At 42.9% G+C, this 114892-nt stretch overlaps 1 protein-coding gene across 1 annotated transcript; it reads right to left on the bottom strand.

Moving 5' to 3' along the window:
* Positions 1–22897: 22897 nt before the first annotated feature.
* LOC139318287 (cytochrome P450 2J4-like) lies at positions 22898–101023 on the bottom strand. Its single transcript, XM_070945681.1, has 17 exons — positions 100871–101023; positions 87573–87749; positions 76071–76212; positions 70977–71161; positions 68092–68233; positions 64373–64552; positions 63863–63920; positions 63033–63120; positions 41374–41559; positions 37780–37939; positions 37002–37151; positions 33791–33951; positions 32938–33114; positions 29499–29640; positions 27126–27313; positions 24007–24148; positions 22898–23088 (listed from the first exon to the last, which is right to left on the bottom strand). Exons 1-17 carry the CDS (start codon positions 101021–101023, stop codon positions 22898–22900), a joined length of 2622 nt encoding a protein of 873 aa, XP_070801782.1.
* Between the last annotated feature and the right edge of the window lie 13869 nt (positions 101024–114892).

Below are 114892 nucleotides of genomic sequence, written 5' to 3' on the forward strand. Positions count from 1 at the left end.
AAAATTTAAAATAGAATAAAAACGAATTAAATAATTTGGCTGAACAAATTTAAAATACCCCATAATTTAAAAACAAATTAAAATTTGCATTTAAAAAGGGGAGAAGATTTAGGCCAGGCTAGCTTGATGAAATAAAAAAGTCTTAAGCGCGCGACGGAAGGTGCGCAGATCCAGGATCCTCCGTATCTCTGGAGGGAGCTCATTCCAGATCGTATTTATGATCTAAAACAGGTGTCAAACTGGATTTCTTTGGGGGACAGGTCAGCATTGTAGTTCTCCAATGCGGGCTGGCAGGGGCGGGTGAGACAGACACCTCCTGTAGCACCCTGCTGGCTGAAAATGGGCTGTGGGGGGGGGGCTTGTGTGGCCCCCACCCATGGCCCATTTTCAGCCTCCCCAGCCTCCTGCAGCACTCTGCTGGCCGAAAATGTTAAAAGGGGTGCACACAAAAGCATCTCAAAGACTGAATTGCATCTGCAATAGATATTCTAATTAGGATGTTACTGGGAAAGAAAACTCAGTTTCAAGTTCTCTTGTGGCCAGATTAAACAGATTTGCATATCCAAGACCTTCCAGGCACACACCTCATGCTCTGTTCCCTTGAAAAATAAAACCGGACAGCGAAGCATTCCTTCCTTCCTTCCTGCCTTCCTGCCTGCCTGCCTGCCTGCCTGCCTGCCTGCCTGCCAGCCAGCCTGCTATCAGCCAGCCAGCCAGCCAGCCAGGCCAGGCCAGGCGGATAGACAGACAGACAGACAGACAGACAGACATCCTTCAAAGAATGGTGCTTGCACAATTCTGAGACCCCCTTAGAACAGATGTCCCCAACCCCCGGTCCATGGACTGGCACCGGTCTGCAGCATGCCAGAAAGTGGGCCGTGCAAACAAGCAAAGTCCCATCCATGGGATGCAGGCAGCAGGCAAAACCATCACTCTCTCCATGGAACCAGTCCCCGATGCCCAAAAAGGTTGGGGGCCACTGCCTTAGAAGTAGGCCTAATTATGAGAGGAGCAGGTAGATGTTTGTCTCAATTCTGTTTGGGAATGGAGGAGCAGGTTGCCTCCCTGTTGGACAATATAATCCTGATGTACCAAGATAAGCAATTTGGAATGTATATAGTCCCTCTCACAAACTGGAGAACAGGGGAGTAGAAGACACAAAAGTCCAGGTTATTGCGTTCGCCTCTTCCGATCGTCTCTGGATGAAGTGCTGCGGGCAAATGCCAGTCAGATTGCCAAAGGAGATTCCTTCTCCACCCCACTGGCACTTGTTCAATGTGGTTTTTCACCTCTCCATGCCACCCTTTGGCCTTACCTTGAGGTCCAGTGTGACCGGAAGTATTTTGCTGAACAATATCTTGACTAGTCATTCTGACTCAACAGCAGAGAGGGTCATTTGGGCCTTAGTGATCATTCATATGGATCGCCAATAAGTTTATCTTGATGATGCAATGGAAAAGAGTGGGTGGTAATTGCCCTGCTGACTCCTCAAAGTATTATCTTGTGTGTAGTGATGATCACCTGAACACCTAGATTAGGCTTGATAGCGAGGAAATCATTTATAGTTAAACACAAGTAGCATAACCTGCACCTCCTTTCCTGTAAAGATAATTATACCTTTGGACAATCTTAAGTTGTCCCTTGGGAGGTCATAGTTAAGCTCCATGTTGAGATACAGTTAGACCTCAACTTACAACAGTTCATTTAGTGTCCATTCAAAGTTACAACGGCACTGAAAAATGACTTATGGCTTTTTTTCACACTTACAATCTTTGCAACATACCCCCCCCCATGGTCACATGATCAGAATTCAGATGCTTGGCAACTGGTTCATACTTATGACCGTTGCTGTGTCCCAAGGTCATGTCTGATCTCCTTTGGCCATCTTCTCGCAAGCCAACAGGGAATCCAGGTTACTAATTTATCCAATGCAGTGATTCACTTAACAACTGTGGTAAGAAAAGTCGTAAAATGGGGAAAAACTCGCTGAACAAATGTCTCACTTAACAACAGAGATTTGGGGCTCTATTGTGGTCATAAGTCAAGGACTACCTATAGGTCTAAATCAAGTCCCAAGAACATGTCATTGTTTGGAATTCCCCCCCCAAAAGGTCTGAGCATTTATCCGAAGCTCTAGCTTGCTCTTCATCCCATTTCACATCAGGAAGGGCAAGTCACTGTTCAGAGGGGATAATCAGCTGGTTCGGACCGGTTCAGGTGAACCGGTAGCAGAAATAGTGGGTGGCCACCCACCCGCCCACCCGGCCCAGCTCTATGCAGTTCTATTTAGGCACATTTTTGAGGCTGGCCGCATGTGTGGAAGGCCCATGCGTGAGCAAAAAGGCCAGGCATGAACAAAGTGCATGCATAGAAGTCTGGGCACATGCACGAAAGGCAGGCGCATGAGCAAAGTGAGAGTGCGTGCGCACGGCAAACCGGTAGTAACAAAATGTGAAACCCACCACTGCCATCGTTCTCTCCAACCACAAAACTATGCCAAATCATCTGCACCTCCACATTCTGAAGTGTTCTCTTACAGAACACATAAAGTACCATTTTTATTCTGACCCAGCCTTCGCAAGTAGTGAGGAGCATCTGGAGGCTCCAACTGGCGCAGAGTGCGGCTGCGCGGGTGGTAATGGGTGCGACATGGCGCTCCCATGTAACACCCCTCCTGCGCGAGCTGCACTGGCTCCCAGTGGTCTACTGGGTGCATTTCAAGGTTTTGGTTACCACCTTTAAAGCGCTCCATGGCTCAGGACCTGGGTACTTGCGGGACCGCCTATTACCACCAATAGCCTCCCACCGGCCAGTACGGCCTCATAGAGAGGGGCTCCTCCAGGTGCCATAGGCCAAACAATGTTGACTGGCAGCCCCCAGGGGGAGAGCCTTCTCTTTAGGGGCACCTACTATCTGGAACGAGCTCCCCCCGGAGATATGGAGGATCCCGGATCTGCACACCTTCCGCCGCGCTCTAAAGACCTTTTTATTTCACCAGGCGGGCCTGGCCTAACTTTCTCCCTCTTTTTAAACAATTTTAATATTTTAATATTTTTAATATCTTTTAATCCTCAAAGTTTAAATCTGTTTTAAATTGATTGGGGTTTTAATCTGTCTGGGCCAAACTATTTAATTCGATTTTATTTCTGTTTTTAAATTTTGTATGTATGTATTTTATTGTTGGCTGTTCACCGCCCTGAGTCCTTCGGGAGTAGGGCGGTATACAAATCAAATAAAAGATAAAGATAAAGATAAAAGATAAAGATAATTTACTCGCAAGTAAAACAACCCCTTTTTATAACAGGGCAGTAACAGTCTTTTATTCACAGGGATAAACCAAAAAATCAAATGTAATTAGTCCCAACAAACTTGGGTTTATCCAAGAAATCTTGTTGTATACTAGAAACCAGGGGTGAAATGCTCCCGGTTCGGACCGGATCAAGCAATCCGGTAGCGATTGTGGCAGGTGGTTCAGAGAACCAGTAGCAATGGTGGTATGAGGCTCCGCCCACTCACCCAGGTGTCATTACTTCCTGCTTTTAAAAGATAAAAAAGATTTATCTGACGATCACAGCTGTGCTGCGCGATCGTCAGAGCCTTTTTTAACCTTTTAAAAGCATTTTTACAACCTATTCACCCGAATAGGTTGTAAAAAAAATGCTTTAAAAGTATTTTTTTTAAATTGGCCACACCCACCCAGTCACATTACCCATCACCACCAAGCCACGCCCACAGAACCGTTAGTAACAAATTTCACCACTGCTAGAAACGAATGGTTGTCTGTGACAACTGGCCACTCCCTAAACCCCTCCTATTATTATTATTTCCTATATATTATTTCCCAGCCAGGGAGGGGCTGGCTATTGTCTGCATCTGCCTCTCCCTGAGAGCCGGCTTATTGCTTTCCTTTGCTCTCCTCTCTTTTTCCTCTCTACGCATACATGCATCTAGGATGGGCCTCATCTGTTCCTCCCTGAAGTCCTGAAGACAGCTGCCTCTCCACCTGAGAGAAAACGGAAGGCCCCAGCTCAGCCTCGGTCTCTGATGCTGTTTCCTTATCAGAACCTTCCAAAGGCTCCGAAACTGGCCTAGGATCTCCCTCCACCTCCTCCTCATCTGACTTCAGCTATCTCTGCTGGCTGCCAAAGGGCCACCGCAATTTTATGTATTCAAGATTCTTTCAACTGCAGCAGGCAATTCTGAAGCAATATCTAAGAAGCTTGGTTCCAAATTACAGGGAGTCCTCGACTTATGACCACAATTGAGCCCAACATTTGTATTCTTAAGTAAGACAGTTGTTAACTGAGTTTTGTTTCATCTTACAACCTGGCTTGCCATAGTTGTTAGGTGAATTGCCGCAGGTGTTCAGTTAGTAATACGGTGGTTAAGTGTGTGGCCCGTCAGCAGCCTGCGCAGCTAGTAGCTGATTCTGACAGTGAGGAGGCTGGTGTGGTGCTGCACCAGCAGCCTGTGCAGCTGGCACTCAAATCAGGCAATGAGGAGGCTGGAGAAGATGTGGTGCCAGAGGCGGGGATTCAGCCAGGGCCTTCAGAACCTCCAGAAGCTCCAATAAGTGGAGAGGAAGAAGAGGAGGAGCCTCTTCTCGATGCACGGGCATGCAGAGCTGCCAAAAGGCAGGAGTGACTCCTCAGGAGGAGGTCTTCCCGAGACTAAGGCTTGGGGCTAATTGGCCACTCCCCTAGCCTATTTAAGGAAGGACGACAACTGAGGCAATTTGCAGGGAACAACTTCGTTCACTCTCCTTCGTGTCCTGATCTTATATCAGTTTCCTGCAAATTGCTTCTGGGCTTTCTGCCAACCATAGTAAGATTACGATTATTTATTCTTTGGATTCTTGTAGGCTGTTAAGAAAGTTAATTAACAGCCTTTATTTGAAAAAGACTGATTTAATTTAGTAAACTAAGGTTTGTACAGACTTTGTGTGTGCTGCGTTCTTTGGGGTCCGTAGCTGGGGCAGAACATTAAGTGAATCTGGCTTCCCATTGATATTGCTTGTGGGAAGGTCACAAAAGGTGATCACGTGACCTGGAGAAACTGCAACCGTCATAAATACATGCCAGTTGCCGAGTGCCTGAATTTTGATCACATGACCATGGGGATGCTGCAACAGTTGTGTGAAAAATGGTTATAGGTCACTTTTTTCAATGTCGTTGTAACTTTGAATGGCCATTAAATGAATGGTTGTAAGTCAAGAACTACCTGTATCACCTAATCAAATAATGGACTCCAAAGATGGACCTGATATTCTTAATAAGTGATTGGATCATGCAGAAAAAGACATTATTTTAGGAATCACAAGTTAAAATAGGTCCACGTAATGTTACAACAATGCTGGAAATGCCTTTGCAGAACTAGGAATTAAAACTGTTATTGTCAGACATAACTTCAAGTACCCTCTTGACATGGAAGGAATTCAAATTAATTAATTTGGGAAATATCTTCTAGAAGTTAACTTGCCAGGGCAATAAAGATGGAATAAACCAAAAGACACATGGAATAAACCACAAAATACATAAAATCAACCAAAAACAGTGGTGAAATGTAAAATGTGTTAGTGCCAGTTCTGGCTTGGACGTGGCTTGGTGGGGTGTAATGTGACTGGGTGAGCGTGGCTGACTTTTTTTTTTTTTAACTTTTAAAACCATTTTTTCTGCAACCTCTTCATCCAAAGAGGTTGTTTAAAAAAATGCTTTTAAAAGCCTCTGACGATCCCAGCTGAATTGCCTGATCGGCAGAGGATTTTTTTTTCTTTTAAAAGCCTCTGATGATCCCAGCTGAGTTGCCTGATCAGCAGAGGCTGTTTTTTCTTTTAAAAACATTTTTTCTACAACCTCTTCGGCCGACGAGGTTGTAAAAAATAATCTTTTAAAAGCCTCTGACGATCAGGCAACTCAACTGGGATCGTCAGAGGCTTTTAAAAGTATTTTTTCTACAACCTCTTTGGCCGAAGAGGTTGCAGAAAAAAATGGTTTTAAAAGCCTCTGACGATCCCAGCTGAACCGCACGATCATCAGAGGCTTTTTGTTTTACTTTTAAAAGCATTTTTTTGGCCGAAGAGGTTGTAGAAAAAAATGCTTTTAAAAATAAAAAACAGCCTCTGATGATTGCACGGCTCAGCTGGGCATGGGGAGGAGCAGGGATTTTTCCTACCGGTTCTCCAAACCATCCGCTGCCATCGCTACCAGATCAGGCAATCCGGTCCGAACTGGAAGCATTTCACCCCTGACCAAAAATCCCAATAGCCCAAGTGAGGAAAAACAGGAGTCATCTTCAACATAAAGTGTAAGTATTATAACAACCACTATGTGGGGAAGAAGACTAGCAGAGTACCTCTATGAACACCAACTAGAGGCAGAAGATAGGTTGAAACATCCTTAATCTCACAACAATTGGACAGGCTCAACCACAGTTTCAACTGGGAAACTATGAGGATCATAGACCAAGCTAAAACCAAAAATGCTAGGGAATTCCTGAATCCTTGGCACTCAGACAAATTAGCCATCGACAGGCACATATACATAAACTACATTTATATACTATTCAAAAGAAACAATTAAAAAGCTAATAAGGAAACAAAAAGACAGCAACCAATACCCAGATAAGTAGGTATTACCACCAGACAAACAATCACAGAAGAAAACAATTCCCTAATCAAAGAACTACCAAATTTACAGGGCAAGCCTAATTATATAAACAGGGAGCATTGACACTGTTGATGTTGCCTAGTTGGGTAATGACAACATCTGCAAGAAAACAACCAAATTCAGAGACCATCAAGGACATCAAGAGGCTGCATGTATTGCCACAGCCTAAGTCTTAAAATAGCTTGGGGCAAGTCATCCATTTCACAACGATTCTCCTCTATTTGCCTTCTAATTGCCTCCCTTGTCATTTAAGCTGCTATTGTCCTATATTTCATGGAGCTAATTTTGGCTGGAGGAGATACTAAGGAAGGATTATATTTACTTCTCTCTACATGGGGCTCCCCTTGAGGAGCACCTGGAGGCTCCAACTGGTCCAGAATGCGGCCGCGCGGGTGGTTATGGGGGCGACTCGGTGCTCCCATGGAACACCTCTCCTGCGCGAACTGCACTGGCTCCCGGTGGTCTTCCGGGTGCGCTTCAAGGTATTGGTTACCACCTTTAGAGCGTTCCATGGCTTAGGACCCGGGTACTTACAAGACCGTCTTCTGCCACCGGTAGCCTCCCACCGACCAGTACGCTCCCACAGAGAGGGCCTCCTCAGGGTGCCGTCGGCCAGACAATGCCAGCTGGCGGCCCCCAGGGGGAGAGCATTCTCTGTGGGGGCACCTACCCTCTGGAACGAGGTTCCCCCAGAGATACAGCGGATCCCTGACCTTCGTGCTTTCCGAACTGCCCTAAAGACGTTTTTGTTTCATCAAGCCGGGCTGGCCTGACCTACTCTTTTTAAAAAGAATTGTTTTTAAAAATTAGGGGTTTTAATATAGGGTTTTTAACTATGGGCCAAACTGATTTAATTGGATTTTAATATTGTTTTAAATTTTGTATCTCTGTATTTTATTTGCTGTCTGTTCACCGCCCCGAGTCCCTCGGGAGAGGGGGCGGTATATAAATATAATAAACTAAACTAAACTAAACTAAACTAAACTAAACTAAACTAAACTAAACTAAACTAAACTAAACTAAACTAAACTAAACTAAACTAAACTAAACTAAACTACTTCACTGGAGAGTTCAATAGGGCACTGACAGAATAGCTCTAGAAGAACCTTTGCAAAGCTTCTTGAAATCCTGCCCAATCTCTAGCCACGGAAAAGCTTATTAATGAAGATGTGATGATGCTATCCATTCAGTCGTATCCAACTCTTGGAGATTATTTGAGCCAGGTCTCTCCATATCACTTCTTCTCCTAGACCAGGCCAAGCCAAAAAAATGCCAGGGAATTTCTAGAAGCCTGGCCCTCTGACAAATCAGCCATCAATAAACACATAGTCATTGACAACCTCTATAGACGATGCAAAAGAGACTATCAAGCAGCCCAAAAGAGAAAAATGAAAATGAAATTTTCAAAATGAAAAAAGTCGTCTGCAGTCACGACATAAGTCTAAGACTGGAAATCAGGCTTGTCGGATGTTACATCTTTTCTATCTTCCTCTACGGAGTGGAGAGTTGGTCTCTGACAGAAAACCACTTGAAGAAACTAGAAGCAGTTGAAATGTGGATTTACAGACGGCTGTTACGTATAAGCTGGGTTAACAAAATCAGAAATGAGGAGGTGATAAGCCGCCTGGGAAAGCAAAGGGAAATCATCAAAGCCATTAAAAAGTGAAAGTTAGAATATTTTGGATATGTGATGCGACATCCAGAAAAATACGGCATCCTTCCCTTAATCCTCCAGGGAAAGATTGAAGGCAAAGGAGGTCCAGGCAGAAGAAGAACATCATGGCTTCAAAACCTAAGGGACTGGTTTGAACAAAACTCAGCAGCTCTTTTTCATGTGATGAAAATAGGATTGCCAACATGATCACCAACATCCAATGATGGATATGGCAGAAGAAGGAGGAGGAGGAGGAGGAGGAGGAGGAGGAGGAGGAGGAGGAGGAGGAGGAGGAGGAGGAGGAGGAGGAGGAGGAGGAGGAGGAGGAGGAGGAGAAGGAGAAGAAGAAGAAGAAGAAGAAGAAGAAGAAGAAGAAGAAGAAGAAGAAGAAGAAGAAGAAGAAGAAGAAGAAGAAGAAGAAAAGACTCCAGCACCTCTCCACCAGCAATCAGCACTCACATCAACATAGATTAACTCCAAGGTCAACTTCAGACCAACAATCAAATAAACAATACCCCAATCAAGAAACTGCTCCTATGTGACATTCTATGACATTCAAGTGCTAGCATTTTTTTTATTTTTTTTATTTTATTAAATTTGTATACCGCTCTTCTCCTACTGAACTCAGGGTAGTGCACAGCCAAAATAAAAACATCCCAATACAAAATTTAAAATTTGTTAAAAGAATTACACAACTTTGGCCTAACTTTAAAATCCCGACTAAAACCCGTAGACAATTAAAAATCTAACATCTCAAAAAGTGGGGGGGGGGGTTACGCCAGCCCTGCTTGGTGAAAAAGAAAGGTTTTTAGGCCACGGCGAAAAGCCCGGAGATCTGGTGTCATACGGATCTCTGGGGGCAGGTCGTTCCAGAGGGCAGGAGCTGCCACAGAGAAGTCCCTCCCCCTGGGGGTCGCCAGCCGACATTGCCTGGCTGACGGCACCCTGAGGAGTCCCTCTCTGTGGGAGCGTACTGGCCAGTGGGAGGCTATCGGTGGCAGAAGGTGGTCCCGCAAATACCCAGGTCCCATGCCATGGAGCGCTTTAAAGGTGGTAACCAATACCTTGAAGTGCACCCGGAAGACCACTGGAAGCCAATGCAGCTCACGCAGGAGAGGCATCACATGGGAGCGCCCCCTCGCTCCCATAATCCCCCGCGCGGCTGCATTCTGCACCAGTTGGAGCCTCCGGGTGCTCCTCAAGGGGAGCATGTTACATCCACGTCTTAAAAATCCCTAACATGGACCTGTTGAGCAGCTGCTCAGTGAGTCAACCTCTCCACTGAGCTGATGACCCAAGACCTTCTGCTTAATTATAAACAACTCAGATCCTATCCTATTGCCAAAATTTCCATGGTTAAAGCAGAGGACATTAGATCTACGGATCAGTTCATCTAACTTTACTAAACAGTTAGCTATATTTTTGGAAGATCTGTGTGAAACCTTTGGAGGGGTGCTCCTCAAAGGCTTTCCTTCCATAACATTTGAATCGGGAGAAGCTGTGATATGTCAGGTCTTCAACGTAGGCAAGGCCAGGAAACAAAATCAACAGGTGTTTCAGGAATGCTCGTTATTGTGGTTGGGTATAATAGCTGAACCTTGAAATCTTCTCCACTACAGCTCGTACCAAACGGAATCAAGGTGGGATTATTTTAAGTGTCCTTATTTCTCCAAATTGAGTTACATTATAGGAAGAAATATCCTTCTGGGTTCAGCTCCAAGTGGGGAAAAAGACACTGGAAACATGGAGACTGCTTGGAAAGATGGTTTAATGGTGGACAGGATCACATGGTTTGAGTTCCTGAACAGAAAAGGGGTCGAGATACAGCGAGTCCCCGGGTTTTATGCCCTCTCTGGCTTTGAACTTCCTGGGGCCCAGGAAGAGTATCCTGATTGGTTGTCAGACTCCCAGGGGGTGGGAGTCTTAGCTGGCCTTGCTGGCTGATGTAATCTTCCCAGGTGCCATGTGGTGAGTTTCTGTTGCTAGATGGGTCCTATTGTGTTAGTTTCTGTTGCTAGATGGGTCCTATTGTGTTGCAGATGATGGTCCATTGACAAAGATTGAGTTTCTGCCTCTGGCCCATTGATAAAGGGTGGTGGGGGCAAGAAGGTGGCTGCTGCTTTAAAACATGCTTCTCCATTTCTCATCCAGGGAAACATAATATTCTGCCTTTTTAATATTTCCTAAAATATTTCATTCTTCTAGGAAAGGGGTGGGTGCTAACTTCCTACAACATTTTCTGAACCTTTTCTCCCATTTAACTGTTCACGCATCCCTCACCCATTCCATCACATTATGGTCTGAATTTATGTTTGGAGACTGTCAGACTGTCCACAGCCTACTCCCTAGGAAGGAACGATTCTTGACTCCATTGGTGTTAGAGAAAAGGTACTTTTACTAAAGGTGCTGAGTGCAGCATAAGCAAGGCAAACTCTGAAGAAAAACCGCACGAAAAGCATATATGGAAAGCAATCCCCAATGTCCAAAACCCTCCCATCCTGTGACAGTAGTCCAATCAGGTTCTGAACATACAAAGAACAGTTGCAGGAACTGGGCCTGGCTAGTCTAGTGAAGAGAAGGACCAGGGGAGACATGATAGCAGTCTTCCAATATTTGAGGGGCTGCCACAGAGAGGAAGGGGTCAAGCTATTTTCCCAGGCACCTGAAGGCCAGACAAGAGTAATGGATGAAAACTGACCAAGGAGAGATTCAATCAAGCAATAAAGAGAAATTTTGTGACAGTGAGAACAATCAACCAATGGAACAGAAATTGCCTTCGGAAGTTGTGGGAGCTTCATTACTGGAAGCTTTCCAGAAGAGACTGGACTGCCATCTGTCAGAAATGGTCTAAGGTCTCCTGCTTGGGTGAGAGGTTGGACTAGATGACCTACAAGCTCCCTTCTAACTCTGCTAATCTGTTAAATCTGTTAACCCAGTATCTCAGGTGCCACTGTAAATTCCTTTCCAGAGCTAGTAGCCAGGAAGATGGCTCGGTTTGGCATCTCTGGTTCCTGTTCGTATCCATACATCCCAATTTCCCACAACATTCTTTCACACCTCCAATACTCTTCCCCTCCCAAATACCCCCTCCCCCCTGGTTATGGCTAGTGAGCTTCAAGGAAAGCGAAGATAGGCAGCTGGCAGATAAAGAAATAGATGGTTCTATAGTCTGCTGAGCTCTGGTGGCTCAGCAGACTAATTAACATCCACTTACATCTGCTTCCTGAAATTACTGCAAGTTCAAATCTCGCCAGGCTCAAGGTTGACTCAGCCTTCCATCCTTTCTAAGGTAGGTAAAATGAGGACCCAGATTATGGGGGCAATAAGCTGACTTTGTATAAATATACAAAAGTATGAAGGCTATTGCTTAACGCATTGTAAGCCGCTCTGAGTCTCCGGAGAAGGGCAGCATATAAATCAATTTTTTTAAAAAAAAAATGGTTTAGTCCATAAACTTTGATTGTCTATGGCAACCTTTTTGCCGTCACGTGCCAAAAGCAGGGGAGGGAGCGCGGGGGAGGAGTCGCATGCACGTGTGCCCACATCCATAATTCAATGCACCCCGTGCATGTGCACGTGACCCCCCCCTGCACTCCCCCCACTTTTGGCACACGACAGCATGGTGAGCGTGGTAGGCCCGTTTTTTGCCTCCCCAGGCTCCAGAGGCTTACTTGGAGCCTGGGAAGGGCAAAAACAGTGTCCGTCTCCCCCCCAGAGGCCGGAAACGGTCTGTTTGCTGACTTCTGGTGGGCCCAGAAGGCCCGAAAATCAGCTGGCCAGTGCACACATGTGTGCTGCAGCTGAGTTAGGGCAACGCTCACGTGCCCACCGATACGGCTCCGTGTGCCATAGGTCCGCCATCACGGGTCTGTGGAGATTCTCAACCATCCATGTCATGATAGTCCCAAAGATGCTTTTTCAAAAGAGAACTGGACTTTCTTCCTTGAAAAGCCGTTTTGCTTCTCATCCAAGAAGCTTCTTCAGTTCTGATTCATCCAAGGAGTTTCTTCAGTCAAAACTGAAGAAGCTTTTTGGATGAGAAGCGAAACATCTTCAAGGAAAAACAAAGAAAAGCCCAGCTGCCTTTTGAAAAAGCACCTTTGGGATAAAGTTTGATTGCGTGTTTGATTCCTGACAAGATGAAGAATTGAAAGACTGAACTCTGACAAGATGAAGATCTTGAGGAATTGGAGAATTTAGCCATTTTAAAACAGATTAAAATCCTCCAAGAAGAATTGGGAATGCTCCTAAGATCATCATTGTCCAAATGACTCCTATGACTAGACATGCCTATTCATGCTTTAGAATATGCTTCACCTCTAGAATTTGGAAAGTATTATCACCTTCTAGTGGACAAACCCCATTCTCGGCAGGGACCAGTCAGCCACCAGATGAAATGGGAAAAAACAGAATTTTCTGCTATCTCTTCACTGCCATCTACTGGACTTGCAGCTAGATTTGACTGACCTGAAGGAGGAGTAAAGCTTGTGGATCATGAGTGTGGATAAGCAACCAGTTTTACCTCTTGAGATACAACTTGTATATTTAAATCACTTAAACATGAGCCAGAAGGATGCAGCAACAACATGCAGCAACAGCCAAAAAAAGCTAATACAAAAAAGCTGATACAATCCTTGGTTGTATAAACAGAGGCATAGAATCAAAATCACATAAGTATTAGTACCGCTTTATAAATCCTTAGTAAGACCACATCTGGAATACTGCATCCAGGTTTGGTCACCACATTACAAAACAGATGTTGAGACTTTGGAAAAAGTGCAGAGAAGAGCAACTAAGATGATTAAAGGCCTGGAGACTAAAATATATGAAGAATGGTTGGCGGATTTGGGTTTGGCTAGTCTAGAGAAAGGGACGCGGTGGCTCAGTGGCTAAGAGGCTGAGCTTGTCGATCGAAAGGTCGGCAGTTCAACAGTTCGAATCCCTAGTGCCGCGTAACAGGGTGAGCTCCCGTTACTCGTCCCAGCTTCTGCCAACCGAACAGTTCGAAAGTACGTAAAAAATGCAAGTAGAAAAATAAGGACCACCTTTGGTGGGAAGGTAACAGCGTTCCGTGCACCTTTGGCATTGAGTCATGCCGGCCACATGACCACGGAGACGTTTTCAAACAGCGCTGGCTCTTCGGCTTTGAAACGGAGATGAGCACCGCCCCCTAGAGTCGGGAACAACTAGCACATATGTGCAAGGGGAACCTTTACCTTTACTTTAGTCTAGAGAAAAGAAGGTCTAGGGGGGACATGATAGCAGTATTCCAGTATTTGAGAGGCTGTCACAAAGAAGAAGGGGTCAACTTATTTTCCAAAGCACAGGAAGGCAGGACAAGAAACAATGGATGGAAAGTAATCAAGGAGAGAAGCAACTTGGAATTAAGAAGTAGGGACAATTAACCAGTGGAACAGCTTGCATTCAGACATTGTGGGTGTTTCATCAATGGAGGTCTTTAAGAAGAGACTGGACAGCCATCTGTCTGAAACGGTATAGGGCCGTGATGGCGAACCTATGGCATGCGTGCCACAGGTGGCACGTGGAGCCGTATCTGTGGGCACGCAAGCATTGCCCTAGCTCAGCTCCAGCACACATGCACGCACCGGCCAGCTGATTTTTGGGCCTTCTGGACCTACCGGAAGTCGGGAAACGGGCCATTTCCGGCTTCCAGAGGGCCTCCGGGGGAGGTGGGGAAGGCCATTTTCACCCTTCCCAGGCTCCTAGAATGCCTCTGGAGCCTGGGGAGGGCAAAAAAACGGGCCTACCTGGCCCACCGTGCCATCACATGCCAAAAGCGGGGGGAGGGCAGGGGGTTGCACGCACATGCACAGGGGGGGCGCATTGAATTATGGGTGTGGGCACGCGCAAGAGAGACACCCCACACACTCCCCCCCCGCTTTTGGCACACGACGACAAAAAGGTTAGCTATCCCTGGTATAGGGGGTTGGACTGGAAGACCTCCAAGGTCCCTTCCAGCTCTAATGCGATTGATTGATTTTAAGGTTCATTCTCATTCCACCTAAAGGATTTTCCCCATTTGTACCTTACAATGACACAAATGCGTCTTGCTAACTTTTTTTTTTTTTTTTTTGCTGGTCCTCAGGACATTGTCCTTGTCACTTCTGTAGCCCATGAGTAGACAATCTTTGCTCGTAACACTGTGAAAAGTGTTATTTGGTTAACCCAATCAGGGCCCACTTTATTATTTCTTATTTATTTATTTATTTATTTATTAGTCGCATTTTTATGCCGCCCAACTCCCGAGGGACTCTGGGCGGCTAACAACAAAGAATAAAACAATGCGAACAACATCCCATACAAAAGTTTTTAAAAAACATTAAAACCTATACATTCCAATTCGTGGCCGGGTCTCGCAAGATCACCGTAGCGAGATCAACGGCCCCAGGCCTGCTGGAAGAGCCAAGTCTTCACCGCTTTCCAGAAAGCCAGTAGGGTGGGGGCAGTCCGGACTTCAGGGGGTAATTGGTTCCAGAGAGCTGGGGCAGCCACAGAGAAGGCCATCCCTCGCGGGCCCGCTAGCCGACATTGTTTAGCTGACGGGACCCGGAGGAGACCGACTCTGTGGGATCTCACCGGTCGTTGGGAGCTGTGCAGTAGAAGGCGGTCTCGAAGATAGCCTGGCCCTTCTTCTTAGATATAAGGACACAGAGAGAAAAAAATAGCATTTTTTGTTGGTGTCAGCTTCTCCTTTTTTCCTTTGCACTGGGACTAGTTCAGCTGTTGCTCGGGATTATTATCTGTCATAATATAATGTTACAATAAATGGATTGTCTGGAAAACATAGCTGCTTCTTTAAATAAATGTGTGGAGTAACACTGCCCTCTAGCAGCACATACCATTTATGCAGGGATCCAAGAAGAGAAAGTAACAATAACAGTAACAGAGTTGGAAGGGACCTTGGAGGTCATCTAGTCCAACCCCCTGCTCACGCAGGAGACCTATACTAGGAATTCGACCTTTCTGATCGACAAGCTCAGAGTCTTAGCCACTGAGCCACCTCAAGTGGAATGTACAATGGCATCTACAGGGAAAGTAATCATCTTTTTAAAATATTCACCAGCAACACCCTCAACAAATATTTTTTGGTATATAGAAGGGATTTGTTCTGAACCTGAAGCCGGGTGCTAGCTTTGGCTTAAGTTTCCCATCATCGAGAGAAGGATTTCCAAGACACAATCAGTGAAAAGAAAAACTGGCTCCCCATGTTTTACAATTGCTCCATTGGATTAATACCGTTTTCCTCAAGTTTGGCAACTTTTTTTTCCCAAAAAAAGTTTTTATTTTTATTTCTCATAAACATATTTGAGTGTACAATCTTTTTATCCATCATTTTCCATTCATCTTATCTTTTAAGTTTCATTTTTAGTTGTTCGGGGCTGCTCTTTTACCATTTACCTTCCTTTATTTTACCACAACTTTTCCTCTTCTCCTCCCCTTCTCTTCCTTCCTCCATCTCTTTCTACTTTCTTCGTTCTTCCTCTTCTTCTCTTTCCTACTTCCCTTTCTCTTCCCCCACTCCTCTCTTCTTCCTCCCTTTCTAACCCTTTCTCCTACCCCTCTTTCCCCTCCCTTTTCTTCCTCTCCTTTTCCCTCTCTTCTATCTCTCCCTCTCAGTGGTGGGTTTTAAATTTTTTTACTACCGGTTCTGTGGGTGTGGCTTGGTGGGTGTGGCATGGCTTGGTGGGTGTGGCAGGGGAAGGATATTGCAAAATCCCCATTTCCTCCTGATCAGCTGGGACTCGGGAGGCAGAGAATAGAGAGAGCGGGGCCAGTCAGAGGTGGTACTTACCAGGGGTGAAATCTAAAATTTGTTACTACTGTTTCTGTGGGCATGGCTTGGTGAGGGCGGGGGAGTTGGTAATATGGCTGGGTGAGCGTGGCCAACTTTTTTTTTTTTAACTTTTAAAAGCATTTTTTTCTACAATCTTAAGAGGTTGCAGAAAAAAATGCTTTTCAAAGCCTCTGACGATCCCAGCTGAGCCACGCAATCATCAGAGGCTTTTTTTTTTACTTTTAAAAGCATTTTTCCAGCCGAAGAAGTTGTAGAAAAAATGCTTTTAAAAGTTAAAAAAAAAAGCCTCTGATGATCGCGCAGCTCAGCTGGGCATGGGAGGGGGCAGGGATTTTTGCTACCGGTTCTCCAAACCACCCACCGCCATTGCTATCGGATCTGGCGATCCGGTCCGAACCGGGAGCATTTCACCCCTGTTTAAGATGCGTAGACTTCAATTCCCAGAGGTTGGGTAATTCTGGAAGTTGAAGTCCACACATTTTAAAGTTTCCAAGGTTAAGAAAAACGGTATTTAACTCCTGGAATGCAGTTATCCATGAAGTAGATATGCTCCTTACCAGAGTTAAGCCTCAAAATGTTTTGGGCAGGGATGGTATTCACTTACTTTCCCTACCTGTTCGCAAATGTGAGCGCGCACATCCACGCATACACCCGGCCTTCCGTGCATGTGCCCAGCCTCAAACACGTGCCTAAATAGGATGGCATAGAGCCAGGGCAGGTGGGCGGAGCCACCCGCGCTTTCCACTACCGGTTCGGGTGAACTGGTCCGAACCGGCTGAATATCACCTCTAATCTTGGGATCAAAAATAGCAAAAAGGTTTCATCCACAGAGACATCACTCTAGTTTTCCTTAAAAAAAACAAAAAACGGTCAGCTGCAATAGGTTTTAAACTTTCCACTTTTACACATGATCTCATCCAAATGATGATGGATCTAGTCAGGGGTGAAATCCAGCAGGTTCTGACAGGTTCTGGAGAACCGGTAGCGGAAATTTTGAGTAGTTTGGAGAACTGGCAAATGCCATCTCTGGCTGGCCCCAGAGTGGGGAGGGAATGGGGATTTTGCAGTATCCTTCCTCTGGAGTGGGGTGGGAATGGAGATTTTGCAGTATCCTTCCCCTGCCATGCCCACCAAGCCACGCCCACAGAACTGGTAGTAAAAAAATTGGATTTCACCACTGCCACACCCTAACATATAAGTACATATTTAATATTATTAAATAAAGGGGGATATTGGTAGTTCAGGATTGAAATGAAGGCGCCTTGGTGCTCTCTGAACTTGGCTGAAAAAGCACCTTTGGGACAGAGGTGGGTTTCAGCAGATTCTGACCAGTTCTGGAAAACCAGTAGTAAAAATTCTGATTGGCTCTGCCCCCATCTATTCTCTGCCTCCCAAGTCCCAGCTGATCAGGAGGAAATGGGGATTTTGCAGTATCCTTCCCCTAGAATGGGGTGGGAATGGACATTTTGCAGTATCCTTCCCCTGCCATGCCCACCAAGCCACGCTCACAGAACCGGTAGTAAAAAAAAAATTGAATTTTACCACTGGATCTAGTTCTGCTTACCTTTTAAGCCCAGATGTGTGATCCAAGCTGTATGCTACTCACAGCTAAGATTGATTTTATGTTCAGACATTCCAAGATCTGAGGACTTTCACTTCAGGGTGTTCTTCTGTCAATTCATAGGACAGATAATGAGGATGACGCTTCTATTAACAGAATGTCAAAGTTGGGAGGGACCTTGGAGGTCTTCTAGTCCAACCCCCTGCTTAGACAGGAGACCCTGTATTTTATTTCAGACAAATGGTTGTCCAGGCTCTTCTTAAAAATCTCCAGTGTTGGAGTATCCACAGCATCTGAAGGAAAGCAGTTCCACTGATAAATTATTCTAACTGTTAGGAAATTTCTCCTTAGTTCTAAGTTGCTTTTCTCCTTGATTAGTTTCCATCCATTATTTCTTGTTCTGCCTTCAGGAGCTTTAGAGCAGTGGTCCCCAACCTTTTTATCGCCGCGGCCCGCTGAGCGCGCACAGGGGTGGGGCCGCGGCCCGCTGAGCGCGCGCAGGGGTGGGGCCGCGGCCCGCTGAGCACGCGCAGGGGTGGGGCCGCGGCCCGCTGAGCGCGCGCAGGGGTGGGGCCACGGCCCAGGAGCCTTTGCGCAGGCCCATTGCGCACGGCCCAGGAGCCTTTGCGCAGGCCCATTGCGCACGGCCCAGGAGCCTGAGCCTTTGCGCAGGCCCATTGCGCACGGCCCAGGAGCCTTTGTGCTGAAGCGTTCCTGTCCCCCGGCCGCTGCGCGGCCCGGTGCCAGGTACTTCACGGCCCGGCACCGGTCCGCGGACCGGGGGTTGGGGACCACCGCTTTAGAGGATAGGTTAACCCTTTCTTATAGCTTCTATAGATACTTGCTATTAATAAATCAGTTTGATATACAGATGCTATGAAATGAGTGGGAAAAAAGAATTAGAGGCACCTAGAAAATCTGGGACTGTTTTTATTTTTGTACCCAGCAGTGCCAATGGACCATAAAGTATGGGTTATACCACAAAAAATAATATTTAGAATTTATTGGACTCCATTATGCCTGTACAGAACAGGATTGCTTAAACAGCATTTTGTTGGAGATAAAATAAGGATAATACTACTTTAAAACACATGTCTTAACAATGCCCTTTACTTACTTTAGGAGAAAGTTAGTAACTATTAAATGTGACTTTGCATTCAAAAATTAACATTTTCAGACCATAACATCCTTTTGAAATATATACTTAGCATTTGGAATTTGACAACTCAGCAACGTAGCATTGAAAAAGAAATGAAAAAAATTCCCCAAAAGTACAAATCCATAAATTTTTCAAAGAAAAGAAAAAAACCTGAAAAGTACATCTCTTTTTTTAAGTGAAGTCAAAAACAACAAAGGGGGAAAAGTACAATATATTTTAACAGTAAATAGTTACAGTTCTATGTAATTTATTTATTTATTTATTTATTTACATATATTTATATGCTGCCCTTCCCCCGAAGGACTCAGGGCGGCGAACAGAAGATTGAAAAACAAACAACAACAGAATAAAATCCTAATTAAAACCAATTAGAAATCTAAAATAATTAAATAGTAAAAACCCCGGAATCAGAATCAGCCCATTGTCTAATGCAATTATCATTCAAATACATATATATTTGATACATTTATATGAGACATGGTAAACATAGAAAAAGTCTAAGTGTTGTGTTGCAAAACATAAACAGTTTAGAAATGTTAATTGTTGTATGTTGAATTGTAAAGATGTTAAGCACCATGAAAGTTTCAGAATTAAAACCTGAAGGCTAACCAAAGAAATTAGGAGCTATGGTGGCTCAGCAGACTAAATAACATCCACTTACATCTGCTGCCTGCAATTACTGTAAGTTCGAATCTCGCCAGGCTCAAGGTTGACTCAGCCTTCCATCCTTTCTAAGGTAGGTAAATTGAGGACCCAGTTTGTGGGGGCAATAAGCTGACTTTGTATAAATATACAAAAGGATGAAGGCTATTGCTTAGCGCATTGTAAGCCTCCCTGAGTCTCCGGAGAAGGGCGGCATATAAATCATTTTTTAAAAAAAATTAGATTATGAATATAAATGCTGGAGTTGTTTTAAAAGTATTGCAGTCTTCAAAACGGGTAGTCCTCAATTTACAACCAGTTGTTGAGTGACTGTTCAAAGTTACAACGGCACTGGGGAGGGGGGGAAATCCCCATGGTCATGTGATCAAAATTCATCTTTTGCGATCTTCTGAAAAACAAAGTCAAGAGGAAGCCAGGCTCTCTTAACAACCATGTTACTAACTGAACAATTGCAGTGATTTACTTAACAACTGTGGGAAGAAAAGTTGTAAAATGGGGCAAAACTCACTTAACATCTCCCCTTCTCTCCTGGGCAGGACCAGAACTAATAACATAAGGAAGAAGATGTAAGCTGGACATCAGGAAGAACTTTTCTGTTGTAGCACCTGCCTTCTGGAAAATTCTCCCTGTGCTGTTACAGATAGTGAGTTGTGGTGAGTTACTTTACTTTACTTTACTTTTATTTGATTTATATACCGCCCTACTCCCGAAGGACTCAGGGCGGTGAACAGCCAACAATAAAATACATATATACAAAATTTAAAAAGAGATTGCATTGTGGGAGATGTAGAGAGAGAGATTGCATTATGGGAAATGTAGTCCATGACATATGACCATATCTGTGTGTCTGATTGGCCACTGAGGCATTCTGTGGGTTTAGAACAAAGACCTGGCCATTTTTTGAATTACCTCAGAAGAGAGAAACATGCTTTCTGAACAGGGGGACAGAACTACTATCCTTTTACACTAGGAAATGGGATAGATTATGAAATATTTGGATGAACCTCACCTTGACTCACCATGATTGTAAATCTATGTGTTTAAGGATTCCCGAAATAAATATAATCTGCGTGAAAACCTGTTTGCTAGAGTTTATCTGCCTGTTCCCAGTGGAGCCAGATGCCTGGGGAACAGAACACTCCCACCATAGATTAGGTTGACCCAGACTTTGTTCCTTTTCCCAAGGCCCCAAAGACTCATTTCTGTGGCCAGATCTGGGGTCCCAAGTGTGCGCTGGGCGCCCATCTCCTGGTTGTATTGCTTAATGATAGACCTACTGACCATACAAAGCCTCCATAAGCAGAAAAACACACAAACTGACATCCCCTAAACTCCGCTGAAGATATTACCTAGCTTGGAAACCAACCCACAAGTTTGGAGAACAAACGTCCAACTTAATTAATGGCAGTTGTATTTCTCAGCTTTTTCCTCAAGCTTTCATTTTAGTTATTGTTTTATTTATTAATATTGTGTTCACTGCCCAGAGTCACTTGTTGAGCTGGGCAGCCATATACGTAGATTAAATAAATACACCGATGATAAATTTATGGATGGTTTGAAATGCCAGCCAGTGGGAGAGGCTGCCGCATGAAGTGCCAAATTCTCCTTCAGTAGGTGTTCTTCAAAGAGAGGCTGAATATCATCTACCAGAGATGTTTTAGTCAAACCTGCCTTGAGAAGAGGCTTGTACCAAATGTCCTCTAAGTTTTCCTCCAACTTTATGAGAGAGAGAGAGAGGAATGTTGCTGAATGAGCTTTTCTGCTTAATGCCTCACCCATGTTTGGTAGATCACAGCTCCCTGATTTTAATCTTCCACTTTTATCAGAATACGAGACTTCATTACTGTATCAGGCACCAATTGTGTGTTAAATATCTACCTCTCCAGTTCCACCAACTCGTGTACTAAGAACAACCAAGGAAGCCATGTTCATGGTCCATCAGTAGGTGTCCTTTGCAGCAGAGGGTCAAGAGAAGGTCTTAATTAATCACCAAGCCACGGTTATGGATTTCTCTTCTGGATGAAGGCAAGTGTTCTCCAGGAATACAGCTAATCTTCGACTTACAACATTTAATGACCATTAGAAGTTGCAACGGCGCTGAAAAAAAGTGACGGATGTCCGTTTTTCACGCTTACAACCATTGCAGCATCCTCATGGTCACATGATCAAAATTTGGACGCTTGACAAATAATTTATGACGGTTGCAGTGTCTCCGGCAGGGGTGATATTCACTTACCTTCACTGCCGGTTCACAAATGTGCATGCGCAGAGCATTAAAAATGTGGATAAATGGGACGTGATTACATCCGGATAGCTGGGCGGAGCCACCCGCAGCCGCCGCTACCAGTTCGCCAAAACAGGATAGAACCGGCTGAATACTACCACTGGTCTCCGGGTCATGTGATCCCCTTTTGCAACCTTCTGACAAGCAAAGTCAACGGGGAAGCCAGATTCGCTTCACAACCATCTTACTGACTTAACAACTGCAGAAATTCACTTAACAACCGTGGCAAGAACGGTCGAAAAAATGAGGCAAAACTCACAAATGTCTACTGGTATCTTGTTTTAAACATTATTAAAAACATTGTTTTCACCTGTGCACGAGCAGAGCAACAATGGCCCAGTAGTAGGACCAATGGCCCTTTTACTAAATCACAGAAATTCCATTGTTCTATTCCTTGTTTTGTTTGTCCTGTACAGTTTTGCACTAATATAGTTACAGTTTAACTGTAATGGTTTTTACAGCAGATTGTACTACCGTGGTTTGTATGCCACTCTCGTTGCTTTCAAGAGAAAGAACAGCATGGAAATAAAAAGAAATGGTAAGAAATAGCAATATTTCTTAACGTTCTAAGAAACCTCTAGGACAGTGATGGCTAACCTTTTTGCCGTCGCATGCCAAAAGTGGGGGGAGTTGGGGGGGATTGCGTGCGCGTGTGCCCACACCCATAATTCAATGTGCTCCGTCCCCCCATGCATGCGTGCGTGACCCCCCCTGCTTTTGCACTCGATGGCATGGTGGGCCCAGTAGGCCCATTTTTTGCCCTCCCCAGGCTCCAGAGGCTTTCTAGGAGCCTGGGGAGGGGGAAAACGGCCTTCCCCACTCCCCCAGAGGCTCTCTGGAGGCCCAGAAACAGCCCGTTTCCCGACTTCCAGTGGGCCCAGAAGGCCCGAAAATCAGCTGGCCAGCGTGCTGGACTGAGGTAGGGCAATGCTCGCGTGCCCACAGATATGGCTCCGTGTGCCACCTGTGGCACCCGTGCCATAGGTTCGCCATCATGGCTCTAGGACGAGCAAAAATCCAAGCAATGTGCTCAGGGTAGAATTTCAGTCTAAAGGTAAAAACCAACAAGCAAGTTTTGCAGCAGTCATCTCGATTTTACGGAGTCCGACAGTGAGGAACAGCACAAAGTTTGTAAGGATGAGGGTGTAGCGATAATCCCACAATGGGCTCCAGACTGAGTTCTTTGACTCCTTCCGGCAGCTGAAACTTAAAGGACCTCAGCAGGATGGTCACGAAAAGGAAGAGCTCCATCCTGGCCATTTGCTCACCCAGGCACACTCGAGGCCCTGTAGTGCAAAGATAAGGAAAGGAGAAGGGGTTAGAAGTGATTGACAGCTATTCGCCCTCCTCTTTGTGGCAGCCCATCAAGTATTAGAATGCTGCTATCATGTCATCCCTAGTCCTTCTTTTCATTAAACCAGATGTTTAAACTAGACAAGTAAAGCATATCACTCCTGTGGTTTACCTTGATATCTATCATCATCTGACAAGCACAGGAGACAAGAAGTATCAGTGATGGGCAACAGAGGTGGGTTTCAGCAGGTTCTGACCAGTTCTAGAGAACCGGTAGCGGAAATTTTGAGTAGTTTGGAGAATCGGTAAATACTACCTGAGTCCCAGCTGATCGGGAGGAAATGGGGATTTTGCAGTAACCTTCCCCTGGATTGGGGAGGGAATGGAGATTTTACAGTATCCTTCCCCTGCCATGCCCACCAAGCCACACCCACCAAGCCATGCCATGCCCACCAAGCCACACCCACAGAACTGGTAGTAAAAAAAATCGAAACCCACCACTGATGGGCAACCTCAGAATGTCCACCAATAGAGTTTCAACGTCGTGTTTCCAATTACAGAATCAGATCATAAAATGGGGCATAACTTGCCTAACAATTGTCTTGCTTTGCAATGGAAAACTGGAGCTCTTATGTGTCCACAAGTCTAGGACTACCTGTACAATATTTAAAATTATGGGCAAAACTGGAGAAATCAAACAGGTTGGTCTGAAGACCAGGAGGAAAGCATTTCCATAGGGACTTGGGTGAAGGAGTGTCACCAGCCATGGTTAAGGTCTTATGCAGCCTCTCCTGATCACTGTTAACTCAGCATAACACTTGGTGGATGAATCACAAGAAAATGGCCATTCACCATAAATTCCCAGAGGGATGTATTTTAAATAATTCAGGAAAGGTGTGTTTCAGATTTACCTGCTCCAAATGCCAAAAAATCTTCCCTTGATATAAAATGCCCATCCTTGTCCAAAAAATGGTGTGGGTTGAATTTTTCAGGAGTCTCCCATCTCTTGGGATCATAAAGGACTGAATTCAGATCTGTAACAACCAAAGTACCCTGAAGGAGGAAGAAATGCATTTCAATATTCTGTTGATGAAGTTTCTAGAGGCTGTTTGTTTGTTTGTTTGTTTGTTTGTTTGTTTGTTTGTTTGTTTGTTTGTTTTCATCCCATCTTTATTTATATATATATATATATATAAATAACTCAAGGGTGTGAACATATATAATACTCCTTCTTTCTCCTATTTTTCCTGTGAGGTGGGTTGAGTTGAGAAACTGTCTCAAAGTTACCTAGCTGACCTTGATGCCTAAGGTGAGACTAGAACTCCCAGTCACCTGGTGATTGGCCCAAAGTCATCATCCAGCTTTCATGCCTAAAGTGGGACTAGAATTCGCAGTCTCCTGGTGATTGGCCTAAAGCCATCAAGGCAGCTTTCATGCCTAAGGTTGGACTAGAATTCTCAGTCTCCTGGTGATTGGCCCAAAGTCGTCTAGGCAGCTTTTGTGCCTAAGGTGGGACTAGAATTCACAGTCTCCTGGTGATTTGTCCGAAGAAACCCAGGCAGCATTCAAACCTAAGGTTGGGACTAAAGTTCACAGTCTCCTGCTGATTGGCCCAAAGCCACTCAAGCAGCTTCTATGCTTAAGGTGGGACTAGAATTCTCAGTCTCCTGTGATTTGCCCAAAGCCACTCAGGCAGCTTCTATGCTTAAAGTGGGACTAGAATTCTCAGTCTCCTTGTGATTTGCCCAAAGCCACTCAGGCAGCTTCTATGCTTAAAGTGGGACTAGAATTCTCAGTCTCCTTGTGATTTGCCCAAAGCCACTCAGGCAGCTTCTATGCTTAAGGTGGGACTAGAATTCTCAGTCTCCTGCTGATTTGCCCAAAGCCACTCAGGCAGCTTCTATGCTTAAAGTGGGACTAGAATTCTCAGTCTCCTTGTGATTTGCCCAAAGCCACTCAGGCAGCTTCTATGCTTAAAGTGGGACTAGAATTCTCAGTCTCCTGTGATTTGCCCAAAGCCACTCAGGCAGCTTCTATGCTTAAAGTGGGACTAGAATTCTCAGTCTCCTTGTGATTTGCCCAAAGCCACTCAGGCAGCTTCTATGCTTAAGGTGGGACTAGAATTCTCAGTCTCCTGCTGATTTGCCCAAAGCCACTCAGGCAGCTTCTATGCTTAAAGTGGGACTAGAATTCTCAGTCTCCTTGTGATTTGCCCAAAGCCACTCAGGCAGCTTCTATGCTTAAAGTGGGACTAGAATTCTCAGTCTCCTGCTGATTGGCCCAAAGCCACTCAGGCAGCTTCTATGCTTAAAGTGGGACTAGAATTCTCAGTCTCCTGCTGATTTGCCCAAAGCCACTCAGGCAGCTTCTATGCTTAAAGTGGGACTAGAATTCTCAGTCTCCTGCTGATTGGCCCAAAGCCACTCAGGCAGCTTCTATGCTTAAAGTGGGACTAGAATTCTCAGTCTCCTTGTGATTTGCCCAAAGTCACCGAGCTGGGTGACTTTGGGCTGGCTTTCATGCCCAAGGTGGCAGTAGCGTTCCTACTTTCCAAATTTCTAATTTAGAGCCTTCACCACTAAATCAAACTGGGTCTCTTCCTACCAAATTTCCCCTAATTGCATAAAAAGATAATAACTACCTCCTATTGCCAACTTGTCTAGAATGTAAGAGAAACCAGTTCCTGTACTCCCATTCCTGTTTGAAGGTGTTTGTTCCTTGAAAGCCAGCTAAAAATCCATTATCCACCATTTTTACAGGGGGGAAAGGAATGTATTTGTGAAAAAGAGGGGTAGCAACCTGCAGAGAACTGGAATTCTCCTAGGAAGAGGATCATTATTGACCATTAACATCTCATGAACTCTGTTCATACAAGACATTTAACCCGATCACCTACAACAGGGGTGTCAAAATTCAATTTCATTGAGGGCAGCATCAGGGTTGTGTTTGACCACTGGAGTGGGCGTGGCCAGGGTGGGCGTGGCCAGCTCCACATCACTTGTGTCAGGGTGCCTGTGGTGGCCTAGGTGCTCTGCCAGTGAAAACGGGCTCCCAAGCTCTATTTTTGGCTGTGATGGCCTCCTGTAACCCTCTGCCAATGAAAATGGAGTTCGGGTGGCCGTCTGCAGCCTCCCTGAGCTTTGTTTTCACTGGCAGAGGCACTGTGGGCTGGTCCTTTGCTGTTTCCAGGACGACCCTGCGTGCCAGATCTAAACACTCCAAGGGCCGGATACGGCCCTCGGGCCTTGTGTTTGACACCCCTGACCTACAGGCTTAGTGGCTGCATTCACACAACATGTAATACCTAGTCTATCTTAACCTTGGTTAGATTTGAGGATTCTTAGAGCGGTGTGGAAACCTAGCCTATTTTGTCACTTGTGGTGAAAGGAATTGTACAAACACAGAAAGTGGTTTAAGTCCACTGTACTACCAAGAGCCTTGGTAGTACAGTGGTCTAAAGCACCCTGTTATTAAGACCAGCTGCCTGCAATTACTGCAGGTTCGAATCTCGCCAGGCTCAAGGTTGACTCAGCCTTTCATCCTTTCTAAGGTAGGTAAATTGAGGACCCAGTTTGTGGGAGCAATAAGCTGACTTTGTATAAATATACAAAAGGATGAAGGCTATTGCTTAGCACATTGTAAGCCGCCCTGAGTCTCCGGAGAAGGGCAGCATATAAATCAAATTTAAAAAAAAAAGTCAATAACCAAGTGAAATGAATCTAATGCCGCTTTCACCAAATATAGAAGCAGGTTTTGGTTAATCTTGATCGCTAAAATGTCGGAGTATATCATTGAAAAATTGTGCTGCTTAAACTGCAATAAACTTTTTTTTCAAGTTACTGAAAAAAAGAGGCCCAATTTTTGTCTTACGTTTCCCAGAAATTGAATCATTACTTGCATTGAATGCATGAATTTCTTGACTTTCAGTTTAAAAAAAAAGAATGAGGGTTTCAACATGTCCATTGCATAAATTCCTTACTAAAGGAAGTGTCCTCTGGTATGTTAATTGTTCTTGTATCAACGTCTTTACCTTTGGAATGTGATATCCATAGAGATTCACGTCTTTGGCACTTTGCCTGGGGACGCCAGCAATTAACACATATTTCAAACGCATAACCTCATGAATCACAGCATAGGTATATGGGAGTTTCACCCGATCTTGATAGCAGATTGAATGGGTGGGATCCAACGTATCTTCTATTTCCTTGCGGACTTTCTCTGAAGACCATAATAGAAAAAGAAAATTATAACAGAGTTATAAGGGACCTTATTGAAAGGGGCCTTGGAGGTCTTCTAATCCAACCCACTACTCAAGCAGGAGGCTCTATACCATTTCAGACAAATTAGTTGTCCAATCTCTTCTTAAATTATCTCAGATACTCCATTACAATTGATGCAGCCAGTGAAGAATGTGGGACATAATTCACAAAGAACCTGAGTAAGAACTGAGTTGTGATGACAAAGCATAAGGTGATGGATCTCCCCCTGGGGAATGTCTATGGAGATTCTCAATCATCCAGGTCATATTTTTTTTTTGTTTGTTTGTTTGTTTTTTAATTTGACTTATATGCCGCCCTTCTCCGGAGACTCAGGGCGGCTTACAATGTGCTCAGCAATAGCCTTCATCCTTTTGTATATTTATACAAAGTCAGCTTATTGCCCCCACAAACTGGGTCCTCAATTTACCTACCTTAGAAAGGATGGAAGGCTGAGTCAACCTTGAGCCTTGGCGAGATTCGAACCTGCAGTAATTGCAGGCAGCTGGTCTTAATAACCAGCTTAATAACAGGGTGCCTTAGACCACTGTACTACCAAGGCTCTTGATCCAAAGGTGTTTTTTTTCAAAAGGCAATTGAACTGTCTTAGTTTTTCCTTGAAGATGTTTCATTTCTCATCCAAGAGGCTTCTTCTTGGATGAAGAAGCTTCTTGGATGAGAAGCGAAACATCTTCAAAAAAGAACAAAGAAAGTCTAGATGCCTTTTGAAAAAGCATCTTTTGAGACTATCCCTGGGGAGTTTGTAGACAGATGGACTTCAATTCCCAAATCCCTTTCCCCCAAATGGATGTTTTTTTGCAAAAAGCATTGGAAACCAGCAAAAAAAAAATAATCACAAAGCATAGTCACATGATTGCATGACACATGAGCTGGATGAACCTGAAGTTCTAGGATCATGTTCTGTCTGTTTAGTCTTATGAAGGGCTGCCATCAGGGGTGAAATCCAGCAGGTTCTGGAGAACTGGTAGTGGAAATTTTGAGTAGTTCAGAGAACCGGCAAATGCCACCTCTGGCTGGCCCCAGAGTGGGGTGGGAATGGAGAGTTTGCAATATCCTTCCCCCAGGAGTGGGGAGAGAATGGGGATTTTGCAGTATCCTTCCCCTGGAAAGGGGTTGGAATGGAGATTTTGCAGTATCCTTCCCCTGCCATGCCCACCAAGCCACACCCACAGAACCAGTAGTAAAAAAATTTGGATTTCACCACTGGCTACCAGTGGTGGGTTGCCCCTGGTTCGCACTGGTTCCATAGAAGCGGTAGTAAAACTGGCAGGAGGCTCCACCCACTGACCCTGACATCATCAAAACGCTTCTGCGCTTGTGCAGAAGAGCATGCACATGAGTGAAGTGAGCACGCATGCGCGGCCCCGTTGCGAACCGGTAGTAAAGGTTAAATTAAATTTTTGTCTTAAAAAATAAAAAAAAACTTTATTTGAAAAAAAAGGATTTGGAGTTGGACAACTCAGATGGGGTGGCCCAATTGTTATGAGAACAAGAGAAAAATCTGACTGAGGAAGGTCACAAAACCAGGAGGAAATTCATATATTCACGTCAAACGTATATCAAAGCCATTGAATTAAGTTTACTATTTTGAGACACTTTGCCTTCAGTTCCATTAAATAGCATTGTTTGTGGGGGGTTGAATTTCCTATTGCTTCTTAGAGATGAGCCATTATTCCTCATGCGTTCAAGCAGGAAATCTTGGGATCCATCGCTAAAATGAGCCTGAGTGGCGCAGCAGACTAATGCTACTGTTAAAGGTAGTATTTAGCTTCCGGCTGCCTGCAATTACTGCGAGTTCAATTCTCACCAGGCTCAAGGTTGACTCAGCCTTTCCATCCTTTCTAAGGTAGGTAAAATAAGGACCCGGTTTGTGGGGGCAATAAGCTGACTTTGTATAAAATATACAAAAGTATGAAGGCTACTGCTTAACGCATTGTAAGCTGCCCTGAGTCTCCGGAGAAGGGCGGCATGTAAATCAAAAATAAAATAAAATAAAATAAATCAAAAATAAAATAAAATAAAATAAAATAAAATAAAATAAAATAAAATAAAATAAAATAAAATAAAATAAAATAAAAGCAGGATCAAGAGAGGCGTTTCGTGCCCGTGTAATATAGGAGTCTCACCTTGGATCTCCGGGTAAGCCACCATGAGTAGCAGTGCCCATTGTAAGGTGGTGGCCGTGGTTTCTGTGCCTGCGATAAAAAAATCAACAATGCACTGAGCTAGGTTCTCTTCATCATAAGCAGACTCAGGGTCTCCTTTGGTCTGTTGTAGATAATAGAAAATATGAAATCAACTTAACAATCCCAATTCGTCATTTACCGCTGTGTTGGAGGAAGGTCCTCCTTGTGTATAAGACCTCTTTTCACAGCCAGTCCTCAACTTACAACCATAATTGAGACCAAAATGGTTTTGGGGTGAAGTGCCATCTGTACGCTGATGATACTCAGCTGTACATCTCCACCCCAGACCACCCCAACGATGCCCTTGATGTGATGTCTCGCTGCCTGGAGGCCGTGCGGGTCTGGATGGGGAGGAACAGGCTCAGACTCAACCCCTCCAAGACCGAGTGGCTGTGGCTTCCAGCGCCCCGATATATTTATTTATTTATTTATTTATTTATTTATTTATTTATTTATTTATTTATTTATTTATTTATTTATTATATTTCTATACCGCCTTTCTCCCGTAGGACTCAAGGCGGTGTACAGTCAAGAAAAATATAGACACACAAACATCATATAATTGCTAATTAAAATTGTTACTTAGTTTGGTCAATTAAATAAAATATAATAGTCAGCAGGTGCCATTAAATAAAATGATATAGTCAGCAGGTGCCATTGCTGACTATTGGGGGTGAATCTTTGCCCCCCACAGAGAGGGCTCGCAATCTGGGTGTCCTCCTGGACGCACGGCTGTCTTTAGAAGAGCATATGACGGCCGTGGCCAGGGGGGCCTTTTATCAGGTTCGCCTGATCAGCCAGTTGCAGCCCTTTCTGGACCGGGACGCCCTGCGCATGGTCACTCACACCCTTGTCACCTCCCAGCTGGACTATTGTAATGCTCTCTACATGGGGTTCCCCTTGAAGAGCACTCGGAGGCTCCAACTGGTCCAGAATGCGGCCGCACGGGTGGTTATGGGTGCAACTCATTGTGCCCATGTGACACCCCTCCTGTGCGAGCTGCACTGGCTCCCGGTGGTCTTCCGGGTGCGATTCAAGGTGTTGGTTACCACCTTTAAAGCGCTCCATGGCATAGGACCCGGGTACCTCCGAGACCGTCTTCTGCCACCAATAACCTCCCACCGACCAGTTCGCTCCCACAGAGAGGGTCTCCTCAGGGTGCCATCGGCCAAGTTATGTCAGCTGGCGACACCCAGGGGGAGGGCCTTCTCTGTGGGAACCCCAACCCTGTGGAACGAACTGCCCCCGGAAATACGTAAGATCTCCGACCTCCGGGTGTTTCGCTGCGCACTGAAGACCCTGTTGTTCCGCCAGGCCGGGCTATCAACATAATAGTTTTAAATTGGGGTATTTAAATTTTCTGGGGTTTTAAATCTGAGCCAAATTTATTTAATTATTTTAAATTTTAATTGCTGTTTTGTCTTGTGTTTTTAAATAGGCTGTACACTGCCCTGAGTCCTTCGGGAGAGGGGCGGTATAGAAATAAAATTATTATTATTATTATTATTATTATTATTATTATTATTATTATTATTATTATTATTATTATTATTATTATTATTATAAAATTCCCATCATATTTTTCAGGCATCAAGTTAGGAAAAACTACCCTAGACCTTTTCATTCTATTACCTAGTAGGACAGTGATGGTGAACCTTTTTGGCACTGAGTGCCGAAAAGGGAGCGCGTACACACACGTCTGGGCCACAACCCAGAAGAGGATCTGCCCAGGGCGCATGCGCACGCCCGAAAATGAACTTCTGGTTTCAGCTACTGAACTTCCGGTTTCAGCCAGCTACTCTTCCGGGTTTCTGGCGCACATGCGCATGGGACAATCAGCTGGCTGGCGCACATGCTCACACAGGAAAATGGAAGATCAGTTCTTCTAGTTTCCGGCACTGCCGCATGCAAAAAGGTCAGCTGATCGTCGCGCACGCATGCACGCTAGAAACCCGGAAGAGGAACGGGTGACGCCGCGCTTGCCAAGCGTGTGCCACTTCAGCACGCGTGCCATAGGTTCACCATCACGGACATAGGGGAAAGTGATTAGGAGCTATCTAAAGGCAAATATTATCGGATGTGTATAAAAATTTGCTTCAAAAAGAGCCCAAAGACCAACTGGTCTGGGGCCCCAATAAGGTATGTCACTCTGAAAGTGGCTAATGGACTTTAAAAAGACCCATACACCCCTCTCCCCACTCCCTCTCTGTGTATCTTGCACCCTTCCTTCCCAGTTTTGTCAATTTTAAACCAAATTTACCTTTACTACAGTATTTTTCGGAGTATAAGATGCACCTTCGTTTTTGGGGAGGAAAATAAGAAAAAAGCTGATTGGCAGGTGGATCGGCCTCCTGGAATACCCCCAGTCAGCTGTTCCCAGAGGTAAATTTTAGCAACAGGTTCCTTGGTTGTGAGCTCTGTGCCTTGCTTTTTTTTTTTTTTTTCTGTCTCTGAAAGCCTCCGAAACAGAGCTTCAGAAAAAAAAAGGCTTTTTTTCTGAAGTTCTGTTTCGGAGGCTTTTTTTTCTGAAGCTCTGTTTGGAGGCTTTTTTTCTGAAGCTTCATTTCTGAGCCTTTTTCCAGTTTCTGAACCCTCCGCTTGAGCGGCTGGGTGGGGCTACATTCGGAGTATAAGACGCACCCAGATTTTAACCCTCTTTTTTGGGGGGGGAAAGGTGCATCTTATATTCCAAAAAATACGGTATTTTATTGTTTTAATGTTTCATAGTAGCACTTCATGGATTGTAAGCCACCAAGAGCCACCTCTAGGCAAGACGGCTGGCATATTTCTCAGATAATTGATATTTGCAGACAAAATGTATACTTAATTAATCAACACAGGCCTGCAGGTTTCTGGCAATCTGCTTCAAGCAATAAGGGGTGTAGGAAGGAATGTACAGGTAGTCCTCGACTTACGACCATAGTTGAGCCCCAAATTTATGTTGCTAAGTGAGAAAGTGGTTAAGTGAGTTTTGCCCTGTTGTATGACCTTTCTTGCCACAGCTGTTAAGTGAATCACTAGCAGTTGTTAAGTTAGTGACATGAACGATGGTTTCCCCATTTACTTTGCTTATCAGAAGGTTGCATGGCCCAAGATACTTCAACCGTCATAAATACGAGTCAGTTGCCAAGCATCTGAATTTTAATCACATGACCGTGGGAATGTTGCAACAGTTGAAGGGTGAAAAATGATCATAAGTCACTTTTTTTCCAGTGTTACTATAACTTCGAATGGTCACTAAGCAAACTGTTGTAAGCCAGGGAGTACCTGCACATGCGAACAATACAGCAAGATGGCTCAGTATGTTGGCCTTAGCAAAATAGGGTGCCATTTTGAGTTCTGGAGACCCACAAAAATTTCTTTCCAGGAAGACACTTACTTTCTCCATCTGAAGAAGGTAGTAATCAATGAAGTCTTGTGGGTCGTGCAGTGATTGGAGTTCCCTGTGCTTCTCTACCTCTTCCTTGGCAAACAAGGTGACCTCATTTAAAGCACGGAACACTCTCTGATGATATCCTGGAAGGTATTTCATCACTCGTGGAAACAACTCATACAGCTAACGGAAAAGTTGCACACACACAAAAAAAATCCTATCACAATGATGTCATCAGCCAATTATTTGAGTTTAGCACTTTGATAATATTGTCTGAATGATTTATAATTCTCCAGGCTATGTATATATTTGGTAAACTGCTTCTGGATGCCAGCAGGCAGAATCGAATGATGCACTTCTGTGCTCCAAGATCTAAAGGGCTGCCACAAAGAAAAAGAGTCAAGCTATTCTCTAAAGCACCAGAAGGCAGGACAAGAAGCAACGGATGGAAACGAATCAATGAGAGAACCAACCTAGAACTAAAGAGAAATTTCCTGACAGTGATGTCAGTGTATAAGGGTTCATGAACTGGAATAGACATGGTAACAGGTCAGCCAATGGAGACAGAATAGAATAGAATAGAATAGAATAGAATAGAATAGAATAGAATAGAATAGAATAGAATAGAATAGAATAGAATAGAATAGAATAGAATAGAATAACAGAGTTGTTATGAGTTATTCTATAACTCATAATAACATGATTATGAGTTTCCCTCCACTGCTAAAACTCTTTTTTAAATTCTTGTCTCGTTTGCTTACATTGATAAATGAATCTCTATTATCAAAATGATCACCAAGATGATGGAGGGTCTCTAGAAGACTTGTCTGACTCAGTAAACTGAAAGAAGACAACTCACCAGGTAAACAAAGCTGCCTCCAAATTTCATATAGTAATTCAAGTTTATTAACATTTTCTGGAATTTTTCATCTTTGGCAGAAAATCTGTATCCAAAAACCATAATGCATATCAAATTGGAGATTGCAGTAGTGACAGGCAACGAAGGATCCAGTGGCTGTTCTGGAAATAATAATAATAATAAAAAATCACCATCAGACTGATGCTATTGTACTTTTAACTATTTATATCGTTAGTGGAATTTCAGGACAAAAGGCAGGAGGTACAGATAGTACATGCACACAACTCTACACAGTGGTGATCAGAATTCTCATTGCTAAGCAAGGCAGTTGTTAAGTGACTCACGCCCGGTTTTGCCACAGTTGCTAAGGCAATCACTGCAGTTGTGAAGTTGAACCATGCATTCATTAAGTGAATCCAGCCTTCACCATTGACTTTGCTTGTCAGAAGCCAGGCTGGGAAGGTCGCAAAGGAAGATCACATGACCCTGGGACACTGCAACCACCATAAATGTGTGCCGGTTGCCAAACACCCAAATTTTGATCACGTGACCACGGAGAGGTTGTGACAGTTTTAAGTGTGAAAATGTCAACTCGCAAAGCATCCCTGGCCTGCTCTCAAGTTGTCATAGGCCAGGGGGGATAGGAAACCAGCGAAATGGCACAGCAGCCAAAGTCAGATGCACATTTCACACTTATCTCTCTCAAGGCTGTATCCCAGGGTTACCTACAGCAGCCCGGAGGGGAGTGACCTCTACAACCTGCAAAATTGCTCCGTTGGCGAATGTGATTGGTGACACACCCTGGGGGAAGGGGGGAAACAGAGTCATAATTGGAACGTAAATTACGTAGGGTCAGAGCTGGCTTCACTTGGGGACGTGCTGACATGAAGCTCCTAATAAATAATGGATTTCTTCTGAAGGTTGATTCAAGACTCATGATTTAATTAGGGCATCTGTATGTCACTTTTTCAGTGCTATTATAACTGAACATTTGCTAAACCAATGGTAAGTCAAGGACTACCTGTAGTTGAGAATCCATCAACCAACATTTATTTTTATACATTTGGCTAATAGTAGTGGGCCCTGCAGAAGCCTCTCTCACCAAAAGGGTAGAAGAAATGAGCCATGGGACAGAAACTCTTGGGCAGTTAGGCTATCAAAATAGGGACTGTTACAGTGAATTTGTTGACTCTGTCTTGCTCTGATAGAATATAAGAGATTCCCTGTTATAGGCCTTGCATTCAGCTGGGACACAGTTCATGTGGTCAGTGGGAACATGAAAAGGATTAACCCTGAGATAAAAGCCTTGATATAAAATCTCCATATAAAAAAAAAGATGTTGAGACTCTGGAAAGAATGCAAAGAAGAGCAACAAAGATGATTAAGGGACTGGAGGTTAAAATATATGAAGAATAGTTGCGGGGATTGGTTATGTCCAGCCTAATGTAAAGAAGGACAAGGGGTGACATGATAGCAGTGTTTCAATATCTAAGGGGATGCCACAAAGAAGAGGGCCTAACATTAACAAATTAACAAATCCACCAGGAGAAGGGCGGTATACAAATTGAATTAAATAAATAAATAAATAAATAAATAAATAAATAAACAAGAGTTGGAAGGGACCTTTGTAGATCATCTAGTCCAACCCCCCACTCAAGCAGGAGACCCTACACCATTTCTGACAGATGGCAGTCCAATTTCTTCTCGAAGGTTCCAGTGATGAAGCTCCCACAACTTCTGAAGGCAACTTCTGTTCCATGGGTTGATTGTTCTCACTGTCAGAAAAATTTCTCCTTATTTCTAGCTGGAATCTCTCCTTGATCCGTTTCCATCCATTATTCCTTGTCTGGCCTTCAGGTGCCTCAGAAAAATAGCTTGACCCCCTCCTCTCTGTGGAAGCCCCTCAAATATTGAAAGGTTGCTATCATGTCTCCCCTGGTCCTTCTCTTCACTAGACTAGCCAGGCCCAGTTCCTGTAACCATTCTTCATATGTTTTAGCCTCCAGTCCCTTAATCATCCTGGTTGCTCTTCTCTGCATTCTTTCCAGAGCAACCATTCATTGTAGGGGATCAACCTACTCTCCAAGGCACCTGAAGACAGGACAAGAATAGCAATAGCAATAGTACTTAGACTTACATACGGCTTTACATTGCTTTACAGACCTCTCTAAGCGGTTTTACAGAGTCAACTTATTGCCCCAACAATCTGGGTCCTCATTTTACCCACCTTGGGAGGATGGAAGGCTGAGTCAACCTTGAGCCTGGGGAGATTTGAACTGCCAAATTGCAGGCAGCCGGCAGTCAGCAGAGGTAGCCTGCAGTACGGCACTCTAACCACTGCGCCACCGTGGCAATGGATGGAAACTAACCTATAACTAAGGAGAAATTTCCTGACAGTGAGAACAATTAATCTGTGGAACAGCTTCCCTTCAAAAGTTGTGGGTGCTCCAAAACTTTTTTAAGGTGTTCTGTCCCCGTCTCACACACGCACCCCCACAGACAGGCAACAGCTAAAGAACTCAGCCGACAACAGTTTTATCTGGTATCAGAATTGGCAGCAACCCAGTGGCTGGCTGCCAGGTATTCTTTACTCACGAGGGGGGAGTTTCTCCCTTCGTCCGGGAACAAAGCCAATACATAATAATCAACAAAGTCCAGTAAATACAAAGAAGGTCGTCCGATATCCGTTTTTTGCTTGTCACAGAGCTGAACTGGCCACCACACCCTCTTTTATACCCTGTGGGGTGTGGTCCAATGACAGCCTAATCCCTGGCACGCCTCTTCTTCTGTTGCGCGCACTTATCTCTGTGACGCTGCCGAGGATCCAGCCAAGACTCATCTTCCTCATTACTGTCCACCTGTGGCTGCGTGGACATGCTTGGCCCCGGGCCTATCTCTTGACCTTCGGCGGACACCGAAGGCATTGCCAGAGAGGAGGGTCCTGGAGAGGGAGGCCTTGCCAACTCCTCTCCTTCACTCTCGGAGTCCTCTCCTGCCGATAACACAGGCTCAGGTAACAGAGCCACAACATAAGGCTTTTAAGAAGAGACTGGACAGCCACTTGTCTGGAGTGGCATAGGTTCTCCTGCTTGAGCAGGGGGTTGGACTAGAACACCTCTAAGGTCCCTTCCAACTCTGTTATTCTATATTCTGTATTAATGAAACACTAGACATATCATTCCGAGACATATAGAGATTGTAGACAACATACCTTTTGCACGCGCAAAGATTTTAACCAAGCGATGAGCCTCCTCTTCTATTCGATTCTCCATGCCTTTCTTCCCGAGTCCAAGTTTTCGCATCGTAATTAATCCAAACCGTCTTTGTTGCTTCCAGTTTGGACCATTTGAAAATATAATACCTGAAGCCATCAGAAATCAGTGAGGAATTATGCTCATAAAAATTATCACCAAAATATCGTTCGGCAGCTTAGATCTGGGGTCTGCAATCTTGGCAACTTCAAGACTTGTGAAGTTCAACTCCCAGAATTCCCTTGGCTTTAGATGAAGTGTGTTCTCATGCAAATTCTACTTGGCCATCTTGGAGATCCCCTTCTTTTCCAGCACAAAAAAAAAAAAAAGGACCAATGATGCCGAATCAGCTTGTGTCTGTTCCAATGGTACAAGACTGGATCTGTTCTGAAATCTCATGCATTCTATTTGAATCTCATGCGTTATATTGAACAGAGGCAGAGAAAACAGAGGAGAGAGTAGAATTCTGAATTTTTCCAGAAAAAAATTACCCCTTAACCTTCATGAGGTTAGACCCTGCTGTTCCGTCAGGCAGGGCTATCTATGGAAATGATTTTAAATTGGGTGTTTTTAATTTTGGGTTTTAAATTTGGGCTGAAATTGTTTAATACTTTTAACTATTTTAAACTGTTGTTTGTATCTTGTGTTTTTAATTGGCTGTACACCGCCCCGAGTCCTTCAGTAGAAGGGCGGTATATAAATTAAATTATAAATAAATAAAAATAAATGAAAACCTACCCTTGTTTTTAAAGGCCTCTTTAAAAAAAGGAGTCATCTGTCGCTCAGCAAAGTCTTCCGTTTGAATGAGGGCTTCTTTGACTGCCTGAAATCCAGAGAAGACCACTATCGCCATGTGTCCCGACCATATTGTGTAGATGTTTCCATATCGCTTAGCCAGCTGCCGTTTGAATCCAAACAGAAAATGAACATATTACATTCAGTCTTGGTTGCCGATTACAAATTACAGTACACATGAAGTCTTTTCCAGAGCTGCAGAATCTGATCAGAGGTGTGCAAAATGCCTTCATAGCAGGGGGCCAGGTTACCCACGGAACCGTGTTTTCTCTATTACATCGGCCTGTCCTAGCTGATCAGGGATGGTAGGTTATGGACCCTGTCAGTTAAAGAATTCCGACTGGCGAGTCCAGGAAGTTGGTCTAGGACCAGCAGTGAAATGCTACCGGTTCGGGTGAACCGGTAGTAAAAAAAAAATGCTACTGGTTCAGCTGAACCGGTATTTCTGAGGATCAGCTGTGCTGTGTGGTTTATATTTGCTAGAAAGCAGGAAATTCTGCTTTCTAGCGAATCTAAATCGTGCAGCACAGCTGTTCCCCCCCCCCGCTGTTCTACTTACCTTTGAAGTCTCAGAAAAGGCTTCTTAATCCTCCTTTTTAAGTGCTGTGCAGTAGCACCTGTGGTGTGCATGCATGCAGAGCGCGAACCAGTAGCAAAGCGAACCGGTAGCAGACTTCACAGCATTTCACCCCTGTCTAGGATGCTTAGGCACGGATCCTTCGCTCCCAGGCATCCACCTCAGCCTATTTACAGCCAGCTTTCCTCCTCTGCTGGCCCTCCCCCGGCCATTCTCCACAGCCAATGGACCCCTGAAGGCCTCTCACCCTTCATCTCTGGCAGGGGTGAAATGCTCCCGGTTCAGACCAGATCGCCTGATCCGGTAGCGATGGCGGCGGGTGGTTCGGAGAACCGATGGCAAAAATCCCTGTGTGCCTCCCCCCATGCCCAGCTGAGCAGTGCGATTATCAGAGGCTTTTTTTTTTTTACTTTTAAAAGCATTTTTTTCCTACAACCTCTTCAGCTGAGGAGTTTGTAGAAAAAATTCTTTTAAAAGCCTCTGATGATCTCAGCTGAGTTGCCTGATCGTCAGAGGCTTTTAAAAGCATTTTTTTCCTACAACCTCTTCAGCTGAGGAGTTTGTAGAAAAAATTCTTTTAAAAGCCTCTGACGATCTCAGCTGAGTTGCCTGATCGTCAGAGGCTTTTAAAAGCATTTTTTTCCTACAACCTCTTCAGCTGAGGAGTTTGTAGAAAAAATTCTTTTAAAAGCCTCTGACGATCTCAGCTGAGTTGCCTGATCGTCAGAGGCTTTTAAAAGCATTTTTTTCCTACAACCTCTTCAGCTGAGGAGTTTGTAGAAAAAATTCTTTTAAAAGCCTCTGACGATCTCAGCTGAGTTGCCTGATCATCAGAGGCTTTTAAAAGCATTTTTTTCCTACAACCTCTTCAGCTGAGGAGTTTGTAGAAAAAATTCTTTTAAAAGCCTCTGACGATCTCAGCTGAGTTGCCTGATCGTCAGAGGCTTTTAAAAGCATTTTTTTTTTCTACAACCTCTTCGGCCGGGAAGATTGTAGAAAAAATGCTTTAAAAGAAAGAAAAGTTGGCCATGCCCACCCAGTCACATTACCCCCACCACCACCAAGCCACACCCACAAAACCGGTAGTAACAAATTTTACATTTCACCACTGACTTGCCCATTCGCCCAAACACTGTTTGACTGGGCCTTTGTCTGCATGGGACAAATAGCCGTCAGCCAATCAGCTATTGAACAGCCACTAAATGAATGTAATCGAGACTATCTATAACGGCACCCTATTGTTTCCTTATGCCTGAATGTTTACTTGCAGTAAATAGCACCAGATAAACCATCAGGGAAGAAACAATGCCCTGATAAACAACCAGCAAATTACACCTTCCCTGCTCTGTTGATGTTCCTAGCCTGATGATGTCATCCGATTGCAATCTGAAATGTTTTTTTATTAAATTTTGCCAATAGGTTGACTTATCACTGCATATGTGAAAGTAAGCAAGAATTTTACATTCCTTTTATTGGAAAAGACCTAGGATTCCCTTTTTAGAAAAATAGCTAACCAAATTGAAGGTGTATGCCCCAATGTCAACATAACTTGATGGAAACTAACGAAGGAGAGAAGCAACCTACACAATTAATGAGAACTATCCTGACAGAGCAATTAATCAGTGGAACGACTTGCCTCCAGAAGTTGTAAATGCTCCAACAATGGAAGTTTTTAAGGTGAGATTGGACAACTATTTGTCTGAAATGGTATAGGCTTTCGTACCTGAGCAGAGGGTTGGACTAGAAGACCTCCAAGGTCCCTTCCAACTCTGTTATTCTATTAATTCTAACTTTGAATTTAAAAAGTAAATCCTACTCAGAATTTAAGTTTGGATGAAAACCTTCATAATATTAAGCATGGAATTGTGTCATACCCCAAATTTGCTTTTAAAGCTTATATTTTAACACTGTATAATGAATAGAATTGGTAGAATTGTTTACTATTTCTGGTTTTAAACATTTGAATAATGTTAACCAAATATATTCTTGTTTAAAATCCAACAGGGATACTGCCTTTTCACTAGCAAAAGGGTGTAAAAATGCTATACACTTCTGATAAGGAATCTGGATATATTAGTATCATGAAATTTCAGACTTGCTATTTATCGACTTGTATTTTGTATTCTCTATTTGATTTTTATCTACTTATTTCTTGTACATAATAAAGAACTAAAGAAAACTAAAAAATCAGTTCCTTCAGAAAGAATCTTTGCTTTGGTCCACAACTTAAGGCAGTGGTGAAATATTCCGTAGATTGCCACCAGTTTGCTGCCCGCACATCCAGTTCTAATTATGTTCTAATTATGGTTATAGGATTAGTAAACCGTGTAAAAAGCACAACCTTATATAGTGCAATCTTTCCTTTAATACTTTAATAGTATTTCATTCATTCATTCATTCATTCATTCATTCATTCATTCATTCATTCATTCATTGAGAGATGATAGATTATTAATCTTACTATTATTCTTCCGAACTTATATGGACACCAATCTCAATCAAATAACTCTGCCTATCTAACCAACAGAAAAACAGAAAACCAACATGTGAAATTATTCAACTATAAAATCAAAATGGCAGGATAAAATTGAACAAGATAAGTTTACACATGTTTACACACAATTTACTTCCATTTGAATATACATGTTAATCATCGCAAAATATACTGCCAGTCGTTTTGTTGTTCTATTAAAAAAAAATTAGTGATTATTACTAGACAGGTAGAGGAGCAGAAGAGTCATTATATACCAGTGGGAAGATAATCATGATTAAATCATTTTGAAAAGATACAGAGCAATTTTGATCATATTGGCTCAGTATCTAAAGAATGAAATAGGAGACATTTCTGCTAAGCCAATTTCCATCACTACCTTCCAGAAAATGTTAGTGACCTGGCAGGAAAATAATATTCTCTTTGCTCAATAACATCATGATTTAAATCACAGGTTTGGAGATAGTACCTTGATTAAGAGTGTCGGAGTTACTCGGATTCCCGTCTGCCATGCGACTCCAATGAAAGGAAGTGGAAAGGGCCCAGGAGGATAATTTCTGCGGGACCACAGTTGTTTCAGGAAATACAACATTACTGCAGTCAGGAACAAAGCAAGCAACCATTTTCCAACTTCCTCCATTTTTTTTTTTTTTGCCTTTTTTTTTTAATCACTCTTGGTCTACCTCAAGCTGGCTAAGCTGGATCTCTTTTCCCCAGTAGATTTTGTCTTCCTGAGAGAGGAGGACTCTGTTTTTCAGCCTTTTATACTCTCTACCTTAAAAATGTAAACAACCCTTCTTACACCATATTCAATTATGATAGGAATGGCTTGCCTCCAAACCTATTATAATAGAATATGATTATCGACGAGCATGATTGATGTCCTTTATTTGCATAATTGAAGGGAAGAGACTTTGGCAACATGATTCTACATGCCAGATACAGTTTGTATCTACATGCTACATTTATCCAACCCAGAACAGTCACGCCATCTGATCAGCAAATGGACCAAAATGGCAGCTAGGTGGGCAATCCCTCTTGGTTAAAGACCACTGTGTGAGCAGTGGATTTGTGGTCTTCAAGTATGAAAGAATGGGATGAGTTGAGAACCATCAACCTCACTAGGGAGATGTCATGCATCAGGGAAATCAGGAGATTCAGGCAATTCAAATGAGTTTGCAAGCTAAAGTTTTCTATAAGAATCTGACCTACTAATGGTCAAAGGAAGCAGGAATTAAGAAAGGAATTCATGGTGGGCTAATCTTAGATCTCTTGTGGGCACACAGGGACTCATGACTGATGATGCTCAAGGCTCAGCCTAGTCATCTCCTACATCACACCAGACCAGGAAATCAACTCCAGAAGATGGCTGAAACTACTTTTATTGAGACTGGCTATTATAACCGAGTGGGGCATAGTGGCTTAGCAGCTTAGATGATGGGTTTGTCAACACAAAGATTGACAGTTTGAGACCCAAGCACCACATCACCAGGTGAGCTCCCATTCTTGTCCCAGCTCCTGGCAACCTAGCAGTTCGAAAGCATGCAAGTAGATAAATAGGTACCACTTTAATGGGAAAGTTGAGCATTCTGTGCACCTCAGGTGTATAGTCATGCTGGCCACATGTCGATTGAAGTATCTTCAGACAACCATGACTCCCTCGGCTAGGAAACCAAGATGAGTGTCAGGAGCCTGAGTGGCGTAGGAGGCTAATGCCTCCTAAGGCAGCATTTAACATCCAGCTGCCTGCAATTACTGCGAGTTCAATTCTCACCAGGCTCAAGGTCGACTCAGCCTTCCATCCTTTCTAAGGTGGGTAAATTGAGGACCTAGTTTGTGGGGGCAATAAGCTGACTTTGTATAAAATATACAAAAGTATGAAGGCTATTGCTTAACGCTTTGTAAGCCGCCCTGAGTCTCTGGAGAAGGGCGGCATATAAATCAAATTTTAAAAAAAAGATACAACTGGACAAGGGAAATCTTGACCTTTTTTATCATTAGAGAATCTTGCAAGTCTAATGATGCTGTACCTCCTCCTCTTTCTCATAGTTTGGAGAATTAGAGATGGGTCTACCAAGGCCACTTTTGAATGTTATCTCCTTCTGAGTTTGAAAAGTGTTTTAGCTTTTTGCCTGGGTAAAGATTCCCGCATGTCTCCTTCAAGGTCATCTTCATTACTTCCTACAATTCCTTTGGTATCAAGCAACTTCATATCGCATCACATAATGATACGCAAAACAGCTTCAGCATTATAAGTTCCCATGCCACAGGAAGCATGTGATTATAAGATCAAAGGAAATTTGATTCAATAAAAGAAAACGATATTTAAGTGAAATATACTTGATCTGGTTTCTTTGGCCCATGGGAACTGGCAAGTGCCACTAGTAGGACAATTTCTTCTTTTCTTTTCTTTTTTTTTTTTATTTATTTATTTATTTGTTTGTTTCCATTTCTATACCGCCCTTCTCCAAATAGGACTCAGGGCGGTGAACAGCCAAAGTAAAAAACAGAACATACAAAATTTAAAAACAGTTTAAAATAATTAAATATTTTGGCCGTAAATTAAAACAACCCAATTTAAAATCAATTTAAAATTTAACTCAAGCCAGCCCAGCTAGTTGAAATAAATAGGTTTTCAGGGCCCGACGAAAAATCCGGAGGTCTGTTATTGTACGTATCTCTGGGGGGAGGTTGTTCCAGAGGGTGGGCGCCACCACAGAGAAGGCTCTCCCCCTGGGGGTCACCAGCCGACATTGTCTGGCGAACGGCACCCTGAGGAGGCCCGCTCTGTGCGAGCGTACTGGCCGGTGGGAGGCTATTGGTGGCAGAAGGCGGTCTCGTAAGTACCCCGGCCCTAAGCCATGGAGCGCTTTAAAGGTGGTCACCAACACCTTGAAGCGCACCCGGAAGACCACCGGGAGCCAGTGCAGCTCGCGCAGGAGAGGTGTCACATGGGAGTAGGGTTCTTAGTGCTCCCTGCGCGTGATGGTTTTCTCGCAGATGTTTCATTATCCAAGTAGGTAACATCATCAATGCTAGAAGGGAGAAGGGGTTTGTATTCTATTTATTTAAATGGGTTGCCCTCTCAGTGTTGGTGGGAATGTTTTTTTCTTCTTGGTACTTCCTTGTTGTTTATTATTTAGTTGCCTGAGTTTGTAGTTCCTTGATTGGGGTATTATTTACTGCTTAATTGTCAACCTGATATTAATCCTAGTGTTGATTCCTGCTAACCCTGCTGTTTTTTTTTTCTTTATTTGTTTCTTCTTCATTTCTTCTTCTTCTTTTTTTTTACTTCTGTTTATTGTCTCTGCTTGATTTCTCCTTTTTACTTGTTTTCTTTCTGTGGGCATATTCAGGATATTCTGCATGTTTTGTTTGTTTTGTTTTTTGTTTTTATTGGATTTCTATACCGCCCTACTCCCGAAGGACTCAGGACTGTGAACAGCCACAGAATAAAACACATAAATACAAAAATTTAAAATAGAATAAAAACGAATTAAATAATTTGGCTGAGACAAATTTAAAATACCCAATAATTTAAAAACAAATTAAAAATTACATTTAAAAAGGGAAAAGATTTAGGCCAGGCCAGCTTGATGAAATAAGAAAGTCTTGAGTGCGTGACGGAAGGTGCGCAGATCCGGGATCCTCCGTATCTCCGGGGGGAGCTCGTTCCAGATCATAGGTGCCCCCACAGAGAAGGCTCTCCCCCTAGGGGCCGCCAGTCGACATTGTTTGGCCGATGGCACCCGGAGGAGCCCCTCTCTATGAGAGCGTACCGGCCGGTGGGAGGCTATTGGTGGTAGCAAGCGGTCCCGTAGATAACCAGGTCCTAAGCCATGGAGCGTTCTAAAGGTGATAACCAAAACCAAAATGTAGTATTTCTAAGTGTATGGACAGTTTCTACTTGTGCAAAGAGGATTAGTTTTTCATCTAACCAACCATGTTTTTCAGATATGTCCTGTGCTTGAATAGGATCCAGAATGTTGATGAGATCCTGGTGAAATATATCTCCAGATTTAGCAATAGCAATAACACTTAGACTTTTCAGACCTCTCTAAGCGGTTTACAGAGTCAGCATATTTGCCCCCAACAATCTGGGTCCTCATTTTACCCACCTCGGAAGGATGGAAGGCTGAGTCAACCTTTTAGCCTGGTGGGATTTGAACTGCCAAATTGCAGGTAGCCAGCAGGCAGCAGAAGTAGCCTGCAGTACTGCACTCTAACCACTGCGCCACCACGGCTCTTTAGCTGAAGAAGCTGCCTACATTCTTCAGAGTGTAGATTTGCTAAGTCACATAAACCTGAAAATATGCCATAAATAGATCCGGTCTACATCCACAGCCTCATTTTCCACAATCAAGGTTATCTCACAGTGGTGTTTAAAGACTTGGTCATACTTTCTTGTCTGTAAAAAAATCAGGCATCAGATAGCACTTTTTCTGACCAACAAATGCAATTAAAAAGTACAGACTTTCAAGGCTGTCACTGACTTTATCAGATATCTTGAGTAGCTAGAGCAGGATTTAAATTGAGGTGGAGCGGGAAAATGTGGGAAGGGAGAGGAATGATGGTTTGGTTATGCAGGTGCTGGTTACCTTTTATAGGTTTGATGGAAAGTGTTACCTGTTGCTTGAGATGACGGATAGCTCTGATGCAAAAATGTTCTGAGCACAAGCACAATTATCTCTCCCAGATAAAATTCTCTCCATTGTGAGTTCAAAATCCAGGCCAAAAATACTTTTGTAAGCAGGTGTTGTGGTTGTCTGTTATTTTCATTCTTTTTATCCTTTTTCCTGATAGTCTCACACTGATGATTTAGGAAGGAGATGCTTCATTAATTAGATGTAAAATAAAGAGAAAAGTAGGTTGCCAAAAGATCTGTGGCAATAATAGATTTGTGTGAAGCATTTGTTACCTCATCAATCTATATCATTCATTCGGTTGGGTGTTGGGTTCGGTTGGGTGTTCCAACACCCAACCGAAACAGTCACACATGCGACATGACACACAAATGCTCCCAGGTGAAAACATCATGAGAAGAAATTCAAGAATTGTAGGTGGTTATAATTTGGAAAAGACCTTTGAAGACTTCTTGTCCAACCTCCTGCTCCTAAATTTACTGAACTATCCCCCATAGGTAATAATCAAATTCCTTTTTGCAAATTTCTGACAGGTTCTGGAGAACTGGTAGTGGAAATTTTGAGTAGTTTGGAGAACCGGCAAATACCACTTCTGACTAGCCCCAGAGTCGGGTGGGAAGATTTTGCAATATCCTTCCCCTGCCATGCCCACCAAGCCATGCCCACAGAACCGGTAGTAAAAAAAAAATGGATTTCACCACTGATGTATACAAGTAAGGTACTTATAAGGTATGTATTTGTACATATTATTATTATTATTATTGGTTAATCTTTAGTGAGATTCACAGCCTTTGAGGCTGGTTAATAGCTCAGCAGCTCGAGTCCTAACCAAGGACCTAGGAACTGTTAAGGTATCGTCGGAGGATGTAAGCTGTTCCGAGTAAGGTGGTTTTTTGTAGAGTCAAAATGTTCAAGTCCGGCAAATTTAGAATTTCTAAATAGCGGGGTAGCCCTTTGGGTATTACTCCAAGGGCTCCAATTACAATCGGGACAACACACGATTTCTTTTTCCACAGTCGCTCAACTTCAATTTGCAAATCCCAGTACTTTGTGATTTTTTCTTGCTGCTTATCTTCAATCTGTGCATCACCAGGTATTGCAATGTCAATGAACCATACTTTTTTCTTTTCAACTATTGTTATGCCAGGTGTGTTGTGGACCAAGTGCCTGTCAGTCTGAATCCTAAAGTCCCACAAGATCTTGAGTTTCTCATTCTCTAAAACTTTCTCAACCTGATGTTGAGATATTATTATTTAATATAATAATATAATAATAATTAAATAATTATATTATTATTATTGTTGTTGTTGTTGTTGTTGTTATTAATTATATTTCTATACCGCCTTTCTCCCGTAGGACTCAAGGCGGTGTACAGCCAAGAAAAATATAGACACACAAACATCATAAAATTGCTAATTAAAATTATTACTTAGTTTGGCCAATTAAATAAAACCCAGAATTAGATAACATTTTAAAAAATCATTCATATGTTCATATGTTTAGCCCCACCTGTTGAAACATCAAGGTCTTGAGGGCATGGCGGAAAGCATGGAGATCAGGGATATTCCGTATCTCCGGGGGCAGTTCATTCCAAAGGGTTGGAGCCCTCACAGAGAAGGCCCTCCCCCTGGGAGTCGCCAGTCGGCATAATTTGACTGACGGTACCTGAGTAGTCCCTCCCTGTGAGAACGAACTGATCGGTGGGAAGCTATTGGTGGCAAAACACGGTCTCGTAGGTACCCAGAACATGTAAGATGTGTTATATATACATGTAAGATGTGTGTGTGTGTATATACACACACCTTACATGTACATATAAGGTCTGTATATATGTATGTGTGTGTATGTAAATAAATAAACAGTTCTCTTGATATATGTCAAACTGATTTATATATCAAACTTCTTAACCGCCCATCTTTCTCATAGAAGGAGTTTGAGTAGGAATTACATCTTCCAGATTGGAATTTTTAAAAAGTATTGTCAGGAAAGACCCTGATGACGTGACTAACACTGTGAATTTCACAATCTTTTAAGGGATTCGATTTTATCATACAAGTTAGAGGTTCTACAACAATAATGAATGAAAGCAAAGTGAAAAGATAACCTCATTTCTCCATTTAAATGGCTAGGAAATATGGCTATTATTGTTAATGTTGCATCTAGACCCCTTCCAAGGTATAGAGAAGAAAGAAACTGAACACTCAAGATTTTTTCCATAAGTGAAAGAAGCAATAATAAATCTGAACTGTCACTAAAAGGATGGTTGTAAATCAAGGATTACCTGTATATGTAAAGAGCTAGCACTGCATATATTATTATCCAATGTAAGAGTAGGAAAAGGAGGAGGAGGCACTTTAAGCTAGCATGGATGCAATCCAAATTACTAAATAATCCTCTAAATATAACCCTTGGAGGTGGAACTTTTGTTCAAACAGAAAAACCAGGCGAGCTCTTTAAAGCGTTAAATTGCGTAAAGATGCATCTCATTCCAAGCTGGTAGGATCAAATTGTTTTGAGATATAAAAACTTGCATACCCATCTCCTTTGTCCAATTATTAGTTTCTTAACTATTTACAAGAACATATCCATCTATGAAAATTATTGGGTTGGGTAATATTCCTTCAGAAGGAAACCCTGATAGCACATAATCACATTGTACAGACCCATTTTGCAAAGTTAGCCATCAGTTGTACTTAATTTCTTCTCTCCAAACAAAACAATCTTTATTTGTTCAAATAATGTCCTAAAACTTGGTTTCTTTTCACTTTTTCTTTTTGTCCCTTGGCTTGTCCCTTCTCACAAAATTCTTCAAAGCTTTAACAAACATCTTTTCTCTATCCAGTATAAGATTAGCTGGGTCAGTCTGTTGTTGTTTTTATTCGTATGTCCCATTTAATTTTTAAGACATCAGCCAGCTTCTTTTGAATGTTCAGTGTTGTATCTTTGCGTCCCTTTCTGGATCGGGACTACCTACGCACGGTCACTCATGCCCTCGTCACCTCCCACCTGGACTATTGTAACGCTCTCTACATGGGACTCCCCTTGAGGAGCACCCGGAGCCTCCAACTGGCGCAGAGTGCGGCTGCACGGGTGGTAATGGGAGTGACATGGCGTTCCCATGTAACACCTCTCCTACGCAAGCTGCACTGGCTCCCGGTGGTCTTCCGGGTGCACTTCAAGGTTTTGGTTACCACCTTTAGAGCGCTCCATGACTTAGGACCTGGTTATCTACGGGACCGCCTACTACCACCAATAGCCTCCCACCAGCCGGTACGCTCTCATAGAGAGGGGCTCCTCCAGTTCCGTCGGCCAAACAATGTCAACTGGCGGCCCCTAGGGGGAGCCTTCTCTATGGGGGCACCTACTATCTGGAACGAGCTCCCCCCAGAGATACGGAGGATCCCGGATCTGCACACCTTCCGCCACGCTCTTAAGACCTTTTTATTCCACCAGGCGGGCCTGGCCTAATCTTTTCCCTCTTTTTAATTATTAATTAATCTGTCTGGGCCAAATTGTTTAATTCAATTTTACTTTGTTTTTAAATTTTGTATCTATGTATTTTTACTGTTTGGCTGTTCACCGCCCTGAGTCCTTTGGGAGTAGGGCGGTATATAAATCAAATAAAGTAAAGTAAGTAAGTAAGTAAGTCGAGAAATACCTGTATATGGAAAGAAGGATGACATAACAGGACATGGGTATACAGTTTATCTATAAAGTGCCTAAGCCCATTGATTTTGTTTACAAAATAGCAGAGCTGTTGCCTTATTATGATGAGATTCCTGATGAACAATTGTCCACTTCTAGAAAAGATGGTACTAGAAACACCATCTTGAAATCCACACATTTTCAAGGTTGAAAAACACTGGTCTGAGGCATCCAAATAAGCAGACTGACCAACTGTTCTAGTCATCAATCTTTCTTCCTTGTATTTTGGGCTCAAAACAGTTAACGTAAGGAACAAGAATCTCAGAGATCTGGTTTTTAGTATTCAATGGAAGGAAAGCTTAAATTATAATAGATGTATTTATTTAGCATATGGCATATCATACATGGACAGTCTCTGTCTCTGTCTCTGTCTCTCTGTCTCTGTCTCTCTCTCTCTCTGTCTCTCTCTCTTTCCTATCTATCTATCTATCTATCTATCTATCTATCTATCTATCTATCTATCTTCTGGCTGATAAAGAAGGAAGATCAGCATTATATGAGCCATGGTGGTGCAGTGGTTAGAATACAGTACTGCAGGCTAATTCTACTGACTGCTGGCTGCCTGAAATTTGGCAGTTCAAATCTCACAATTGATGATCACAATTGTGATTGTTTTTAAGCTAATTTTCTTCAGGTGAAGAAGATACTATCTCATTTTCAAATTTGAGAAATTTGAGAAAGAATTTTGAAAAGCAGCCTTATAATCTTGACATATGAGCCATGATGGTTAGAATGCAGTATTGCAGGCTAACTCTGCTGACTGCCAGCAGTTCAATCCTGACCGACTCAAGGTTGACTCAGCCTTCCATCCTTCCGAGGTGGGTAAAATGAGGACACAAATTGTTAGGGGTCATATGCTGACTCTGTAAACCGCATAGAGAGGGCTGTAAAGCACTGTGAAGCGGTATATAAGTCTAATAGCTATTGCTATTATGACAGAATTCAGCAAGTACCCAATTTCAAAAAAAGGAAATTATAAATGAGCTGTCTAGCAAAGGTTGAAACTCCTTCCACTTTTTAAAATGCACATCAGTCTGAAAGCTTGCTGGTGTCAGGCGTGGAAGCCAACTTTTTCCTTTGTGAAGTTTGCATCTTTTCCCTAAATCTAATTCCTCGCATTGTGAGAAACTATCTAAAGTATCCAGATTTGCTGGTTAGCATATTTTAGATAGCAGATACCTGTGGTTTGTCTCTGGAGGTGTGTTTGTATAGAGTATACCTGTGAGAAATTCTTTCATTAAGTTGTGTACTTCCTTTGTTATTTCTGAGCGAGGTTTATTTCGACAAAGTATAGCATTAAAAAGATGACTCAGTGCCTTTTATGACATCCAACCTGATAAGAGCTACTTCTATGTTAATTTGATGCACTTGATGTTTTCACAGCATCATAGAAATAATTATATAATAATAGGGCACCTATTTAAATTGCCCTGATAAGAAATATTTTTTAATGTTTTAAACTCAAAGTCTACACAAAAATGGGGGAAAAGTTTTTCAAAAATAAATCTAAAAAAGGTTAAATCATAGAATAGAATAGAATAGAATAGAATAGAATAGAATAGAATAGAATAGAATAGAATAGAATAGAATTTTTTATTGGCCAAGTGTGATTGGACACACAAGGAATTTGTCTTTGGTACATAAGCTCTCAGTGTGCATAAAAAGACAAGATACATTCGTCAAGAATCATAAGGTACAACACTTAATGATAGTCATAGGGTACAAATAAGCAATCAAATCATACTAGGAAACAATAAATATAAATCGTAAGGATATAAGCAACAAAGTTACAGTCATGCAGTGATACGTGGGAGGAGATGGGTGATAGGAAGGATGAGAAGACTAATAGTAATAGTAATGTGCAAATAGTCATGGCAACTGGACCAAAGTGTGTTAACCTGAGACTTTGTGTTACTCATCCAACTAACTTCATCAGTCAAAATAAAACAAAATTAGTTAGGCAGAGAGTCTTGCCACACCAACTGCAGGGGTTTCTTCTCCCCAAAATGCATTGCAGCATGTCAATGAAAACTCAATCATCCAGGCCAGAGGTGGGATTCACTTACCTTCCCTACCGGTTCGCAAATGTGTACACTGGGAGCTTATGCACCAAAAAGAAATTCCTTGTGTGTCCAATCACATTGGCCAATAAAGAATTCTATTCTATTCTATTTCATAGCCACACCTCACTACTGGAAAAAAAAAACATAGCTTTGACTATATGTATTCCCTGTTACCACCTGCTAAAAATATGTCTGTGTAAGTGTGTGCGTTTGTGAATGCATGTGTGTATACATCTGGACCAGAGACCTTATGTCAGCCAGCAAGGTAGATCAGAATTGTGTTTTATTACCTTATGAAAGGGATAGGCAACCTTAGAGCCTTGGAAAAGATCTGATACCAGGGGACAGATTTTTTTTTAAAAAATAAAGTTTTATTGATTTTTTTTTCTTTCACACAAACACACATTTTTTATGAACAGAGTATTGAGTATATGACCATATCATATCTTATATAACTTATCATATCCAATTTCATTTTACATAGTTACCATTTTTGCCAAAATATTCTTTTTCCACACTTTTTTTATCTTACCTTAATACTTCTATGCTTATTATATAAACAGCATCACCATCCACCCTCAAATCCTAGTTTCTTAACATTATTTCAATTAGTTATCTTATCTTAGCCATTGTTAATCAAATATATTCCCTCTTAATTTTCATATTAATTCATTCTTCATCCTAATAAATCTGAACATGCTCAGGGTTGCCTTTCTACCATTTCATCTCCCTTGTTTTACAATAATTCTTCTTCTCCTCTCCTCTCTTTTCTCTAGGGGACAAATTTTTAATAGTTACTTAGACATGTAGGAAGTAAATCATTATGTAAAAAATCAGGAGCACAGATTTTAAATTAGAGCTGTAAAACTGTTCCCTTTTCACACCTCCTCACAACCTTAAGAAGATTGGATGCTGATTAATATCTTAGAACAGTGTTTCTCAACCCATGAGTTTGAATAACGTGTGTGGACTTCAACTCCCACAATTCCCCAGCCAGCAAGCTGGCTGGAGAATTCTGGGAGTTGAAGTCCACATATTTTAAAGTTGCCAAGGTTGAGAAACACTGTTTTAGAATTTTGGAGGGTGGGGAGTGGAATAAAATGAGATTTATTCAGGGGTGGGTTGCCCTGGTTCTCTCCGGTTCTATAGAACCGGTAGTAAAACCGGTGGGAGGCTCCGCTCACCTGCCACGACGTAACCATGGGTCATCTGCGCAGAAGCGTGCAGCCCTGCTGCGAACCAGTAGTAAAGGTAAGTAGAACCCACCGGTGGGTTCTACTTACCTTTACTACCGGTTTGCAGTGGGCGCACACGCGCTTCTGTACACATGACCCATGATGATGTCATGACAGGTGGGCGGAGCCTCCCGCCAGTTTTACTACCGGTTCTATAGAACTGGACAGAACCGGGAACAATCCACCACTGGACTTATTGACATCCATTTCAGAAATTGTCTACATGATTTCCATTGACTAACAAATACCAACCACAAGCAAATAAAGATAAGCTGTCTTCACCTAAACCATACCAATTAAATCTCCAAATGTTTTTCAGGCTGCTGTGGCTGGAGAATTCATTAGCATTGCTCCATTCACATACCACACTTAACTAGGTTACTGAATTAATCTTTTTTTTTTTTCTCCCAAGACTGGGCTAATTCAAAACGACCGTTTTGCACAGCACACTTAGCAGAAGAAAGCTAAGATTGACACAATCTAAATTGACAGGTAACCGTTAACACAAACGCCGCTTCTGGGATTTTTTTTTTAATCTGAGCTGCTAAAACATGTTACGTGATTCTACAGACTTTTTCTATACTTTCACTCTCTTGTTTTTTCATTTCTGTTCCTCATTCAGCTTTTACCCCCTCAGCTCCTCTTCACTTTTCTGTCTAAATCCCATCTTTATTTATTTTATTTTTTAGCTTAACCTATGGTCTTTCTTTTGCTATATATATATATCACCCTATATTCCATAATTCCATAATGTTATGACAGTGGTAAAATGTAAAATTTGTTACTACCAGTTCTGTGGGCGTGGCTTGGTGGGGGGTAATGTGACTGGGTGGGTGTGGCCAAATTTTTTATTTTTTATTTTACTTTTAAAAGCATTTTTTTTTACAACCTCTTCGGCTGAAGAGGTTGTAAAAAAAAATGCTTTTAAAAGGCTCTAATGATCCCAGCTGAGTTGCCTAATCGTCAGAGCCTTTTTTTTTCTTTTAAAAACATTTTTTCTACAACCTCTTCGGCCAAAGAAGTTATTTAAAAAATGTTTTTAAAAGGCTCTGACGATCCCAGCTGATCCACGTGGTCATCAGAGGCTTTTATTTTTAACTTTTAAAAGCATTTTTTCTAGGTTGTAGAAAGCCTCTGATGATCACGTGGCTCAGCTGGGCATAAGAGGGGAGGCCAGGGAGTTTTGCTACCGGTTCTCCGAACCACCCGCCGCCATCGCTACTGGATCGGGCGATCTGGTCCGAACCGGGAGCATTTCACCCCTGTGTTAGGATATTAAATTTAGTAGCTGGAACAGTAAAGTGGCCAATGGGCCAGAACACACAGTTGTCCTTGATTGATTGGAGAGGGCTGGCTCCTGTGTGAGGCAAGCTACGCTATGATTGGTTACTGTGAGTGTAAAGAGGGAGGTTCCCTTTTTTCCCTGCCTTTTTCTTTGGTGTGCTCTGTGTGCTATTAAGATTTACCTCATGATGTTCCTGACCACATTGTCTGCTGTAAATGTAGATCTTAAATATGTTTATATAAAACTGCAAGTTTGTGTTGGTGTCTCTGACTTCATTTGGACACCTGCTGCACAATTCCCTGACACATAAACATTCCAAACCCCTGAGAAACATCTCAACCTCTTCCTTTAATGACTCACTGCAGATAAGCACACCCATCGCCCCCAGAGACACTTTGTCCCCATCCTAATGCATTCCTGAACCAATATCTTCACCAAAACTAACTTGGTTGGATCTTCCGGGATGCCAACTATGTTCCTGGCTTTAACTCCTGGTTCAATGGAACGATCACCCTGATTTTTCATTCCCAACCATTGTTCCTAAGAATGCCATAAAAATCATCTCATCAGCATTCCAACATTAATTTTCATTCATCTGCTTTTGCTCCAATTTTCATAGGATTTCAATCAATCAATCAGAATAGAGATGGAAGGGACCTAGAAGGTCTTTTAGCTTCCTGCTCAAGCAGGAGAGCCTATACCCGTGACGGCAAACCTATGGCACGAGTGTCACCGGTGGCACATGCAGCCTTCTCTGCGGGCACACCAGCCGTCGCCGCAGCCAAGCTCCACCACGCACGTGCGCATGCCTCCCGCCGGCCAGCTGGTCTTCGGGTCTCTGCCACACATGCATGGGGGGCAGGGTGCATGCAGGGGACATGCACGCGCATGCGTGTGGGGAGTGCATGCATGGTGGGTGCTTGCATTGCATTTGCAATTGCCAGCGGTGAAATCCAGCTGGATCTATCCGGCTCGCGCAATCCGGTAAAGCCAGTGGCAGGAGGCTCCACCCACCTGCCCAGATGTCATGACAACCCTGCGCATGCACAGAAGAGGTGCACCCACTCACATTTGCGATCCGGTGGTGCACGCGCGCCCCCCTCCCTGTTTTGGGCCTGGAAGGCCTTCTGCACCAACCTGGAAGCCAAAAATGGGCGAGTGGGGTGGGGTGCATGCACCGGGGGTGTTCGCATTGTATTTTGGGGCACTCGACACCAAAAAGGTTCACCATCACTGACTTATAATATTTTGTATTCGACCTGTGGTCCAAGTGACACTACAATTCCATAACAAAGCATTTAGAAATAGAAATTACGGATATACCTAAAGTTCTATCCAGAGTGGCTCAATTCAGCTAAGACTTATTTTATGTTCAGAAACCAAAAAATATGAGGCTTTCGTTTCAGTGTGACATTCTGTCAATGCCAGTAACTATTCATAGTGAGGATGACACCTCTATTATTACATCAATGAGTGATTGACATTCATAGCATGATAAAGGATCTTTGTTTACATAGAGAACTTCCGCTACTGATATAATCAGCTGATATAATCAGCAAGCAGCATAATTCTTTACAATACATCATTAAAACTAAGCTGGTTTCTCAAGCTCGTTGAATTAGGTAATCCAGTGCCTCTGTTCATTAGATCATCTATCATCATTCCCACCAACCCAGATAGCTTTTTTTAAGGTTTTCATCGCAGTTTTTGTACATGACAACTAGTAACAACATTACTGTGTGCAGAAAGATTGAAACATTCAGCACTACGCACAATAGAGGAATGGTTGGTGAAGATGATGGAAATTGTCAAGGTGTCTAAACCTCCGATCAAAGAACACACACATTATCAGTGTGTTGCCTGAAATCTCCTATAGACTTTTTTTGCATTTTTTTTCTAATGACTTTATGATTCATGGTTTTGATGATTATAGAAGAGATTACAAAAAGAAGGGAGTTAGCTTTTAACCAGGGGTGAAATCCAGCAGGTTCTGATAGGTTCTGGAGAACTGGTAGCGGAAATTTTAAGTAGTTTGAAGAACCGGTAGCAGAAATTTTGAGTAGTTCGAAGAACCGGTAGCGGAAATTTTGAGTAGTTCAGAGAACCAGCAAATGCCACCTCTGGCTGGCCCCAGAGTGGGGAGGGAATCAGAGGTGGGTTTCAGCAGGTTCTATCTAGTTCTGGAGAACCGGTAGCAGAAAGTTTAAGTAGTTTGGAGAACCGGTAGTAAAAATTCTGACTGGCCCCACCCCCATCTATTCTCTGCCTCCCAAGTCCCAGCTGATCAGGAGGAAATGGGGATTTTGCAGTAACCTTCCCCTGGAGTGGGGTGGGAATGGAGATTTTACAGTATCCTTCCCCTGCCATGCCCACCAAGCCATGCCCACCAAACCACACCCACAGAAACGGTAGTAAAAAAATTTGAAACCCACCACTGGTGGGAATAGGGATTTTGCAATATCCTTCTGCTGGAGTGGGGTGGGAATGGAGATTTTGCAGTATCCTTCCCCTGCCACACCCATCAAGCCACGCCCACCAAGTCACACCATGCCCACCAAGCCATGCCCACAGAACCAGTAGTAAAAAAAATTGAATTTCACCACTGCTTTTAACCTTAGATTAAAACTTAAATTTATAATGGAACATATTTATTTTTAAGCGTATGGCATATCATGCCATCTCTAGTTGCCATATTCGTGGCCATGCAGTATTCCAGGTGTGGCCTTACTAAAGCAATGGTAATACTTCACGTGATTTTGATTCTATGCCTCTGTTTATACAACCAAGGAGTGTATTAGCTTTTTTGGCTGGCTCATGTTTAAGCGATCGTCTACTAGGACTCCAAGCGATCGTCTACTAGGACTCCCTCTCATACTCTTTTTGAGCCAGGTTTCACCTCATCTGTATTTGTAACTGGTTTTTCCTGCCCAGGTGTAAAACCTTGTTTTTCTCCACATTACATTTCATGTTGTTGCTTAGGAAACATTGTTCAAATCTGTCAAGATCTTTTTGGATTGTGAGTTTTTATCTTTCTTTTTAAAAAATGAATTTAAAAATATATTTGGAAACTTATTTGTTGTTTCTTCTTTCTGATCTGGAGTCTGGTGTATCTTTTTAGGTTGCTGAGTTTTATTATTCTGTTCATCTCAGTTATAATTATCTTGGTTATCACCACTAATATTTGGATTACTACTGCTGTGTTATTGTATTTTATGCTTATTTTTAATTATATCCATAGATTATAGGCATATGAATTTATTTATCTGATAAACATAATTGATGCACATTATGTTCTCTGACTCTAAGCCTGTAATAAAGATTAGGAAAGTGTTGATATTAAAAAGGTAGATAATTTAAATTCACTATCATCCGTAAAGGAAACTGCTGCAAAGAAGTATTTTAATAGGGTAGCAACCAAGGCCATGGAAAGGATATTCAGATACTGTGATATACTGCATCCAGCTTTGGTTACCACATTACAAAAAAGATGTTGAGCCTTTGGAAAAAGTGCAAAGAGCAACTAAGTTGATTAAGGACCTGGAGACTAAAACATACAAACAACAGTTGCAGGAATTGGGTATGGCTAGTCTAAAGAAAAGAAAGGGGTGATATGATAGCAATATTCCAGTATTTGAGAAGGCTGCCACAAAGAGGAGGGGGTCAACTTATTCTCCAAAGCACCTGAAGGCAGGACGAGAAACAATGAACGGAAATTAATCAAGGAGAGAAACAACCTGGAATTAAGAAGCTTTCTAAAAGTGAGGACAATTAACCAGTGGAACAGAAGTTGCCTTCAGAAGTTGTGGGTACTTCATCATTGGAGGTTTTTAAGAAGAGACTGGAAAGTCACTTCTCTGACATGGTATAGGGTCTTCTGCTTGAGATGGAAGACCTCCACAGTCCCTTCCAGCTCTACTCTGATTAAATTGATATGTCAATGTTACCGTAAATGTGTAAAATTAGGCATTGTATAGAATGCCTAGGACCATGATGGCAAACATATGGCATGCGTGCCACATATGGCACGCGGAGCCATATCTGTGGGCACGCAAGTGTTGCCCTAGCTCAGCTTCAGCGCACATGTGCATGCAGGCCAACTGATTTTCAGGCCTTCCGGACCCACCTGAAGTCGGGAAATGGGCCGTTTCCGGCCTCCGGAGGGCCTCCGGGGGGTTGGGGAAGGCTGTTTTTGCCCTCCCCAGGCTCCTAGAAAGGCTCTGGAGCCTGAGGAGGGTGAAAAACAGGCCTTCCAGTCCCACTGTGCCATGGCATGCCAATAGCAGAGAGAGTGCGGGAGGTCGCACACACATGCATGGTGGGGTGGGGTGCATGAATTATATATGTTGGCACATGCACATGCAACACCCCTGCGCTCCCCCCGCTTTTGGCACGTGATGGCAAAAAGGTTAGCCATGACTGGCCTAGGAAATATACAGAACGCCAAAAATAGGACATCAAAGTATTAAACCCTTAATATTTCATACATTATCTAGGCGTTTTATGCTTAGGCCAAAAGGCAAACCGGCAAAGTATTCAATATTCCCACTAAAATGCATTGTAGCCTTCCTTGTTGCAACAGGTAGGTCAGTACTTGGTGTTTTCTCTCTTTTTTTTTTCCAGTAAGAAAGTCCTGTACTTTATTTTGCATTTCTTCTTTCATTTTCACATCGGTCTTTCCAATAAAGGATTAGGGTTAGGATTAAGATTAGGGTTACGATTAACTCTAACCCTAACCCTGTATATGAGCCATGGTGGCGCAGTGGTTAGAGTGCAGTACTGCAGGCTACTTCTGCTGACTGCTGGCTGCCTGCAATTTGGCAGTTCCAATCTCACCAAGCTCAAGGTTGACTCAGCCTTCCATCCTTCCGAGGTGGGTAAAACGAGGACCCAGATTGTTGGGGGCGACAAACTGACTCTGTAAACCACTTAGAGAGGGCTGTAAAGCACTGTAAACCGGTATATAAATCTAAGTGCTATTGCTATTGAAAAGACTTATATGAAAACAAAAGAAAAATGCAAAATAAAGTAGAGCATTACAGTACATTAAAGTACAGCATTATTAAGGTTAACCCTCAACCTAACCCTAACCCTTTTCATTACTTTTTCATACTTTGTCTAAATACTGTTTCCCTGAAAATAAGACCCTGTCTTATATTTTTTGAACCCCTTGGGCTTGGCCTTATTTTCGGGGAGGTCTTATTACTTTGGGGCATGTGGAGCAAGATGGGGTTCCTCTTGCTGTCTTACCTGATTTCCAGCTCTGTCTCCCTAACACTAACCAGAGGAAATGGCGGGTACTGGCTGTGCATGCGTTTAAATATTTTCGGGGAGGGCTTATTTTCAAGGGAGCTTATTTTAGCTCATGCGCTCAAAAGCCCGATTGGGCTTATTATCAGGGGATGTCTTATTTTTTGGGGAAACAGAGTAGTTCTTGTCATTCTACATAGTGTCTAGATATTGTATACAATTCCTAGGGAAGAATATAGCATAGTGGTTCTCAATCTTTTCTTCACTTTTAAATACCTTTTGTGGCCATGGACCAGGGCCACGGACTCCCAAGACATAACTCAAAATTTAAATCATAACATTTCTTCAAGCTTTTGTAGACTCCTCAGGGGTCCATGGACCACAAGTTGAGAGCCATTGATATAGCATATTAAAATAATACAGCCATTTCACTCTTTGCCCAAAAATGTCACACATTCTATAGATTTTCTAGGCATTCTGTACAATGCCAGTGTCAGCCCTGAAGTTGTTGTGGCCCGTCAGCAGCCTGTGCAGTTAGTAGCTGATTCAGACAGCGAGGAGGCTGGTGTGGTGCTGCGCCAGCAGCCTGTGCAGCTGGCGCTCGAGTCAGGCAATGAGGAGACTGGAGAAGATGTGGTGCCAGAGGCGGGGATTCAGCCAGGGCCTTCAGAACCTCCAGAAGCTCCCATAAGTGAAGAGAAAAAAGAGGAGGAGCTTCTTCTCGATGCACGAGCACACAGAGCTGTTAAAAGGCAGGAGTGGCTCCTCAGGAGGAGATCTCCTTGAGAATAAGGCTTGGGGCTAATTTGGCCACTCCCCTAGCCTATTTAAGGATGACGAGTGATGCAATTTGCAGGAAACAACTTCGTTCATATTCCTTTGCCTGTTGATTCCAGAAACGTCTGATCAGCTCTTGCTCGTTCTTGTCAGTTTTTCTGCAAATTGCTTCTGGGCATTCTGCCAACCACAGTAAGCTTACGGTTATCTGAAATACTGCGCTTCAGAATTGAGTTATTATTCTTTGGATTCTTGTCAGCTGTTAATGAAGTTAAATTAACAGCCCTTGTTCAGAAAAGACTGATTTAAACTGTACATGTGTTCGAAAAACTACCAAGACAAACTCATTCGTAGTCCTTAATTAGTAAACGAAGGTTTGTACGGACTTTGTGTGTGCTGCGTTCTTTGGGGTCCGTAGCTGGGGCAGAACAGAAGTTGGGTGAACTGTGGTTGCAGGACTGGACTGTATGCTGATTGGACCATGTGACTGGAGACTCTGGGTGGGAAGTGACAAAGTTTTACCTTTAATTGGGTGAAAAACCGGGGAGCACTTACAGCCAGTTTTTCACCAGGAACATGCCAATTGGATATGTCCCAATAAAATGTTCTTTGAGGAATTTGCCTGCCTCCGAGTTCTCATTAAATGGGATGTGTTACTTGGAAACCTGACAGCCAGCTTTTCACACATTGCCAGTAACATCGATACCTACAAAGACCAGAATAGAGTAGTAGACAACAGTGTTCTCAGTGTGGAAGTGAAAGCTGGACTCCGAAGAGGCTGAACAGAAACAATATGGATGCTTCTGAATTTTGGTGTTGGAGAAGACTCTTGAAAAATGCCACGGAGAGGCAAGAAAGCAAACCAATGGCAAAGCACTGATCAAATCAACCCAAATTCCTACTTGTTGTACCAATGACCAGGTTCAAATTATCGTATTTTGGATACATCATTTGCAAACCCAGCGGTCCTGAAAAGTCTAAAATGCTGGGAAAATACGAAAGAGAAGACGAGGATGACTACCGGTAGTAGCAGAGTGGGTGGACTCAAGTTACAATAATTCTGTTTTATTGTCGTCATTAAAATTACTGTTGTTTTTAAGATTTAATATTAAAGATGGCTTTAATTAATCATCCGGAACACAGTAATATGGTAAACAAAACCTTTAAAATAAAATGAAATAAATAAAATGCTTGTATCTCAGCTTTTTTTTAATGAACACATATAACATTGTTTGAAGAATTCCTTGCTACTAAATGATCAGTGTGCCCTGAATTCTGGTTCAGTTTTGATTGCAATGGTGTAGTTGAAAAGTAGGTATACTGGAAATCAATTAGTTGTCTCAGTAACAATCCTAATGACATGTTACATGTGATTTAATTCATGCAACAGGAAGAATGTGGGTGCCATTGACCTGGAATTACAAGGAACATTTCTAGAATTGTGCTAAGTAGCAATAGCACTTAGACTTATATACCGCTTCACAGTGCTTTATAGCCCTCTCTAAGTGTTCTGTCCCCGTACCACACACGCACCCCCACAGACGGCCCGGAGTTAATAAACCACACAACAAAACTCTTTGAAGATAAAGCTGGCAGCAACCCAGTGGCTAGCTGCCAATTCAGACTTTACTCACACAAAACAAAGATTAGACTGCAAGCATTCCGATAAAACAGGCAGAGTTTCAACAATACAAGGATTAAGCCAAATGCAGTCCGATAAAGCAGGCAAAGTCCAGTAACGCAGAGATCATGGATTATTTCCAGTTTTTGCTCGTCACAAACTGAACCGGCCACCACACCCACATTTATACCCTGTGGGGTGTGGTCCAGTGACTCAGCTAATCTCTGGCACGCCTTCCCCTCTGCTGCGCACGCTTCTCCCTGTGCCGCTGCCGAGGATCCAGACAGCCCTTATCTTCTTCGTCGCTGTCCACCTGTGGCTGTGGGGACGTGCTTGGTTCTGAGCCTATCATTTGGCCTTCGGAGTCCTCCGGAGGCATTGCCAGAGAGGAGGGTCCTGGAGAGGGAGGCCTTGCCAACTCCTCTCCCTCACTCTCAGAGTCTGCATCTGTCGATAGCCCAGACTCAGGCAACGGAGCCACAACACTAAGTGTTAACAGAGTTAGCATATTTCCCCCCAACAACCTGGATCCTCATTTTATCAGCCTCGGAAGGATGGAAGGCTGAGTCAACCTTGAGCCGGTCAGGATTGAACTGCTGGCAGTCAGCAGAGTTAGCCTGCAATACTGCATTCTAACCATCTCGGCTCATATGCCAAGATTAGAAGGCTGCATTTCAAAATTCTTTCTCAAATTTCTCAAATTCAAAAATGAGATAGTATCTTCTTCACCTGAAGAAAATTAGCTTAAAAACAATCACAATTGTGATCATAAAATGACAAACAGGACTGTGACATTCCTTCCTCGAGGCACCTGGTGACCAAATAAGACACAAAGTGGTCTCAGTATGGACATAGGCTGGGAGAGTGGAATGCTCAGCAATTAAGCCCTGATTGGAAGGCAATCGTGTTGACTCAGTTGTGTATCTGGTCCTCTGGAAACACTCTGAGTGACATTGATTCATTTGAGCTGTAAATACAACTCTGTTTGCACATTATGGCCAGCTGGCCAAGGGAAGATGGTAGGCATGCAAAAACTAGTTCAATTGACCCAACTCTGATGCAGGGGTGAAATGCTCCCGGTTCGGACCGGATCGCCCGATCTCGTAATGATGGAGGCAGGTGGTTCGGAGAACCGGTAGCAAAAATCCCTGCCCCCCCCCCATGCCCAGCTGAGCCGCACAATCATCAGAGGCTTTTTTTTTTTTTTACTTTTAAAAGCATTTTTTCTACAACCTCTTCGGCCAAAAAAATGCTTTTAAAAGCAAAAAAAAAAAAAAGCCTCTGATGATCATGTGGCTCAGCTGGGATCGTCAAAGGCTTTTAAAAGAAAAAAACCCTATTTTTCTTTTAAATGCCTCTGACGATCCCAGCTATGTTGCCTGATTGTCAGAGGCTTTTTAAAACAGCCTCTGCCAATCAGACAACTCAGCTGGGATCGTCAGAGCCTTTTGAAAGCATTTTTTTACAACCTCTTCACCGAAGAGGTTGTAGAAAAAATGGTTTTAAAAGTTAAAAAAAAAAAAGAAATTGGCCACGCCCACCGTCACATTACCGCCACCACCACCACCAAGCCACGCCCACAAAACCAGTAGTAACAAATTTTAGATTTCACCACTGCTCTGATGGCATTACATTTAGCTCTGCAGAACCACAAGACTTTAGGGGATTGGACTAATTCACCCAGGTTAGTCGTATCATCCAAGCAAGATGAAGAGTTCCCCTACCTCTGGCGAGAACAATTTCCCAAAGGTCCCCAAGCCGCTTTTCCAAAAGACAACTGGACTTCTTTTGTGCACCCGTCAGCATTATTCAGGTGACCCTGAGGGCACAGATGAACCTCCAAGAGGCCTCAGTGACTCTCAGAAAGAGCGCTAACGACCAGATGACTGCAAAGCATATAAATCCTTCCATCCTCCGCCATTCAGTCAGAACTGAAGATGAGAAGCGAAATGTCTTCAAGGAAGGGGGGGGAAAGTCCAGTTGCCTTTCCAAAAAGCACCTTTAAGTACAATCATGACCTAGGCGACTGAGAAACTCCACAGACCACGGGTGTCAAACTCGATTGCGTCACATGACGTATCGTGAAGTATCACTTTTTGGGGCCTTTGCAGAGCCAGGGTGGGCGTGGCCTTTGCGTGACGCATCCGGCCTGCGGGACGCCAGTTTGTTTGTTTTGTTTTTGTTTTGTTTTTTATTTGATTTATATGCCGCCCTTCTCTGGAGACTCGGGGCGGCTTACAATGCATTAAGCAATAGCCTTCATACTTTTGTATATTTATACAAAGTCAGCTTATTGCCCCCACAAACTGGGTCCTCAATTTACCTACCTTAGAAAGGATGGAAGGCTGAGTCAACCTTGAGCCTGGGGAGATTCGAACTTACAGTAATTGCAGACGGCTGGTGTTAATCACAGTGCTATCAGTCTGCTGAGCCACCAGGCCTGCCATAGACAATTCCACAAAGGGTATCTCTAGGCACTCCATCTTTGTGGCCATTTCCATTATCATCTTGTAGCAGTCACGTGGAAGGTCAAAACAGGCCTGGAATGGGTGGAGATGGGGTACAGCCTCTCCAACTCGGCCAGAGGTCATCTCAACCTCATCATACTACTGTGGGTGGGGGGCTTTTTTTCAATTATATTTTTTTCCTCCAAAGGAAAGCATCAAGACACAAGAAGAGAGGTGCCAGCCTCCCATCTTCTGCGCAACGATTCTGGGGATGACTAATCAGGATATTCCTGACTCCGGTGCCTGGAGCTTAGAGGGAATGGAAGGATGTTATAGACAGCTGCACCGTATTAACACAGTTAACAGATCCGTTCGAAGACCAATCAGACATTTAGAATTTCACAGTAATAAATAAACTATAATTATTTGGAAATTTACAACGAACTGTGGCGGGGAATAGCACAGACTTTATAAGAATGGGGGTGCACTGTAAGTCCACTTAAAGGTTCTTCTCTGAATTGTTTAACTCCTCTAGGCAGCTGAAACCGGAAGTTCATCAGCAGGTTGGTAAAGACAAGGAAAATCTCCATTCTCGATATCTGCTCTCCCAAACATTTACGCGCCCCTGTGAAGAGGAAACAGAGGACAGCAGCAAGTAAGAAATTAAGCGATATATTGTCCCAAAGATGCTTTTTCAGGGTCATCTGAGTGGTGCAAATAGTTTATGTTGGTCTGCAATTTTTTCTCTCTCTGGAAATCCATTCCTACTCCCACACCATTCCAGCAGTGGTGAAATCAAAAATTTGTTACTACCGGTTCTGTGGGCATGGCTTGGTGGGTGGGTGGGTAATGTGACTGGGTGGGTGTGGCCAATTTTTTTTTTTTTTTTACTTTTAAAACCATTTTTTCTACAACCTCTTCAGCGAAGAGGTTGTAAAAAAAAATGCTTTCAAAAGGCTCTGACAATCCCAGCTGAGTTGCCTGATCAGCAGAGACTTTTTTTTCTTTTAAATGCCCCTGAAGATCAGGCAACTCAGCTTGGATCATCAGAGGCATTTAAAAGAAAAAAAAGATTTTTTTCTTTTAAAAGCCTTTGACAATCCCAGCTGAGCCGCGCGATCATCAGAGGTTTTTGGTTTTTTTTACTTTTAAAAGCATTTTTTCGGCTGAAGAGGTTGTAGAAAAAATGCTTTTAAAAGTTAAAAAAAAGCCTCTGATGATTGTGCGGCTCAGCTGGTCATAGGGGGGGGAGGCAGGGATTTTTGCTACCGGTTCTCCGAACCACCCGCCTCCATCGCTACCAAATCGGGCGAGCATTTCACCCCTGCATTCCAGGGCTGTTCATCCCAAATTGTATAGCTAAAAGTCTGTAGAGATTGGGTGTCCTCCAGGATGCACGGCTGTCTTTAGAAGAGCATATGACGGCCGTGGCCAGGGGGGCTTTTTATCAGGTTCGCCTGATATGCCAGTTGCGCCCCTTTCTGGATCGGGACTCCTTATGCACAGTCACTCACGCCCTCGTTACTTCCCGCCTGGACTACTGTAATGCTCTCTACATAGGGCTCCCCTTGAGGAGCACCCGGAGGCTCCAACTGGTCCAGAATGCAGCCGTGCGGGTGATTTTGGGGGCGACATGGCGCTCCCATGTAACACCTCTCTTGAGTGAGCTGCACTGGCTTCCGGTGGTCTTCCGGGTGCGATTCAAGGTATTGGTTCTTATCTTTAAAGCGCTCCATGGCTTACGGCCTGGGTACCTACGAGACCACCTTCTGCCACCGACAACCTCCCACCGACCAATACGCTCCCACAGAGAGGGTCTCCTCAGGGTGCCGTCAGTCAAGCAATGTCGACTGGTGACCCCCAGGGGGAGAGCCTTCTCTGTGGGGGCACCCGCCCTCTGGAACGAGCTACCTCCAGGGATACGATTGATCCCGGACCTCTGTACTTTCCGCCGGGCACTGAAGACCTTCTTCTTTCAGCAAGCCGGGCTGGCTTAAAATTTTTAATTTTTTTTTTTGCTTTTTTTTTTTTATTGCAAAAGTTTTACAATTACATTTTCACCCCATTTCCCCCCCCCTCAACCCACCCAAATCTCCCAACCTCATCCTCCCTAACCCTCCCTAACCCTCCCTCCATAATTGTTTTATGGGTAAGGGGTTTTAAATTGGGGAAGCCAAATGGATTTAATTATGTTTTAATTTTCATATTGTATGTATTTTAATCCTGGCTGTTCACCGCCCTGAGTCCCTCTGGGAGAAGGGCGGTATAAAAATTTAATAAATTCAATTCAATTCAATTTATTCAGGTCATGGTTGTCCCAAAGGTGCTTTTTCAGGAGGCAACTGGACTTTCATGGGGGGGGTTTCCTTTAAAGATGTTTCGCTTCTCATCCAAGAAGCTTCTTCAGCTCTGACTGGATGGTAGGGAATGGAAGGATTTACGGTATATTCATTGCTGACAGCTGGTCATTTGCACCCTTTTAGAGGGTCATTGAAATACTTGGAGGTTTCTCTGCGTCCTCAGGGTCACCTGAGTATTGCTAATGGACTTTTAGCTATGCAATTTGGGATGAACACCCTTCGAATGGTGTGGGAGTATGAACAGATTTCCAGAAAAATTGCAGATTACATGAACCATTTGCACCACTCAGGTGACCCTGAGGACACAGATAAACCTCCAAGTGGCCTCAACGACTCTCTAAAAGGATGCAAATGATCAGCTTTCTGCAAGGAGTATAAATCCTTCCATTCCCCACCATCCAGTCAGAGCTGAAGAAGCTTCGTGGATGAGAAGCGAAACGTCTTCAAAAGAAAAAACCCAGAAAGTCCAGTTGCCTCCTGAAAAAGCACCTCTGGGACAACCATGACCTGGATGACTGAGAATCTCCATAGACTTTTAACCGATATATTGTTCTGAGCAGTTAGAATGGAATGGAATGGAATGGAATGGAATGGAATGGAATGGAATGGAATGGAATAGAATAGAATAGAATAGAATAGAATAGAATAGAATAGAATAGAATAGAATAGAATAGAATAGAATAGAATAGAATAGAAGTTGGAAGGGACCTTGGAGGTCTTCTAGTCCAACCCCCTGCTTAGGCAGGAAACCCTACACCGCTTCAGACAAATGGTTATCCAACATCTTCTTCAAAACTTCCGGTGTTGGAGCATTCACAACTTCTGGAGGCAAGTTGTTCCACTGATTAATTGTTCTAACTGTCAGGAAATTTCTCCTTCATTCTAAATTGCTTCTCTCCTTGATTAGTTTCCTCTATCAATTCAGATACTCTATTAGTTGCCTCTATCAATGTAGATACTCTATTAGTTGCCTCTATCAATGCAGATACTCCTCGGCTTATGTCCACAATTGAGTTCAAAATTTGCCAAACTAAGCAGACAGTTAAGGGACCTGTGCCCCATTTTATGACTGCTTTGCCACAGTTGTTAGGCGAATCACTGCGGTCGTTAAGTGAATCTTGCAGTTGTTAAGTAAATCTGGCTTCCCCATTGATTTTGTTTGTCAGAAGCCAGCTGGGATGGTTACGCATGGTAATCTCATGACTCTGAGACCCCAAAACCGTCATAAATACATGCCGGTAGACAAGCGCTTGAATTTCAAGCACGTAGCCACGGGGATGCTGCAACTGTTGTTAAGTATGAAGACCGGTCATAAGTCACTTTTTTCAGTGATGTTGTCACTTTGAACGGTCACTAAACAAATTGTTATAAATCCAGGGCCAACTGTAATACGTTTGACCTTAAGAAACATGTGGCAATATGTTGGTTCTAGACAGGGGTGAAATCTACTTACCTTTCCTACCAGTTTGGGTGTGCTCGTGCATGCGCGCGTCACATGTGATTTTAGACCAACTGTGCATGCACAGAGGGTCAAAAAAGAGGGTCAAAAACAGGTTACTTTCTGGTTAAAACCAGGAAGTAACAATGTCCAGGTGGGTGGGCGGAGCCTCGTGCTGCCGCCGCTACCAATTCTCTGAACCACCCACTGCCGCCGCAACCAGTTCGCCTGAACTGGTGCAAACCGGTAGCATTTCACTCCTGGGTCTAAAGCTATAAAGACAGGGCTCAGAGACTGCCCAATGGCCACCAAGATGTTATTTACGCTACTTCCAGGAGTTATAGTCAGAGCGTAAAATATATTTACCTGCTCCAAAAGGAAGAAATTCTTCCCTCGCCACAAAATTTCCATCTCTGTCCAAAAAATGATTGGGGTTGAATTTGTCAGGAGTCTCCCACTGCATGGGATCCAGAAGAACTGAACGGAGATCGGGTACAATTATAGACCCCTGTAAGGAAAAATCAACTCAATCAGAATGCTTCTGGTAAGTCAAACATGCCGCTATTCTATTCTTAACCAGAATGTGTTTCAGGGATATGACGGAAATTACAGTGTGTGCGACAGCCAACATCCCCGTCAAATTGTCACGGCGATATTATTATGGAAAATCAGAATGTTCTTTTGAAAAAGAGTACAAGATTCCGAAATTGTCATAGGTTGAAGAAAATCTATCAATCTTATTTAAATAACTTTACATCAGCATATGGCATTTATTTGCATCGGTAACTTCTCTTCAACTTTGGAATCCAATCCCAAAAGTGAGAGGTTTTTTTCCCAAGAGGCAACTGGACTTTCTGGTTTTTCTTTGAAGATGTTTTGCTTCTCATCCAAGAAGATTCTTCAGCTCTGACAGGATAGTGGGGAATGGAAGGATTTATACTCCTTGCAGACAGGTAGACATTTGCATCCTTTTAGCAGGTCGTTAAGGTCACCTGGAGGTTGATCTGTGTCCTCAGGATCACCTGAGTGGTGCAAATGGGTGCGGAACAGTTCTTGGAACTGTTGAAAGGACTATGTTGTAGACTGGAGATAGATGATGTCTGTCCCTCCCTCTGTGGAAAGGGGACTGTTCAATTTTGAAATAGATATCCTCTTTAACTCAAACCAGCAAACCAGCGGTCCTCTCTGTCCAAAATATGGACTTTGTTATCTTCAAAAGAATGGCATATTTTGGACAGAGGATCGCTGAATTGAAAGAGGGGTTAAAGAGGCCATCTACATCCAAATTGAACAGCCCCCTCTCAACAGAAGGGGAGGGATACAACACAGTGTATTGCTTAACGCATTGTAAGCCGCCCTGAGTCTCCAGAGAAGGGCGGCATATAAATCAAATTTAAAAAAAAACAAAAAAACAGTGGTGAAATCCATTTTTTTTTTACTACTGGTTCTGTGGCCGTGGCTTGGTAGGCATGGCAGGGGAAGGATACTGCAAAATATGCATTCCCACCCCACTCCAGGGGAAGGATACTGCAAAATCCCCATTCCCTCACCACTCCTGGGGGAAGGATATTGCAAAATCTGCATTCCCACCCCACTTTGGGGCCAGCCAGAGGTGGTATTTGCTGGTTCTCCAAACTGCTCAAAATTTCCGCTACCGGTTCTCCAGAACCTGTCAGAACCTGCTGGATTTCACCCTGATACAACATCATCTATCTCCAATCTACAACACGTGATCCTCTGTCCAAAATATGCCACTCTTTTGAAAATAACAAAGTCCATATTTTGGACAGAGAGGACTGCTGGTTTGAAAGAGGGGTTAAAGAGGCCATCTGTGTCAAAATTGAACAGCCTCCTCTCCACAGAGGGAGAGGGAGGGATAGACATAATCAATCTCCAGTCTACAACACAGTTCTTTCAACAGTTCCAAGAAGGCCATTTGCACCGCTCAGGTGATCCTGAGGACACAGATCAACCTCCAGGTGACCTTAACAACCTGCTAAAAGGATGCAAATTGTCCAGCTGTCTGCAAGGAGTATAAATCCTTCCATTCCCCACCATCGGGTCAGAGCTGAAGGAAGCTTCTTGGATGAGAAGCGAAACATCTACAAAGAAAAAACAGAAAGTCCCGTTGCCTCTTAGGGGGGAAAAAAAGCATTTTTGAGACAACCATGACCTGGATGACTGAGAAGCTCCATAGACATTTGGAATCCAATGTTTCTTTTCAGAACAGCGTACTGAAATGTTAGTTCCCACAACATATTTTGAAATTCTATTTCTCTGCATTATGTGATATCTCCAACATTGGTAAGAGCCTGGTGGCGCAGTGGACTTAAAGTAGTACTTAGCTGCCAGCTGCCTGCAATTACTGCGAGTTCAATTCTCACCAGGCTCAAGGTTGACTCAGCCTTCCATTCTTCCGAGGTAGGTAAAATGAGGACCCGGATTGTGGGGGCAATAAGCTGACTTTGGATAAAAAAGAACACCGCTTGGGGGGGGGCAAAAGCCCTACTAAGCAGGTATATACAAAAAAGTATGAAGGCTATTGCTTAAAAGCATTGTAAGCCGCCCTGCGTCTCCGGAGAAGGGCGGCATATAAATCAAACTAATAAATAAATAAATAAATAAATAAATAAATAAATAAATAAATAAATAAATAAATGAATGAATGAATGAATAAATAAATAAAGAGCCTTGATAGTACAGTGGTTTAGTGCACCCTGTTATGAACACAGCTGCCTGCAATTTCTGCTGGTTCGAATCTCTCCAAGGCTCAAGGTTGACTCAGCCTTCCATCCTTTCTAAGGTAGGTGAAATGAGGACCCAGTTTGTGGGGGCAATAAGCTGACTTTGTATAAAATATACAAAAGAATGAAGGCTATTGCTTAAAGCATTGTAAGCCGCCCTGAGTCTCCGGAGAAGGGCGGCATATAAATCAAATTAAAATAAATAAATAAATAAATAAATAAATAAATAAATAAATAAATAAATAAATAAATAAATACATACATACATACATACATACATACATACATACATACAAATTAATGATGACTTTTAGGTAGCACTCTATAGTTCCTTATTCTTCAGATCTTTGGGAGGAGAAGGAAAAGTAAATCTCACCTTTCAGATTCTGTGCCAGATCAGAAATTCCTAAATATCTAAAAGATAGATGCTCTATGAGCACTATTATTATATTATTAAATATCAAAAAATATATCTAAAAGGACTGCAATGGTATAAATAATCTGTACCTTTGGAATGTAAAACCCAAGCATGTTCATATCCTTCCTGCATCTTCTGGCGATACCAAAACTTAAGACATAATAGATCCGCTGAATCTCGTGAATCACAGCATTGGTATAGGGCAGTTTCTTTCGATCCTGATAGCAAATTAAGCCCGAGGAACAAATATTTTGTATCTCCTTGTATACTTTATCTGAGAAAAACAAAAGGACAAAGTGGCTTCTTTATATACGACTTCAATTTATTTGTTTGTTTGTATCCCACCATTATTATTTTTACAAATAACTCAAGGCAGTGAACATATCCCACAAACCTTCCTCCTCCTTTTTCCCCACAACCACCTTGCGAGGTGAGTTGGACTGAGAAAGAGGGACTGGCCCAAAGTCAACCGGCCGGCTTTCGTGTCTAAAGCGGGATTAGAACTCACCATCTCCAGGTGATTGGTCCAAAGTCACCCAACTGGCTTTCATATCTAAGGCGGGACTAGAACTCACCATCTCCGGGTGATTGGTCCAAAGTCACCCAACTGGCTTTCATATCTAAGGCGGGACTAGAACTCACCATCTCCAGGTGATTATCGGTCCAAAGTCACCCAACTGGGTTTCATATCTAAGGCAGGACTAGAACTCACCATCTCCAGGTGATTGGTCCAAAGTCACCCAACTGGGCTTCATATCTAAGGCGGGACTAGAACTCACCATCTCCAGGTGATTATCGGTCCAAAGTCACCCACCTGGGTTTCATACCTAAGGTGGGACTAGAATTCATCATCTATGAATGAAAGTCACCCAGCTGGCTTTCATGCCTAAGGCAGGACTTGAACTCACAGCCTCTGGCTTTTTAGCCTAGCCACTAGACAAAACTGGCTCTCAGGCAGTTGCCCAGATCCTGTGTGGTTTTACTTTTGCCAACAGAGAAGTTTCCTTTTAACTGAAGAACAACCTGGCTAGGCTAGGTCTAGGCTTCCTTCTGAAAATCAAAATTTAACCAATACAGGTAGTCCTTGACGTACCCCCTCCCTGTTCACGTGACTGCATTTCGGGCTCTCAGCAAACAGCTCACATCGACAACGGTTTGTAGCATCCCATGGTCTCTCGACCACAATTTATGACATTTGTCCAACTTCCTGGTATTTACTTCCGGGTTTTGGCAAAAGCGCTCTATAGCAAACAATAGGATTCTTAACAATTGCCACCAAAAAAAGCCTTGTAAAATTGGTTTGGTCATAATGACTCACTTTACGATCATCACAACTAGTTGTCCAGGATGGTGCCGTGTTTCCCCGAAAATACGATCTACGTGTAACACCTCTCCTGCGCGAGCTGCACTGGCTGCTGGTGGCCCTTCGGATCCGCTTCAAGGTGCTGGTACTCACCTATAAAGCCCTTCATTGCATGGGCCCGGAGTACTTGCAGGACCACCTCCTACCGGCCTCCCACCGCCCAGTGCGCTCACATAAGACTGCCCTCCTCCGGGTGCCGGTGGCCAGACAGTGACAGCCGGAGGCCCCCAGGATGAGGGCGTTCTCTGTGGCCGTACTGACCCTCTGGAATGGGTTACCCACTGGGATCCAGACAGCCCCTGACCTCCGTACTTTCCGCACCGAGCTGAAGACATGGCTTTTTCAGCAAATTCCCTGATCTGCCGCGGGGTTTTTAATTGTCTGGGGATTTTAAATTGACTAATTTTAGTATTGGGATTGTTGTGTTGTTTTTATTTTGTGAGCCGCCCCGAGTCTTATGGGAGAAGGGCGGCATATAAATTTGAAAAATAAATAAATAATTAAATAAATACTCCAAAAGTAAGTCCTAGTTTGATTTTTTACATGTGCACCCAATATAAGCCCTACCTCCAAAATAAGTCCTAATTAAGACCCCGTCCACTCCAGGATGCACGGGTAAAAATTAGGCTAGGTTGGGGATTAGGGGGATGGAGCTGCCCTCCTACTTACCTTCGGACAGTTGCAGTCAGGCTATGCACACCTCTGCCCATTTCTTCTGCAGCTGGCAGAAGGTAGGTAGAATGCAGAGCGAAGGTAAGTGTCAGCGTTTCAACGCTGGCATAGAGAGAGCAGAGGAGAGCGAGAGATAAACTCTGAAACTTTTGCCTGCTAAATCCCTTTGAAGCCCCGTTGTCGTGGAAATGAGGGGAGGGGGCACATTCCTGGGAAATGACGAGGAAAAGAAGTCTGAAGAATGACTTGGAAGACAGCCAATGAGAAGCAGAGATTTGAGGATCGGAAAGGGAGGGATTGGGAGGCAAAAGGTCAATCTTGTCTGCGCGGAGTCATGATCCGGTGGCTGAGCTCAATTAAAGAAAGATTTCCTTAAAGATTGGCAGTTTGGAAATTCATTTAATTTTGAGATAGCATCGCAGTCTGACAGTAAGTGAATACCACCCCTGGACAGGTGATATGCAGATGAGGAGCAAACAAGAAGGAGAAAGACAGAAGAAAGTTTCTAAGGAGTAAGAGGAAGAAATGGAAAACTTCCTTCTTCTAATGAAAGACATATGAAGAACGGCTGCAGGAATTGGATGTGCCTGATCTAGTGAAAAGAAGGATTAGAGGCAGGGTTGAAATGCTCCCGGTTCAGACCAGATCGGCCGATTCGTTACCGATGGAGGCAGGTAGTTTGGAAAACCGATAGCAAAAATCCCTGCCCCCCGCCCTGTCCATGTCCATCCAATCGCCCAGTTGCCCGCTTGCCTGCTTGGCTGCTTGCTGCTTTTTTCCAGCTCGCTCGCTTTTCAGGCCTTGCTTCGCCTGCTGCAATCCCTGCAATCAATTGCATCAGCTAGCAACTGAATCTGCCTGCCTTGTGCCTTCAATTGGGTAAGTAACGGGAGCGGGGGGTTGGGGGGGAGCTTTAAAAAAAATAGTTAATTGGAGGTTTTTTTAGGAGTTTTATTATTTTTTTTTTAGACATAGTAATTTAAAGTTAAGGAAGTTTTAAATTTAGCTGCTTTTATCTAAAAATATAAATAAAATAAAATTGACAGAACAATGTATCAGTAGAACTGTTCTGCCCCAGCTGCGGACCCCAAAGAACGCAGCACACACAAAGTCCGTTCAAACCTTAGTTTACTAAATAAACCAATTTTTTACAACAACCGCTGTTAATTAGCTGCATTAACAGCCACCAAGAATTCAAAGAATAATAACTGAAAGCTTACTGTGGTTGGCAGAATGCCCAGAAGCAATTTGCAGGAAGCTGATAAAATAAGCAAGACAAGACACGAAGGTATGTGAACGAAGTTGTTCCCTGCAAATTGCGTCAGTCGGTGTTCCTCCTTAAATAGGCTAAGGGAGTGGCCAATTAGCCCCAAGCCTTACTCTCGAGGAGACTTCCTCCCGAGGAGCCACTCCTGCCTTTTGGCAGCTCTGCGTGCCAAAATAAGCTGACTTTGTATAAAATATACAAAAGTATGAAGGCTATTGCTTAACGCATTGTAAGCTGCCCTGAGTCTCCGGAGAAGGGCGGCATATAAATCAAATTAAAAAAAAAAAAAAAAAACCTTGAGCCAGTCAGGATTGAACTGCCGAACTTCTGGCAGTTGGCAGAATTAGCCTGCAATACTGCATTTAACCACTGCGCCACCACGGCTCATAATAAGAATGTTAGGTTAACCTTTTCTTTCTAGATTATTGGGGAATAGTTATATTTAAACTTCATGTTAGTAAATCCTTCCTAAGGATATGATAACTTACACAGGTATCCTTTACAAAAGCAAAAATTGTATGTCTCTCTTACATACACTTTCTTCTAAAAAGAAAACACGGTTAACAAATGAAGTATTGCCGATCAAGGAAAATTATGACGATAATGTGACAGTATATGGCAAAATAAATAAATAAAATATCGCTTGAACTTACAGGAGATCTTGATTTGTTAAGATTTCAATCCTATTCCAGATTAGCTGCGAGAATTCACTGGATTCAAAAAGACCTATACGTCAGTAGACATGTCTAAAATTCCACTAAACAGAGTTACTCAGAATATGTAACAAAGTTGACTATACAGAAGGAGATGCAGTATACCCTTTCCCCAGAGGTAGGTGTCACATACTATAACAACCGGTTCGCCCAGCACCGAAAATATGCATGCGCGCCTTCCACTCATGCATGCAGCTGTTGTGGTCTGCCAGCAGCCTGCAGAGCTGGCAGTGGAGTTGGACAATAAGGAGGCTGGGGAGGACAATGGGCCAGTCCTGGAGTCAGGGGAAGGCCTGGACGAGGGCTCTGCGCCGGAGGCAGAGATGGGGCCAGGACCATCTGGGAGCGATGCGCAGATTCTGGAGCCTCCAGAGGCGGATAGCAGAGAGGCAGAGGAGCAGGAGAAGCCTGTTCCTAGTGCACGCATGCGCAGAGCTGCCAGAAGGCAAGAGCAGCTAAAGCAAAAAGGACGACTCGGGAGTAAGGCCAGGAGAAGATTGGCGCCTCCCAGAAGGCTTAAAAGAGCAGCAAAGGCTCTTGGGATCTTTGTAGGAAAGCAACGTTGCTACATTTGTTTCTTGTCAGCGTCTCTTGCTTCTGAACTTTTCCCAAGAAAAGCCTTTGGCAGGGTGCCAAAGAAGACAACGGTTGGTGATAAGGCCGAAGGACTGTTTATGAAGAATTTGTTTTGGAATTAATTTGGACTAAGCTGAGAATGAAGTAATTCTCAGCTGTTCTAATAAAATATGTTTGTTTAGGGCTGATTGTGTCTGGTAATAACTACTTGGGCCTAGGTCACAACAGTGGCTTCAAAAACACGGCAATATAGGACGGGATAGCATCGGGGCAGGTGAGTAGGCCCACCCGCTGGCCGGAACTATCAGTTCGCCCGAACCGGTCTGAACTGGCAGTAGCCCACCTCTGCCCTTCCCTCTTTGGATATACAGAATAACAGAGTTGTCCCTCTGTCTCCCAAATGCTTTTCAAATATAAAAAATAAACACATCCTGCTTGAAGTAGATTCCATTAAAGATCTAAATTGGATGATTTGGCCGAATTTTCTTATTTTAGCTGTTCATCATCATCTGCCCTATATGAATTCAAAGACTGATGACAATTCACTGCTAGAGAACACAAATTCCTTCCTCTTTCATTACGGAGCTCTCACCTTGGACATCTGAATGATTGGTGATGAAAAGCAGCGCCCACTGCAAACTGGTGGCACTTGTCTCTGTCCCGGCTATAAAAAAATCGACAATGCACTCAGCCAGATTATCTTCATCGTAGGTATTGCTGGGATCGTCCTTGCTCTGTTTAATTATTCAAAAGAAATAGCATTAGAGTGAAGATATAGATCAAACCAGTGGTAAAATGTAAAATTTGTTACTACCAGTTCTGTGGGCATGGCTTGGTGGTGGTGGGGGGGGGGGGGTAATGTGACTGGGTGGGTGTGGCCAACTTTTTTTTTTTTTTACTTTTAAAAACATTTTTTCTACAACCTTAAGAGGTTGCAGGAAAAAATGCTTATAAAAGCCTCTGACGATCAGGCAACTCAGCTGGGATCGTCAGAGGCTTTTAAAGGCATTTTTTTTTCTACAACCTCTTTGGCCGAAGAGGTTGAAGAAAAAAATGCTTTTAAAAGCCTCTGACGATCCCAGCTGAGCAGCGCAATCATCAGAGGCTTTTTTTTTTTTTTTACTTTTAAAAGCATTTTTTAGGCCGAAGAGGTTGTAGAAAAAATGCTTTTAAAAGTTTTTTAAAAAGCCTCTGATGATCGCGCGGCTCAGCTGGGCGTGGGGGGGAGGGTGGCGCAGGGATTTTTGCTACTGGTTCTCCGAACCACCCGCGGCCATCGCTACTGGATCAAGCGATCCGGTCCGAACCGGAAATATTTCACCCCTGGATCAAACATTTTCGTTGATAAGCATCTCCGCAAAGAGTTTTGAGCTGGGATGGTAATCTCTAATGCCCACCAATGGGGAGACAGGAAAAGATTATTTTGAAGCTCCTCTAGGATCCCTTTCTGGAACTGGGCCTATTCCCTTCAGGGAGGCAAAAAAAAAAAAAAAGGCAAAATGATGGAGGCAAAAGAGATGCTGAAACGGTCACAAGGGTGAAAAACAGTCATATTCCTTTTTTCAGTGCGGCTGTAACTTCGAACGATCACTAAGTGAGCTTCTGTAAATCAAGGACGATCTGTAATGTCTCATATTCCTTGGCCTTTGCTAAAGCCAGCTGAAACAATTGGCACCACTTTTCTAATCTGAATTCTAATCTGCATTGAATGATCCTAAACATTATTTTGCTAGCATGTACAATACATTACAATGCAATGCAATGCAATGCAATGCAATGCAATGCAATGCAATGCAATGCAATGCAACGCTTTATTGGCCAAGTGTGACTGAACACAAGGAATTTGCCTTTGGTGCATACGCTCTCAGTGTACATAAAAAGAAAAGTTACATTCGTTAAGAATCATAAGGGACAACACTTAATGATAGTCATAGGCAGTGGTGGGATTCAAGTAATTTAACAACCGGTTTTCTGCCCTAATGATTTCTTCCAACAACCAGTTTGCCAAACTGCTCAGAAAGTTAACAACCGGTTCTCCCGAACTGATGCGAACTGGCTGAATCCCACCACTGGTCATAGGGTACAAATAAGCAATCAAATCATACTAGGAAACAATCAATATAAATCATAAGGATACAGCAACAAGTTACAGTCATACAGTCCTAAGTGGGAGAAGATGGGTGATAGGAACCGTGGGAAGATTAATAATAATAGTAATGCAGTAATGTAGTAATTAAGTGATTACATAGACACATAATTTTCTTGTAACGATATTGGTAAACCACTGTCTTCTTCCGGATTGTTTTTAAACTTTTCAGTATAGCCTACCTACCTGGAATCTCCCAGAGATTTTCCATCCAAGTGCTAAACCCCGTCTAGCTTTTACTGAGATAGCTAGGATCTGATGACTGACGTGGTTGAAAACAACTTCATAGAGATTATTTATATGATAGGTACAGAATACAGAATAATAGAGTTGGAAGTGACCTTGGAGGTTTTCTAGTCTTTTCACTAGACTAGACATAACCAATTCCTGCAACCATTCTTCTTATGTTTTAGTCTCCAGGCCCTCGATCATTTGAGTTGTTCTTCTCTGCACTCTTTCCAAAGTCTCAACATATTTTTATAACGAGGTCAGTGGTGGGATTCACTTACCTTCCCTACCAGTTCGCAAATGTGAGCTCATGCGCCTCATCTCCGCAGGCACATGGCCTTCTGCGCATGTGCAGTGCTCGCGCATTATGGGTGGACGAAGCATCCCTCAGCCAGTGCTACCGGTTCGCCTGAACTGGACAGAACCGGCTGAATCCCACTTCTAACGAGGTGACCAAAACTGGATGAAGTATTCCAGATGTGTGGTCTTACTAAGGTTTTATACAGCAGTACTAATACTTCAAGTGATCTTGAATCTATCCCTCTGTTTATGCAACCAAAGATTCCATTAGCTTATTATTATTATTTTTTTGGATGCTGCTGCACACTGCTGGCTTATATTTAAGTGATTGTCCACTAGGACTGTCCACTAGGACACAACACCAGACATGTCCTTAAGATAGATTTCAATTGCCAATAGACCGAGCAAAATTTCTTTGTCGTTTTTTCTCAAAGTGATCCAACGAGGGGAATCAAAACCACTGTACAAACCTTCCCATCCAAAGTTATCAAGAGCGCTAAAGAAAAATCAAAGTCACTTGTAGCAAACTCTACATCAGAGGTCTTCAAACTTGGCAGCTTTAAAGACCTGTGGACTTCAACTCCCAGAATTCTCCGAACTACCTGCGGCCATCGCTACCGGATCAAGTGATCCGGTCCGAACCGGGAATATTTCACCCCTGGATCAAACGTTTTCGTTGATAAGCATCTCCGCAAAATTCTGGGAGTTGAAGTCCACAAGTCTTAAAGCTGCCAAGTTTGGGTACCTCTGCTCTACATCAAGGAACATGATATCAAGGGACATGAACAAGGCCATGTTCTTCTGCAGTCTAGAACTGGGCATCAGACCTTGGTTCTAGAGTTAGAAAGACATTTACAGCGTCTACAAGGTGATGTGAGAAATTGTGAGGAGGCATGGAGAGGAATGGAAGGGAAGTTAGATATAAAAGTAGATAGTAGGTGAGGCAATAGGCAGTTTACCTCATAAACATCAACTGAACCCAAGTGTGAAATACCTGGGAAGAAGATTTCAGATCCTTCAAAGAGACTTACTAAAAAAAAAAGGCTGGGAAAATCTGTTTATACTTCACTAAGTTTCTATATTTACTCAGATGAACATTAACAAAACCTCACTAAAATCTGTGCAGTTCTTGCTTCTTTGATCTTGTGTGTGGCTTTATACCTCTTTTTACCTCTTTGACAAGAATGTGATGACAATAGTCAAATTTGCCTGAAGAGGAAAAGAGAAATGCTTTTTAAAAAGTAAAAGAACTAAAGTAAAAAGCTCAAATCCTTGTGACCTTATGGCTATGATAATGTAGTCTCCAGAGCAGGTAGTCCTCAATTTACGACCACCATTAAGCCCAAAGTTTTTTTGTCGCTCAGTTAGAAATTTGTTAAATGAGTTTTGCCCCATTTTATGACTTTTTCTTGCCACATTTGTTAAGTGAGTCACTGCCGTTGTTAGATGAGTAACACGGTTGTTAAGTGAATCTGCCTTCCCCACTGACTTTGCCTGTCCGAAGGTCACCAAAGGAGATGACATGACCCTGGGACACTGCAACCGTCATAAATGTGAGTCAGATGTCAAGCATCTGAATGTAAATCACGTGGCCATGGAGATGCTGCAACGGTCATAAGCAGTGGTGAGTTCCTCCTGGTTCCGCCCGGTTCCGCCGAGCCGGTAGTGGTGACAATATGACATCACCGAACCGGTTCTGCCCCCCCGCCCCGCCCCCCCTGCATTATTCTTACCTTTTATTTGGCCCCACCCCCAATCTATTGCTGCCTCCTGAGTCCCAGCTGATCGGCTAGAAGGAAAAAAACTGTTTAAATTCTTGCCACGGGGCTTCAAAGGGCCGCCCTACAGCTGATCAGTGTTAAAAGGCAGTGTGGTGGTAGACCAGTGCCTCCAAAAACGAATGAGTAGACCGGTGCCTCCAAAACCAAATGAGTAGACCAATGCCTCCAAAAACAAATGAGTAGACCGATGCCTACAAAAACAAATGAGTAGACCGGTGCCTCCAAAAACAAATGAGTAGACCGGTACAGCTCTGCAAGCAGTTAAAAGCCTGGTAGACCAGTACCTCTGCTAAATCCTAAAGAATTGTCACATGACCATCAAGTCGCGCCCACAAAATAAGCCACGCCCACAGAACCGGTAGTAAAAAAAATTAGAACCCACCCCTGGTCATAAGTGTGAAAAATGATCACAAGTCACTTTTTTCAATGCCGTTGCAACTTCAGTCAATAAGCGAAATTAGCTTATTCAGTGAATAAACTGCAATTCGAGGATTACCTGTATTAGCTGTTCTTTCACATAATCAAGAATAATGAAAAGACATTTACAAAGATATTTGGGCCCAGATGGCACACTGTTTAATTGAAGATGGAATTATTATATTAAAAAATAAAAATATTATATATAAAAAAAGAGAATAATGAAAAGACCATAGTTTTTGCAGCCATCCGTAGTTGATCATGAACAAGGTCCTCAGGGCAGGACCTGGTTATATATAATTCAGATAGGAATTTCAAAGTTGTCAATACACTGGAAGAAGTTGGGAAAACGTCAAAGAAAGAAAAAAAAAGGTTGAAGCCCTTCTGCATTATTGCCGAAAACGTTCCTGGTTCTATTCCATGAATTCACTAGGAATCTAAGATGACTTGAAGGAGATTTTAAAATTCTGAGGAGATGGAGTGAATTAGGAAAGCCATCATTTTCTTAATTATCTCCAAGATAATCTGAATCGGTCCACCTGAATAGCTGTTGGTCTAACTCACGGTTCTCTTCTCAACTGCTGTCCCAGATGTTTGTGATAAATTCCATACTGAGTTTATATACTTAATAAAACGATTGATAGTCCGCCTTCTGCAGATAATGATCATTCAATGTAAGCAACCATAAATAAATTACAATAAATATGAATAAAAATCCAAGAGATTTCTAGGGTTCTTCGTATGGGGCAGATGGCACTAACAATGTGGGTTGATGGGACCGATTCATCTTTAGTTCTGGACAAGGTGGCATTTCTGTGCAATTCAGAGGTTGTCCTAGACCTGTGATGGTGAACCTATGGCACGCATAGCCATATCAGTGGGCATGCTGGCTCAGTTCCAGCATGCATATGTGCGTGCCGGCCAACTGATTTTCGTGTCTTCTGGGCCCACCAGAAGTAGGGAAACAGGTTGTTTCCTGCCTCCGGAGGGCCTGGGTTGGGGGAAGGCTCATTTTTCTTTCTCACCTGGCTCCAGGGTCTCTCTAGGAGTCTGGGGAGGGCGAAAATGGCCTTCCCCACCCCCCCAGAGGTCCTCCGGAGGCCGAAAACGCCCCATTTAACAACTTCCGGAAGTTGTCAAATGGGGCGTTTTCAGCCTTCGGAGGACCTCCACAGGGTGGGGAAGGCCGTTTTCACCCTCCCCAGACTCCTAGAGAGGCCTTGGAGGCTAGGGACAGCAAAAAAAACGGGCTTTCCGGACCTACAGAAGTTATTAAACGTGCCATTTTCGGCCTCTGGAGGACTTCTGGGGGGGTGGGGAAGACCATTTTTGCCCTCTCCAGGCTCCTAGAGGGGCCCTGGAGCCAGGTGAGAAAGAAAAATGGGCCTACTGGGCCATTGCATGCCAGGAGCGGGACGGAGGGGGGTTCGCATGCGCATGCGTGGGGGCGGGGCACATAGAATTACGGGTGTGGGCACGCATGTGTGTGACATCCCCCCCCACTCCCCACTCCTGGCATGCGATGGCAAAAAGCCATCACTGTCCTAGACCATGGACTCAATCGCATCCTGTGACGTATCGTGACTTTTTTTGCCTTTGCGGAGCCGGGGTGGGCATGGCCTGCATGTGACACATCCGGCCTGCGGGCCGCCAGTTTGACAGGCCTGTCCTAGACTTAAAACTCCTGCTTGAAGAGCAGGTGGCAGTCATGGCTAGGAGAGCCTCTACACAACTTCATGTTGTGTGCCAACTGCACCCTTTCTGGATGGTGAGTCCCTGCACCCAGTCACTCAGAAACAGGCCCCTCGTCAGTCAACAGGAGGGCTGATTTTTTTGTTGTTAGTTGCGAAGTCGTGTCCGACCCATCGCAACCCCATGGACAACGTTCCTCCAGGCCTTCCTGTGATTTACCTCTAGCTTATCAATTACTTAGAAGGGGAAGGCTGGGCAGCCCAAACAAACAACAGCCAACTATTTAATAGCCAGCCATCAACACCCCAATCAACATCCCAAAAAGCTACATACAACAGGCACCCATATAAATACCACACACAGAACAGCACACGCTTTGCTAGAGAGAAGTTCACTGAAGATGGGCTCCAGCACGAATCCGAAAGCTCAAAAGACAAAACCTCTAATCCCAGTGACCAATCCAGATAGTATCCTACAACGGTCACTCATGCCTTGGTTGTCTCCCGCTTGCATTATTCCAATACGCACTACATCGGGCTATTCTTGAAGAGTATTCAGAAGTGACAAGTGGTCCAGAATCCAGCAGCACGGACAGTTTTGGAAGCCCCTAGGATGACACGTGTAACTCTATTTTTAGGAGAACTGCTCTGGCTATTGACATGCTTCCAAATGCAATTCAACATGTGGGTTATTACCTTTAAAGACTGTTCTGACCTAGGCTTCCTAAAAAAGCATGAAGCAGAGTCTTGGTCCCAGCAAAACCCCTTTTATTTACACAACTGTGAATTCCTTTCGTTCACAGTCAGCAAGGCTTGGCAAACAGTCTTTCAGAGGAATATTTATCAACACAGACCTTATCTTGCTTGGAAAGCTGCCAGATAACTAGTTTCCAAACGCAGGGCAAGGCAAAACTTGGCACAGAGTCTCTTATAGTCACAAACAGAACTTTCCACTCTTGAAACTACCGACCGAACGAATTGTTTCCTGCAAAAGCCCACTTCCCGTTCGATCCTCTTTTGTTTCCTATGGGAGGGGCCAATCACTCCAAGGTGTGGCTTTACTCCCAAGTCGACCCTGCCTTCTTAGTTGTTCTTGTCTTCTGGCAGCTCTGTGCATGCGCACACTGGGAATGGGCTCCAGCTGTTCCTCTGCCTCACTGCTGTCTAGCTCCCTCTCTGCCTCTGATGCAGAGCCCTCGTCCGAGCTTTCCCCAGCCCCCAGGACTGGCCCCAGTTCCTCCCCAACCTCCTCACTGTCCGACTCTGCTGCCACCTCTGCTGGCCACCAGCAGGCCACAACAAAGACCTCTATGGCATGGGTCCAGGATATCTATGGAACTGTTTTTCCCCAATGGGATTGGGCCACCCCACTGCTGCTGGCAGAAGAGGCCTTCTCGGGACCCCATCAGCCAAGGAATATTGGCTGATGGGATCAAGGGGAAAAGTCCTTAATGCCATGGATATCTGTATATTTTACCACCCCGTAAACCATTCGGAGTCACGTCAAACCGCAAGATGAGCAGCAAATAAATTTAATAATAATTATGCTAATGGAACATCTTGCATCCTGTGATGATACTTTCAACACCATCAAACATCCACATCTGCCTATCCCACATTCTTGGTAAAGGACTCGAGAGGTGAATAAAAATACCAAATCGAGTCTAAACATCTAGCTGACTGTGAGACAAACCATCATCATCATCATCATCATCATCATCATCATCATGGAGACAGGCAATAATGATAATAATAAAGGGCTGTGATGGCACAGTGGTCACAATGCAGTATTGCAGGCTACCTCTGCCCACTATCAGAACATTATAAAAACAACAGAAACAAAGGCAGAATATAAAGAAAAACAGCTGGATGACAGATTAAATAGATGGAAAACCAAAGCTTTGCATGGACAGCACTTGAAAAACATTGAAGGAAAATGTGATGACAACTTTACATGGGCATGGCTTAAGATGGGAACCATCAAGAAACAAACGGAAGGTTTAATATCGCAGCACCATTGAGAGTGTCCTGACATACGGCATTCTTGCATGGTATGGGAGCAGCTCTGTAGCGGACAAAAAAGCTCTACAGAGAATCATTAAAACTGCCCAGAATATCATTGGACTCCAGCTACCAGCCCTGGACAACATCTTCGAATCTCGCTGTTTGAGGAAGTTGCATAACATTCTCAGAGACTCTTCCCATTCCTGCTTACAATCTTTTTGGACTGTTGCCTTCTGGCAGAAGATACAGAACAACTAAAACTCAGACCACACGTTTCCTGAATAGTTTTTATCCCAGAGCTATAATTGCACTCAACAATGAACTAAAGGGCCACCATCAGTGAGCTGTTGGACAATATTACTTGGTCTGTTGAGTGGATGTTTGGGTGGAGAATTGTGGTGAGTGGGAGTGTGTTTGGGGATTGTTATGTGTGTTGGACCTGGTCTTTGGGTGTTAAGTGAATTTCATTATATGGTTATACTGAGTATACACATACAATGACAATAAAGCTATTTATTATTTATTATTATTTAATACTCGTTGCTCAAGAACAAGCACTACAAACTAATGCCATGAAAGCAAAGATACAAAAATCCACCGACAATCCAAACTGCCGATTTTGCAACAACAAAGTCAAAACTGTTTCACATTTAATATGTGAATGCAGCAAAATCGCACAAACTGATTACAAAGCTAGACACGACCGAGTTGCTAAATTAATCCACTGGTCATTATGTAAAAAATATGACTTGCCTGTATCCAAAAAGTCATGGGAACATAAAGTGGAAAAAGTTATAGAAAATGAGAAGGTGAAGATCTTGTGGGACTTTCGAATACAGACAGATCGTCACTTGGAACACAACACGCCAGATATCACAGTTGTCGAAAACCGAAACGTACAATATATTGACATCGCAGTACCAACAGATGCCAGAGTCAAAGAAAAAGAACTGGAAAAAATCATGAAATATCGCGACCTGGCCATTGAAACTACACGGCTATGGATGAAACACGTAACAGTGATACCCATTGTCATCGGGGCACTTGGTACCATGTCCAAGAATTTTATAACATACATCAGCAAATTACAGCTTCCTGCAATAACACCAGCGGAACTGCAAAAAACTGCGCTACTTGGAACATCATACATCTTAAGAAGGTACTTGGTTGATACCTAGGATGCTGGCAGCAACCCGTATCAACCATTAGCACCAGTCAATGGTATTTGTGATACATTTTTGAATGTTCAGTTGACTGAGTTTCATATTTAATGAATAAAGATAATAATAATAATAATAATAATAATAATAATAATAATAATAATAATAATAATGCAAGAAAAAATCACAAAGTACCGGGACTTGCAAATTGAAGTTGAGCGACTGTGGAAAAAGAAATCGTGTGTTGTCCCGATTGTAATTGGAGCCCTCGGAGCAATACCCAAAGGGCTACTCCGCTATTTAGAAATTCTAAATTTGCCGGACTTGAACATTTTGACTCTACAAAAAAACCACCTTACTCGGAACAGCTTACATCCTCCGACGATACCTTAACAGTTCCTCGGTCCTTGGTTAGGACTCAAGCTGCTGAGCTATTAACCAGCCTCAAAGGCTGTGAATCTCACTAAAGATTTAATAATAATAATAATAATAATAATAATAATAATAATAATAATAATAAAGACAGGCCATAATAATAATAAAGGGCCGTGATGGCACAGTGGTTAGAATGCAGTATTGCAGGCTACTTCTGCCTACTATCAGGAGTTTGATCCTGACCAGCTCAGGGTTGACTCAGCCTTCCATCCTTCTGAGGTGGATAAAATGAGGATCCAGATAGTTGGGGGCAATACACTCACTTTGTAAACTGCTTAGAAAGGGCTGTAAAGCACTATGAAGTGGTATATACCGGTAAAATCTAAGTGCTATTGCTAATGGGAGCAATGAGAACTAACGTTTTTTAAAGACTTTAAGATTGGCTTTAAGTGGGTGGTGAGGCCAACCTGTTTTTAATAGTCTCGGTTTTGATTTGATTATATCTGTCTCATAAACGATTGAGAACCAGCTGGATGTCATGGTTAAGGCATTAGGCTAGAAATTGGGAAACCGTGAGTTCTGGGCCCGCCTTAGGCACGAAGCCAGTTGGGTGACCTTGGGCCAGTCACCTTCTCTCAACCCTATAAAGGAAACAACAGCAAACCTCTTTTCAAACCTTGCCAAGAAAACTGCAAGAACATATTCAGGTGGTCACAAGACCTCAAGCTTGACTCAAAAGCATGCATACCTAAAAACTTTAGTCTTTACTGTTTTCATTTTTATATGTTGGATCGTCAAGAGACCTCAGAACCCAGCAGTCTAGAACAGAGGTGTCAATCTCGATTTTATGGAGGGCCACATCAGGGGTGCTTGACCTCAGGGGGACAGGGTGGGTGTGGCCAGGGTGGGCATGGCCAGCTCAATGTCACTCGTGTTGGGGGCACCTGTGGTAGCCAAGTGCTAAGGCAGCAGACCCTCCCTCACTCTCATTATAATCTCTCTCCTTCCTTCCTTCCTTCCTTCTTCCTTCCTTCCTTCCTTCCTTCCTTCCTTCCTTCCTTCCTTCCTTCCTTCCTTTTCTTTCCCTCTTCAGTCTCCTTTCTTCTTCCTTCCCCTCTTTCCTTATTTTTCCTTCCTTGCTCTCTTCCCATCTTCCCTTCTTTTTCTTTGTCTTTCCTCTTTCCCTTTCTCCTTTCCTTTTCGCATGCTCAAATGCAAAAGGAAAAACGTTTTTCCTTTTGTTTTGTTTTTAGTTTGTTCTGCTAGCCCTCTGCCAGCATGCACGGCCCTCTCGAACTCTGTTTTCGCTGGCAGAGGCACCCTGGGCTGATCCTTTGCTGTTTCCAAGGCAGCCCTGTCGACCAGATCTAAGCATCCACACGGGCCGGATCTAGCCCAAGAGCTTGAGCTTGACACCTCTGGTCTAGAACATGGGTGTCAAACTCGATTTCATCAAGGGCCGCATTAGGGTTGTGTGTGACTTCGTGGGGGGGTGGAGGGGCATGGCCAGGGTAGGTGTGGCCAGTTCAACGTCACTTGTGTCGGGGTACCTGTGGTGGCCCAAGCACTCTGACAGCGAAAACAGGCTCCCAAGCTCCGTTTTTGCTGGCAGAGGCACTGTAGGCCGGTCCTTTGCTATTTCTAGGGAGGCCCCATGGGCCAGATCTAATCACCCCACAGGCCGGATCTTTTCCTGGGCCTTGTGTTTGACACCCCTGCCCTACGCCATTTCTGACAGATGGCAATCCAGTCTCTTCTTGAAAGCTTCCAGTGATGAAGCTCCCACAACTTCGGAAGGCAACATCTGTTCCATGGGTTGATTGTTCTCACTGTCAGAAAGTTCCTCCTCATTTCCAGGTTGAATCTCTCCTTGTTCAGTTTCCATCCATTATTCCTTGTCTGGCCTTCGGGTGCTTTGGAAAATAGCTTGACACACACACACCCCTCTGTGGCAGCCCCTCAAATATTAATCCGATGAGAGATAATACTCACTCTTTTCAACTGAAGTAGATAGTAGTCAATAAAATCTCGGGGTTCGTGCAAGGACTGGTTTTCCTTGTGCTTCTCAATTTCCTCCTTTGCCAGATCATAGATAAACTTAATGTGGGACAGTGTCTTTTGATGTGGCCCAGGAATGTGACGCATCAACCAGGGAAACACTTCATACAGCTGAAAGAGAGTAAAATCATCATCGCTGTTATAATAAGACAATCTATTTTCGATTAGGCAATTAACATTTTGCTGACAGGGATCGGACCATTGCTTGTGCCCCATGACATACAAGCTTGGGGGCAGGAACAAAATGGCGGTCACCGGAGAAGCTGCCTTGTTTTGCTGCCTTAACGAGGCCTGCACAGCACCACAGCAGGCTTCTAAACTTATAAATAGAATAGAATAGAATAGAATAGAATAGAATAGAATAGAATAGAATAGAATAGAATAGAATAGAATAGAATAGAATAGAATAGAATAGAATAGAATTTTTTATTGGCCAAATGTGATTGGACACACAAGGAATTTGTCTTGGTGAATACGCTCTCAGAGTACATAAAAGAAAAGATACATTCATCAAGAATCATAAGGTACAACACTTAATGATAGTCATAGGGAAACAGTTAATATAAATCTTAAGGATACCAGCAACAAGGTTACAGTCATGCAGTCATAAGTGGGAGGAGATGGGTGATAAGAACAATGAGAAGATGAATAGTAATGCAGATTTAGTGAATAATGTGACAGCGTTGAGGGAATTATTTGTTTAGCAGAGTGATGGCATTCAGGAAAAAAAATGTTCTTGTGTCTAGTTGTTCTGGGGTACAGTGCCCTATAGCATCATTTTGAGGGTAGGAGTTAAAACAGTGTATGTTCAGGATGCGAAGGGTCTGTAAATACTTTCACAGCCCTCTTTTTGACTCATGCAGTATACAGGTCCTCAATAGAAAGCAGGTTGGTAGCCATTGTTTTTTCTGCAGTTCTAATTATCCTCTGAAGTCTGTCTCTGTCTTGTTGGGTTGCAGAACCCAACCAGTTTGGTAAACTGCTTAGAGAGGGCTGAAAAGCACTGTGAAGTGGTATATAAGTCTAAATGCTATTGCTATGTACAGATCTCTTTAGGTGGAGCTGTTTGTCCCGGCGCTGAGTGGTAGCAACCCGAACATGGCCATTTTGAGGATGGGACAAAATGGCGGCTGCTTCCAGAATTGTGACCTGTGGCCATGCGATGAAGTAGTCGGTTCTCAGCCCTCTGGAAGGCCTTGGAGCTCTTCAAATGATGTAAGGATGAAGGTGTTTGGCCTGGAAGGGGGGGAAGTCAGGCATAATTCCTGGGGGCGGGGATCTGGCAAGAGTGGGAAAAGGCTTCTGGGGACCCAAGGAGCAGAGAGTGGAGCATGCGGCATCTCAGGGGAGTAGGGGAGACTTTGGGGGTGTCAGGGCAGGTGGGTCCTGGGCCTGTACTAGACCTTCAAGGGCCTCCCCTACCCCTGAGGGACCCCCGTGCTCTACTTAATAACCTGCACATTTGTTTAACAATTCACAGGGAAGAGCAGGGATTGGGGGGGGGTTCATTAGGTGAGAACTCTTGCCAGCTTCCGCATTGGCTTTGCTTGTTGGAAGCTGGCAGTGAACCTTGCAAGTGGTGATTATGTGATCGTGGGATGTGGCGAGGTGAGAGCTGAGGTGGTGCAGTGGTTAGAGTGCAGCACTGCAGGCTACTTCAGCTGACTGCTATCTGCAGTTCGGCAGTTCAAATCTCATCCTTCTGAGGTCGGTAAAATGAGGACCCAGATTGTTGGGGGCAATATGCTGACTCTGTGAACCGCTTAGAGACGGCTGTAAAAGCACTATGAAGCGGTATATAAGTCAAAGTGCTATTGTTATTGCTATATGTGTCATGCCCTGGGGGAAGACGAGCTGGAACTGGAGCTGACAGAGATTGTGGCGGGGAGACTTCGTTGGCTTCGGAAGAAAATGGGGAAGGCTGTCAGGATTAGGACAGCTTGTAGGCAGGGAGGAACAGCAGCAGGACAAGAGAGAGGCTAAGCAGTGAACATGAGAGACAGAGCTCAGGCGATGAGCAAGGACCACCCCCTCTTGATCCGAGAGCATGGAGAGTGGAGAGAAGGTGAGAACAGCGCAGACTGAGCTGGCTACATGGGAGGAGAGAAACTCGCCCCTCTTCACACCTGGGGACTGAGACTTAAGGAGACACTGTGCGGAGGGGCATTTGTCGGGAACAAACACTGAATTCCTGGAGTGTTGAGTGCTGATGTTTGAACTTTCCAAGAGTCCTTGCATTCTTTCTGGTTTTCTGGACTAATTACCTGAACTCCCTGATTTACCCTGCTGGATTTATTGCTGTGCAGTTGTGGTGTTCACAGCGTTGGGCTGGACTATTTGTAGCCAGAAGCTGCTTGAGGTGTATGTGGGTGTTTGTCATCACTTTGCTCTGGGACCTGCCAGAAATGTGGGAACTTCGGGGAAATTTGGAGCAATAAAGGGACGGTTTGAACTGCCAGCTGCCTATGTTATCTCTGTGCCGTGCCCTGGGTCATCACAGGATGCTGCAACTACTGTTATTGCGAGCTGACCACCAAGTGCCTGAATTACGATCACCTGATCCTTGGAGGACCAGTCCTAAATCCCACTCATTCAGAATTGTCATTAATTTTGAACGATAGTTGAGTGAATGGTCATTCGGCAAAAACTACTTGTTTTTGAGGTAATCCTCAATTTACAACAGTTCTCTTAGTGATCGAAGTTACAACGGCAATGTAATAAGTGACTTACAACCATTTTTCACGCTTATGACCAGTGGTGAAATGTACATTTTGTTACTACCGGTTCTGTGACTGGGTGGGCGTGGCCAACTTTTTTTTTTTTACCTTTTAAAATCATTTTTTCTACAACCTCTTCAGCCGAAGTGTTGTAAAAAGATGCTTTTAAAAGTCTCTGACAATCCCAGCTGAGTTGCCTGATCGGCAGAGGCTTTTTTTCTTTTAAAAGCCTCTGACGATCCCAGCTGAGTTGCCTGATCATCAAATGTTAAATGATAATTAAATGTTTTTAAAAGAAAAAAAGAAAATCAGGCAATTCAGCTGGGATTGTCAGAGGCTTTTAAAAGAAAAAAAGCCTCTGCCGATCAGGCAACTCAGCTGGGATCGTCAGAGCCTTTTAAAGGCATTTTTTTTTCTACAGCCTCTTTGCTTTTAAAAGCCTCTGACGATCCCAGCTGAGCCGCGCGATCATCAGAGGCTTTTTTTTTTACTTTTAAAAGCATTTTTTCCGTCGAAGAGGTTGTAGAAAAAATGCTTTCAAAAATTAAAAAAAAAGTCTCTGATGATTGTGCAGCTCAGCTGGGCAGGGATTTTTGCTACCGATTCTCCGAACCACCTGCAGCCATTGCTACCGGATCGGGCGATCCGGTCCAAACCGGGAGCATTTCACCCGTGCTTATGACCGTTGCAGCATCCTCATGGTCACGTGATTTACATTTGAATGCTTGACAACTGACTCACATTTATGATGGTTGCAGTGCCCCGGAGTCATTTGAACACCTTTTGCGACCTTCTGACAAGCCAAGTCAACAGGGAAACCAGATTCACTTAATAACCGTGTTACTAATTTAACAACTGCAGTAATTTACAACTGCTGCAAACAGTCATAAGTTACAGGTAGTCCTCCACTTACAACGGTTCATTTAGTGACCATTCAAAATTACAAAGGCACTGAAAAATGTGACTTATGACCGTTTTTCACTGTTGTGACCTTTGCAACCTCCCCATGATCATGTGATCAAAATTCAGATACTTGCCAACTGGTTCGTATTTATGACCATTGCTGTGTCCCGGGGTCACGTGATCCCCTTTTGCGACCTTCTGACAAGCAAAGGGGAAGCCAGATTCACTTAACAACCGTGTTACTAACTTAACAACTGCAGGGATTTACTTAACAGTTGTGGCGAGAAAAAACACACGTAACAAATTTCTCATTTAGCAATGTAACTTTCGGGCTCGATTGTGGTCGTAAGTTGAGGACTACCTGTACTGTGGTTGCTCTCCTTTCCCTCTGCTCTCCCCTGCCACACAAACACACACAGAGCACCATTTATTCCATACACTTATTTATACTTGGTCTCTCTTGTTAAAAGACCTGAGCTCTTAAAAGACCAGACTACAATATGGGTAGTCCTTGACTTACAACCATTCGTTTAGTGACTGTTCAAAGTTACAACAGCACTGAGAAAAAGAGATTTATGACCAGGGATGAAATGCTCCCGGTTCGGACCAGATCGGGCGATCAGTTAGCGATGGCGGTGGGTAGTTCGGAGAACCGGTAGCAAAAATCCCTGCCCCACCCCCCACCCCCGCCCATGCACACCCAATCGCCCGGTCCCCACTTGCCCACTTGGCAGCTTGCTGCTTCTTTCAGGCTCGCTCGCTTTTCCTGCCTTGCTTCGACTGCTGCAATCCATTGCATCAGCTAGCAACTTAATCTGCCTGCCTGCAATCAATCCAATCAGTGAGCAACTCAATCTTCCAGCCTTGTGCCTTCAATTTGGTAAATAACTGGGGGTTGTTATTTTTTTGGGGAGCTTTAAAAAAAATAGTTAATTGGGGTTTTTTTTAGGAGGTTTTTTTATAGACAGCAATTTAAAGTTAAGGAAGTTTTAAATTTAGCTGCTTTTATCTAAAAATATAAATATAATTTATTTATTTATTTATTTGTTTGTTTGTTTGTTTGTTTGTTTGTTTGTTTGTTTGTTTATTTATTGGTTCGATTTATATGCCGCCCTTCTCCGGAGACTCAGGGCAGCTTACAATGCGTTAAGCAATAGCCTTCATACTTTTGTATATACCTGCTTAGTAGGGCTATAAAATAAAATAATAAAATAAAATAAAATATTTGTGCAGCTTTCTGAGATTTGGTGTGGTTCTGTAGTGTTTCACTCTAACTACACAAACACACAAAATCTCACAAAGCTGCATGTGGCATTTTGTGTGGAAAAAGTGTGAAAGTTGGTTTTTGAGCTTTTTGTGGCCATGTGAGGTTCCTGCTTGTTGCAGGGGCCATTTTGGGTGAAGTGCAGCTGCTTTTACATTGTGTGTGAGTCAGTTGTGTTGTGTTGTGTGTGTGTGTAAAGTGTAAAAGTTGGTTTTTGGTACTTCTTATTGTTTTATGTACTTTGTTTATTATTTTTATTATTTATTATTATTGGCCATAATAAATGGCCAATAATCACCTGACCACCTGACCACCAAGCCACGCTCACCAATTAAGCCACGCCCACAGAACAGGTAGGGAAAATTTTTAGATTTCACCCCTGCTTATGAATATTTGTCAAACTTTCAAACCGTTGCAGCATCCCCATGGTCATACAATCAAAATCTGGATGATTGACGCGGGATGGTTCTGGGATCATGTGACTACCTCTTGCGACTTTCTGACGGGCAAAATCAATGGGGATGCCGGCTTCGCTTAACAAACCGTGATGCTCATTTAAAAATGTGCAGTGACTCACTGAACAACTGTGGCCAGAGAGGTCGTAAAATGGGGGCAAGACTCACTTAATGACCATTTTGCTTCGCAACAGGAATTTTGGGCACAATTGTGGTCGTAAATAGAGGACTACCCATGTATGTTTTTAGGCCAATGTAAGAAAACAAAAGCTTACTCACCACATGAAAGAAGCTGCCCACAAATCTTGTACCAAAAATCAGGCCTTTGGTTAGTTTCTGAAAGTTTTCCTCCTCAAGAGAGAATCGGTACCCGAATACCAAGACGGCTATCACATTGAAGAAAGCATTGGTGACTGGCAACAAAGGATCTAAGGGCTGACCTGCAAATTAAGAAATTGATTGTCAAATGAATAAAATACCTAAGGATAGAAGTATTTCTGCTGGTTCGAATCTCTCCAAGGCTCAAGGTTGACTCAGCCTTCCATCCTTTCTAAGGTAGGTTAAATGAGGACCCAGTTTGTGGGGGCAATAAGCTGACTTTGTATAAAATATACAAAAGTATGAAGGCTATTGCTGAGCACATTGTAAGCCGCCCTGAGTCTCCGGAGAAGGGCGGCATATAAATCAAATTAATAATAATAATAATAATAATATTGCATCCCATTGCTTGCAGAAATGGAATAAGTCCTTGATTTACAACCAGTCACTTAGCAACTGGTCAAAATTACGTTTTTTATCCTTAACATGTCAGGGTTCCGACAGATGCCCTAATTAATTTATGAGCCTCGAGCCAAGTTTCAAAAGAAATCCAGTTATTTATTAGGAGCAACATGTCAGCACGTACCCAAGTGAAGTCTGCTCTGTCCCTTGTAATTTACAGCTCAACTATGACCCTGTTTCCCCCCTCCTCCCAGAGTTTGTCATAAATCACATTCTCCAACAGAGCACTTTCATGGGCTGTAGAGAACACGCCTCTCCGGCTGGCTCTGGTAACCTAGGATACAGCCTTGAGAAAGGTATGCGTGGAATGTGCTTCTGGTGGCTGCCGTGCTGCTTTGTCAGTTTTCCCCCCTCCTGCCTATGGCAACTCGAGAGCAGGCCAGGAATGCTTTACGAGTTGACATAAAAACTATTTATGTCCTGGATTTGATGTTCCGATGGTGGCGTGCGCACACCTACAGTCACATGTCCGCATTTTCGGCACTTGGCAACCAGCCTGTATATACAGTGATCACATGACTGCAAGAACCAGCATTTACAGGTAGTCTTCGATGTACGACAATTGAGTCCAACATTTCCATTGCTAAGTTGTTAAGTGAATTACTTAAAATAAGGAAAAGATCTCATTTACAACCTTTTTTTAAGCACAGTTGTTAAGCGAATCACGGCAGTGCTTAAGAGAATCATGCAGTCGTTAAGCGAATCTGTCTCCCCCCCCCACTGACTTGGCTGGCTGAAAGCTGAATGGGGAATTTGTGACCATGTGACCTTGAGATTGTGCAACGATCATAAATACATGCCAGTTGCCAAGTGCCCGAATTTTGATCTTGTTACCATGGGAATGCTGCAAACAGTCATAAGTTACAGGGAGTTCTCGACTTACAGCCTTTTGTTTAGTGACCGTTCAAATTTACTGAACGACACTGAAAAATGTGACTTATGGCCGTTTTTCAGAGTTATGACCTTTGAAGCATTCCCCATGATCATGTAATCAAAATTCAGATGCTTGCCAACTAGTTCGTATTTATGACCAATCCTGTGTCCTGGGGTCATGCAATCCCCTTTTGCGGCTTTCCGACAAGCAAAGGGGAAGCCAGATTCACTTAACAACCGTGTTACTAGTTTAACAACTGCAGGGATTCACTGAACAATCGTGGCGAGAAAAGTTGTAAAATGGGGCAAAACTCACTTAGCCAATTTCTCACTTAACAACATAAATTTGGGGCTCAATTGTGACCATAAGTCAAGGACTACCTGAACTTCTGTTTTCGGACAAAAAATGTCCCATAGAAAACAAATAAATAAAGTTATTTTATTTTATTTATTTATATTTTATTTATTTATTTATAAAAAAAATAAAGTTCACTTTATAACCTATGCATTTGCTTAACGACCAACTCAAAAAAGGTAAGATCAAGTACAGTCATGCAGGTGACCTGTTTAACGACTTATCGCGTTTTATGACCATAATTGCAGGCTCAATTACAAAGTCAAGGGCTACTTGTAAAGATTTAGATAAACTGGACAGCCTTAGCTGGTCTCACCGACCGTTGGCATCAGCAAAGATCTCCACTAGCTGACCGGCCTCGTCTTGTATTTGATTCTCTATGCCTGTCTTCCCCACTCCAAGTTTCCTCATAGTAAGTAAGCCAAATCGCCTCTGTTGCTTCCAAGTGTGGCCGTTGGAAAGAATAATGCCTGAATCAAACAGAAATAAATGAGAAATTGTTACTCATAAGAGAGATGCACCAAAGTTATGAAATCATCAGCTTGAGGCTTCCTTGGTGCTCTCTGAGCTTGGTTGTTTTCCGGCAGAGGTTTCATCACCCAAACTACATAACATCATTGGTGCTAGTAGGAAGTGGGGTTTGCTCCAGGGGTGAAATCTACTTACCTTCCCTACCGGTTCGGAAGTGCATGCGCAAACCTTCTGCGCATGCTCAGAGGGTAAAAAACAGGTTACTTTCTGGTTAAACCAGGAAGTAACAACGACTGGGCGTTGCCATTGCTACCGGTTTCTTCTGAACCGGTCTGAACCGGTAGCATTTCACCCCTGGTTTGCTCCCTGTTTAAATACAAGGGGCTGCACACAGCCAAGCTCAGAAAGCACCCAGGGCCCCTCATTTCAACCCTGAGCTACAAATATTCTCCTTTATTGGACTCATCAGTTTAGAAGAGGTCACGTTCAGCAAGTCGTACTGCAGTGGTGGGTTGCTCCCGGTTCGCACCGGTTCGCAAGAACTGGTAGTAAAAATTTGTAGTAGTTCCGAGAACCGGTAATAATATTGGCTGGCCACACCCCTAAACCCGTCCCTGGCCCGGTGGCGGCTCGCTTACCCCACCCACCTCATCAGAGCTTTTTTTTTTTACTTTTAAAAGCATTTTTTCTACTACCTCTTCAGCCAAAAAAATGCTTTTAAAAGTAAAAAAAAAAAAAAGCCTCTGATGATCCCGCGGGTCAGCTGGGAACGTCAGAGGCTTTTCAAAGCATTTTTTTCTGCAACCTCTTAAGGTTGTAGAAAAAATGCTTTTAAAAGTAAAAAAAAAAAAAGTTGTCCACGCCCACCCAGTCACATTACCCCCCTACCAAGCCACACCCACAAAATAAGCCATGCCCACAGAACCGGTAGTAAAAAAAATTAGAACCCACCCCTGTCGTACTGGTATATTTTTGTGGGAATGAAGGACGTGCAAGAATGACACAGAATGAGACACAACGCTTAAGGAAATATTCTTTAACACAACATGCTAAAACTGGATTTATTCACTTCGGCTTGGTAATCTCAGGTAGGCCCCGTGTCACAAATCAAGGCTAATATTGAAGTCATACATTCTCCTTGAAGTCGTAGTTTGGAGTTGGTTTGCATATCAAGGATTGTTTAAAACGGGACTTGCAACTGGATCAGCTTCAGAATCCTTGCTAATTCCTAATTGTTTGTATAATTTTTAGTGCATTCTTAGTTGCCCAGTGTCACCTTGATAAAATGGACATCCATATAAATCTGTGTTCTTTCAAAGTTGGCAATTTTGGATGTCAACACTCAGAATTCCCCAGTCAGCCATGCTGTTGACGTTCACACACACACGTCAATTTTAAAATGGAAATTCCATATTCCTCAGATCGGTACTTTTTCAAAAGGCAAGTAGACTTGGTTTCTCCTTGAAGATGTTTCACTTCTCATCCAAGAAGCTTTCTTCAGTTCCGGTCAATGACCAGATAACTGCAAGGAATATAAATCCTTCCATCCTCCTCCGTTCCGTCAGAACTGAAGAAGCTTCTTGGATGAGAAGCGAAATGTCTTCAAGGAAAAACAAAGTCCAGTTGCCTTTTGAAAAAGCATATTTGGGACAACCATGACCTGGATGACTGAGAATCTCGGCGGATATATTGCTCAGATGCTTCCCAGAAGAATCAACCATCGTACGTAAATTGAGGACCCAATTTGTGGGGGTAATAAGCTGACTTTGTATAAATATACAAAAGGATGAAGGCTATTGCTTAACGCATTGTAAGCCGCCCTGAGTCTCCGGAGAAGGGCGGCATATAAATCAAATAAAAAAAAAAAAATACTCAAAATGATGGTTGCAATGATGCAACTGAAGTTCTAGATAGTTTATTGCATCCACTCACAGCCAAATCTTTTTTCTTTCTTTTTTTGCTGTGTTCCAGTGACATGGCCTTCAGCAATTCCCCAGCCCATGAGATTGACTTAAATCATCTAGAGCTGTTAATGTAGCATTTACCATGTTTCCCCAAAAATAAGACCCTGTCTTTTATTTTTTTGAACCTCAGAATAAGCGCTCGGCCTTATTTTGGGGGAGGTCTTATTATTTTGGGGCACGTGACTAAGACAGGGCTCCTCTTGCTGTCTTACCTAATTTCCAGCTCTGTCTCCCTAACCCTAACCAGAAGAAATGGCGGGGACTAGCTGCGCTTAAATATTTTAAGTATTTTAAACTGTGTTTAAATATTTCCGGGGGAGGGCTTATTTTTGGGAAGAGCTTATTTTCGGGGAGGGTTTATTTTAGCAGGGAAACATGGTATCAGAATGCATCAGAAACAATATGGCATGCCCACATATTTTTTGGCAACTTCAAGGTGGACAGTGCTGCATCTGATTTGATTGGTTCATATTCTGTCATCTGTTTTTGGACATCCTCCTTACTCGTGAAAGGATCACTTCTCGCTTTCATGCCCACAAAGCTTTCTCCTTTCAGAACTTCCTGGAAACTCATCTCTCTCATTTATAATTTCGGAGAGTTCACATAAACACATAAATATTTAAAATATTTGAACGTTGGGGCTGTTTCTCAGGGCACTGCTGGGGGTGAAGTTGGCTGGTTAGGCTTTTTGTTCTTAAATTGTCATTTTGTACATCTTTATAAATTTTTCCCCAAAGTCCATATAATTTAGTTGTCCTAATATGAAGTCCCATTTAACATTATCAAAGGCTTTTTGTGCATCAATAAATATCAATGCCACTCTGATCAAAATGGCTTCCTGCCCAGAAGGCATATAAGGAACAATATTAGGACTGTCTTAGATACTATAGAATACTATGAAGTCCATAATGAGAAACAAATGGCATTGATATTTATTGAAGTTGTCATTTTGAAAGGCACTTTGAGCCTTGCCGGACTAAATGGCATATATACTGTAGCAAATAAATAAACGGAATTTTAAAAAAGGAAAAGCACAGTTTACAACTTACCTTTTCCTTTAGACAGAGCCCTTAAAAAGGGAGTCTCTACTCGCTCAGAGAAGTCGTCGGAATGGTTGATCAATCCAAGTTTGACAACTTTGTATCCTGACAGTACTATTACAGGTAAATTCCATGCCAGTAATGTGTAAATGTTTCCATAACGTTTCGCAAGCTGCCATTAGGGGGAGAGGAAAAAAAAAAAAAGAAGCAATACATTCAGGTGACGAAGAATACAGGTAGTCCTCAATTTACAACCAAAATTGAGCCCAAAATTTCCACAAGAAGTGGAAGTGAATTTTGTCTCATTTTACGAATTTTCTTGCCACAGTTGTTAAGTGAGTCGCTGCAGTTGTTCAGTCAGTAACAGAGTTCTGAAGTGAATCTGGCTTCCCCATTGACTTTGCTTGTGAGAATGTCACAAAGGGGATCACATGACCCCAGGACATTGCAACCGTCATAAATACAGTCCGGTTGCCAAATTTTGCACGCCCTGGAGATGCTGCAACAGTTATAAGTATAAAAATGGTCATAAGACACTTTTTTCAGTGCCATTGTAGCTTCGGTCACTAAATGAATGGTTGTTAAGTCCAATAGTTCATTTAGTGACCGTTTGAATTACAAAGGCCCTGAAAAAAGTTACTTATGACCATTGCAGCATCCCCATGACCATGTGATCAAAATCGAGACGCCTGGAAACTGACTCGTATTTATGACGGTTGCAATGTCTCGGGGGTCATGTGATCCGGGGGTGGTATTCACTTACCTTCGCTACCGGTTCGCAAATATGAGCGCACGCACCACCTCTGTGCATACACAGGACCTTCCGTGCATGCACAGAGTGTCAAAAACAGGACATGATTACGTCCGGGCGGGTAGGCGGAGCATCCCGCCACCACCACTACCGGTTTACCCGAACCGGATAGAACCGGCTAAATACCACCACTGATGTGATCCCCTATTGCAACCTCCTGACAAGCAAAGTCAATGGGGAAGTCAGATTCACTTAACAACTGAGGTGATTCACTTAACAACAGTGCCAAGAAAGGTTGTAAAATAGGGCAAAACTCACTTAACAATATGTCTCACTTGTCAATAGAAATTTTGTAGTTGTACTGTAAGTCGAGGACTGTATTTGATTTCTTCTTTCACAGCAAGTAAGAGGTAAAAATTGTCATTGTAAGGAAGAAACCATGATCATCATTCCAAAGAGCTGCTCTTCAGTTTCCGCATTGGACTCATAACCACCTTTCTCAGTCTGTTCCTCCTCCTGGTTTTGCTTTTCAGCCAAGATTCCTGCTGTTTTTGCCCTCCCACCTTTCCTTTATTTCCCTGGTTTTCTCCATCTATCATTTTCTGTTCTAGCATCCTTTTGAACACATGTTTGTAGGGACAGCAAGATTTCTTCCCAGAGTCAGAGAAACGGCTTGTAAAATCAGCAGGAGTTTTCCTGATCACACAGAAATATAGACCTCATATAGAGACTACCTCGTTTAACAACAATTCCCAGGTAAGACACCAATGACTTTATGACTGATCTTTGCATTTATGAACTGGGCAGGACTGTAAAGCAAAGGAAATCTCAAGTAAGTCCAGTGGTGGGATTCAGCCAGTTTGCACTACTTCGGGAGAACCGGTTGTTAACTTTCTGAGCAGTTTGGCAAACTGGTTGTTAGAAGAAATTATTAGGGCAGAGAACCAGTTGTTAAATTACTTGAATCCCACCACTGAGTAAGCCCCATAAGCACAGTCAGCAGTTCACTCAGTGACCAGTTCCCACTGTGCTCATTAAAGGAGGAACTACCAGGATCATTATCCATTTCTCTCCTAAACAAATTCTCAGTCCCCTAAATGCCATGTGTTCATTCTCCAGACTTTTACAAGATCCTTCTCCATCACTGCCACCGAAGTCAAATGACTGCAGTTCTCTTCATTAAGTTTAATAAATAAATAATAAATAAAATAAGTTTAAATAAATAAATATAGAATAACCGAGTTGGAAGGGACCTTGGAGGTCTTCTAGTCCAACCCCCTGCTTAGGCAGGAAACCCTACACCACTTCAGACAAATGGTTATCTAATCTCTTCTTAAAAGCTTCCAGTGATGGAGCATTCACAACTTCTGGAGGCAAGTTGTTCCACTGATTAATTGTTCTCACTGTCAGAAAGTTTCTCCTTAGTTCTAAATTGCTTCTCTCCTTGATTAGTTTCCACCCGTTGCTTCTTGTCCTGCCCTCAGGTGCTTTGGAGAATAGTTCGACTCCCTCTTCTTTGTGGCAACCCCTCAAATATTGGAACACTGCTATCATGCCACCCATAGTCCTTTCTATTAAACTAGATATACATAACTAGACAAATAAATAAGCAAGCAAGCTTCATAATCGAAAAACAAAATACACAAGTGGAAAAAATACCTGAATTAGAAGATCAGGAGTAAGTCTAAAGCCAGTCCGCCAGCTGATTCCAATTAAAGGAAGCGGCAAAGGTCCCGGTGGGCATTTTCTAAGTAACCAGAGTTGTTTTAGAAAGTACACAACTGAAAGACTCAGCAGCAGAAGCAGAACCATTGAAAATATCCAGAGTTGCTCCATTATTTCCACTTTTCCTTCCTCTCTTTCAATGTCTCCACGACAACAGGGTGGATCAAATCTGTTCTCTCCGATACCTTCCACCGAGAAGTGACTAGCATTATTAGGGTTTGTTTGTTTTTTTAAAGAGTGCTTCATATAGCCCACTCAGGAAATGTTTGGAACATAAAAGCTTGTACCGTATATAATTTGTGTAGGAATGTGTTCCTCCTTATCACACTCGAAATGACATGGTTAGGAGAATGGATAAATCAGATAAGTCTCTTGAAAGGAGCTGAAAACAAAGGACATAGGATAGAACAGCCCTATGATCAACTGGGCAGGCATGCAACATGGGTTAGTACCGAATAGATCAAGTTCTGTTTTCACTGAGCCCAGAAACCAGGAAGGGAGGGAACACTTTCCCAAGAAGCAGACAACAAGACAAAAAGGATAACCGGATCCCCATTGATCATGGCAACATGACCAGCACCTGCCTATCAGAGCCCGGGTGGCGCAGTGGTTAGAATGCAGTACTGCAGGCTAACTCTGCCGACTGCCAGCATTTCGATTCTGACCGGCTCAAGGTTGACTCAGCCTTCCATCCTTTCGAGGTCGGCAAAATTGTCAGGGGTAATATGCTAACATTTGTAAATTGCTTAGAGGGGGCTGTAAAGCACTATGAAACGGTATATAAGTCTAAGTCAGGGGTGAAATGCTCCCGGTTTGGACCGGATCGCCTGATCCGGTAGCAATGGAGGCAGGTGGTTCGGAGAACCGGTAGCAAAAATCCCTGCCCCCCCTCCCCCATTGCCCAGCTGAGCCACGCAATCATCAGAGGCTTTTTTTTAATTTTTAAAAGCATTTTTTCTACAACCTCTGGCCAAAAAAATGCTTTTAAAAGTAAAAAAAAAAGCCTCTGATGATCGCGCGGCTCAGCTGGGATCATCAGAGGCTTTTAAAAGCATTTTTTCTACAACCTCTTCCACCGAAGAGGTTATAGAAAAAAAATGTTTTTAAAAGGAAAAAAAGCCTCTGCCGATCAGGCAAGTCGGCTAGGATCGTCAGAGGCTTTTAAAAAAAAAAGAAAGCCTCTGCCAATCAGGCAACTCAGCTGAGATCGTCAGAGACTTTTAAAAGCATTTTTTTTACAACCTCTACAGACGACTCAGTCATATTCCTCCCACCACCAAGCCACACCCACAGAATCGGTAGTAACAAAATTTACATTTCACCACTGGTCTAAGTGCTTTTGGTATTACTAGCAGGAGCCATTTGTGGGGGAGGGAGCTCCTATTTCAACACAGGATGAGCCAAACTCAAACTCTCAGTCACAGCAAGCCACAGCATCATTAACTTCCCAACATCTGGGAGAAGAAAAATTGGAAGATCCAGTCACTTAGATGAGTTCTACAAGGGGACGTAATTTAGTGAACGGACTCTTTTCTTTTTTTTTTTCACATCCAGGCAAAAATCTCCAGGCATGATAAGAGTTCCTTTCATGTGACTGTAGTTTGGAATGGTGTCTCAAAACATAGTGGCATTCAACTACTACTACTGCAAATTATTATTATTATTATTATTATTATTATTATTATTATTATTATTATTATTATTATTATTAACAGGTAGTCCTCAACTTATGACCACAATTGAGTCCAAATTTCCATTGCTAAGCAAGACAGTTGTTAAGTTTTGCTCCATGTTACGACCTTTCTTGCCGCAGTTGCTAAGTGAGTCACTGCAGTGAATAACACGGTTGTTAAGTGAATCTGCTTTCCCACATTGACTTTGCTTGTCAGAAGGTGGCAAAAGGGCATCACATGCAGTGGTGGGTTCCTCCCAGTTCGGTCCGGTTCGGCCGAGCCGGTAGCGGTGACGATATGACATCACCGAACCGGTTCTCCCCCACCCACCCACCCTCCCCCCACCCACGTTATTCTTACCTTTTATTTGGTCCCACCCCCAATCTATTGCTGCCTCCTGAGTCCCAGCTGATGACTAGAAGAAAAAAAACTGTTTAAACTCTTGCCGCCAGACTTCAAAGGGCTGTCCTACAGCTGATCAGTGTTAAAAGCAAACAAATGAGTCGGGTCGTAAGTGCGAGGACTGGTCTTAAGTGCGAGGACCTTCCAGAAATGACTCTGACCAGCTAGCCACGCCCACCAGTCACATGACCTCCAAGCCACACCCACAAAATAAGCCACGCCCACAGAACCGGTAGTAAAAAAATTTAGAACCCACCCCTGATCACGTGATCCTAGGACACTACAGAGATATTTTACGAGAAGAGTCCTCCATTCCTCTAAACTGCAATAAAATACCTTATACTACCAGACTCCAAATTTTGGGCTTAGACAACTTAGAACTACGCTGATGTCAGTCTGACCTAAGCATAGTACATAAAATTATCTGCCACAATGTCCTTCCTGTCAATGACTACTTCAGCTTCAATCACAACAATACACAAGCAAATAATAGAGACAAACTCAAGGTAAACCGCTCCAAACTTGATTGCAGAAAATACGAATTCAGCAACAGAGTGGTCAATGCCTGGAATGCACTACCTGACTCTGTGGTTTCTTCCCCAAACCCCCAAAACTTTAACCTTACACTGTCTACTGTTGACCTCACCCCATTCCTAAGAGGTCTGTAAGGGGCGTGCATAAGTGCACCAGTGTGCCTACCGTCCCTGTCCTAATTTTCTTTTTTTACTTACTCTTTTCATGTATTCAAATTATGTTTATACTTTTACCTGTTATTTATTTATTTGTTTATTTATTTATTTATTTATTTATTTATTATTCATATTTCTATGCCGCCCAATTCTCCAAGGACTCTGGGCGGCTTACAACAAAGACAGTATAAACAATATACAATAAGAGACGTTAAAAAAAACCCATACACACCGCTCATGGCCAGTTATCTTATATATCCTTGACAAATAAACTTACGATTATTATGATTATGAACTATCATAAATACACGCCAGTTGCCAAGCATCCACATTTTGACCAGGGGGATGCTGCAATGATCTTAAGTGTAAAAAATGGTCATAAGTTACTTTTTTTCAGTGCCGTTATAACTTTGAACGGTCACTAAATGAATGGTTGTAAGTCATTGACTACTGGTACTCAACTCATAGCTGCCAGTTCTTTAGTATTATCTTTCAAACAATCAATCAGAATAGAGGTGGAAGGGACCTTTGAGATCTTCCAGTCCAGTCCCCTGTTCAAGCAGAAGACCCTATACCAGGGGTGACAAACTCGCGTTATCAGAGCGCTGTCACATGCTGTATTGCAATTTTTTTCCCCTTCGCTAAACCGGGCATGGGCATCACAGTGCATGACGCATCCGGCCCGCGGGCCGCAAGTTTCACACCCCTGTCCTACACCATTTCTGTTCTGCCCCAGCTAGGGACCCCAAAGAACACAGCACACACAAAGTCTGTACAAACCTTAGTTTACTAAATTAAATCAGTCTTTTTCAAATAAAGCCTGTTAATTAACTTTCTTCACAGTCTACAAGAATCCAAAGAATAAATAATCGTAATCTTACTATGGTTGGCAGAAAGCCCAGAAGCAATTTGCAGAGAAGATCAAGACGTGAAGGAGAGTGAACGAAGTTGTTCCCTGCAAATTGCCTCAGTCGTTGTCCTTCCTTAAATAGGCTAAGGGAGTGGCCAATTAGCCCCAAGCCTTACTCTCGAGGAGACCTCCTCCTGAGGAGCCACTCGGCAGCTCTGCGCGCACGTGCATCGAGAAGAGGCTCCTCCTCTTCTTCCTCTTCACTTATGGGAGCTTCTGGAGGTTCTGAAGGCCCTGGCTGAATCCCCGCCTCTGGCACCACATCTTCTCCAGCCTCCTCATTGTCCGACTCGAGCGCCAGCTGCACAGGCTGCTGGCGCAGCACCACACCAGCCTCCTCACTGTCGGAATCAGCTACTAGCTGCACAGGCCGCTGACGGGCCACAACAATTTCAGACAAGTGACTGTCCAACCTCTTCTTTAAAATCTTTATATTAGTTTGTATTAGTTTCAATCAGAATAGACCTGGAAGGGACCTTGGAGGTCTTATAGTCCAGCCCCTGCTCAAGCAGGAGACCCAGACAAGTGACTGTCCAGCCTCTTCTTAAAAACCTTCAGTGATGAAGCACCCACAACTTCTGAAGGCAACTTCTGTTCCACTGGTTAATTGTTGTCACTGTCAGGAAGTTTCTCCTTAATTCCAGGTTGCTTCTCTCCTTGATTAGTTTCCATCCATTGCTTCTTGTCTTGTCTTCTGGTGCTTTGGAAAATGAGTTGACCCCCTCCTCTGAAGAAGCTTTTTAGCTATACAATTTGAGCTGAACACCCTTTGAATGGTGTGGGAGTAGGAATGGATTTCCAGAGAGAAAATAATTGCAGACAACAGAAACCAGGAGCACCACTCAGGTGACCCTGAGGATACGGATAAACCTCCAAGTGGTTTAAGGATCCTCAAAGGATGCAAATGACCAGCTGTCTGCAAGGAATATAAATCCTTCCATTCCCCATTATCCCGTCAGAGCTGAAGAAGCTTCTTGGATGAGAAGCAAAACGTCTTCAAAGAAAAAAACAAAACAAGAAAGTCCAGTGGCCTCTTGGAAAAAAAGCACCTTTGGGACAACCATGGATGACTGAGAATCTCTACAGACATTCATATTTTGACATTTTCTCCAAATCTTCCTCTTCTATTCTGCTGTCTCCAGATATTGCAATATCCATTATCCAGACTTTTTTTTTTTTTGTCTTTCTTACCGACAATTGTCTGGGGTGTCATGTGACAGATGCTTGTCTTTTATATATATATATACTGCTCAAAAAAATAAAGGGAACACAAGCAGAAGACATCCAAGATCTGAATGAATGAAATAGCCTTATTAAATACTTTGTTCTTTACATACAGTAGTTTATACACTGCTCAAACAACTAAAGGGAACCCCAAACTACTGTATGTAATGAACAAAATATTTAATAAGGCTATTTCATTCATTCAGATCTCAGATGTCTTCTGCTTGTGTTCCCTTTAGTTTTTTGAGCAGTGTATATATAATGTTTTTATTGTAGTTTTTTCCTTTTCCAACATTCCAATACATAATCGAATAGGCAATATTACTTTTCGCACACAAAGCCGGTTAAATTGATTATTCCTATACATTCTATAATTCATGGATATATATATGTATCTTAAGCTTTATACTAGTCTTTATCCGTTTTTTAATCGGTTATCAATGCTTGTCTATTATTATGGCTGGTTCTACATTCACCCAGATGTTTCAATCAGATTTATCCCTGATCTCCGTGCTTTCCGCCGTGCCCTCAAAACCCTGATGTTCCGGGGCTAAACATATGAACATGTGAATGTTTTTAAAATGTTATCTAATTTTAGGTTCTATTTAATTGGGTCAAACTATGTTATAATAATAATTTTAATTAGCAATTTTATGATGTTTGTGTATCTATATTTTTCTTGACTGTACACCGCCTTGAGTCCTACGGGAGAAAGGCGATATAGAAATATAATAAATAAATCGGATTTGGCATTTGTAGCCCACTATCTGGTCCTTTCCAAGGGCCGGAGATAGGCAAATGTTGTTGACTGACAGCATTAAAGATTTCCTTGTAAGGTGTAAACTATTCCAAGTAGAGCTGCATTTGGCAAATGACTGAGAGCGATCTAATCCATGCCGATAGTATTCAAATGGTGCTCCAGTTCTTGTTGTGAAAGCAATTAATCAATGGAATAGCTTGCTTCCCAGAGTTGTGGGTGGTTTTTAAGAAAAGATTAGACAACTATTTGTCTGGGATGGAATAAAGACGCCCTGTCTTGGGCAGGGAGTTGGACTAGAAGACTTCCATGGTCCTGTCCATCCCTGTGAGTCTATGGGTTTCCCCCAAAGCCAGACTTGGGCTTCACATAATTCAATAATAATAATAACCGGTTCGCCTAGCACAGAACCGAAAATGGGAGCGTGTGGACCTTCTGCGCTTGCGCGCGGCTTCAAACACACAGCAATTTCATGCGTGCGGCTTCCAGCATAACTTCTTGGGCAGCCGCGGTGAGTAGAGCAGGCAAGGCATGGAAATCAGCTGGGCTGCGTAGGTGGGACGAGAGAGCCACAGAGTGAGATATGTAGGATGGGATAGCACCGGGGAGGATGGGCAGAACCAGCTGATGGTTGGAACTACCGGTACGGGCAAACCGGTCCAAACCAGCAGCAACCCACCTCTGCCCAAAGCCCCTATTACTATCGGTATTACCTCTGCTTTCTTTGGCCAGAGTCTATTTGCAAGTCTTTTGTATATTGTAAATTTCTGCAGCCTTTTCACTTCTCTTGTGCTGTCTCCAGGTACTGCAATGTCCATTTTTTTTTTCCTTTCTAGCTGCATACACACGCGTGCCTACAGAGACACACACCCCATTTAGAATCAGATTGAGGTTATCCCCTTCACCTACCTCCACACAAAGCTTCTCCTAGATTAGACTCACCAAACATCAATCAGAATAGAGCTGGAAGCAGGGGTGAAATGCTCCCAGTTCGGACCAGCTCGGGCAAGTAGGTAGCAATGGTGGCGGGCAGTTCGGAGAACCGGTAGCAAAAATCCCTGCCCCCGCCCCCCATGCCCAGCTGAGCCGTGTGATCATCAGAGGCTTTTTTTCTTTTAAATGCCTCTGACGATCCCAGCTGAGTTGCCTGCCGATCAGGCAACTCAGCTTGGATCGTCAGAGCCATTTAAAAGAAAAAAACATTTTTCTTTTAAATGGCACTGATGATCCAAGCTCTGACGATCCCAGCTGAGTTGCCTGATCGGCAGAGGGTTTTTTAAAAACCCTCTGATGATCAGGCAACTCAGCTGGGATCGTCAGAGCCTTTTGAAAGCATTTTTTTACATGGTTTTACATGTAAAAAATGGTTTTAAAAGTTAAAAAAAATGGCCATGCCCACCCAGTCACATTACCCACCACCACCACCAAGCCACGCCCACAGAACCGGTAGTAACAAATTTTAGATTTCACCACTGGCTGGAAGGGACCTTGGAGGTCTTTTAGTCCAACTCTCTGCTCATGCAGGAGACCCTATACCAGTATTGGCGAACCTTTTCAGCACCAAGTGCCAAAACGGGAGCGCGCATGCGGGGGGGGAGCACCAGAAACCAGAAGAGCAGCTCCCCACGTGCACCTGCGGGAGCACCAGAAACCGGAAGAGTTGAACCCATGGTGAACCTATGGCACACGTGCCGGAAGTGGCACGCAGAGCCATCTCTCCGGGCATGTCAGCCGTCGCCCATTGCTCTTCTGGGTTCAGCTGGTCTTCACACATGCGGGCATACTGGAAACCAGAAGAGCAGCTCTCTGGCGTGCTGGACATTTTTCCCACCAGGAGGGAAATCCAGTAATCACTGCACTTGTTTACTTCTTTCTCTCTTTCTTTCTTTCTTTCTTTCTTTCTTTCTTTCTTTCTTTCTTTCTTTCTTTCTTTCTTTCTCTCTCTCTCTCTCTCTCTCTCTCTCTCTCTCTCTTTTTAAACATAACTTTATTCATTCTTAAAAACATTTAAAACATACAAGTTTTTCTTAGTCAAGAAACAAATTTACATATACAGTACACAACTTCACCTACTAATTTCTATTATTATATATACATATATACAAACATACAGAGACATATTTCATTTTCTATCCATCTGACAGTGCAGTTTTTAATTATGTTGATTTCTTATAAATTTCATCTCTACCCATTTCCCCTCCTCTGATTTATCCACTTTCTTTCTCTCTCTCAATCTCTCTCTCTGTCTCTTTCTTTCTTTCTTTCCTTTTCTTCACCTTTCTTTTCTTCTTTCTTTCTATATTTCATATTTCTTAATTGCCCATCTCTTTCAGAGGGGGCTCTAGGCAGTGGCTTTTCTTGGATTTGATCTAGCATGTCACACAAATCTGATCTTTATGAATCACCAGCCCATTCATAGCTTGCTTATTCTTAGGGACTACTGGGCTAATGAAACAGTAAATGAAATGCACATCCAAAGCCATCTGGTGTTGCCATCTGGTGGCTTAACATAAACACGGCCAAACTTTTTCTTCGGTTTAAAATTAGGCTATTATTTAGAGTTTGCACTATACCTTTCTTTACATCGTTTGCTGAAATAATGTATATTTTTACTGATTTTTTTTTTAATTATCATATACAGTAGGTGGCATAAATCATGGTTACTCAAGGGACTGCTTGCTCAGTCAATTCGATCCTGCAGGGTTTACATAAAGGTAAAGGTAAATGTTCCCCTTGCACACATGTGCTAGTCGTTCCCGACTCTAGGGGGCGATGCTTATCTCCGTTTCAAAGCCAAAGAGCCAGCACTGTCTGAGGACGTCTCCGTGATCATGTGGCCGGCATGACTAAATGCCAAAGGCACACAGAGCGCTGTTCCCTTCCCACCAAAGGTGGTCCCTATTTTTCTACTTGCATTTTTTACCTGCTTTCGAATTGCTAGGTTGGCAGAAGCTGGGACAAGTAAGGGGAGCTCGCCCCGTTATGCGGCACTAGGGATTTGAACCGCTGATCGATGTCATTTCTCAGGACCCCAAAGCACTGGTTTTTTGTAGCAAAACCTGCCCTTTGGAATGAGCTGTGTGTCTGTGTGTCTGCGCTGTTGTTTAGAATACCAATAATGCCAATAATTATTTTTTTTAATTTGATTTATATGCCGCCCTTCTCCGAAGACTCAGGGCGGCTTACAATGCGTTAAGCAATAGCCTTCATACTTTCATATATTTATACAAAGTCAGTTTATTGCCCCCACAATCTGGGTCCTCATTTTACCTACCTTAGAAAGGATGGAAGGCTGAGTCAACCTTGAGCCTGGTGAGATTTGAACTTGCAGTAATTGCAGACAGCTGATGTTAATAACAGTACTTTAGTCTGCTGCGCTACCACTTTTTTTGCCACCGTCATTCTACATTTACATTCTACACTCTTCATTTACAGTTCTTTGTATTTTGTTATTTTCGCCGGTTCTTTCTTTTCTATTCTGCTGTCTCCAGAGACTGCCACATCCTCTATCCAGGCATTTTGTCTTTTTTACTACCAATGAGTTAAAGTCTGAGGTGGTACATGGCCAGGTGCTTACCTCTTTGAATTGCCAAGTTACAGAGCACTTTAGTTTCCTCATTTTCTATTACTTTTGTCTATTTTGTGGTCCCACCAGTCCTTGCTTGTAGTTATGATGGTTCGTTACACAGTCAGCTTGGATTTCAGTTCAGACTGGATTTGGCACTTTTATCCACCTATTGAGTCCTTCCTAAGGACCTGGGATAGGCAGATGTTGATGTTTTATGGCAGTGTTTCTCAACCTTGGCAACTTTAAGAGCTCACTGTAACAGCATTGCCAAAAAGGCATTAAGAGTTGTTAACCTAATCTTGCATAGCTTCTTCTCCAGTAATATTGAACTGCACACTAAAGCATACAAAACTTTTGCTAGACCAATTCTTGAATGCAGCTCATCTGTCTGGAACCCGCACTGCATATCGGACATTAATACAATCGAACAAGTCCAGAGATATTTCATGAGAAGAGCCCTCCACTCCTCTGCTCGCAACAGAATACCTTATGCCACCGAACTTGACATTTTGGGCTTAGACAATTTAGAACTTCGCCGTCTTTGGTCCGACCTAAGTGTAGCACATAAAATTATCTGCTATAATGTCCTACCTCTCAATGACTACTTCAGCTTCAACCACAACAATACACGAGCATACAACAGATACAAACGTATGGTAAACCACGCCAAACTTGATTGCAGAAAATACGACTTCAGTAACAGAGTTGTTAATGCCTGGAATGCACTACCTGTCTCTGTGGTTTCTTCCCCAAATACCCAAAACTTTAACCTTGGATTCCCTACCGTAGATCTCCCCCCCATTCCTAAGAGGTCTTTAAGGGGCGTGAATAAGCGCACCAGTGTGCCAGTTGTCCCTGTCCTACTATTCCCTTTTATTTGTATCCGTTTCGTGTATTCATAATCATGTTTCTACTTATATCTGTTATCTAATACATGCTTGAAGTAATAAATACATAAATAAATAAATATAAATAAATGAGGACTTTGACTCCCAGAATTCCCCAGCCAGCTAAGGTTGAGAAACACTGTTTTATGGTATTATGGTATTTATGGTGTTCAAACTTGACCCTTGAAGAGTGAGGGACTTCAACTCCCAGAATTCCCCAGCCAGCAACTTGCTCATATTTATAGCACATGGTGGCTGGGGAATTCTGGGAGTTGAAGTCCACCATGTCAGCACTTCAAGCTGCATTTACTCTAGTGCTGACATAAGGAGGAGAAGCAGAGGCATCTGGAAAGGGACGTTTGACTTTTCACCTACTTATTTTCTCTGGAGATAATATCCCCTACGAGATGGGATGGGACGGGGAAAATTCCTTTGAGTTGGAGCAGTAGATGGGGTAGAATGACTTGGAAGATGGCCAATGAGTGCAGGGGAGTGGGGAACGGAAAGGGAGGGTTTTGGGTCTGGAAGTCAGTGTTGGCTTCGATGGAGTCGGGTCCAGAATGTCGTGCTTAATAAATAGGAGTTTTCTTTCAAAGACTTTGTTGCAATATTTTCAGGATCAGACTCAATAATGATAATAAGAGTTAGAGGTTTAAATATATTTCTCTTTAATTATAACAGGCATTCTATATTCACTGAATATTCACAGATAGAAGCAAGGAAAATGGTGAAGGTGGCTCCTTATATATACAAGGGGTGGAGCCAAGAATGGGAGTGGTGAATTATGAATACATTAGGAACCAAAGAATAAGTTAACCCCCGATGTCCCATATATACATTATTTACACATTAGGGAATAAGGCATTTACATCTCACAAATCCCCCTCTAAATGCCGGTTCGCTATACAACACCAATTACATTCAGATTCAGGACAATATAAGACATATAATTTTGATGTTAAATATTTGTGCTGTTTAGAAGGTAAAGGCTTCGTCAATATGTCAGCTAATTGTTCAGAGGTGTCACAATGCACCGCTTTGATAAATCCATCTTGAGACAATTGTCTCACATGCTTAAATTTTATATCTATATGCCTGGACCTTTGTCCAATGGCATCGGATCTGGATATTTCAATGGCTGCTTTATTATCTTCATGCATAACAAAAGGCAAAGCAGGTTTTTTCCAAACATCTGAAATCAAATCATTAAACCATACAAGGTTATTTGCAGCTTTGGACAAACAAACATATTCCGCTTCTGTGGTCGAAGTGGCTACCAGTTCTTGTTTACCAGTGTACCAGTAAACTGGACAGTCATTTAATAGAAAAATATAACCAGAAGTGCTCTTTCTGCATGATATATCTCCAGCCCAATCCGCATCTGCGTAACATGTAAGTTTTGGTTCTTTACCATTACTAGGTTCTAATACTAAGCAAAAGTCTAATGTACTTTTGAGATATCTTAGAATTCTTTTGACTGCTTCCCAATGATACATTGTTGGTTTGCTAACATATCTTGACAATAAGTTGAGTGGTAATGCAATATCTGGCCTGGTCCAATTAGATATATAAAGAAGTGAACCTATGACTGATCTATAAAATGTATTATCCTTGAATTCAGGGGAAGATTCATCAGTGTTTCTAAGGAAATCAGTTTGCATAGGAGTGTCACAGGGTTTGGCATTGTTTAAATTGCATTTGTTCAGAAGTTCAATGATTTTATCTTTCTGAGTAAGTTTGAATCCCCTTCTAGTTTTGTTAATTTGTACACCAAGGTATTTGTTTACTTTACCTAGAGATTTCAACGAGAAATGTTCGTTTAGCTTATTTACAAAGGTTTCTCTTCTCTCCTTGTGTTTTCCTATATATAAAATATCATCTACATAAATTAATACAAATTCAATATGATCATCACTCTTTTTTACAAAGAAACAGTTATCAGCAGTGGTAGCGTTGAAATCCATGGTCTTAAGTACTTTTACCAAGCAATCGTACCATCTTTTGCCAGATTGCTTTAATCCGTATAGACTCTTGTTCAATAGCCAAATTTCATTCTTATTAGTGTATTGACTGTGTGGTGCTCTTACATATATTTCCTTATCTAGTTTTGCGTGTAAATACGCAGTCTGTATGTCATATTGAAATACATCAAGATTGAGTGCAGATGCCACTACTAGAGCTGTTTTAACACTCTCTGTTCTCACTGTGGGGGAGTATGTGTCAGTGTAGTCCTCCGGATATTTTTGTGCATAACCTTGTGCAACCAATCTAGCTTTGTATAGAGTATTGCCTCCTTCTAGATTCTTAATTTTATAAATCCACCTGGTACCTATAATCGTTTTATCTTTAGGTGCAATCGCAGGTGTAAACACATTTAATCCTTGCAAACTTTCCATCTCTTTTTTCATAGCTAGTTCCCATTTTTCCTTTTCTTCACGAGGGAGTTTTAATACTTCCTCATATGTATTAGGTGTCATTTGTTCACCATCCATATGCATTATGTAATCTCTGTATTTATTTGGTACTTGATTTCTATTGTTTCTAATAGCTCTTTCGGGTTTGCTATGGTTATCATGCAAATATCTTGCTTCCTTTTTTGTTAATGTGTCTGTCTTTATTTTGTGCTGACTATTTGTCCAAGTTTTGGTTTTGTTTTTATTTTTGTTGATATTTTGATTTTCTATTGTCCCTTCCTCACAAGATTTTGTATCTTTGCATTTATTTGGAAATATTTCATTAAGATGTAATTTAGACCAATTGGCCTGTTCATGGAACACAGCTGTTCTGGAGACTATAAATTTGTTATTATTATCAATGAATCTGTACCCTTTGGTGCCAGTTTCATATCCCATAAATCTTAATCTTCTGGATACGTTTTCTCCCTTTCTTCTCAACTGCTTAGGTATGTGTACGTCTGCAGTGACTCCAAATATGTGCATGTGTGCTAATTTGGGTTTCCTATTATACATCACCTCATATGGTGTTTTATTCACAATACTGGACCAGGTTCTATTTTGAGTGTAATTTGAATAATGTAAGGCCTCTGACCAAAATTGTTTGCCTAAACCAGCATCCTCTAATGTGCACCTAATCATGGTTTGTAGTGTGGAATTCTTTCTCTCTACAATCCCGTTTTGGAACGCAGAAAATGGACTAGACGTGAAATGTAGCATTCCTCTATCCTTTAACCATTGGGAGAATTCTTTAGACATGAATTCACATCCCCTATCTGTCATAATTTGTTTTATTCTGATATTATGTTGTGTTTCTATGCGTTTGTAGAATTCCTTAAATTTCTGAAAGGTTTCATCCTTGTGTTTTAATGTGTAAACAAAACCATAGCGACTGTAATCGTCTACTATTGTTAGGAAGTAACGTTTTCTATAAGTGATTGATGGAGTTAATGGACCAACTAGGTCCATATGTACTAAGTCAAAAATTTTGTTAGTTGATCTGTTGGATTTTTTTGGTCTGGGACTAGTTTTTAGTTTAGTGGATTTACATACTGAGCATTCCAAATAATTTTCACAATTTTTTATTTTGACACCTTCTGCGTGTTCAGTCATTTTTTGTACTACAGGAAAACTTGCATGTCCTAACTTCCTATGCAAGATGTGAGCACACTCATCATGAATTGGTTTACCTATTCTTGGTTTCTTCTCATTGTGTGTATTTGCGTGATCATGAGATATTTTACATTCATCATTGTCACTGTTACTAACATTTTCATCATCTGCCTCAATACAATCTTCCATATTTGAATCAATGTTATGTAACCATCTTTCTTTTGTTATTAGATAGGGTAGGCCTCCTTTAATCATCACAGTGCCTACATTTGTTTTGTCC

This window comes from Pituophis catenifer, unplaced genomic scaffold, assembly GCF_029215685.1.
Source record: "Pituophis catenifer annectens isolate HBS135680 unplaced genomic scaffold, rPitCat1.0.hap2 SCAF_6, whole genome shotgun sequence".
NCBI lineage: Eukaryota > Metazoa > Chordata > Lepidosauria > Squamata > Colubridae > Pituophis > Pituophis catenifer.

Bases quoted from the DNA above. Each gene is read 5' to 3' on its own strand.
- LOC139318287 (XM_070945681.1), bottom strand. From the start codon at position 101,023: ATGGTTCTGCTTCTGCTGCTGAGTCTTTCAGTTGTGTACTTTCTAAAA. The intron at 64,553-68,091 runs GTAAATATATTT...TCCTCTTCACAG, and splicing joins ATTTCTTCCTTTTGGAGCAG to GGGCGCGTAAATGTTTGGGA. The intron at 23,089-24,006 runs GTAAATCTGAAA...TTTGCACTACAG, and splicing joins TTTTTTGGCATTTGGAGCAG to GGCCTCGAGTGTGCCTGGGT.